At 45.9% G+C, this 144,179-nt stretch overlaps 4 protein-coding genes across 4 annotated transcripts; 1 reads left to right on the top strand and 3 right to left on the bottom strand.

Moving 5' to 3' along the window:
• The first annotated feature begins 35,133 nt into the window (after positions 1-35,133).
• On the top strand, positions 35,134-36,182 carry LOC124775541 (ovarian abundant message protein-like). The gene is made up of 2 exons (XM_047250371.1): positions 35,134-35,287; positions 35,545-36,182. Exons 1-2 carry the CDS (start codon positions 35,134-35,136, stop codon positions 36,180-36,182), a joined length of 792 nt encoding a protein of 263 aa, XP_047106327.1.
• A 1,836-nt stretch (positions 36,183-38,018) lies between these two features.
• LOC124775543 (KH domain-containing protein 3-like) lies at positions 38,019-38,795 on the bottom strand (the record flags this gene model as incomplete). Its single annotated transcript, XM_047250372.1, has 2 exons — positions 38,019-38,321; positions 38,409-38,795. Coding segments are annotated over 2 exons (690 nt in total), but the record flags the coding sequence as incomplete, so codon positions are not given.
• Positions 38,796-41,342: 2,547 nt separating this feature from the next.
• Positions 41,343-42,151, bottom strand: LOC124775544 (antigen LPMC-61-like). Its single transcript, XM_047250373.1, has 3 exons — positions 42,137-42,151; positions 41,730-41,929; positions 41,343-41,592 (listed from the first exon to the last, which is right to left on the bottom strand). The coding sequence occupies exons 1-3, from the start codon at positions 42,149-42,151 to the stop codon at positions 41,343-41,345; spliced, it is 465 nt and encodes a 154-aa protein (XP_047106329.1).
• Positions 42,152-43,091: 940 nt separating this feature from the next.
• Positions 43,092-91,223, bottom strand: LOC124775545 (mucin-19-like). Its single transcript, XM_047250374.1, has 21 exons — positions 91,125-91,223; positions 55,477-56,372; positions 55,309-55,446; positions 54,999-55,266; positions 54,420-54,916; positions 53,328-54,193; positions 52,440-53,229; positions 52,025-52,336; positions 51,193-51,969; positions 50,328-51,021; positions 49,774-50,162; positions 49,182-49,646; positions 48,854-49,043; positions 48,603-48,745; positions 47,516-48,524; positions 46,771-47,088; positions 45,452-46,428; positions 45,047-45,339; positions 44,189-44,893; positions 43,288-43,985; positions 43,092-43,205 (listed from the first exon to the last, which is right to left on the bottom strand). The coding sequence occupies exons 1-21, from the start codon at positions 91,221-91,223 to the stop codon at positions 43,092-43,094; spliced, it is 10,638 nt and encodes a 3,545-aa protein (XP_047106330.1).
• Positions 91,224-144,179: the final 52,956 nt, after the last annotated feature.

The raw sequence follows: 144,179 nt of genomic DNA on the forward strand, positions 1-144,179 counted from the left end.
TCTACAAGCTGTGTCAACATTCCTCGACGGCGCCAGAGCGAGCAAACCGGCCTGTTCCCTGCACGTCAGAGAGGACTATACTGGTTGCGGCAATCAAGTAATTAAAATTTTGATTTTATTACAGATACCGCTGTTTCCCTAACGCCTCTGGGAGTAAGAATCCTCCGAAGTCGTCGGAGCTTGGCCTCTGTCACATCGTAACGTCACCGCCTCACCTCGATGCCCATAGACCTCCTGACCCGAGATGTCACCTTTGCACTACCTTCTCTGGTTTCGGGTCTCCAGGAAGAACGGGCTGCCATTCCTCAATGGACACCTCGTTGACAGTGTCCGCAGCACAGTTCGAGCTGTCATAAAGACGAAGGGTCGATACACCCGTAATAATTTCCACTGATAAGTGACCGGATGCATTTGATAAGACAAAGTATGAGGATATTTTCTGCGTAACTTGTAGCACAGTTCTCTGGTGGAACACGAGAGGTACTTATGAATTACCTTGAAAGTGCCTTCACACGATGACGGTATCTTTTATTGGAAAGAGGGAGTGGAGAGAGAGGAAGAGATCCAGTGACGATAAGAAAAAAAAGTATAGTAATGAAATTTTCTTGAATACTTTTGTCTAGGAACTGTATCTAAGTGATTAACATTGCAAGTTCACAGGGTAATGTAAGTTCGAGAAAAGCCACTGCAAATGTGAAGTGCCGGTACACTAACAACCACTGTAACCGCCAGACCGTTGAACGCTAGCATGCAGTGTTTGTGATCCTAACTACGGCTCTGCTCGTGCCGGATGTCAGTTTGTGGGATGGAGCTCCACGCCTGTTGTAGTTTATCGGTCTATACAGGCGCGATAAATGCTGGTTTGGATGACACTGGAGTTGTTGTCCGATGATATTCCATAGGCTCGAATGTAGATAGATCTGGTGACCGAGCAGGCCAAGGCAACATGTCAGTACTCCGTAAAGCGTGCTGGGTTGCAACAGCTGTATTGGGCGAGCATTATCCAGTTGGAAAACACATCCTGCAAAGCAACATAACAGGACCAATCAACAGACTGAAGTACAAATTTGCAGTCATGGTATGTGGGATAGTTGAGTGATGCTGCTGTCATTAGAAATCGCACTTCAGACGATAATTCCAGGTGTGTCTTTAGCGCGCAGACAGGTTGGTTGCAGGCGCTCACCTTATAACCAGCACACAGCCTTCGATGGCACGGAGGCACAACCAGATTTCATCACTCTCCGCCCTCCAACGGGCTCCCATTTAACGGGTTAGTGGAAAGCACGCTACAGAGCGTCTGGCTCGGGGCTTACCTTCAAGTAACCGACTTATAACAGTTTGTTGTGTCACTGTTGTGCAATGGCTGCTCGAATTGCTGCTGAAGATGCAGTACGACGCGCCAGAGTCATATGCCCAACGCGTCTTCCCTCTCTGTGTGGCACATGGCTGTCTAGAGTCTAGTCTTCTTGCAACCCTATCTTCCCGTGACCATCGCTGCCAGCAATCAGGTACACTACTGGCCATTAAAATTGCTACACGAAGAAGAAATGCAAATGATAAACGGGTATTCATTGGAGAAATATATTATACTAGATATGATTACATTTTTACGCAATTTGGGTGCATAGATCCTGAGAAATCAGTACCCAGAACAACCAACTCTGGCTGTAATAACGGCCTTGATACGCCTGGGCATTGAGTCAGAGCTTGGATGGCGTGTACAGGTACAGCTGCCCATGCAGCTTCAACACGATACCACAGTTCATCAAGAGTAGTGATTGGCGTATTGTGAGGAGCCAGTTGCTCGGCCACCATTGACCAGACGTTTTCAGTTGGTGAGAGATCTGGTGAATGTGCTGGCCAGGGCAACAGCCGAACATTTTCTGTATCCAGTAAGGCCCGTACAGGACCTGCAACATGCGGTCGTGCATTATTCTGCTGAAACGTAGGGTTTCGCTGGGATCGAATGAAGGGTAGAGCCACGGGTCGTAATACATCTGAAGTGTAACGTCCACTGTTCAAAGTGCCGTCAATGCGACGAACAGGTGACCGAGACGTGCAACCAATGGCACCCCATACCATCACGCCGGGTGATATGCCAGTATGGCGATGACGAATACACGATTCCAATGTGCGTTCACCGCGATGTCGCCAAATACGGATGCGACCATCATGATGCTGTAACCAGAACCTGGATTCATCAGAAAAAAATGACGTTTTGCCATTCGTGCACCCAGGTTCGTCGTTGAGTACACCATCCCAGGCGTTCCTGTCTGTGATGCAGCGTCAAGGGTAACCGCACCCGTGGTCTCCGAGCTGATAGTCCTTGCTGCTGCAAACGTCCTCGAGCTGTTCGTGCAGATGGTTGTTGTGTTGCAGACGTCCCCATCTGTTGACTCAGGGATCGAGACGTGGCTGCACCATGCGTTACAGCCATGCGGACACGATGCCTGTCGTCTCGACTGCTAGTGATACGAGGCCGTTGGGATCCAGCAGGGCGTTCCTTATTACCCTCCAGAACCCACCGATTCCATATTCTGCTAACAGTCATTGGATCGCGACCAACGTGAACAGAAATGTCGCGATACGATAAACCGCCTTGGTGATAGGCTACAATCCGACCTTTATCAAAGTCGGAAACTTGATAGTACGCATTTTTCCCCCTTACACGTGCGATCAGCAGACAACGCCGGTCAACTGCTGTTTGTGTATGAGAAATCGGTTGGAAACTTTCTTCATGTCAGCACGTTGTTGATGTCGCCACCGGCGCCGATCTTGTGTGAATGATCTGAAAAGGTAATCATTTGCATATGATAGCTTCTTCTTCCTGTCGGTTAAATTTCGCGTCCGTAGCACGTCATCTTCGTGGTGTAGCAATTTTAATGGCCAGTATTGTACATTGACTACGTTCCTGCCAAGTCTTTGTTGCAGTATCTAGAAGGAACTTCCAGATTCTCTTAGCTCTCCTACAAGTCCTTATCCAGACTTAGTGAACTGTAGATAATGGCGTCTTCATCTTTAGTATCATCAGCTCACCATGTCCAGTCTCAAAGATAACTAATGCTCAGCGCTTATTTAAAAGAAACCTGATTTGCGTCCATATAGTGATGCTACTAGCTCCACTCTGAAGCGATTGGCGGGAAATCTGAATAGATGTCATCGTTCAGATGCCTACCAAGTTTCGTTTATCTTGCAGAGCTCTTTCTTGGTGCAGGGATTTTTTTCCGTGAATATACATTCGGATCCTGAATCCGCGACTGCCTGCGACTGTGTACCAGCGGCAGCAACTTCACGGCGACAGTGACAGCGGCGGCGACTGTGGGCCGACGACCCAAGTGAGCGAGTAGCTCCTGCCGCCTTTCCCGCGGCACCGCTGCGGCACGGTAGCGGCCGAGGGAAAGGACGCGGCCGGCTACCGGGCTTGCCCGCTGATTGGGGCGGTCTCGGCGGGCGCGGGCCGCGACGAGCCAGGAAGAGAGCGGCGCGGGCCACAGCTGACTAGGGAGAAGAGAAACCGCACTGTGCGGAGTGCCGCTGCGCCAGCCGACCACGCGTGGCGTGCCGCGATGCTGCGCGCGATACGTGTCGGGCGGCGCTCGCTTTTAGGCCTTTCGCCGGAGCGGTGGGCCGCGGGCTGCGATCTCCATCACTGCGGCGCGGCGTCTGTCGGCGCGGCGTCCGCGGCGGCGACCGGCGACCGGCGACCGGCGACCAGCGTCCTCCCGCGTTGCGCAACGCGCCGCCGCTCCGGCTGCGCCGCTCTCCCAGCCTCGTCCCGTCCCTGCCCCGACCCGGCTCTTCCCCGCCTCTTGCGCAAACGCTCCGGTTTTGCGCGCCCGTCCTTACCGCTTGTTGTGCATTCCCGTCGCAGTCGAAGGTGAGCTACGAGCACTTTCTACCTCACAATCAAGTGGCTCGCTTGTTGCAGATCGGGGAGCGCATTCGTATTTAACGTTAGTAGGTCGAAAGACTTTCGTGTTCCTCTCACTTGCCCGACGGCTGAAAGAAAACTCCTGTCGTGTATGGGGAGGTGTGCCATTAGGGAAGAATAATGAACGCAGGAGTTATGTGGAACACTACGTACGCCTCTGGTATTGGTGAGGATAGGCTACGTCAAGCACTGGCTGATTAAAGGCTGATAAGCCAAAACATTATCACCATCGCCTACCTCGTTTGGATACAGCATAATGCGCTGCTGGCGCGTGACGCTCTGACAAAAAATATGCAAGCGGGGAAGGACGGGGCATTGCCCTAGTGAAGATATGGACCGCAAATGGGGAAATACCCTGAAATAAGTAGCTTTGGCAAAGGGCATATTATTATTACGCAGAGCCTGTGAATGAACGTCTCGAAAACGACTAAGCTGGGCGATTGTTCACGTGCTACCGTCGTCAGCATCTACGAAAAGAGATAGAAGGACAGTGAAATTACCACTAGGCGCTAAATGGCTGGACGTCCACTACTCTTCACAGAAAGTGGAGCTCGGAGACTTATCTGCTCTGTTAAATAGGATAGATGGTGATCTGTGACATCTTTGCCGCAACAGCACAATGCTGGTGCATGGACGAGTGTTTCAGAGCACACAGTTCATCGTATTTTCTTGAATATGGGGCAGCGCGGGATTAGCCGAGCGGTCTAGGGCGCTGCAGTCATGGACCTGTGCGGCTGGCCCCGGCTGAGGCTCGAGTCCTCCCTCTGGCATGGGTGTGTGTGTTTGTCCTTAGGATAATTTAGGTTATGTAGTGTGTAAGCTTAGGGACTGATGACCTTAGCAGTTAATTCCCGTAAGATTTCACACACATTTGAATATTTTTTTTTTTAACATGGAGCTCCACAGCAGACCATACCCACATGTTGACCCAACATCGTCAGTTACGATTGCAGAGCGCATGAGACCATCGGGAGTCGACTGTCGATCACTAGAAACGTATCGCCTCTGCGGGTGAATCACATTTTGGCTGAAAGTGGTCGATGCTCGTCTCCACAAACTTCCTCATCGAGGACAGCGGCGGCTCGAATCTTGCAGCGCGCCACTCAGTCAGGCTGATGGGAGCAGAATTATGCTATTGGAGTTATTCTCCTGAACTTGCATGGGACCTGTGGTAGAGATCAAAGACACGCGGTCAGCCGAGAGGCACCTGCCCCGACGGCGATGTCATCTTTCAGCAGTATAATTGTCCGTGTCTCGGAGCCAGAACAGTGTTACAGTGGTTTCGGAAGCATTATAGTGAACTCATGTTGATGTCTCGGCTACTAAATTCGCCTGATGTAAATCCTATGGAACTCTACGTGGCGCCAGCACCGCGTGAACAAATCAGCGGTCCGTTATTATGCGGACGTGGGCTTCGGAGGCTTGTCCTGCCCTGTAAAGTAGGATAGATGGCGATCTCTGGCATCTCTGCAGAAAGAGCACAATGCTGGTGGACCCACAAGTATTTCGGAGCACACCGTTCATCGCAAATTTGTGCATAGGCATCTAATGCCTCATATCTACATAAACCTACCAACAAACTATCGGATCCTTGATACGCAGAATCAGTGGCGTATTTCGTTCGAAAGACTTAAAAACAGGCTATTAAGCAAGTGGTCATAATGTTTGGTTTATCAGTGTAATTAAACTTGCGCTACTTGAGAGAGCTCGTAGAACGACGAAACCTTGTGGTAACATTTGTAAGGAACACAAATAATGAGTAAACCGTTGAAAGAAAGGCATTTTAATTTCCACATGAGAGGGTAAGATCTGTTAACTGCCTATCGCGTTCACGATCCAGGTTACCAACGTTGCTCAGTGTAACTACCATCTGCAACCGCGACATCCTGGAACCACACTAGAGATACCATTTCATAATTGTTAGCAGTACTTTCCCAACGGTGGACCAATGAATTTTCAACTACCGTGACACAACTGATGCACTACTTGAAGATCGCACATTATGTTCACCATTCCCAACCTCGGTAACAGTAACTTCTACAATTTTGGCGTTGTTGGCCGTCGATCTCTCCCAAAGCAACTCCCAAATCTCCAGTTAATTAGAACTTTCGAATGTGCGCAGAAAGAGGTCTTCTCCTGCGAATAGCAGCAGCACTATTGCTGTTGTTTCGATTAAACAGTTTTATGAGTAAACCCTTGCTCACCTTGTCCAGACCCATGTCGACTGTGTGGAACGGTAGTGCTCACTGACGCTTGCACTTCGAATCTACATCGCCGTACCAATACCATCGCCTAACGCCACGTCATGACATTAACACAACGCAAATCCTGCAGCGCATATCCGAACCTCATTCCTATATATTTGAGTACCCATGCGGTAAACCGTTTTTCATTTACACTGCCTCAAGTAGCCAAAGTTCAACGGTGTGTGAAAAACTATCCATACAAACTTGGAGAGTTAATAGAGCATAATATAAAAAGGGACAATGATTACGCATGTTGCAAAACGCCGCGCGTTAAGAACGGGATTTTTACGGGCCCCATACCTCGAGTTCTATTATCTTAGAAATGTAGGATCAAGTGTTTTGAATAGCACTTGGGAAAGGGCCCATTTCTATATCCTACAGAACGATCATCTTACTGTAACTATCCTGCAGTACGGGGTCAGAATTTTAATGTTGCACATTTCTCCAGCTTAGGCAAATGGACCAATGCGGCTGCCCCTTTTTTCATTACACTTGGCCTACGATGTGTCTCAATGTGCTTATGGAGACACCATTTAGTTCATGGGTGGTTTCTGAGAGACTTCTTTTTGGGTACTACAGCCGGATTAGGTTTGTTGGGTTGATTGGGGATGAGGCCAGACAGCGAGGTCATCGACGGCCTGAGTGGCCGAGTGGTTCTAGGCGCTACAGTCTGGAACCACGCGACCGCTACAGTCGCAGGTTCGAATCCTGCCTCGGGCATGGACGTTTGTGATGTCCTTAGGTTTGTTACGTTTAAGTAGTTCTAAGTTCTAGGGAACTGATGACTTCAGAAGTTAAGTCCCATAGTGCTCAGAGCCATTTGAACCATTTGAACCAGCGAGGTCATCGGTCTCATCGGATTAGGGAAGGACGGGGAAGGAAGTCGGCCGTGCCCTTTCAAAGGAACCATCCCGGGGTTTGCCTGAAGTGATTTAGGGAAACCACGGAAAACCTAAATCAGGATGGCCAGACGCGAGATTGAACCGTCGTCCCCCGAATGCGAGTCCAGTATGCTAGCCACTGCACAGTCGGATTACAAGGTGGCTATACAAATCAAATGGCTGAAATTTTTATAATATATTCCAAACATCCCGATCCCGAATAAACTTGAAAATTTTCTTGATATCTTTATCCGTTTTCGAGATACAGAGGTTCCATGTTACTTTACCTGTACACGCAAAATACGCACATAAAATCCGGTATGAGGCGAAAACGTACTTTATGAAGTGACGTAACACGGAGAAATACGCTGTGAGGTTTCGTCGTTACCATCTGAAGGATTCTGGGACCCGATATGGTTGTAGTGCTGAAGCACATGCAACATTTTTGTGCGCATAAAATCCGGTCTGAGGTGACAAATTATATGTTTGAGATATTTCAATTTCATGCAAATAACTATTAAAATTTTACTGACCCATCAAGTTGTTTTTATATGAATGACATGTACCGGAAAAACACTCGTAACGGAGCACAAAAAAAGGTGAATACGCTCCTATTTATTAAAACATCTGACTAAGAAGTGGAGTACTAACTGCTTTAGTCTACTTTTCTCAGCACTTTCAAAAATTTATTCATAAAATTTGGCATGCTAACATATTCAATCTTTTCTTTGCTGACAGAGAAGATAGTGGCAGTGAGAAAGACAGGGGAGATTAATAAATAATGGAAGGTAGTAAACAGTGGTTGTGTTATTAAAAGAGAGGAGGAGACAATGGTAGTGAGAAAGAAAGGGAGGTACACTGTGGCAGTGTAATATAATTGACAGTGAGAAAACAGTCATAGGAAAAAAGTGAAGAAGACAATGTCAGTGGGAGATGGTTAAAGACAAGGAGAAATTTGGAAGAGAGTGAGAACCAGTGATAATGAGAGTCTATTACAATGAAAACGAGAAAGATAGATAGTGACAGTGAGAAGAGATAGCAGGAGTGGGAAGGAATAAATGAGACAATAGCAGTAAGAGAGACCAAGATGGCGACAGTACTGGTATTAGTAGGACCGAGCGAAGGGGACTGAGGCTGTGAGACAGGGGACAAATTCAGGTAGAGAGACTCAAAAAGATAATAAGTGGGGCTGAATGAGTGAGTGAGAGAGCGCAAGTGGGGTGAAGCAACTTACAGCGATGGACTAGTAGGTGTGAGCGAGTTACAGTTACGGTAGCTTGTTGGAGTGAGAAGTGAGTTATGTTAAAAAGAGCGCAGATATATCAAAAATTTTGTGGAAAGTTTTAAATTCGCTGAGGAAGGAAGAATGAGGCATCTGGTACCCCACTTTTCAGTCAGTCTTGTAATAAACGGGAGCATATTTACACTTTTCGTGCTCCGATAGGAGAATGTCACAAGTGCACCCTATTGCTGCCAGTGGTCCTTGAGGGTATGACGCTGGACTTCCTTTAGACCAAGGTTCGCGGTTGTTTTGACTGCTTCGTATGCAATGTGTTGACACCGGAATCTGAGTTGTAATACAGTTACATCTTTCTGCTGGGAACGGTAAGTATTCGTTACTGCTAGAACTGTCCATGTCCCTCATTTTTACCGTTTATGTTTTGTGTTTACTTCGCGTTCCTACTGATGTTAACAGGTTCTTCATAGGTGATTACATCTAAAGGAGTTACCTAAGATGCTTCTCATTTGCAGCGAGGCACGATGAAACAGTCGAGCGACAATGTGCTTGTATGCTGAACGATTTCTAGGTATGAAGTTACTAAGGGATATATTTCGAAAGCCATCGTCGTGAAGCAGAACCCTTTGACCATACCTCGCAGACCGCGAACTGTTCAGGATGAGGAATCTGTGTTACAACCCGGCACCAGCACCCCACCCACAGCTATGGAATTCCGCCAATGTGTAGAGCGTCCCGCAAGAGGCGGATATGCAACCATTCAACTATCAGAACGTACACATGACGATCCCCAGCGCGTGAAATTCCGCCAATGCTAGCTAAAGCAAAACTGTTTCTTTGTTTTTTTTTTTGTTTGTTTGTTTACTGTCATGGCTGCTTTGGCAAGGGATTATTCAGCATCCACAATAACCATGTCTGGCAGCTGGATGATGTTCAGGCAACTCGTGTGCTTCATCGTCAACAGAAATTTACTATCAGTATATCGGCAGCTACTGTTCACGATCGTCTGACTGGGGCCTGTCTGCTATCTAAGACACTCGGTGGAGGAAATTACTGTATCTTTCTCCGTAAAATACTGACGTAGAAGTTGGACAATGTCCCGACAGCAGTCAGGAAACGAGTATAGTTGAAGCCTGCAATTGACGTCAAATAACATTCAGAAAATGTTTTCCCAAATTCTAGTACCACGATCTCCCCACCTGTCGCCCATGTATTTCTTTCTGTGGAGAGAGGTGAAGTATTTGGCATCTAAGATCAATATTGGAGAAGACCTGGTTGCCGGTTTGGCTAAAGCTCCAGCCATTATTCATGAAACGCCTGGGTGTTTTGAGCACGTGAATTATTAGCACGCAGTTTCCAGTTGTGCATTAATGTAAGAAGTTGACATTGTCAGGAGTTTCTCTGAAACGATGTTCACCACACGGCAGTATGAACACCGTCTCTGAACATCACTAGCGTCAAAACCATTGTGGAACCATGGCGGGAAAACTGTGTATCTTGAAATGGAATTGGTGAATGACTAAGTTTTCACCACAATCCTAACAGACGATACACACAAACAATCGGAGTACTCGATGCACAGAAACAGACGGAGTACCCAATACACTCGTACAGCCAGGTAACAACACGAAAATAATTCAGATATTATACACATTTTAGTAGTCGTCGTTACAGTAAAATAAATCGTAGAAAATTATTTTACTCAGGTACCAAAATATATAATACGAAAATGTTTCAAAATATGAAACTTGTATTTACTTTAATTTGAAACAAACTTTCTAAATGATTCAGGTTTATTATCGTCACTATTTAAATAAGCAGGACTTCTATAATGTAAATGTTATATTACTAAATTACAGATTTTGTCTTTTATAAAAAATCGATATGTAGGTGTAGCATTTTTGAATTACCACGCGGTATGGGCATCGCTTGTGAGTATTTATTTTTATTTTATTTTTTTAAATTTCGTTTCGGCCTACTAGGGACCACGGGGCTCGTCTTAATTCTCAGCTAGGGTCTTCTGCTTTTTCTTGTCACAGTATGCCTTGATCTTCGGGCTGTGAGCCCTCTTCCTCTCATCCATCTACTTAGGTCCTCTCTGACTTGGTGCACCTAGCGTCTATTCAAGGTTTCGCTCTCGCTTGCTGAGATACATTCTCCCAAGTACTTGACTGCAGGAACTCTACAGGTGATATTGTTTTCTAGCAGGAGTGTAGAAGAAGCCTGCTTGATATTGGTGATGAACTCAGTCTTCTGTACGCTGACACTCAAGCCAGTTTTTGCCACAATGCTGAGGCTCTGTAGTTGGTGAGTAGAAAAGGCTAGACAGGGTATATTGGGGTTGTCTTTCTTGTACCCAAGCTTCAGTCGATTCTCTGACAATTTTCTCCAGAACACAGTTGAAGAGAATGGAAGAGAGGCCATCCCTCTGCCTGACTCCTGTTTGCATGGGATAGCTCGCAGAGATTTCTCTCCTAAACTTGACTCCGGTGGTGTTGTTCTTCATGGTAGCTTGGACCGTCTGGTAGTCTACCTATCTAGGCCTAGTTCCACAGGGTAGAGAAGAGGGTCTCTCGGTCTATTGAATCATATGCCTTTTGCAAGTCTACCATAATGGCTACTCAGGGGAGTCCCCATCGCCCCTATTTGAGACGATGGTCTTGAGGTTTTGAATCTGTTCTGTGCAGGTATACACCTAGTTGGGAGTCTAGCTGTTTGGTGACTCTATTTTTCAGGGCTTTAGAGGTGATCTTGTAGGTTATAAGCAACACGGAGATGCCTCTGTAGTTGTTGAGGTGGGTCTAAATTCCTTTTTTGTGTAGTGGACGGACCACAGGTGAGGTCCATCCCTCTGGCGAGACCTCTGTTCCCCAAATGTCCTGAATCACCTGGATGATACTCTGCAGGGACTGGTCACCTACATGCTTCCACATTTCTGCAACTGTACGATCTTCACCAGGGGCCTTGTTGTTCATACGGTCTTTAATGATCTTCTCTATTTCTTCACTGTTGGGCAGTGTAGAGTCCTGGTTCCTGACAGCAGGCTCGGAGAAAGCAAGTCTCTCTTTCGGTTATTCTGCTTTTACAAGTTCCTGGAAGTATTCTGCAAAGGTTGTTGTGCAGTCCGTGCTATTCATTTGGAGTTTCCCCTTAGGCCGTCTTAGATGTGGGGATGGGGCCGTATATGAAGTAGTCTGTTTCTTGAGTCGCTTGTAGTGATCTCTTGAATTGTTTTTCTTGAAGTATTCTTCTGCTTGTTGTATTAGAGACCTGCTGTATTTCCTCTTCATTTTGCGGATGATGCTCGCTGTTGCTTTTCTTTGGGCCATGAAAGCCTAATGGTTGGGCTTATCTTTGCGCTGACTCCACTTGATCCACGCTCTACGCCTTTCCTCTATAGCTTGATCACATTCTGTGGTCCACCAGAGGTTCTTGCCTTTGTTTGATGAAGCAGGTGTAGTTTCGTGAGCAGCATCCAGTAGAGCCTTTTGAAGAGTAGGCCACCCTTGTTTCTGTGTGTTCTTCTCAAGGTTGGTCTGGAAGTCGCAATCCTTATCGCTCAACCGGTGAGTGTTAAATTTTGAATTTCTCGAAAACTTTGGGGTATTGTGAGCTCTCGTCAAAGATTGTAGGTTGGTCTCAATGAGGGAGAGATAGTCATCAGAGTCGAGTTTTGCCCCCTGAATACCTTGATGTTTTGTATTTGCTTGTGGCAACTCCTGTCAGTAGCCACATGGTCTGTCTGAAAATGATGCAGCATGTGATTCGGATACCTCCAGGTCAAGGCCTTCCTTGGTAGTTGCTTGAATGATGTTGATTTTAGGACAAGGTTGCAGTTGTCACAAAGGTCTATGAGACTTTTGCCATTTCTGTTGGTCCTCTTGTGGGCTGGGTAACCGCCTGCTATCCTGCAGTACTTCTTTTCCTTGCCAGCTTGTGCGTTGAGTCACCCATGAGTATGATGGTGTGGTGGTTAGAGATCTTGTCTATAGTCTCTTCAAGTGCTTCCAGATCTTTCTAGTGCTTCCAGATCTTTCCTATTGGTGTCATTTGTAGTTGTATGGAAGTTAACTATTGTGTATGCTCTATTGCGGGACCTCAAGGATTACGAGGAAGTTCTGCCATTGGGGGATGTAAATTCGAAAACGTGGTCGACCAATCCATGATGTACAGCAAAGATAGTACCCGGGAGTGAAACTGTCTTCGTCACTCTGTCACCTGGTTTTCCTTTATAGATCCGGTATCCTTGGGATTCCATTGCATCCTCATCTGGGAACCGCAACTCTCGTCATGCTTCTATCTCGATGTTATACTTCTCCAACACATCAAGGGTGTGCTTGTGTTCACCAATCTTTAACAGAGAGGTCATGTTCACTGTAGCTAGGTAAGTGATGTTCCTTTTCTTTTTCTGTTCTTTTTTATGTGAGGTCAGTAGTGATGGAGTACATGACGGTGCAGGCTCCCCAGAATCTGATAATCTGCTTGCCCCATCATGACTGAAGGTGGTACCACCTGGGGTATTATTTCTGTTGATACTTCTCTTCATGTTGAGTCCAACGAGTGTGTATGGGGTCACCTTAGTGGGCGACGAAGTTAACTGTCAAGGTTGTTAGCCCTGAGGTACATTTTATCAGCCACCACTAACATGTGGAACAAACGCTGTTGGGGTTCCGCCACTGACATGTGGAACCACCGTGGCCTTGGTACAAGTTTTGGTCCATCCCATGTATTGTATTTCCCCGGTACCCACCATGTCTGCTGAGCATCCCCCTATCCGCCACCTGGTGAGGCGCTCGGTAGAAGACTAGTGACTCTCCAAGTTATTTTTATTTTATTCTTTTGCGCGAACGAATGTCTGTCAGTAACTTTGACTCTGTTTTTTTCTGTGGGTAAGAAGTAGCACGTTTCGGTTTTGCTTGTCAATTATGATTCCAGTCATGATTGTAAATAAATATTTGTGGAAGATGTTCAATTCTTAATTCAAATTTTAATATGCACCACAAACAGGAGGAGTTCTTATCCTGCTGTAACAAACTGCAAGGATTTACATCCTTTAGTCCACCGAGCCGAAGTGAAGAAGAAAAAAGCTAAACTGAGTTACGAGAGAAAAGATAAGTATGGTAGATATTAACAGAGGTAATAGTTATTACTCCTTGGCAGTAATGGCCTATCTTTTAAGCTCCCGTTGTTTACAGTACTGGAGAACTGCCATACAAACCAACATGTTGTTCAAACGTGCTTTGTGTCACCATTTTTATAAAGTAATTAACTAATAAAAGCAATAAAAGAATGAAACATTAGAACCTGTAACATTTTGTCACAAAACAAGTATTACTCTTAATTTCTTCTAAAGGCTCTAAAATTATCTATATGCCATGTCGTTTTTTTACGCACTCTATTTGATTTCCATTTATCTTGACTATTCCAAATAACTTTTCGTCCAGAAGCAAAATTAGAAAAGAAAGTATCAGAAAAATGTTTTTTACCAGTAGCTCCCAGGGGACAATAACTAGCAAGATTTCCCACCTTATAACTTACCCTACGACTTCACTTAGAAGACACGTTAAGAAAGGCAAACCTACATTCATGCTCATAACTTAAGGATAATTGCAGATTATGGTGCCACTCAACGTGGCACTACACAAAACTTGCGCTAATAGCGTAGACACATAGAGGACACACACGACACAGATCTGTAAGTCCACGGCATTGGTGATAAGTTGAGAAAACTGTCCCGAAAGACATGTGCTATAAAACGCCACTGTTTCCTGCGTATGTACCCCGACATCAATATAGGATATGATCACCATGCACACGTACACAGGCCGCACAACGGTTTGGCATACTCTGGATCAGGTGGTCGAGCAGCTGCTGGGGTATAGCCTCCCATTCTTGCACCAGTGCCTGTCGGAGCTCCTGAAGTGTCGCAGGGGTTTGAAGACGCGCAGCGATACGTCGACAGAGAGCATTCAAGACGTGCTCGATGGGGTTTAGATCTGGAGAACAGGTAGGCCACTCCGTTCGCCTGATATCTTCCATTTCAAGGTACTCCTCCACGATGGCAGCCTAGTGGGGTCTTGCATTATCATCCATCAGGAATGTGGGACCCAGTGCATCCCAAAAAAAGGCGGGAATACTGGTGCAAAATGATGTCCCGATACACCTGAACTGTTACAGTTCCTCTGTCAAGGACATGCAGGGGTGTATGTGCACCAATTATAATCCCACCCCACACCATCAAACCACGACCTCCATACAGGTCTCTTTCAAGGACATTAAAGAGGTTGGTATCTGGTTCCTGGTTCACCCTATATAAAACCCCGCGAGAATCACTGTTCAAACTATACCTGGACTCGTCCGTGAACATAACCTGGGACCACTGTTCCAATGACCATGTACTGTGTTCTTGACACCAGGCTTTACGGGCTTTACGGGCTCTCCTGTGACCAGGGGTCAGTGGAATGCACCTTTCAGTTCTCTGGGCGAATAAACCATGTCTGTTCAGTCGCCTGTAGACTATGTGTCTGGAGAAAACTGTGCCAGTGGCTGCAGTACTCCGTGGCCGTCTGCGGGCACTGATGGTGAGATATCGGTCTTCTCGTGGTGTTGTACAATGTGGACGTCCCGTACTGTAGCGCCTGGACAATATTCCTGCTGGAATCGTTGCCGTAATCTTAAGATCACACTTTGTGGCGCGTGGAGGGACCATTTTGCGACCTGCTGTATTTGACCAGCCTCTAGTCGCCCTAGTATTCTGTCCCTCATAACGTCTTCAATATGTGTTGACCGCAGGTCAATTGCACAGTATGGTCATACCCCGAGGTGATTTAAACCCGCAAACCGCCCACCAGAGCGTTGTTTCACCATATATCAGCATTTTCCTTAATTTATGAGCATGAGTGTACATTTATAGTATTTGTAGACTTAGAGAAAGCTTTTGAAACTGTTTTGTAAATCTGTAAAAGACAGCAAAGGACTTGGAAGAGCGGTTGAACGGAATGGACAGTGTCTTGAAAGGAGTATATAAGATGATCATTAACAAAAGTAAAACAAGAATAATGGAATGTAGTCGAATTAAATCATGTGATGCTAAGGCAATGAGATGAGGAAACGGGACATTTAAAGTAGGAGTTTTGCTATTTGGGCAAGGAAATAGCGGATGATTGGCGAGTAGAGAGTATATAAAATGAAGAAAAGCATTTCTAAAGAAGAATATAAATTTAAGTGTTAAGAAGACTTTTCTGAAAGAATTTGGATGGAATGTGGTCATGTATGGAAGTAAAACATGGACGGTAAACAGCTTAGATAAAACGAGAGTAGAAACTTTCGAAATGTGGTGCTACAGAATAATGCTGATGATTAGATGGGTTGATCACGTAACTGATGAGGAGATAGTGAATAGAATTGGAGAGATAATAAATTTGTTGCACACCTGGACCAAAATAAGGAATCGGTTGATAGGACACATTCCGTGACAACAAGGGATCACAGTTTAGTATTGGAGGGAAGTGTATGGGGTACAAATCGTAGAGGGATACCAAGAGATGAATGTAGTAAGCAGATACAGAAGTATGTAGGTTGCAACAGTTATTCGGAGATGAAGAGGCTCGCACAGGATAGAGTGGCATTAAACCAGTCTTCGGACTGAAGACAACAACAACAGCAACAAGTGTGTTCATTACGGAACAGACTGTATTTTTTAAATAACACCGTGTATATTTTATTCAGGAATCCATTTCCTCAAGATCTCTTGGGAACCTATCACAGTGACTCATTTCAAGTAAACATGACATCAATATAAACGTAACACGAAACTGACTCTCTCCTGTACTAGCACACAGTGCAGGTATCCACGATAACGATACAGGTCCGGTTGCTGGAGTTGACAGTAAACAAATGGGAAGAGAAGGAAAATACACACCAGCAATTCAGTCAATATCCTTCAATTTAATAACAAATGCCGAGTACTATTTGGAAATGGAAGGCATACTGCCGTTGTCTTAGTAACGAACAAAGCTACAAGAAAGCAAAGATTTCCGTTGAAGGTCCTCCCCCTAGCTAAACGCGTTTGCTTAATGTATTTTTTTATTTTCTTCTTGACAAATGTTATTTGGAGTGTTCAAGATAAATGGGACATCCTGTACATATGTGTCCTGTATATACACGTCACCCACAAAATAAATACTTTTCTTGACGAAACGTATTTTTACACTTTGCTTAAGTATTTGTTCAAATTGTTTACCATCGACTGAAAGGCACACTTGCAATCGCTGTTCAAGAGATATCTTAACAAATGAAAGTAGATTTGATGATATGCTGTTGCATGCTGTGGCGATCTGGTGGCACATATCGTCTGGTCTAGTTGAGCTTCATGTTAGACTGCATCTTTCAGTGCTGCCATTAGAGAGAAATCAAGACGAGTCACGAGAGACGTGACCAGCCATTGTACAGCAACTTACCGTCTTACCGAAGGGCTAGAAAATCTTTCATTCAATATTGACGCTGCAACATGGGAAGAGTGATCTGGGAAGCCATAATGGTACATCGTCTACAAGAGGTAGAAAGTAAGCATGCGTACGTATTTCCATTTAACGTGTCCAGGATGAAGTAAGATTCCGCATTATAGGTTTACGCTTCACGGTTGTTGCTGCTGTATCCGACCCAACCAGTGTGCATTTTCAGCTATCCAATAGAGCATATTACATAAATTTACATTACTGTAATTTGTAAACATTACTTCGTCGATAAAGAAAACACGCAGGGAAAAAATAGTATCTTTTTCCGAGGGATGCAGAGCAAACAATCAAAATTCTTTATGGCCTTCCAAGTCACGTCCTCAGAGTGCCTGATGTAGTGCAGATGATGGAGGTGTCACTGACGTCGATGCAAGATGTGAATGACACTCCTCTGGCTGATCGCGCACTGGTTGCTAAGATGCCTCGTGCCGCCATTCGGCGTGTGAAAGCTTCATGTTTAACTTCTCCTCATTGGTGTACATGGCTGCATACAAGGAATTTTGAAGCAGAAATGACCTGCCGATAGACGATCCATTTCCTGTTAGTTCCGCAGTGCAAACAGTTAAAAAGTCGAACTGTTTTAATCAGCGATGTAGCCCGGCATGAGCCTGTTTACAGTGCTATAGCCAATATTCCTCGGATTCTTTTGCGAAGAACTTCAACCACATCAACAAACTTTATATGTCTATACTTGTCTTTTCAAGCGCTTTCCGATGAGGTCAGAAAAGTATATCGTTCCATTTAAAAGATCATATTTGCTTCAATATCTCAATCGATACAAGATTTAAGACTCTTTATCACATACCGAAGTACATGCCTCTCAGCTACAGTCATTTGCCGAAAACCTCGTTTCGATATCTGGAACCGCTTACGAAATGAAAGGGGTATTACGGCTTACATGTCTCACCTCGTATATAGTCCTTAGAGAGAAACAACCTGATGGTAAGATTACAACAGTGTAGGGGACATCGAATGCAGCAAACCTATCGAAACATCCATACATCGGAAAGACATCCTTGTGAATGCACGGTCGTAAAATGACAACCCATTAGTGACTCAAATTCATATTACTTATGACCATCTTATTTATGTACATGAAGTTTAGTTGAAATTGTTCAAAGAACTCGATAATTATGCTACGAGGGCGTGCTGAAAAGTAATGTCTCAAAATTTTTTATAAGAAAACTCTGAAAGTTTTTTTTAAAAAATAAAACAAACCCTATTAACATCCAACATTTTTTTTCTTCGTGTCTGAATAATTGCAGACATCTGCCGCTGGAGGGCTCCAAACTGTAGCGTGTAACATGGTGGTGTGTAACGTAACTGTGTAGGGGCGTGAAAAACAGTTTGCTGGAATCGAGTCGCGAATCGTAAGAGTTTGTCCACGCATGAAGCACCCTTTCATATCAGTGCCAGGTCACACACGTTCGAAGTTGTAGGTGTATACATGAACTGAGCCTTTGTTTATGGAAACACGACAATAAAAAAAATAATAAAGAACAAAACAATTAGAAGTAAAGTAACAGAGTGAAGTACGTACTGCATGAATAAAAGAGTGATAGACCTACAAGCATAAGTTACGCAAGAGAATGAATACAATAGGACATTGTGTTTTTTGAGGGTGTGTTTGTCCAAGACGTTTAGAAATTTTGAAAGAAAGAGATTTTTTAATTGATTCAGTTTGTTCATCAAGGATATTTCGACGTGCTGTTAGCTTCTGAATGGATATCTGTTACTCTTCAAGCGAGGAAATGGAAATGAGCGTATATCGCTAGCCAGTAGACCCCATTTGGGCAATTTCGGCCGCTAAGTGCAAGTCTTATTTCAATTGACGAGGCACTGGACGACCTGAGCGCTGGTGATGAGGATGAAATGACGATGAGAACAACACAACACATAGTCCCTGAGCAGAAAGAATTTCCGACCCAGCCAGGAATACAACCCGGCCCCGTTCGCATAGGAGGCGAGCAGGTTACCACCCAGCTAAGCTGGCGGACAGTGTTCAAGCATATCCACCAGTAAATCTTTGGGAGCAATGGGTAGCGTAGAAAGGTTGGCACTGATAACGTCAACAGTGTGCATGGTGGGGATCTGCGACGAAAAGCTGGACTTGATTAGTTCTTCGGAGTTGGCTTCTGTTAACTTGTGCCTAAATCTCCTTTTTTCGCCAAGATCACGGCCGCAGGGTCTAGCTGGACATGGTCCGGAAAATAATGTTCCTGTAGTGGTCAGAAAACTAATTAAAGATACACTAAAAAGGATTTAATTAACGAAGCGAACTGATGCATAGCATACCTATCTAAATCTCCACGTTACGTTGCGCTCAAAACTAAAATCAGTGCGGATCAACTTACAATTAGAATACGGCTCGGTACCGAGAGGACTCCCGTCCATTCAGTAGAGAAAATGTAATTATACGTAAGAATCACATGAGTTTCGGACTGAAAATCTGAAAAATGAAAGAACAAAGAAAAAGTTCGCAGAGAGAGTAAAGGAGTTCATAGCAAGATGAAACTTACAAGCACAAACTTTCCCAATACAAGATACGGAGTTCAGTGTCTGAGTTTTAAGTGGGCTGTGATTGATAACGTCTAATGTAAGTGACATGCTGCTAACAGCATTTTTTTTAAATTGTTAAGGAAATGATTTCATTCAAAATAGGCGGATGACTGTGGTAACAGAATAGCCAAACAATTCTCTCCTGTTAATATTACCAGTCCTTAGAAATATTTGCCCCAGCTGTTGATAGAAACTGCTGAACTTTATCTGTCACGTCATCTGCCATCTGCTTATTTTCTTTTCACAGTTGTGATCGACTGGCTTACTTATGCTCTCCTCGCTTTGAAAGTGGGCCCAGAACTCCGTGCTTCTTTCCGCAGTATAACCTGTTTGGTGCTCAATTGCTGTAACTATCAGATTGAGCAAACGTGACCACGCCTCCGGCACTTATGCACGATCGCTTGCTATCTCTAATTGCGATATCACTTTCGATGTCTGTTTACAGTCGCCATCAGTTCCCAGATACCAGCTGCCAAGCGTTTCCCAGCTGATTTCACCGCACGTGCGTTTCACCGACACACAAACCTAGACCAGTGAAGTCTATCTTGTGTAGTTCCTGAATGCAGATGTTAGTCAGGAGACCTATCAAGCAGTTTCCCAGATTTTTATGCTGTTCTGTTCTAAGGAAAACGCTACATTACTCATTGACTTTCGAAACATCCCATGATGATATTTCATCTCGTTCAAAATATTGCCCACGCATCATTCGTGGAAGCATCGTAAGGAACAACACATGGAAGGCGGCAACAGTCGGGCTATTTTCTAGTTTAGTGATGTATGGGACAATTATTTGAGACAAAATGTTTCTGCTACTCTGACACATACTCGTTGCATGTTCATGAGTGTGATTACGACGGCACAGTAATCAGTAGCAAAGACGATGCTGCGACGTTTGTAATAATGTAAAACAATCCAGAGCGTGAAGAGGAAGTTTGCTGTTCTGTTGCTCTTCTTTCGACACCATTCTCGGTCGTATAAATAATCAAGATATTCCGTTGACCACGCACTTCGCGTATGTCCTCGTCAACACTTCAAGATAATGATGTCGCTTCTAATGTGTTGATTCTCCCAACTATTCGAACTGCAGACTATAAACTGACATTTGATAAATAAATTATCAGTCTGTTTGGTGCTGACATGATTTAAATAAAATGGACTGTTTGCAGAAACAGTCTGAAAGGCATGTAAGGGTTTTGCATGGTTGGTTGTTCTTACAAATATCTGTTAAGAAAAAAATTTGGTATGTTGCGCCGTTGCCGAGTTAATTAGCACTGAAGTTAGCCATTCACGCCGATGCGCGTTCAAATGCAACGGTCCCGCCAGAGACTACGTCGCCAAATGTGTTCTTCCTTTGGTTTCCTAAAACCGAATAAGAGAGCGATTCTAACACCGATCATAGAAATATAGCAAGTAATGGACTAGGTCTCGTATGATATCCTCTACGCTATGAAAACAACTGAAACTAATTATTGTATCTGCATGGCCGCTTGAATTTGCAAGCGCAACGGCCTAATTCGCGAACTTCAATGAAAATTAATTCGGGAACAGCGCAGTACATCGAACTTGTTTCTCAGGGGACCATTATTGCTCCGGAATACTGACTGATATCTGAGATAACCTGTAGAAATTGAGAGAAGGGTTATTATTATGGTGGAGTTAATAATGCTTGTTCGTGTCTTTTAATCTGAATATGAGTAACAACGAGAACACGGTTACACTCATGTATACCGTAGACAATATAAGCTGATGGATGATTTAAAAACACGATTTCAGCGCTGCGGATATCATACACGGTCCCGGCACAGTAATGTGACCAGCGCCTAGGTTCGCTGTCAGTGTGGAGAAATCGATCATAGATGGTGCGTGGCAGCACTAGCAGTGGAGGGTATATGAAGTGTGTCGGGGGTACGAGGTAAACAGTGCCGCCGTTGTCGTAATGTGGAAACGGAGCGCTTTATCTGTCGTCCACAAGGTCATGATTAGTAGCTTTCGGGGCAAGAGTAGAAGCATTTCCGAAACCGCTAAATTTTGAAATTGTTCGCGCGCCACCGTGGTTAAAATATACCGTATATTGCAAAATGGTGCTATCGAGAATCGATGACGAGGCAACTGTAGTCCACGACGGGCAATATGTCAAAGGGGAGAACGACGGCTGCGGTGATGTGTACGGGCGAATAGACGCACAACTGTTGAGCAACTGACGTTTGATAAAGCAAGGGCCTACCGACAGCGTCATCTGAATGATCTTCAGCGAATTTTGCTGCGTATGGGCCTCCGCAACAGGCGCCTGGTTAATGCACCATTGTGACTACTGTTGTTCAGCGACGAAGGCCTAATTCACGCGCTAGTACTACAACTTGACTTTTGCTGAGTGGCGACAGGTCTCCTTTTCAGATTAATCACGTTTTTTGCTCCATCGCGCAGATGGCTTTTGTCTTGTACGGCATGTAACGCCTGTAAACAAAACACCTAGAGACAGTCGTCGGAAGGGTACAGGCCGAAGGAGGGAGCTTTATGGTCTGTGGAATGTTTTCGTGGTACTCTGGAAGGCACAAGTATGAATCTATCCTTGAGGACCATGTCTACCCCCACACGCAGATCTGGGGGTATTCCACGGCACGATGGCACTTACCAGCAGGACAATGCAACGCCTCCCAAATCTCGCAGTGTACGCGCTTGGTTCGAAGAGCACCAGTATGAACTAACCGTACTCTACTGGCCATGAAACTCCCCCGGATTTAAACTCAGACGAAGTTCGATCAGGCTGTTCGTCTCATTGATCCTCAACTGAGAAACCTAGCACAGTTGGTCAGTGGAGTCGATGTGACTCCATATCACTGTTGGTACCTTCCAGAACCTCAATGATTCTCTTCCTGCCCGTCTCGCAGCGGTCGGCGCTGCAAAAGGTGGTTATTCATGTTTCTCACAGGTGGTCGCATTAATGTGACTGGACCGTACAGACGCGTTGCAAACCGCTGTGGGAAGGCAACGGGCACAGGCAGCAGATGAACTTGCTACCAGTTTTATTAATAATGTGTAGCTTCTTGGTATTGCCACTCGTTTGTTAGCACTCATTATAAGAAATGACTGGATTGTCTTAGCAAAATTTTTACATTTATTTCTTAGAAATGGATTTTCAGACCAATGCTCATCCGAAACACATATCACTTAATAATTTCAACCAGTAAGTTTTGAAATGTATGTTAAGTTATATGTTACTAAAATGCACTACACCTTATTGATTCTCATCATGTGTAACAATTTGTACTTGCTGATTAATTCATGAAGAACTTTTAATTTTTGAAAAGACTTTACACTAATATTCGTATCTTAAGATCTACGGATGAATAAAGCTATTGCTACTACTACTACTACTTTATTACTGAAACTCTGCTTTGAAAATGCAAATGATGAATCCGTAAAGTCTGCAGTACTAAATCCCCCGCAACAGAAGACAAGACAAATCCACATTTCCCTAAATATTTCTCCTAACGTCATTCTCCATTCCTGTGTGACTTTTTCCAGAACACAATTAAATAGCACCGGGAAAACACCATGTCCTTGCCTGACTCTAGTTTTAACCTCAAAACTTTGAGGAATTTCACAACAAAATTTCACGTTGTAATGGGAACTTATTAGTATTTGATTAATTAGAGCTTTGTTTACGCTACCTAAGACACGTTCTCTGAAAAATTCATTGTCTTCCTACCGATTGAGTCATAGACGTTTCTAAAGCCAACATCAAAGATCGTGAAATTCTTAGATCTTCTTTTCAGATACATTATTCTTGACTTTAAGATGAGAGGCTGCTATGGGTATGACCAACTTTTTCTAAGACCAAACTAATATTCGCAAATTTGATGGCCGAGTTGTCGTTCTGCACTAGTTAAAATTCCAAAAATAAGATTTTGTAGGTAGCAGGTAGGAGAGAAATGCCTCTGTAGTTGTTCAGATAGTTTTTATCACTTGCTTTGTGCAGTGAGTGTAACGAGGCTTTGTTCTAGTTGTCGAGGATCTCTTCTGGTAATCAGATGTTTCGGACGATTTCGGTTAGCTTGTCCATAAATTTATTATTTGATTATTTTCAAATCATTGCAATTGTGGAATCTGCCCTAGGTAATCATTATTTTTTAGGCATTTGATGATTTCCTTAATTTCTCCTTTCCTTCGAAGATATGAATTCGGGCAATATTTTCTTCTGTAAAGTTAAATTTTGATTTAGGACATTCAAAATTCAGTTATTTTTCAGTATCCTTGGTTCGTATGTGCTGTTTTCTCATTTTCGTTTTGAATTAAGTGTTCATTAATTTTTAAGTCGTGATTTTATGTTTTAATTGGTTTTTATCACAATTTCTTGTAGCATTCCTGATCAGTTTGGCTCTTCCTTTCCTAGTTTCAGGGAATCTTGCATTCTCTTTTCTTGTCGTCATGCTATTTTTACCAAACATTTTGTTTTCATGTGACTGCTTCATTATGTTTCATATTTCACCACTCACGCTTTTTCATTTTCGACAAGACAAGTGTTTTTTTGCTGTTTGAAAAAGTGATTGATTACAGTTGCTTCCAAATTTATAAATTTTTGGTTTCAGATTATCGCTGATGTGTCTTCATTGTTTGACTTTTCAGTGTCATGTTTCAAGGTCCCTGGTTTGGCTTATCTCTTGGTATTACTAGGTTGGAATTTAGCTTTGATTTAAGATAGGTAGTGATCAGAGTCAGGCAGTAGCACCTGGCCGAGACACAAGCAGCAACAGGAAAGTAACTGATTCTCTGTCACTTTACGAGTTCCTAACCAGAAGCGAATTATGTAGTTTCATCTCAATCCTTTGGTATTTTAGTTTCTGAATTTCTGTGTGTTTAATTTAATATTGAATAGACTCAGTTCTCTTGTTTCCGCTTGTTTCGGAAAGTAAACCTATTTTGTGACATATTAAAATTCCTAATCAGGAGCGAACTATTTAGTCTCAATTGTGTGGTCTGGTAATTTAAATTTCGAGCATCTACATGTTAATCTAATTTAGTAGACGCGCTTCTGGCTTTTCTGTCAGTGTTTAGACTAGAGTTCCGTAACGCGTGTCAGTGGTCCTTTGCTTCTCTGTATAGCGTATTTTTCCATGGTCGTTAGTATGGATAGGAACTGTGATTGCTGTGAGCGGATGCGAGCCGAATTGGTGATACTTCACTCTCAGCTGTACGCTGTGGTGGCTTGTTACACAGGTTGAGGTTGCAGTGGATGGACATCACTATTGTAGGCTGGCCGTCAGGATCCAAAGGACGACCAGAACGACCCACGAGTTCGCCGATCGGTCCGCTCCGGTGGCCAGCTCAGTTACTGCTCGCATTGCGGATGACCCGTCACCCGTCGTCGAATGGGAGGTGACCTCGGAGCGTAGCAGACAGCGAAAGATTTCCTGGGTGGCCGAATATGAGATCTCCCCGGTTAGTCTGTCAAACAGGTTCCAGGTGTTGAACGTGGCTGACACTGTCCATCAGCCAGATGCAGTCTCTTTCCTGTTTCAGAGAAAACTTCTCAGCCTGCAAGTTCCGGGCGGTCATACAGGGTGGGATTATTGGTATTGGGTAGCACCAATATTATGCCCGTTATGGGGCCACATAGGAACATCGCTGCCTGCAAGGGGAAAAAGCCAATATGCAATCCGTGTGCATACTGTATTGAGTCATTCCACACGTGGAACGGGTCCATCCAAATGCCGTGAAGAACACAGGTTGCAGCCAACTGCAGGTAGTGGCTCACGTCGCTTACAATGATGTGTGTCGCTTTGTTAGGAAGAAATTCTCTCTGGTTTAGAAAGGGTATTAGGAGTGGTAAAGGTTGCCAGTTTTATAAGCGTGATGAATACAGAGCACACATTTGCAGCACAGTCGACAGGGTCGACTGTGGACTTCTGGTATAGAGCTGAGCCGAGCATAGGGTCTGAATCAAATGTTCAGACGGTTCTACGACCGTGTAGGCTGCGGATTCCTCGACTAGCGCCACAAGGTTGTGGGGTCTCGGATTCCGCTAAATACGCCAAGAGTCCATTACGCGCGGGAGTCGGCTACACGGGCAGCAGAGGCTGTGTGGCGTAGACTGGAGGTTTTTCAGGTTAGAGGGTGTCGGTGAAATACAAAAAGGGCTTCAGTCTCAAAGGGTGCAGGTCGCACGCAGGGAGAACGTATATTTAGAAACCATTGGTATATCAGCTGTAAATTCCAGAACGAAATTTTCACTCTGCAGCGGAGTGTGCGCTGATATGAAGTTTCAGCTGTAAAAATTGTCGTAGCTATGCTGGGAATGTACCAAAGCTCCAGGCGCTAACAGAAAGCACTAATGCTCAAATTATTATAGGCAATTAAAAGGTGGCTAAAGCTGGAAATAAGTTCAGCGAAATTAAAGGACCTAACGGTGTTCAGAAAACATAGGTTAAATACACTTGGTGGTGGCTTGTTTTTTGTTGTTAGTAGTTTATCTTGTAGCGAAAGTAAAGTAGATGGTTCCTATTAATTAATGTGTGACGTCATTTATTGGAAACCGGAAAAAAATATAACTGGATCTTAGGTGATACAGTTGCTGAAAAGTTCAAAGAAAACTTGAGTCTAATTTCAAAACCTACACGATTCATACAATTATAGTTGGTGGTGACTTCATTTTACCCTCGATATGTTGGCGAAAACACACATTTAAATTCGAAAATGTACTAAAAGCATTCTCTGAAAATTATTTCGTGCCATTAGTTTATGAACCCATTGAAACAGCAACAAATAATTAGCAACAAATAATTAGCAACAAATAATTGTGGGTTAATAACGAGAATCAAAACGGGCACAGGGATTAGTGAACGCAAGGTTGTCGTAGCGAGACTGAACACCGTAACTCCGAAATCATCAAAAAATAAACAATAAGTATAGAAATTAAAGAAAAAAGATAAAAATTTGCTTGCCTCCTTCTTGAGACACAATCTCCACTCTTTCCAAATTAACAGTATAAGTGTGGATCAAATGTGGTTTGAATTCAAGGAAATAATATTGACAGCAATTGAGAGATTGATACCAAATAAATTAACAAACGATGAAGCTGTTACCCCTTGGAACACAGAACATACCAGAAACAATAAAAAAGCATGCCAGCTTCAAACGAATGCTAAATCCGCAAGAGTGACGATTTTTTACAGAATCTCTAAATTTAGCACAGACTTCAATGTGAAATGCTTGTAATAGTTCCCACATGAAACTTTGTCTCGAAACATGGCAGAAAATCCAGAGAGATTCTGGTCGTATGTAAATTATGTTAGCGGCAAGACACAATCAATGTCTTCTCTGCGCGTTAGCAATGGTAATAGACACATCAAAAAAAGTTTTGCATCACCTCTGTTCCGAGACTTTCGGAATCTGTACAGAAAATTGGAATAGAGATCAACATAAACATCATTTCCGCCCTGTCTACTGCTCGTGAACATCACACATTGCACTTTGTACCACCGTACAGCGAGACGTTCAGAGGTGGTGATCCAGATTGCTATACACACCAGTACCTCTAATACCCAGTAAAACGTCCTCTTGCACTGATGCATGCCTGTATTCGTCATGGCACTATCCACAAGTTCATCAAGGCACTGTCGGTCCAGATTGTCCACTCCTCAACGGCGATTCGGCGCAGATCCCTCAGAGTGGATGGTGGGTCACGTTGTCCATAAACAGCCCTTTTCAATCAATCTCAGGCATGTTCGGTAGGGTTCATGTCTTGAGAACATGCTGGACACTAGTCGAGCGATGTCGTTATCCTGAAGGAAGTTATTAACAAGATGTGCACTATGGGAGCGCAAATTGTCGTCCATGAAGACGAATGCCCATCTAATACGCTGCCGATACGGTTGCACCATCGGTCGGAGGATGTCATTCACGTATCGTACAGACGTTACGGCGGCTTTCATGATCACGATCGGCCCCACATAAAGCCACCCCAAAACAGCAGGGAACCTCCACCTTGCTGCACTGGCTGGACAGTGTGCCTAAGGCGTTCAGCCTGACCGGATTGAGGGCATATGCAACACTCACCGGTGAAGAGAACGTGATGCCAATCCTGAGCGGTCCATTCTGCGTGTTGTTGGGCCCACCTGTACCGCGCTCATGAAGTCGTGGTTGCGGAGATGGACCTCGCCATGTACGTCGGGAGTGAAGTTGCGCATCATGCAGTCTATTGCGCACAGTTTGAGTCGTAACACGACGTCCTGTGGCTGCACGAAAAGCACTGTTCAACACGATGGCGTCTAATACTCGTTGCTCATGCATGGTTGTTTACATCTTTGGGCGGGTTTAGTGACATCTCTGAACAGTCAAAGGGACTGTGTCTGTGAGACAGTATCCACAGTAAACGTCTGTCTTCAGGAGTTCTGGGAATCGGGGTGAAAATAAAGTTTTTTTTTTTATGTGTGTAATATCGATGACTGTGAGGCTAAAGCTGAGTTGCTAAACATAACCTTCCGAAATTTCTTCACCAAAGAAGGCGAAGTAAATATTTCGGAATTCGAATCAAGAACAGCTAACCAAATAGTAACTTAGAAGTAGATATGCTCGGAAGGGTGACGTAAAGAAAGTCACTCAATAAAACCAAGTCTTCCGGTCGAGACTATATACCAATTAGGTATGCCGATGTAATAGCTCCATGATTAACAGTCATACACAACCACTCTCTCAACTAGTGATTCGTGTCCAAAGACCGGCAAGTTACACAGGCCACACCGCTATTCAAGAAGGGCAATAGGAGTAATTCACTAAATTACAGGCCCATAACATTAACGTCGATATGTAGCAGTATCATTGAACATATACTGCGTTCGAACATTATGAATTACCTCGAAAAGAACGGCCTACTGACACACAGTCAATATGGACATCGGAAGCACCATTCTTGTGAAATACAACTAGTTCTTTACTCGCACGACGTGTTGAGTACTTTGAGAAAGGATTTCAAATTGACGCCGTATTTCGTGATTTCCAGCAGGCTGGTAGTGAAATTGCGTGATTATGGAATATCGTCCCAGTTATGCAACTTGATTCATCATTTCCTGTCACAGAGGTCACAGTTCTTTGTAATTGACGGAAATTCATCGAGTAAAACAGAAATGGTATCTGGCGTTCCCCGAGATAGTGTTATAGGGTCTCTGTTGTTCCTTACGTGTAAAAACGATTTAGTAGAAAATCTGAGCAGTCATCTTAGGTTGTATACCGATGATGCTGTTATTTATCGTTTTGTTAAGTCATCAGAAGATCAGAAGAAACTGAAAAACGATGTCGGAAATGTACCTGTATGGTGCGAAAATTGGTAATTGACACTAAATAATGTAAGCGCGAGTTCATCCTTATGAATGGCGAAAATAATCCACTAAAACCCGGTTTCACGATAAATCAGTCAAATCTAAAGGCTCTAAATTCCACTAAATGTCTAGGAATTGTAGATACCAACCAAAGACTGCGTCTTATTGGCAGAACAGAAGATGCAACAGATTTTCTAAAGAGATTGCCTACGCTTGTTTGTCCTATTTTGGACTATTGCTGCACGCTGTGGGACACTTACCAGAAAGGATTAACGTAGTCAATTGAGAAAGTTCAGAGAAGAGCAGCACGTTTAGTATTATCGAGAAATAGGGGAGAGAGTATCACAGGAATGGGGCGGACATCATTAAAACAAAGGGGTTTATCCTTGCGACGGGATCTTCTCACGAAATTTCAGTCATCAACTTTCTCCCCCGGATGCGAAATGTATTTTGTTGACGCCGCTCTGCTTAGAGAGACAGACGGTCATCATAATAAAATAAGGAAAGTTAGAGCTTGCACGGAAAGATATAGTTGACCTTTTTTCCCGCGCGCTGTTCGAGAGTGGACTAACAGAGAATTATCGTTTAGGTGGTTCGATGAACCCTCTGCCACGGACTTAGTGCGATTTGCAGAGTATCTATGTAGATGTAGATATAGAATGTGACTCAGCATTTCTCATTACCTTTTTGGATTTATTTGGAGAATTCTCTGTATATTGCAACGTGAGATACATGAAATTCACGCTAGTTGTGCTTCGAAGAGCCCCATGTTTTCTGTTCTTTGGGGATATGTTTAAAGGCAGGGAATCTCATTGCTAGACTATGCGCGCTGAAGAGCTCTATTAGTCTTTCGCCGTTCTTGTTTGTCTTTTTTGAGTTGGATAGCCTTTAACAATGTCCCTGAATATTATCTCTGTCCCTCAGCAGTATTATAATGTACTTCATTCGAATATTTTTGATAATTTCTTCACTTTATTCCCAAATTTTTTTGTTTCTTCACTGTTTTAATGGTCTACTTGACTGGTGCTTGGGCATCAACACCGTACATATCAAGTGGAATATGAGTACTGTAGCATTAGGCGACTGAAAATCTATTACGGAATCTAAAATTTTGCAGCTGAGAATGAAGACTGCTTTTCACGACTTGCCCTGCTTTTCATATAAGAATTCTATAAGCCTCTGATTTATAAGTATATTTGTCCGTAAACTTTATTTATTGTGTTTTTTTATAAGGTCTGTCACCTGTTTAACTGCGTCTGCTTCATTTTGTTCTGCCTGTTACCAGGAAGCTACAACTCTTTCCAGCATGTTGGTGTAAGTTCCCAGATTTCGACGAATAGCTTGTGCTGCTCATGCAGCAGTGGATTGGATTCCCTTTGGAGTAGTTTTCCATATTTGACTTTCTATTATGCTTTCCAGCTGACAGTTTCGTTATGAGGTTAGCGTTGTTTCAGATAATCCAAAATAACTTCTGGGTTTTTAGCCGTGGAAGTTTATGTCACTGGCCTTCATTAGCTCCTCCACCTATAGGGAAAATTTGTTACCTCAAGGGAATATTCGTGAAAAGCCGCTGCCACTTAGTAGACGATAACTCCCCATCCCAGAAGTCATTCGATCCCCATCCACTTTGTGTACAGGTGCGTTGCCCGCTCTCCACAACAGGGGGCGGGGATTTCCGTTCATCGAGGCTTTACACATTCGTCTTCAGTACTTTCACCATTTATATTTTACTGATTTATTTGCTTTCAAAATGTTGTCCAGTTGATTTAGTTCACAGCTGAATGTTCTGCAAGACAATTATTTCCTCCAGAAAAATTTTGAGTAATTTAAACGTGAATCGTAACGCGTTGGTTTGGATAGCTCGAAGGTAGGCGCATTTGCCAAGTTGGCAAGGTTTCATTTCTGTGTCCACATTAGCACGTTTCCATCCTCTAATGCACACAACTGCATTTGAATACGAGGGGAGTGTAGAGCCGTGATTTTGTTAACGATGAGGATCGAGGATGGTAGACAGGCATGTTGGAGGACAGTCTGGCGATCGAGAAAAGCACGCTCCCACATCTCCTCTAGCTCGCCCTATGTTGACGTTGGTAGTTTCTCCTATCACAAAACAATCTTCACTGGCTGCTGCAGAATCTAGCGGCACCGGAATATCGTTCAACAGGTTTGATAGTGGGCTTCTGTCTGTGCACGCATGGTACAGGAGTTTCCTATCCAGCCTGATCATCACGGTTGGCTTTATTTAAACCATTCTAAATGAATACAAATCTGCAGCCCATGCGATCACAGCTAAATGATAGGTTTTTCCCACAATGTTTAGAGACAAACCAAAAAATCACTTTTTAAGCTGGGAAATGATATGTCCATTTTAACTTACAGCGATGGGAGAAAAGATTATGACCACTAACTGCAGCAAGATGGAATGCCTCATAGTGGTGTTCTGGACGCATAACATGTGTTAAGAAAAGTATGAGAGAGGGGCAGATATTAACTGGGTATATCCCAAACCATACTTCGACATGAAACCTCCATTAACTCACATGTATCACCTTCAGTCTCAATGTTTATAACAACACAGTTCTAATTACAGCATGCCCCACCACCCCACCCACATCTTCCGCCTCTCACTGCTATGATCGCAAAGGTCGACGAGATCACAGATGAGAAGGTAACATGAGATATTCCATACCGGCACCGAGCTGTGTAAAGCACTCCAAGTCAAAAATGATCATGGTCTCAAGCTCCTCATCTGAATTTCCACCGAATCTGCCCACACAACGGATCTCCAATTTAGTGAGGGAGACATTATTTACCTCCTCAATATCCTAAACTTAACCTCAGTCCTACTTTTCTCAAGAGGCCAAGAATGCATGGATCACCTCACTGCCATCTGTATAAAACCATCCACCAACTCGCACTGCAAAGTCCCTAAAGTCCTAAAACAGACCCCCAGTCTTGTCTCACCTCTCACCTTTAGCAACTGTGACCAGACCTAAAAATTGGGGTAAAGAGAGTTCTCGTACATCTTATTTGTGGAGGCTGCTTATATCCAGGGGCAAGCAGATATTCTGCAGTAAATTACACCCTACCCCTTACCTTAACCTATTGTTCTGCTAAGTGGCTTGCAACACCCAGAGGTTGATTTATGACCCCTTGGGGATACTTTGACCTTCTGAGAAACCCACCTCCTTCTTCTCCCCTACCTCTCTGGAAAAAGGGACAGTTTTTGTGACCCCACCAAGGTTCATTTCTGAGCCTATTTCCCCCTCCTGTAAAATCCCTTAGTCGTTCCCTCCCCTCCTTCCCTTCCCCCCTCCCTACCACCCCCCATCTGTAAATTGACAGGAAAAGAGTGCCATCTGTGCCTGACAGGCAGAATCTGATGATACAAAATTCAAATCAATGTCAATAATATGTTGTTCAGTTCAAATTGCAAACTCTTTATTTAACCAGTTTGCCAGAAACAGGCTCCACAACGTTGGTAGAGCTCACCTCTGAAGCCCCCTCAACCACTTCCCATGATGTAATAGCAGTAAGCACCAAGGAATAGAATGAAATGTGGCATATCATCCGCCATTTTCTGTCTCATGCGCGTGTGTCTGCTGTTTGAGCGCCATGAGGCACTGGGCGGAATACCAAGCACGTGCATGTGCATGCAATGGTGGTCAAAAATTGCCCAATGTGATAATTACAGACCACAATACTAAATACCACCGACCAAAGACAGGAAGTCAGCGTCCTTTAATATTTGAAACCTGGGAAACTACCTCTGCTCTCTCTCTCAAGTGGCTGCAACTCCATTTGCACTAACCTATCAAATTAATTGTTTAACAATTTACAGGAGGCAAATAGATCGCTTGAAACACTCACCGCCACCTTATGATTCTTCTTCGTAATAAAACATATTTTCATTGTTTGAGAATCACACATATACGCATTTTGAAAATCAAGGAATCAAATTTCCATCACAAAAAGATCATAGTGCTAAATATACGTTTGAGGACATAAGCACCCTCCTCCACCACGATATTTCCAACTTACAGAAAACATATTTGGCAAAAGAAACCTTCTCATAGCATACACTTGTTATCTCAAAGCATATGCTTTCCGCTACCTGTAGAGTGCAGAGATCTACCGTCACGTTGGTCACGCCGGCAGTCTGTGGCCATCTCGAGATATCCTCATGGCAGCCATCCCAGGTGCTCAGACGCCATGGAGACTGTCACCATGACCGCCAAGGAGTCAATCGCCCAATTGACATGGGAGGAATGATCATCCAATGCAAGCACTCACCATAGTTAGTCTTCTCACTCTGTTGACACTGAACCAGCATACGAGTTACTTCACTATTCAGCCATACAGAAGGTGCCGTGAGCACCATTGTTGGTACTTGTCCCCGCATCTGCGGGCAAGAGCTGACATGTTGAAGCGTTCCTTGTATCCACCAGTTGTGCGAGGCTGAGTGTGGCTACCAGTCGTCCATACACCTTGAATTTATCATGTGAATTGTAGGTTCCTCCCTTTTATGCGGGTCACTTTTGAAGACAGAAGAAATCGGAGCATACAAGCTTCACCTTGCTAAAGTATCATTACCTGTTGTGAATATCCTGTGTGATGGTACGGCATAGGCTACATTTCCTCTAAGTATTCTCTCGCCAGGTAAAATAGTCTGTGCATCTGTTATGTCCTGCATCACTGGACAGGAATATTAAACTCATTTTTGGATCATGATGGAGTGCTAAGAGCATACTCTACGTCTGTTACAGGTTGCCTCCTCAGTTTCGATTTCTCTTAAGGTACTCGGATGCCTTGTCACATACAAAGACTCTTGAGGTAGCAGCACAGCTTAATACCACATATCAGTTAGCAAATTCATTAATATAGCAGAGTTTATTACGATGGCCATTGCTCCCTGTGTAGGTACAAGACTTAAATTTCGTGTCAAGATCTCGTCGCAATGAAGAAACGCCTAATTACTGCTCCAGCACGCAAATCGTATCCGTGGTGCTGTCACGCCTGGCTTCCACCCACTTGGCAGCATGTCATTCATATCAAATTAACTGAATAATTAATTAAATTGGTCATGAGAGTGCCTTTGCATGATGACTAATTTTTTTTTTTTCCTGCAGTCGCATTTTACTCGTCAGGTAACCTTTACAGACGCTTCTGTGACGTCTCTAGGGGCTCTCTGTAGGCTAGGTAGTCATGTCCTCCGATAACACAATTGGCGGTTATCCTCTTAAACGAGCTGAACATATCCAGTGCTAATCACGTGCTGTCTGTCAGTTGCCTTGTCAAGCTAGTGCAGGTAAGTCATTTAGAATTCCGGTGCGATCAGCATACATTTTAAGTAAGGACCACGAAGATAAGTTATGAGGAATTAGCACTCATAGAGAGGTGTACAGACAGTCTTTATTCCCTCGCTCTACGCCACACACCGTATGATAGCTTGCGAAGTAAGCATGTCTGTGATGGTATAAATTTCGACTACCTATTAAGATGTTACTCCATTTATTCATAGGCACATAAAACACACGGAAGTTGTCTCTTATTTATCGAGAAAAGATGGAGCTTCTGCTGCTGATTGTATCTCGGCAAAAATCTTGGTGTTAGCCCCTAGTGTTATCATAGCAGTCACTTCGTGAGACGCATGTGAGGGATTGTAATATGTTTGCCCACAACACTTAGAAGCAGCTTATAGAGTTCACTTCTCAACACCCCTTTAGTCAGAGTATCGCTTACCTGCCACATTCTCACGAATCTTTCTGTCTTCGATATGTATCATTTGAACCCACTTGATTTCGACAAGTAGGAGATGTCCCCCGCCAAGCTGCAGACCCATGCTAATTCTCTCGAAATCCACTGCACTGTTCCAATAGAAGAATTTATAGTCCTCTAGCCCTCCACGCTTCACTGACAAGGTAGATAGCTATCACAATGAGAGAAATAGCACATTAACGTGCACGAGGAAAGTCACTACCATGCAAAGTATAAGTGGACTGCACAAAGAAATTCAGAAGCATAACACCTACAATTCATCGCTACTCAATGACTGTCTACAAATACCCCCAGGTTGTCTCCTAATCTTAAACTATCTGCTTTATGGATTTAACAATTAGTTCTGTCCGTTGTTGAAATTATACTACCTGGGAGCACATGAGAAATTTAATTTGATCTCTTATCTCCTGCACAACGAAGTTATTAAAACACTCCACGTCACCCTAGGGACATGCTGACATAACATCAGCTCCAAATTCTTGAGCAATTTCCATACAGAATTATAGTGTTACAAGTTTGGCAAACGAATTACCAATAAATGTTTTTACTTCATCAGTTTTTAACTCTGCAAACTGTTGTTCTGTTGCTATGTGCACAACACTGAGCCCACAACATTTAAAAAAATCGTAATCATCCTGCTGCTGGCTGAACCACTGCTGCTGGCCGGATTGATGCTGCTGCCTGGACCGCTGCTGCTGGCTGGATCGCTGCTGCTGGCTGGATCACTGCTGCTGGCTGGACAGCTGCTGCTGGCTGGACCGCTGCTGCTGGCTGGACCACCGCTGCTGGCTGGATCACTGCTGCTGGCTGGCTGGCTAGACCTCTGTGACTGCAACTGTTGATGCTGCTGCAGCTGCTGCTGATACTGCTGTTGCTGCTGTTGGATGAACCACTGCTGCTAGCTGGATCGCTGCTGCTGCCTGGATCACTGCTGCTGGCTGGACCACTGCTGCTGGCTGGACCGCTGCTGCTGGCTGGAACGCTGCTGCTGGGTGGACCGCTGCTGTTGGCTGGATCGCTCCTGCTGGCTAGATCGCTGCTGCTGGCTGGACTGCTGCTGCTTGTTGGATCGCTGCTGCTAGCTGCAGCGCTTCTGCTGGCTGTACCACTGCTGCTGGCTGGATCGCTGCCACTGGCTATAAAACTGCTGCTGGCTGGATCGCTGTTACCGGCTGGACTGCTGCCGCTGGCTGGATCGCTTCTTCTGGCTGGACCACTGCTGCTGGCTGGATCACTGGTGCTGGCTGGACCACTGCCACTGGCTGGATCGCTGCTGCAGGCTGGATTGCTGCTACTGGCTGGACCGCTGCTGCTGGCTGGACCCCTACTGCTGGCTGGACCGCTGCTGCTGGCTGGTTCGCTACTGCTGCCTGGACCGCTGCTGCTGGCTGGATCGCAGCTGCTGGCTGGACGGCTGCTGCTAGTGGGATCGCTGCTGCTGGCTGCAGCGCTGCTGCTGTCTGGACCACTGCTGCTAGCTGGATCATTGCTGCTGGCTGGACCACTGCTACTGGCTGGATCGCTTCAGCTGGCTGGTCCGATGCTGCTGGCTGGATCACTGCTGCTGGCTGGATCGCAGCTGCTGGCTTTATTGCTGCTGCTGGCTGACCCGCTGCTGCTGGCTCGACCACTGCTGTTGGCTGGTTCACTGCTACTGGCTGGACTGCTGCTGCTGGGTGCACCGCTGCTGATGGCTGGACCACTGTTCCTGGTGCGCTAGCTGGCCCTTTGTGACTGCTACCGCTGCTGCTGCTGCTGTTTCTGCTGCTGGGTGGACCACTGCTGCAGACTAGCTCGTTGCTGCTGCCTGGACCACTGTTGCTGGCTGGATCGCTATCACTGGCTGGCTATATCACTGCTGCTTGCTGGACTACTGCTGCTGGCTGGACCGCGGCTGCTGGCTGGACCGCTGCTGCTGGTTCGACTTCAGCTGCTGGGTGGAATGCTGCTGCTCGCTGGTTCGCTGCTGTTGACTGGACCGCTCCTGCTAGCTGAAACGCAGCTTCTGGCTGGACTGCTGCTGCTTGTGGGATCGCTGCTGTTGGCTGCAGGGCAGCTGCTGGCTGGACCCTTGCTGCTGGCTGGATCGCTATCACTGGCTGTACCAATGCTGCTGGCTGGATCGCTGCTGCTAGCTGGACCGATGCCACTGGCTGGACCGCTGCTGCTGGCTGGACCACTGCTGTTGGCTGGATCGCCGCTGTTGGCTGGACCGCTGCTGCTGGCTGGACCACCACTGCTGGCTGGATCACTGCTGCTGGCTGGCTGGTTGGACCTCTACAACAGCTACCGCTGCTGCTGCTGTTGCTGCTGCTGTTGCTGCGGCTGGCAGGACCACTGTTGCTGGCTCGAACGCTACTGGCTGGCGAGACTGCTGCTGTCTGGCTGAACAACTGCTGCTGTCTAAAACGCTGCTACCGGCTGGACCACTGCTGCTGGCTGGATCGCTGCGTCTGGCTGTGCAACTGCTGCTGGTTGGATCATTGCAGCTGGATGGACCACTGCCGCTGGCTGGATAGCTGCTGCTGGCTGAATCGCTGCTGCTGGCTGGACCACTGCTGCTGGCTGGACCGCTACTGCTGGCTGGACCGCTGCTGCTGGCTGGTTCGCTACTGCTGCCTGGACCGCTGCTGCTGGCTAGATCGCAGCTGCTGGCTGGATGGCTGCTGCTGGCTGGACCGCTGCTGCTGGCTGGACCGCCACTGCTGGATGGATCACTGCTGCTGGCTGGCTAGCTGGACCGCTGTGATCGCTACCGCTGCTGCTGCTGCTGTTGCTGCTGCTATCTGGATGGCTGATGCTGGCTGGACCGCTGCCCTGGCTGGACTGCTGCTGGCTGGCTAGACTCTGCTGGCTGGCTGGGCCGCTGCTGCTGGCTGGACCACTGCGGCTGGCTGGACCAAGCCTGCTGGCTGGATCACTGCTGCTGGCTGGACAACTGGTGCTGGTTGGATTGCTGCAGCTGGATGGACCACTGCCGCTGGCTGGATCACTGCTGCTGGCCGGACCACTGCTGCTGGCTGGATCGCTGCTACTGTCTGGACTGCTGTTACCAGCTGGACTGCTACTGCTGGCTGGACCGCTGCTACCGGCTGGACCACTGCTGCCGGCTCGGTCGCAGCTGCTGGCTGGACCTCTGCTGCCCGTGCGATCAATGCTGTTGGCTGCAGCACTGCTGCTAGCTGGACCGCCGCTGCTGGCTGGATCGCTGCTACTAGCTGGACCACTGCCGCTGGCTGGATCGCTGCTGCTGTCTGGACCATTGCTGCCGGCTGGATTCGCTGCTGCTGCCTGGACCGCTGCAACTGGCTGGACCGCTGCAGCACCCTGGACCGCCGCTGCTGGCTGCACCACTGCTGCTGGCTGTCTGTCTGGATATCTGCGACCACTAAGGCTGCTGCTGCTGCTGCTGTTGCTACTGCTGGCTGGACCACTGCTGCTGGCTGGTTAGCTGGTGCTGGCAGGACCCCCGCTGCATAATGGATCGCTGCTGCTGGCTGGATCGCAGCTGCTGGCTGGATGGCTGCTGCTGGCTGGACCACCACTGCTGGGTGGATCACTGCTGCTGGCTGGCTAGCTGGACCGCTGTGATCGCTACTGCTGCTGCTGCTGCTGTTGCTCCTGCTATCGGGATGGCTGATGCTGGCTGGACCGCTGCTGCTGGCTGGACTGCTGCTGGCTGGCTAGACTCTGCTGGCTGGCTGGGCCGCAGCTGCTGGCTGGACCGCTGCTGCTGGCTGGACCACTCCTGCTGGCTGGATCGCTGCTGCTGGCTGGACAGCTGCTGCTGGCTTGATCGCTGCTGCTGGCTTGATCGCTGCTGCTGGCTGGACCGCTGCTGCTGGCTGGACCGCTGCTGCTGGATGGACCGCTGCAGCTGGCTGGACTGCCGCTGCTGCCTGGATCACTACTGATGGCTGGCTGGCTGGAACTCTGCGACTACTACCACTGCTGCTGTTGTTTCTGTTGCTGCCAGGACAACTGCTGCTGGCTGGATCGCTGCTGCTGGCTGGGTGACTGCCGCTGGCTGGACCGCTGCAACTGGCTGGACCGCTGCTCCTGGCTGGATCACTGCCGCTGGCTCTACCACTCCTGCTATCTTGATCGCTGCTGCTGACTGGACCGCTGCTGCTTGTGGGATCGCAGCTGCTGGCTTCAGGGCTGCTGCTGGCTGAACCGCTGCTACTGGCTGGACCACTGCTGCTGGCTGAACCGCAGCTGCTGGCTGAACCGCTACAGCTGGCTGGTTTGCTGCTGCTGGCTGGACCGCTTCGGCTGACTGGATCGCTGCTGCTGGCGGGACTGCTGCTGCTAGCTGGATGGCTTCTGCTGGCTGGACCGCTGTTGCTGGCTGGAACACTGCTGCTGGCTGGACCTCTGCTGCTGGCGGGATCGCTGCTGCTGGCTTGATCGCTGCTGTTGGTTGGACCGCTCCTGCTGGCTGAAATGCAGCTGCTGGCTGGACTGCTGCTGCTTGTGGGATCGCTGGGGTTGGCTGCAGCGCTGCTGCTGGGTGAACCCCCGGTGCTGGCTGGATCGATGCCGCTGGCTGTACCACTGCTGCTGGCCGGATCGCTGCTGCTGGCTGGACCGCTGTCACTGGCTGGATCACTGCTGCTGGCTGGACCACTGCTGTTGGCTGGATTGCTGCTGTTGGATGGACGGCTGCTGCTGGCTGGACCACCACAGCTGGCTGGATCACTGCTGCTGGCTGGCTGTTTGGACCTCTACGACCGCTACCGCTGCTGCTGCTGCTGCTGCTGCTACTGCTGCTGTTGCTGCTGCTGGCAGGACCACTGCTGCTGACTCGACCGCTACTGGCTGGTGAGACTGCTGCTGGCTGGCTGAACCACAGCTGCTGGCAGGAACGCTGCTACCGGCTGGACCACTGCTGCTGGCTGGATCGCTGCGTCTGGCTGGGCAACTGCTGCTGCTTGGATTGTTGCAGCTGGATGGACAACTGCCGCTGACTGGGTCGCTGCTGCTGGTTGAATCGCTGCTGCTGGCTGGACCACTGCTGCTTGCTGGTTCGCTGCTGCTGGCTGGTTCGCTGCTGCTGGCTGGACCACTGCTGCTGGCTGGACCGCCACTGCTGGATGGATCACTGCTGCCGGCTGGCTGGCTGGACCGCTGTGATCACTACCGCTGCTGCTGCTGCTGTTGCTGCTGCTGGCTGGACGGCTGATGCTGGCTGGACCGCTGCTGCTGGCTGAACTGCTGCTGGCTGGCTAGACTCTCTGGCTGGCTGGACCACTGCTGCTGGCTGGACCGCTGTTGCCACCTGGATTACTCCTGCTGACTGGATCCCTGCTGCTGGCTGGACAACTGGTGCTGGTTGGATTGCTGCAGCTGGATGGACCACTGTCGCTGGCTGGATCACTGCTGCTGTCCGGACCACTGCTGCTGGCTGGATCGCTGCTACTGTCTGGACTGCTGTTACCGGCTGGACTGCTACTGCTGTTGCTACTGTTGGCTGGACCACTGCTGCTGGCTGGATACCTGGTGCTGGCTGGACCACCGCTGCAGGATGGATTGCTGCTGCTGGCTGGATCGCTGCCGCTGGCTGGATCTCTGCTGGTGGCTGGATCTCAGCTGCTGGCTGGACTGTTGCTACTGGCTGGGCCGCTGCTCCATGCTGGATTGCTGCTGCTGGCTGGACCACTGCTGCTGGCTGGACTGCTGCTGCTGGCTGAACCGCTGCCGCTAGCTGGTTTGCTGCTGTTGGCTGGACCACTGCTGCTGGCTGGACCGCTGTTGCCAGCTGGAACGCTGCTGCTGGCTGGACCTCTGCTGCTGGCTCGACCGCAGCTGCTGGAAGGAACGCTGCTGCTGGCTGGTTCGCTGCTGTTGGCTGGACGGCTCCTGCTTGCTGAAATGCAGCTGCTGGCTGGACCACTGCTGTTGGCTGGATCGCTGCGTCTAGCTGGGCAACTGCTGCTGGTTGAATTGTTGCAGCTTAATGGACCACTGCCGCTGGCTGGATCGGTGCTGCTGGGTGAATCGCTGCTGCTGGCTGGACCACTGCTGCAGGCTGGTTCGCTGCTGCTGGCTTGTCCGCTGCCACTGGCTGGATCGCTGCTGCTGGCTGGATCACTGCTGTTCGCTGGATCGCTGCTGTTGGCTGGACCGCAGCTGCTGACTGGTTTACTGCTGCTGGCTGGTTCGCTGCTGCTGGCTGGACCGCTGCTGCTTTCTGGACCGACACTGCTGGATGGATCACTGCTGCAGGTTGGCTGGCAGGACCGCTGTGATCGCTACCACTGCTGCTGCTGCTGTTGCTGCTGCTGGCTGGATGGCTGATACTGGCTGGACCGCTGCTGCTGGCTGGACCGCTGCTGGCTGGCTAGACTCTGCTGTCTGGCTGGACCGATGCTGCTGGCTGGAACGCTGCTGCTGGCTGGACCTCTGCTGCTGGCGCGACCGCAGCTGCTGGATGGAATGCTGCTGCTGGCTGGATCGCTGCTGCCAGTTGGACTACTCCTGCTGGGTGGATCGCTGCTGCTGGCTGGACAACTGGTGCTGGTTGGATTGCTGCAGCTGGATGTACCACTGTCGCTGGCTGGATCACTGCTGCTGGCCGGACCAATGCTGCCGTCTGGATTGCTGCTACTCTCTGGGTTGCTGCTACCGGCTGGACTGTTACTGCTGGCTGGACCACTGCTTCTGGCTGTAAGGCCGCTGCTGGCTTGACCACTGCTGCTTGCTGGCTGGCTGAATCTCTGCGACCGCTACCACTGTTGCAGCTGCTGCTGCTGCTGTTTCTGCTGCTAGCTGGACCATTCCTGCTTGCTGTATCGCTGCAGCTGACTGTACCGCTGTTGATGGGTGGATCGCTGCTGCTGGCTGGATCACTGCTGTGGCTGGACCTCTGCTACTGGCTCTACTTCTGCTGCTGGCTGGATTCCTGCTTCTGACATGATCGCTCCCACTGGCTGGATCGCTTCGGCTGTCCGAACCGCTGCTGCTGGCTGGACCTCTGCTGCTGGCTGGATCGCTGCTGCTGGCTGTATAGCTGCCACTGGCTGGATTGCTGCTGCTGGCTGGGCAACTGCTGCTCTTTGTATTGTTGCGGCTGGATGGACCACTGCTGCTGGCTGGATTGCTGCAGCTGGCTGAATCGCTGCTGCTGGCTGGACCACTGCTGCTGGCTTGTTCACTGCTGCTGGCTGGTTCGCTGCTGCTAGCTGGACCGCTGCTGCTGGCTGGACCGCCACTGCTGGATGGATCACAGCTGCCGGCTGGCTGGCTGGACTGCTGTGACCGCTACCGCTGCTGCTGTTGCTGCTGCTGGCTGGACGGCTGATGCTGGCTGGACCGCAGCTGCTGGCTGGACCGCTGGTGGCTGGCTAGATTATGCTGGCTGGCTGGACCGCTGCTACTGGCAGGACTGCTGTTGCCGGCTGGACCACTGCTACTGGCTGGATCGCTGCTGCTGGCTAGACAACTTGTGCTAGCTGGATTGTGCAGCTGGATGGACCACTGTCGCTGTCTGGATCACTGCTGCTGGCCGGACCACTGCTGCTGGCTGGAACGATGCTATTGTCTATACTGCTGCTACCGGCTGTACTGCTGCTGCTGGCTGGACCACTGCTGCTTGCTGGCCGGCTGAACTTCTGCGACTGCTACAACTGCTGCTGCAGCTGCTGCTGCTGTTTATGCTGCTAGCTGGATTACTGCTGCTTGCTGCATCGCTGCAGCGGACTGGACCGCTGTTGATGGGTGGATTGCTGCTGCTGTCCGGATCACTGCTGTGGCTGGACCTCTGCTGTAGGCTCTACTGCTGCTGGTGTCTGGATTGCTGCTTCTGATATGATCGCTCCCGGTGGATGGATCGCCACAGCTGGCCGAACCGCTGCTGCTGGCTGGACTGCTGCTGCTGGCTGGAAAGCTGCTGCCGGCTGGTTCATGCTGCTGTGTGGACCACTGCTGCTGGCTCGATCGCTGCTGCTGGCTGGACCTCTGCCGCCGGTTCGATCGCTGCTACTGCCTGGACCGCTGCTACTGGCTGGACCACAGCTGCAGGCTGGACTGCTGCTGCTGGCTGGTTCGCTGCTGCTTACTGGCCCACTTCAGCTGGCTGGATCGCTGCTACTAGCTGGACCACACTACTAGATGGATCGCTGCTGCTGGCTGAACCACTGCTGCCGGCTGGATTCGGTGCTGCTGCCTAGACCGCTGCTACTGGCTGGACCGCTGCTGCACCCTGGACCGCCGTTGCTGGCTGCACCACTGCTGCTGGCTGTCTGTCTGGATATCTGCGACCACTACGGCTGCTGCTGCTGCTGTTGCTACTGCTGGCAGGACCACTGCTGCCGGATGGATAGCTGGTGCTGGCTGGACCACCACTGCTGGATGGATCACTGCTGCTGGCTGGATCGCTGCCGCTGGCTGGATCGTTGCTGCTGGCTGGATCTCTGCTGCTGGCTGGACTGCTGCTACTGGCTGGGCCACTGCTCCATGCTGGACTGCTGCTGCTGGCTGGTTCACTGCTGCTGGCTGGACAGCTGCTGCTGGCTAGATCGCTGCTGCTGGCTGGATCGCTGCTGCTGGATGGACCTCTGCAGCTGGCTGGACTGCCGCTGCTGGCTGGATTAGTACTGCTGGCTGGCTGGCTGGACCTCTGCGACTGCTACCACTGCTGCTGCTGCTGCTGCAGCTGCTGTTTCTGTTGCTGCCAGGACCACTGCTGCTGGCTGGATCGCTGCTGCTGGCTGGATGACTGCTGCTGGCTGGACTGCTGCAACTAGCTGGACCGCTGCCCCCAGCTGGATCACTGCCGCTGGCTGGACCACTCCTGCTTTCTTGATCGCCGCTGCTGGCGGGACCGCTGCTGCTGGCTGGATCGCTTCTGCTGGCTGGACTGCTGCTGCTGACTGGACTGCTGTTGCAGGCTGGACCGCCACTGCTGGATGGATCACTGCTTCTAGCTGCCTAGCTGGATCTCTACAACCAGTACCTCTCCTGCTGCTGCTGCTGCTGCCACTGCTGTTGCTGCTATGCGCTGGACCATTGCTGCTGGCTGGATCACTGCTGCTGGCTCGACTACTGCTTCTGGCTGGATCGCTGATGGTGCCTGGACTGCTGTCCCTGACTGGATCGTTTCTGCTCTCTGGATCGCTGCTGCTGGCTGGACTGCTTCTGTTGGCTAGTTTGCTGCTGCAGGCTGGACCAATGCTGCAGGCTGGACCGTTGCTGGTGGCTGGACAGCTGCTGCTGGGTGGACCACTGCTGCTGGCTGGGCCGCTGCTGCTGCCTGGACCACTGCTGCTGGCTGGATAGCTGCTGCTGGCTGTACTGCTATTGCTGGCTGGATCGCTCCTGCTGGCTGGATCACTGCTGCTAGATGGACAGCTTTTGCTGGATGGACCGCTGCTGCTAAATGGACCGCCGATGCTGGCTGGTTTGCTTCTGCTGGCTGGACCGCTGCTGCTGGCTGGATCACTGCCGCTGGCTGGACCACTGCTGCTAGCTGGCTGGCTGGCCTCTGCGACTGTTAATGGTGCTGCTGCTGCTGTTTGTGCAGCTAGGTGGACCACTGCTGTTGGCTAGATAGCTGGTGCTGGCTGGACTGCTGCTACTGGCTGGGCCACTGCTCCATGCTGGACTGCTGCTGCTGGCTGGTACACTGCTACTGGCTGGACAGCTGCTGCTGGCTGGATCGCTGCTGCTGGCTGGATCGCTGCAGCTGGCTCGACTGCCGCTCCTGGCTGGATCACTACTGCTGGCTGGCTGGCTGGACCTCTGCGACTGCTACCACTGCTGCTGCTGCTGCTGCAGCTGCTGCTGTTTCTGTTGCTGCCAGGACCACTGCTGCTGACTGGATCGCTGCAACTGGCTGGACCGCTGCTCCTGGCTGGATCACTACTGCTGGCTGGACCGCTCCTGCTATCTGGATCGCTGCTGCTGACTGGATCGCTGCTGCTTGTGGGATCGCCGCTGCTGGCTGCAGTGCTGCTGGTGGCTGAACCGCTGCTACTGGCTGGACCACTGCTGCTGGCTGGACCGCAGCAGCTGGGTGAACCACTGCTGCTGGCTGGTTTGCTGATGCTGGCTGGTTCGCTGCCTTTGGCTGGACCGCCCCTGCTGGCTGAAACTCAGCTGCTGGCTGGACTGCTGCTGCTTGTGGGATCGCTGCTGTTGGCTCCAGCACTGCCGCTGGCTGGACCCTTGCTGCTGGCTGGATCGCTGCCACTGGCTGTACGACCGCTGCTGGCTGGATCGCAGCTGCTGGCTTGACTGCTGCCACCAGCTGGATCGCTGCTGCTGGCTGGACGACTGCTGTTGGCTGGATCGCTGCTGTTGGCTGGACCGCTGCTGCTGGCTGGTTCGCTGCTGCTGGCTCGACCGCTACTGGCTGGCTAGACTGCTGCTGGCTGGCTGAACCACTGCTGCTGGCTGGAACGCTGCTACCGGCTGGACCACTGATGCTGGCTGTATCGCAGCGTCTGGCTGGGCAACTGCTGCTGGTTGGATCGTTGGAGCTGGATGGACCACTGCTGCTGGCTGGATCGCTGCTGCTGGCTGAATCGCTGCTGCTGGCTGGACCACTGCTGCTGGCTGGTTCGCTACTGCTGGCTGGTTAACTGCTGCTGGCTGGACCGCTGCTGCTGGCTGGACCGCCACTGCTGGATGGATCACTGCTGCCGGCTGGCTGGCTGGACCGCTGTGATCGCCACCGCTGCTGCTGCTGCTGTTGCTGCTGCTGGCTGGATGGCTGATGCTGGCTGGACTGCTGCTGCTGGCTGGACCGCTGATGGCTGGCTAGACTCTGCTGGCTGGCTGGACCGCTGCTGCTGGCTCTACCGCTGCTGCCGGCTGGACCACTCCTGCTGGCTTGATCGCTGCTGCTGGCTGGACAACTGGTGCTGGTTGGATTGCTACAGCTGGATGGACCACTGTCGCTGGCTGGATCACTGCTGCTGGCCGGACCACTGCTGCTGGCTGGATCGCTGCTACTGTATGGACTGCTGCTACCGGCTGGACTGCTACTGCTGGCTGGACCGCTGCTTATAGCTGTACTGCCGCTGCTGGCTGGACCACTGCTGCTTGCTGGCCAGCTGAACCACTGCGACCGCTACCACTGCTGCTTGTGCTGCTGCTTGTGCTGCTGCTTGTTCTGCTGCTAGCTGGACCATTCCTAGTTGCTGTATCGCTGCAGCTGACTGGAGTACTGTTGCTGGGTGGATCGCTCCCACTGGCTGGATCGCTGTAGTTGGCTGAACCGCTGCTGCTGGATGGACCGCTGCTGCTGGCTGGATCGTTGCTGCTGGCTGGATCACTGCCACTGGCTGGGTTGCTGCTGCTGGCTGGACTGCTGCTACTGGCTGGGCCGGTGCTCCATGCTGGACTGCTGCTGCTGGCTGGTTCACTGCTGCTGGCTGGACAGCCGCTGCTGGCTCGATCGCTGCTGCTGGCTGGACCGCTACTGCTGGCTGGACCACCACTGCTGGCTGGATCACTGCTGCTGGCTCGCTGGTTGGACCTCTACGACCGCTACCACTGCTGCTGCTGCTGCAGCTGCTGCTGCTGTTTCTGTTGTTGCCAGGACCACTGCTGTTGGGTGGATCGCTGCTGCAGGCTGGATGACTGCTGCTGGCTGGACCGCTGCAACTGGCTGGACCGCTGCTCATGGCTGGATCACTGCCGCTGGCTGGACCACTCCTGCTATCTGGATCGCTGCTGCTGACTGGACCACTGCCGCTTAAGGTATTGCCGCTGCTGGCTGCAGCGCTGCTGCTGGCTGAACCGCTGCTACTGGCTGGACCACTGCTCCTTCCTGGACCGCTGCTGCTGGCTGTACCGCTGCCTTTGGCTGGTTTGCTACTGCTGGCTGGATCAGTTCTGCCGACTGGATCGCTGCTGCTGGCTGGATCGCTTTGCTGGCTGGACCGCTGCTGCTGACTGGACCACTGTTGCTGGCTGGAACGCTGCTTCTGGCTGGACCTCTGCTGCTGGCTCGACCTCAGCTGCTGGTTGGAACGCTGCTGCTGGCTGGTTCACTGCTGTTGGCTGGACCGCTCCCGCTGGCTGAAACGCAGCTGCTGGCTGGACTGCTGATGCTTGTGGGATCGCTGCTGTTGGCTGCAGCGCTGCCGCTGGGTGGATCGCTGCCACTGGCTGTACCACTGCTGCTGGCTGGAACGCTGCTGTTGGCTGGACAGCTGCCACTGGCTGGATCGCAGCTGCTGGCTGGACCACTGCTGTTTGTTGGATCGCAGCAGTTGGCTGGACCACTGCTGCTGGCTGGACCACCACTGCTGGCTGGATCACTGCTGCTGGCTCGCTGGTTGGACCTCTACGACTGCTACCGCTGCTGCTGCTGCAGCTGCTGCTGCTGTTGCTGCTGCTGGCAGGACCACTGCTGCTGGCTCGACTGCTACTGGCTGGCTAGACTGCTGCTGGATGGCTGAACCACTGCTGCTGGCTGGAACGCTGCTACCGTCTGGACCACTGCTGCTGGCTGGATCGCTGCGTCTGGCTGGGCAACAGCTGCTGGTTGGATTGTTACAGCTGGATGAACCACTGCCGCTGGCTGGATCGCTGCTGCTGGCAGGTTCGCTGCTGCTGACTGGACCGCTGCCGCTGGCTGGACCGCCACTGCTGGATGGATCACTGCTGCCAGCTGGCTGGCAGGGCCGCTGTGATCGCTACCGCTGCTGCTGCTGCTGTTGCTGCTGCTGGCTCTACTGCTGATGCTGGCTGGACTGCTGCTGCTGGCTAGACCGTTGCTGGCTGGCTAGGCTCTGTTGGATGGCTGGACTGCTGCTGCTGGGTGGACCGCTGCCGCCGGCTGGACCACTCCCACTGGCTGGATCGCTGCTGCTGGCTGGACAACTGGTATTGGTTGGATTGCTGCAGCTGGATGGAAAACTGTCGCTGGCTGGATCACTGCTGCTGGCCGGACCACTGCTGCCGGCTGGATCGCTGCTACTGTCTGGAGTGCTGCTACCGGCTGGACTGCTACTGCTGGCTGGACCGCTGCTTCTGGCTGTACTGCCGCTGCTGGCTGGACGACTACTGTTTGCTGGCCGGCTGAACCTGTGCGACCGCTACCACTGCTGCTGGTGCTGCTGCTTCTGTTTCTGCTGCTAGCTGGACCATTCCTGCTTGCTGTATCGCTGCAGCTGACTGGACCGCTGTTGATAGGTGGATCCCTGCTACTGGCTGGATCACTGCTACTGGTTGGGCCGCTGCTGCTGGCTGGACCGCTGCTGCTGGATGGACCGCTGCAGCTTTCTGGACTGCCACTGCTGGCTGGATCACTACTGCTGGCTGGCTGACTGGACCTCTGCGACTGCTACCACTGCTGCTGCTGCTGCTGCTGCTGCTGCTGCTGTTTCTGTTGCTGCCAAGACTACTGCTGCTGGCTGGATCGCTGCTGCGGGCTGGATGACTGCTGCTGGCTGGAGCGCTGCAACTGGCTAGACCACTGCTCCTGACTTGATCACTGCCGCTGGCTGGACCGCTCCTGCTATCTGGATCACTGCTGCTGACTGGACCGCTGCTGCTTGTGGGATCGCCGCTGCTGGCTGCAGTGCTGCTGCTGGCTGAACCGCTGCTACTGGCTGGACCACTGCTGCTCGCTGGACCGCTGCTGCTGGCTGAACCGCTGCCACTGGATGGTTTGCTGCTGCTGGCTGGACCGCTTCTGATGACTGGATCGCTGCTGCTATCGGGACCGCTGCTGCTGGCTGGATCGCTTCTGCTGGCTGGACCGCTGCTGCTGCCTGGACCTCTGCTGCTGGCTTGTCCACAGCTGCTGGATGGAAATCTGCTGATGGCTGGTTCGCTGCTGTTGGCTGGACCACTCCTGCTGGCTGAAACGCAGCTGCTGGCTGGACTGCAGCTGCTTGTGGGATCGCTGCTGTTGGTTGCAGCGCTGCTGCTGGCTGGACCCTTGCTGCTGGCTGGATCGCTGCCACTGGCTGTACAACTGCTGCTGGCTGGATTGCTGCTGCCGGCTGGACCTCTGTCACTGGCTGGATTGCTGCTGCTGGCTGGACCATTGCTGTTGGCTGGATCGCTGCTGTTGGCTGGACCGCTGCTGCTGGCTGGTTCGCTGCTGCTGGTTCGACCGCTACTAGCTGGCTACACTGCTGCTGGCTGGCTGAACCACTGCTGCTGGCTGGAACGCTGCTACCGGCTGGACCACTGCTGCTGGCTGGATCGCAGCGTCTGGCTGGGCAACTGCTGCTGGTTGGATCGTTGCAGCTGGATGGACCACTGCTGCTGGCTGGATCGCTGCTGCTGGCTGAATCGCTGCTGCTGGCTGGACCACTGCTGCTGGCTGTTTCGCTACTGCTGGCTGGTTAACTGCTGCTGGCTGGACCGCTGCTGCTGGCTGGACCGCCACTGCTGGATGGATCACTGCTGCCGGCTGGCTGGCTGGACCGCTGTGATCGCCATCGCTGCTGCTGCTGCTGTTGCTGCTGCTGGCTGGATGGCTGATGCTGGCTGGACTGCTGCTGCTGGCTGGACCGCTGATGGCTGGCTAGACTCTGCTGGCTGGATGGACCGCTGCTGCTGGCTGGACCGCTGCTGCCGGCTGGACCACTCCTGCTGGCTGGATGGCTGCTGCTGGCTGGACAACTGGTGCTGGTTGGATTGCTACAGCTGGATGGACCACTGTCGCTGGCTGGATCACTGCTGCTGGCCGGACCACTGCTGCCAGCTGGATCGCTGCTACTGTATGGAGTGCTGCTACCGGCTGGACTGCTACTGCTGGCTGGACCGCTGCTTCTGGCTGTACTGCCGCTGCTGGCTGGACGACTGCTGCTTGCTGGCCGGCTGAACCTGTGCGACCGCTACCACTGCTGCTGGTGCTGCTGCTTCTGTTTCTGCTGCTAGCTGGACCATTCCTGCTTGCTGTATCGCTGCAGCTGACTGGACCACTGTTGATAGTTGGATCGCTGCTACTGGCTGGATCACTGCTGCTGGCTGGGCCACTGCTGCAGGCTGGACCGCTGCTGCTGGATGGAGCGCTGCAGCTTGCTGGACTGCCACTGCTTGCTGGATCACTACTGCTGGCTGGGCGACTGGACCTCTGCGACTGCTACCACTGCTGCTGCTGCTGCTGCTGCTGTTGTTTCTGTTCCTGCCAAGACCACTGCTGCTGGCTGGATCGCTGCTGCTGGCTGGATGACTGCTGCTGGCTGGAGCGCTGCAACTGGCTGGACCACTGCTCCTGACATGATCACTGCCGCTGGCTGGACCGCTCCTGCTATCTGGGTCACTGCTGCTGACTGGACCGCTGCTGCTTGTGGGATCGGCGCTGCTGGCTGCAGCGCTGCTGCTGGCTGAACCGCTGCTACTGGCCGGACCACTGCTGCTGGCTGGACCGCTGCTGCTGGCTGAACCGCTGCCGCTGGATGGTTTGCTGCTGCTGGCTGGACCGCTTCTGATGACTGGATCGCTGCTGCTGGCGGGACCGCTGCTGCTGGCTGGATCGCTTCTGCTGGCTGGACCGCTGCTGCTGCCTGGACCTCTGCTGCTGGCTCGACCGCAGCTGCTGGATGGAAATCTGCTGATGGCTGGTTCGCTGCTGTTGGCTGGACCACTCCTGCTGGCTGAAACGCAGCTGCTGGCTGGACTGCAGCTGCTTGTGGGATCGCTGCTGTTGGCTGCAGCGCTGCTGCTGGCTGGACCCTTGCTGCTGGCTGGATCGCTGCCACTGGCTGTACAACTGCTGCTGGCTGGATCGCTGCGGCCGGCTGGACCGCTGTCACTGGCTGGATCGCTGCTGCTGGCTGGACCACTGCTGTTGGCTGGATCATTGCTCTTGGCTGGACCGCTGCTGCTGGCTGGACCACCGCTGCTGGCTGGACCACTACTGCTGGCTGTCTGGTTGGACCTCCACGACCACTACCGCTGCTGCTGCTGCTGCTGCTGCTGTTGCTGCTGCTGGCAGGACCACTGCTGCTGGCTCGACCGCTACTGGCTGGCTAGACTGCTGCTGGCTGGCTGAATCACTTCTGCTGTCTGGAACGCTGCTACCGGCTGTACCACTACTGCTGACTGTATAGCTGCGTCGGGCTGAGCAACTGCTGCTGGTTCGATTGTTGCGGCTGGATGGACCACCGCCACTGGCTGGATCGCTGCTGCTGGCTGAATCGCTGCTGCTGGGTGGACCACTGCTGCTGGCTGGTTCGCTGCTGCTGGCTGGTTCGCTGCTGCTGGCTGGTCCACTGCTGCTGGCTGGACCGCCACTGCTGGATGGGTCACTGCTGCCGTCTGGCTGGCTGGACGGCTGATGCTGTCTAGACCGCTGCTGCTGGCTGGACTGCTGATGGCTGGCTAGACTCTGCTGGCTGGCTGGACCGTTGCTGCTGGCTGGACCACTGCTGCCAGCTGGACCAATTTCGCTGGCTGGATCGCTGCTGCTGGCTGGACAACTGGTGCTGGTTGGATTGCTGCAGCTGGATGGACCACTGTCACTGGCTGGATCACTGCTGCTATCCGTACCACTGCTGCTGGCTGGATCGCTGCTACTGTCTGGACTGCTGCTACCGGCTGGACTGCTATTGCTGGCTGGACCACTGCTTCTGGCTGTACTGCCGCTGCTGGCTGGACCACTGCAGCTTGCTGGCCAGCTGAACGTCTGCGACCGCTACCACCGCTGCTGCTGCTGCTGCTGCTGTTTCTGCTGCTAGCTGGACCACTCCTGCTTGCTGTATCGCTGCAGCTGACTGGATCGCTGTTTATGGGTTGATCGTTGTTGCTGGCTGGATCACTGCTGCGGCTGGACCTCTTCTGCTGGCTCTACTGCTGCTGGTGGCTGGATTGCTGCTTCTGACAGAATCGCTCCCGGTGGATTGATTGCTGCAGTGGGCGGAACCGCTGCTGTTGGCTGGACCGCTGCTGCTGGCTGGACGCTGCTGCTGGCTGGTTCGTGCTGCTGGGAGGACCACTGCTGCTGGCTCGATCGCTGGCTGGCTGGACCTCTGCTGCCGGGTGGATCGCTGCTACTGCCTGGACCGCTGCTACTGGCTGATCCACAGCTGCAGGCTAGACCGCTGCTGCTGGCTACTTCGCTGCTGCTGACTGGCCCACTCCTGCTGGCTGGATCGCTGCTGCTGGCTGGATCCCTGCTGCTGGTGGGATCAATGCTGTTGGCTATAGCGTTGCTGCTAGCTGGACTGCCACTGCTGGCTGGATCGCTGCTACTAGATGGACCACGGCCACTGGCTGGATCGCTGCTGCTGGCTGGACCATTGCTGCCGGCTGGATTCGCCGCTGCTGCCTGGACCGCTGCTACTGGCTGGACCGCTGCTGCACCCTGACACGCCGCTGCTGGCTGCACCACTGCTGCTGGCTGTCTGTCTGGATATCTGCGACCACTACGGCTGCTGCTGCTGCTGTTGCTACCACTGGCTAGATCACTGCTGCTGGCTGGACAGCTGGTGCTGGCTGGACCACCACTGCAGGATGGATCGCTGCTGCTGGCTGGATCGCTGCTGCTGGCTGGATTGCTGCTGCTGGCTGGACCGCTGCTGCTGGCTGGACTGTTGCTGCTTGATGGACCGCTGCAGCTGGCTGGACTGCCGCTGCTGGCTGGATCACTACTGCTGGCTGGCTGGCTGGACCTCTGCGACTGCTACCACGGCTGCTGCTGCTGCTGCTGCTACTGCTGTTTCTGTTGCTGCCAGGACCACTGCAGCTGGCTGGATCGCTGCTGCTGGCTGGATGACTGCTGCTGGCTGGATTGCTGCAACTAGTTGGACCACTGCTCCTGGCTGGATCACTGCCGCTGGCTGGACCGCTCCTCCTATCTGGATCGCTGCTGCTGGCGGGACCGCTGCTGCTGGCTGGAGCGCTGTTGCTGGCTGGACCGCCACTGCTGGATGGATCACTGCTTCTGGCTGTCTAGTTAGATCTCTACAACCAGTACCGCTCCAGCTGCTGCTGCTGCTACCACTGCTGTTGCTGCTGCAGGCTGGACCACTGCAGCTGGCTGGATCGCTGTTGCTGGCTGGACTACTGCTTCTGGCTGGATCGCTGATGGTGGCTGGACTGCTGTTCCTGACCGGATCGCTGCTGCTCTCTGGATCGCTGCTGCTGGCTGGTCCGCTGCTGCTGGCTGGACTGCTGCTGCTGGCTGGACTGCTTCTGTTGGCTAGTTTGCTGCTGCTGGTTGGACCAATGCTGCAGGCTGGACCGTTGCTCGTGGCTGGACAGCTCCTGCTGGCTGGACCGCCGCTGTTGGCTGGACCACTGCCGCTGGCTGGCTGGACCTCTGTGACTGCTACCGCTGCTGTTGCTGCAGCTGCAGCTGTTTCTGCTGCTGGGTGGACCACTGCTGCTGGTTGGATCGCTGCTGCTGCCTGGACCACTGCTGCTGGCTGGATAGCTGCTGCTGGCTGTACCGCTATTGCTGGCTGGATCGCTGCTGCTGGCTGGATCACTGCTGCTAGATGGACAGCTTTTGCTGGTTGGACCGCTGCTGATAAATGGACCGCTGATGCTGGCTGGTTTGCTTCTGCTGGCTGGAACGCTGCTGCTGGCTGGATCACTGCCACTGGCTGGACCACTGCTGCTGGCTGGCTGGCTGGCCTCTGCGACTGCTAATGCTGATGCTGCTGCTGTTTCAGCTGCTGGGTGGACCACTGCTGCTGGCTGGATCGCTGCTGCTGGCTGGACCACTGTTGCTAGCTGGAACGCTGCTGCTAGCTGGGTCGCTGCTGCTGGCTGGACTGCTGCTGCTGGCTTTACCGCTGCTGCTAAATGGACCGCTGCTGCTGGCTGATTTGCTGCTGCTGGCTGGACCACTGCTGCTAGCCGTAACGCTGCCGCTAGCTGGGTCGCTGCTGCTGGCTGGACTGCTGCTGCTGGCTTTACCGCTGCTGCTAAATGGACCGCTGCTGCTGGCTGATATGCTGCTGCTGGCTGGAATGCTCCTCCTGGCTGGATTGCTGCTGACGGCTGGACAGCTGCTGCTGGCTGGATGGCTGTTGCTTGCTGGACCGCTGCTGCTGGCTGGACCGCTGCTGGCTGGCTAGACTCTGCTGGCTGGCTGGAGCTGGCTGGACCGCTGCTGCTGGCTTGATCGCTGCTGCTGGCTGTATCGCCGCTGCTGGCTGGACAACTGATGTTGGTTGTATCACTTCTGCTGGATGGACTACTGCCGCTGAATGGATCGCTGCTGCTGGCTGGATTGCTGCAGCTGGCTGTACCACGTCTGTTGGCTGGACCACTGCTGCTGGCTGGACTGCTGCTGATGGCTGGTCTGCTGCTGCTGGCTTAACTGCTGCTGCTGGCTGGATCGCTGCTTCAGTCTGGACCGCTGCTGCTGTCTGGGCCGCCACTTCTGGATGGGTCACTGCTGCTGGCTGGCTGGCTGGCTGGAACTCTACAACTGCTACCGCTGCTGCTGCTCTTGTTGCTGCTGGCTGGACCACTGCTGCTGGCTGGATCGCTGGTGCTCCCTGTACCGCTGCTGCTTTCTGGATCGCTGCTACTGGCTGGATTGCTGCTGCTGGCTGGACCATTGCTGCTGGCTGGACCACTGTTGCTGGCTGGACCACTGCTGTTGGCTGGTTCGCTTCAGCTGCTTGGACCGATACTGTAGGCTGGACTATTGCTGGTGGCTGTGCCGCTGCTGCTAGCTGGGCCGCCGCTGCTGGCTTTACCACTGCTGCTGGCTGGCTGGCTGGCCTCTGCAACTGGTACTGCTGCTGCTGCTGCTGCTGCTGCTGCTGCTGCTGTTTCTGCTGCTGGCTGGACCGCTGCTGCTGGCTGGTTCACTGCCACTGGCTGGACCACTGCTGCTGGCTGGCTGGCTGGCCTCTGCGACTGCTAATGCTGCTGCTGCTGCTGTTTCAGCTGCTGGGTGGACCACTGCTGCTGGCTGGATCGCTGCTGCTGGCTGGACCACTGCTGCTAGCTGGAACGCTGCTGCTAGCTGGGTCGCTGCTGCTGGCTGGACTGCTGCTGCTGGCTTCACCGCTGCTGCTAAATGAACCGCTGCTGCTGGCTGATTTGCTGCTGCTGGCTGGAATGCTCCTCCTGGCTGGATTGCTGCTGACGGCTGGACAGCTGCTGCTGGCTGGATGGCCTATGCTGGCTGGACCGCTGATGCTGGCTGGTCCGCTGCTGGCTGGCTAGACTCTGCTGGCTGGCTGGAGCTGGCTGGACCGCTGCTGCTGGCTTGATCGCTGCTGCTGGCTGTATCGCTGCTGCTGGCTGGACAACTGATGTTGGTTGGATCGCTTGTGCTGGATGGACTACTGCCGCTGAATGGATCGCTGCTGCTGGCTGGAATGCTGCAGCTGGCTGTACCACGTCTGTTGGCTGGACCACTGCTGCTGGCTGGACTGCTGCTGATGGCTGGTCTGCTGCTGCTGGCTTAACTGCTGCTGCTGGCTGGATCGCTGCTTCAGTCTGGACCGCTGCAGCTGGCTGGGCCGCCACTTCTGGATGGATCACTGCTGCTGGCTGGCTGGCTGACTCGCTGGAACTCTACAACTGCTACCGCTGCTGCTGCTCTTGCTGCTGCTGGTTGGACCACTGCTGCTGGCTGGATCACTGGTGCTCCCTGTACCGCTGCTGCTTTCTGGATCGCTGCTACTGGCTGGATTGCTGCTGCTGGCTGGACCATCGCTGCTGGCTGGACCACTGCTGCTGGCTGGACCACTGCTGTTGGCTGGTTCGCTTCAGCTGGTTGGACCGATACTGCAGGCATGACTATTGCTGGTGGCTGTGCCGCTGCTGCTAGCTGGGCCGCCGCTGCTGGCTTTACCACTGCTGCTGGCTGGCTGGCTGGCCTCTGCGACTGGTACTGCTGCTGCTGCTGCTGTTTCTGCTGCTGGCTGGACCGCTGCTGCTGGCTGGATCACTGCTGCTGGCTGGACTGCTGCTGCTGGCTGGGCTGCTGCTGCTGGCTGGACCGCTGCTGCTGGCTGGACCGCTGCTTCTGGCTGGATTGCTGCTGCTGGCTGGTTCGCTGTTGCTGGCAGGACTGTTGCTGCTGGCTGAACTGCTGCTGCTGGCTGGACCGCAATTGCTGGCTGGACTGTTACTGCTGGCTGGACTGCTCCTGCTGGCTGGACCGCCGCTGCTGGTTGGACCACTGCTGCTGGCTGGCTGACTGGACTCTGCGACTGCTACCACTGCTGCTGCTGCTGCTGATGTTTCTGCTGCTGGCTGGACCACTGCTGCTTGCTTTATCACTGCAGCTGACTGGACCGCTGTTGCTCGCTGGGTCGCTGCTGCTGGCTTGATCACTGCTGCTGGCTTGATCTCGTCTGTTGGCCCGACCGCTGCTGCTGGCTGGACCGCTGCTGCTGGCTGGTTCATTGCTGCTGGCTGGACCACTCTTGCTGGCTGGATTGCTGCTGCTGGCTGGACCGCTGCTGCTGGTGGGATCGCAGCTGCTGGCTGGACCGCTGCTACTGGCTGTACCGCTGCTGCTGGCGGGACAGCTGCTGCTGCTGGTTAGCTGCTGCTGGCTGGACCTCTGCTGCTGGCTGGATGCTGCTGCTGGCTGGATGCCTGCTTCTGGCCGGATCACTGCTGCTTCCTGGATCACTGCTACTGGTTGAACCACTGCTGCTGGTTGGACCGCCGCTGCTGGCTGGATCACTGCTGCTGGCTGGACTGCTGCTGCTGGCTGGTTCGCTGCTGCTGACTGGACTGCTCGTGCTGGCTGTATCGCTATTGCTGGCTGGACCACTGCTGCTGGCTGGACCGCTGCTGCTGGCTGGACCACTGCTGCTGCGGGCTGGCTGGCTGGAATGCTGCTGCCTGGCCGGACTGCTGCTTCAGATTGCAGGCTGGACTGCTGCTGCTGGCTGGACCGCTGATGCTTGCTGGACCGCTGCTGCTGGCTTGCCTGCTGGAAAGCTGCAACCGCTTTTGCTGCTGCTGCTGCTGCTTGGCTGTGACGCTGCTGGCTGGCTGGACGTCTGCTGGCTTGCTGCCACGTACAACTGTAACACTTCGATCAGTGACTGACACGAATTGAAGGGTGGTACTCATTTCGAGGTACCACCGGAGATGTATGTGGTAAGAACCTCTACATATGCATTTTTATTCCAGGTTCTGATCACATGAATTCTTTAGACGATGACCGGTTACAGTCTGTAATGACCATCTTCAGATCTAATATACACAAATATATACATCTAGTGAGCAGTGTGTCTTTTAACATAAAACAGCAGTATGTATCACAAGATATCATCGTCACATAGTTTTAAAATATGGTATAGAATAGGCTACATCGTCCACATAGTGATTATTGCTAACTAGCTACTGACCCTCCACCCCTCCATCTACCCCTCCTACCAACTTTTATCCTCCCGCCCTCCTCCTGTGCTTGCTCCTCTGGGCTCCCTCCCTCCCTTCTCTCCCTTTTCCCTCCCTCCTCCTTTTCTCCCCCCTCCTCCCCTGGGCCTCCCCTCCCCTGTCCCCGTCTCCTCAGCCATTGGCATCCTTTTTATCGCCTCTCCCCCACCTCATCTCTGTTCCCCTCTTGGCAGGTCCCCGGACTCGCACACGCTAAGTGGACATTCGCGCGCCGGAGATCACCGCCATCAGTGTTTCGTGTGTGCCGTCGTGTTTAGTGTTCAGTGTTCACCGTCACACTCCATCGTTCACCAGTGCCATCGTCATCTTCAGTGTTTGTGCGTCGTCTCATCGTTAGCAGTGTGGATTATCGACGAGTGTGAACGGCTCCGTGTTTGTCTCTATGTGTCTCCTGTTTTATTGCCCATCGTTCTGTAACTTATGTGTCTTCTCACTGTTTTTGCTCCTTGTATATTCTATGGCTGAAGAGCAGCGTAGTGTGCTGCTGACAGCCTGCCTGTTGTACAGGCTTTAAAATAACAATAAAGTAAAAAAAAAGAAACTAGCTACTGAGGTACAGTATTATCCAGAAACCTGTTTGCCTAAACCCTCCCTAGATGTCGCTACTGTGGGCTTGCTTACATATGTAGCCATGATTTACGCAAAAACATAATCTTATAAAAACACATTAGATATAATGTATGTAGCAGACCTACTAAAATTAATGACTATCATAGAAACCAATTGTGATACATTTAAAGATGAATGCAGTTACCCACGTAAAATTATTAAAAAAAAAAAAACATACGAAGAGTATAGGACCGACCCTTTTTTATGGGGAATTTAGTGTCAACAGTTAATATAACGTAATGCATTGCCTATGGCAACCTATAAATTGCTTATGAAAGATAAAATGTCTATATGACAGCTGAAAAAGAGACAGATCAATGAACGGCGCTCTCTGTTGGGTCGGCCGCTAGGATCTTATGTAGGTGTGCACCGATCGTAAGAACTTTACCAACAGAGGGCTTTCACATGCATCGTGACATGTCTTCCACGGAAAACTTTTAAACGACATATAAGCATTCAATAAATAAAATTATATAGTTTGGCTATATACTGCATGGGTAGGTAGTATATAATCAGTTACAGGATTAGAGCTACTACTGTGTGGAAGTAAGGGAAATGCCTTCTGTTCTCAACATAACTCATCAAGTGAGGCTGGGTATAAGTACACGAGGCATTATTTGCTTATTATAGTATATTGTCAAACAAAGCAAAGTAGGCGTTGTGAATTTCTAACTACTCCAACAAGTTGAGAGCCCGACCCTTCTCTGCCCTGTGTGAAATACGCATACACCTCTCGATATTGTCTACAGTGTGGGCGGTTTCTGCTAAATGCATTCCTAATGCAGTTCTGTTATGTGCTTGCAAAGGCTCCGTGAATGTAATTCTAAAAGAGTGGCCAGTTTGACCGATGTAAAATTTGTCACAAATACTACAAATGATTTTATAAACCCCAGAACCGTCAAATTTATAAGAGTCTTTGCTGTGCTTTAAACGGAGTTTCAGAGTGTTGTTAACTTGAAAACCACATCTAACCTTACATTTATTCAAACACTTTTCTATTTGTTGGGACACTTTTCCGTAAAATTTCATTGGAATAGTTTTTAGATTTTCTTTATTCTTCCTTTTTTCTAGATGATTGTGGGTCTAGATGATTGTATGGACGCATAACATCTTAAACTTAAAAACCGTTGTCTACTGCAATTTGCTTTAATATGCTAAGTTCTTGGCGCATTTCACTGTCGGCCAATGCTAATCTAAAAAGTCGGTGGATCATAGTGGTGAAAAAACCCTTTTATATCGAGGCGGATGGCATGAACTGGCTCCAATAATAATATCTGTACATGCAGGTTTTCTGGAAATCGAAAATTTATGTCTGTTATCAATCTTCTTAATCGTAAGATCTAAATAGTTAATTGAGCCCGCGTCTTCTATTTCTGTAGTAAACGCTATTTCTTGGTGCATGTTGCCTATGGCTGGAGCAAATGCGATAACTTCATTCTCGTCCCCCTCTAACAATAACAAGATGTCATCGGCAAAACGTTTATAATATATGGTCTTGTCTTTCAGTCGTGGAAACTTAGCAAAGAACTTACATTCCAAGTCGTCCATGAAAATGTCTGCTAACGTACCAGCCAAACTGTTACCCATCCCAAGGCCATCTTTTTGTTGATACATTTTGTCATTGAATGTAAAATAGTTATAAGTTAACGCCAATTCTAAAAGTTCCATTAATTCTGTGTATTCTGCAGTACTAATCTTGTTATGAGTTCGCAGATTACGTTTAATAATCTGAATAGTTTCCTTTATGGGGACACTACTGTAGAGGTTTTTTAGATCTAGGGAAGTAATGTCGCATTATTTGGAATATGTATGTCCTTAATCGCATTAGCAAGGTCAGAACTGTTTTTCACCCCGAAAATGGTAGAGAAAGTGTACACCGCTTTAAGTTTGTTGTTAAGAAACTTATTTAGTTTACAACATGGCGATGACAAATTGTTAACAATTGGACGGACTGGGTTACCTTTCTTATGTATCTTAACGTGCGATCTCAGTTGGGGGAGCTTAGGATTCATCATTTTTAGCGATTTCTTTTCATAATCGTTAAGCAGAAACTGGGAGCTGTCTACCTTTTTCCGTAGATCTATTTGGAACTTCTGTGTCAGGTCTTTGTGAATTTCTATTATCTCATTTTCAGAGAAGAATTCCTCCGTTTTCTTAATATAGTCCTCTTCACATATAATGACCGCTGTATTACCCTTATCTGCGCGAATGACCATTGCCTTCTCTATTTTTAACTTAGTATTAAGGTTTCTTAAGATGCGACTCTCATGATTGCCGGCATTAGGAGATTTACACTGACTAGATAAAGCTTTATTAACTTTAACGGCTCTGTCCGCAACTTTTAGTTTCGTCATCTTAGCTGCTTCACACGCCATTTTAGTTTCGACTGTGACTCTTGTAATGGTTCGATTATTAGGATTAGGAGTTATATTGTGTTGTAAACCTTTATTCAGCAGATAATTTTAATCCTCATTCAATTCGATATTTTTCAGGTTAGCTACTCTATTAAAAAAGTGATGTTGTCCCACGCCATCCTTACTTTTTGAAACATTAGCCTTCTGACGCTTTAGCAATACGCCTAACTTTTTGATATGCCTCTTTTCTATTCTTTCAAGATTAATTCTTATTCTGTTAGAAATTTCTTGCCAAACAAACTGAAACTGAGTGCTAGACAGTTCGTTACTTAGTTTCAAATGTAAATCGAAAGCCTCTTTACTTAGCAAGTCTTTATGTTTGCGCGATTCACGTAATTGGGCCCTAATCCAGTTCTTCTCACTTTTGGCTTTGATTACCAAGGCGAGGGCTGACCGTTGTTTAATGTTCACTTTCGCATAATTCGGTGTGACACCTGCTGCAAGACACTGCTTCTTGAATCTAATATTCATTACCTCGGTACTAATTTTCTGCTTCACTTTACAGAGCCTTTTGACTCTGTCGTACCCCAGACATGGCACTAGTTTCACCAGCTGCGACATAATCGTGTGTACAAACAGTGATCCAATACTGTAAAATGCTCTTTTATTCTAGTCTCTGATCACAAATGAATTGTTTAGACGATGACCAGTTTCAGTCTTTAATGACCATCTTCAGATCAAAAATATATAAATATATACATCTAGTGAGCAGTGTGTCTTTTAACATAAAACAGCAACATGTATCACAACATACCGTCATACACCCGGGAAAAATACAGATAAAATATGGTATAACGTACCTTTCTTACACCATGTCCTAAAGTGATACGGCCATAATGGCATCGTCAAAACATATAAATATAATTTTTTTTATTTCAAATATGGTGTAGCATAGGCCACATCGTCCACGTAGCGATTATTGCCAACTAGCTACTGAGATACAGTAGCATCCAGAAACCTGTTTGCAATTTATAGGTTGCCACAGGCAATGTATTACGCTATATTAACTGTTGACCGTAAATTCACCATAAAAAAAGGGTCGACCTATACCCTTCATATATTTTCTTTTAATAATTTTGCATGGGTAACTGCATTCATCTTTTAATGTATCACAATTGGTTTCTATGATAGTCATTAATCTTAATAAGTCTGCTCCATGCATTTTGTTTAATGTGCTTTTATCAGATTTTGTTTTTGCGTAAATGATGACTACATATAAGCAAGCCCACAGTAGCGACATCTAGGGAGGGTTTAGGCTAACAGGTTTCTGGATGCTACTGTATCTCAGTAGCTAGCTGGCAATAATCACTATGTGGACGATGTGGCCTATTCTACACCATATTTTAAATTATATTTATATGTTTCGACGATGCCATTATGGCCGTATCCCTCTAGGACATGGTGTAAAAAAGTTACGTTATACCATATTTTATCTGTACATTTCCCTGGTGTATGACAGTATGTTGTGATACACATTGCTGTTTTATGTTAAAAGACACACTGCTCACTAGATATATATATTTATATATTTTTGATCTGAAGATGGTCATTACAGACTGCAACCGGTCATCGTCTAAAAAATTCATTTGTGATCAGAGAATGGAATAAAAAAGCATTTTACAGTATTGAATCACTGTTTGTACACGCGATTATGCCGCAGTTGGTGAATCTCTAATTAAAATTGTATACAGACAGAGCATAACTTGTGAGCTTTTCTCGGTCTTGAGAATCTGGGAGACATACTTGCACACCTGTCAGTCTTTGGGTAGTCTTATTACCCTAGTAGACAAACTGTAGAACGTTATTAAACACTACACAACAGCTGTTCTTTAAGTTATTAGTCAGCTAACACGAAATGGATTTGATTGACACAGAATACTGTGGAACACTTTGTGAACACTATTTGCTAGAGTTTAAAACACTTATACAGTTTTCTACAGGGTCAAACAAGCGATACATTCTGTAGTTGTATGTTGTAGCCTCCAGTCTAATAATACCATGCTGTTTAGCCAAGAACGACGGAAAAGTTTCTTGAAGTCGCTTGGTTTGACACTTTATAAAATCTATAAGGTGTTACTGGTAACTTGTTCACACCTGGGTTTGTGATTTAAGATAAAAATTTCTTACGAATCTTTACTCTACAGGTGGAGGTCACATAAAAATAGCCTATTCCAACTGTCTTATCGTTATTCACAATCACTTGCGGGTTTCCTGGCTGTCTCCTCCATGCAGAAGTCGTGGTTTGATATTAAGTAGTCGCATATCTCGATTTTATTAAAAATCCGAGGGAAATCTTGCCTTAGGTCCAAATCCAAAATGTAATGGTCGTCTACAAGTAGCTGCGGCAATATTCAATTTTAACTTTAGCTAATTCCACTTTATATCGCATAGCTATAGTATTTTTATATCTATTCGACATGGTTGCAATTGCTTCCTTTCCGTTTTTACCTAAAATTCCTCTTGCTGTAACATTGCTGTTTCCATGTTAGGGAAACTGTAGCTTAGAATTTACACCATGTCTTGCGGCACAAATTTAGAGAAATTACTACCGAGATTACAGTTAAATGAACGACACGTTTCCTTCTTTAACATTACTGTTCGTCCCTTCTCCAGCTGGTCCTCTAAGTCCACTTGATCACAGACTTTAACTACCAGAGTACAATCACAAAACAGTGCCGTAATAGTAGGAAGCATATTTAACTTCTTCTTGCCAAGGTGCGCACTATTTTCAGCGTAATTTATGTTACCAGTGTCAGAAACAAGATGTCCAGGTGCTCCAATAGTAACCATAAACCAAAGCGTTAGTCAGTTGATCTCATCCTCCTCCCCAAGAGCTGAGGCATGTTAAGTGCTTTGGAGGAATGCATATTGACACCTTCAACTACCACAGAAGACTGATGGTTGTGGCTGCCGAGCCTGTTTTTATACTTTAAAGATGCAAGAGGGCGGTACTTCTGGTCACGTGATTTTCCGGTCATACAATATAAATTTGGATGTACTAGCAATCCAGTTGTAAGCTCCTAGCTCAATTGCGCTATTTTGTGTGCTAAGTGTCTGTGGGATGGAGGGAAGCTGCCCCTCACGAAATTGCTACCTTAAGAGAGTTCTAGAGTGAAGAGGCATCTTGTGACAAAAGTAGAGCATGCTCTTAGCACTCTGTCACGCGTCAAAAATGAGTTTAATATTACGGCCCGGTGAAGCAGCACGTAACAGATTTACAGTTTTTTACTAGCTGAGAGTAACTATAATTTAGCGATGTCAGGACATGTGTATGCTACAATTCCTTCTGTCTTCGAAAATAACTTTTATGAAAGGGAGGAATCACCAATTTGCATGAGAAATTCGAGCTGCATGGAAGACAGCATCCATGTCTGAGATCGGGCAAAGTGGATTTTTTAAACTAGGGAACTATGTCGGGGGTGGAATTAGAACTGTATGTTCAAGCTACACCTCCTTCTCTCGCAGTGTGCTACGGCCAGCAGCAGGAGTGGGCAGGAAGCTTTTGCCGACCGGAAGCCGCGGCTTCGCCGTGCACAACTGGCAGGTACAAAGAATGCTCCGACTTGTCTCTTGGCCGCAGCTGCAACCATTACGCTAGTTGAGCGGCGACAGAAACGGATGTGTGTGTTGCGTGAAAAGATTCAATACCGCAAATGAGTGCACTGGACGATTATTGCAACGTGATCAGTTGCCCACTTGGCACTCACGGTGACAGTCTCTCTAGCCTCTGAGCGTCTGGTATGGCCAGAGTGTGGACACCTGGAGATGGCCACGCAACTACCACTGTACCTGGCGTGGACGCTCTTTCCTGCCCTCCTGCAGTTTGTGATCGCGAGAGTGAGTGATCAGAGGGATCTTTACACGAGATATGTTTACTGCAAGGTGTAAACATTGCGGCAGAGGATGGTGCTTGTGTTCTCAAACATAGGTGGAAAGAAAACCTCAGGCATATTCAATGCTATAATCTATTTGTGATGGAAATCCTTTTGGTTTGCAAGATATATGTATGTGTCTGATTCTCAAACGTTGAAAATATGTTTTAGTCTGAATAAGAATCATTGTAAGGTGATGGTGAGTGTTGTAATTGATCTATTTGACTATTGTAAATTGATGAACAATTAATTTTATTGTGTAGTAGAAATGGACTCTTCTGCACCATTTTTTATATCACAATTATGCCAGCTCTCCTTTCTTAGCCAATAGGAATAGAGTATTCTGAAGAGGAAAGTGTGTTTGGACATGTTGGTTCATGTATGTGTTCACAGAAACAGGAAGCGAGTCTGGAATTCCCTGATCAAAAGATTGTCGCCACCTAATTCTTTGTTTGGGGGGTCACGAGAACAAATTAAGGCCCCTTGGGCAGGTAGACACTTCCCATTGGTTTACAGGTTTGAGGCACAGGTGTTACAAAGAAAGTAGCCACTTGAGAGAGAGCAGAGGTGGTTTCTCCAGTATCGAATATCAAAGCACGCCAATTTCCAGTCTGTGGTCCATGGTATTTAGTATTATGATCTGTAATCAGGACGCATGATGGGTTTTGACCTCCATGGTGCGCAAATGGGTGTGCTTGGCCTCAGACAGGTGCCCAGTGGAGCCAGGATAACAGACACACATCCAAAGACCCAAAATGGAGGTTAATATACCGCACTTCATTCCATTCCTCAGTGCTTGTAGTTATTACATCATGGGAAGTTGGGACAGGGGCTACAGATGTGAACTGCCTCTAACTGATTAAATAAAGGGAATGCAAACTGAGTTTTTTGTTGACATCATTTTGAATTTTGTGTCTTGAATCCTTCCTCTCCCTCTCCAGCACAGACTGTCTTTTTCCTGGCAATTTCCAGGTTGTGTGGTGTGGTGGGGGGAGGGAGTAAGTTAGGGAGGTGAGAGGATGCCAGGGCTGGGGGGAGGGGGGTGCTCAGAACTGAACTGGATGTGGGTGACAAAAAATTGCCCTTTTTCTGAGAGTGGTAGGGGAGAAGGATGGTAGTGGGAGCGATGGGGGTTTCTCAGAAGGATGGATTATTTTCAAGTCATAACCTCCAGGGGTTCATAAACCACTTAACTGAACATAGGTTAAGTGGACGAGAGTGTGATCATTTGGATCTCAATGTTTCCTTACCCATGAGTATGTACAACCCACTCAAACAAAATGCACCAGGACTCTGTTTGTACTACTACTGACCTATCAAACCTATTTCTCCAAGTGCAAAGCCAAGCACCAGCCACAAAACTAGTGCAACTATAGCTTTTCATCATATTAATAAAACCCTCTAACTTAAAAATTCCCACTGTTTTACAAAGTATTCGCGTCTTCCATAGGCCACGCACCCTCTAAGAAACTTCCCTTGCAGCCCAGTCTACATTCCACCTAAACACCCAAGTCATCTATTCCCTCAAACCAGGATACTATGTTTCTAATCAACCCGACATCATTGTTCAAACTCTTCCCGCTCCTCGACACTCCCTAAACGTTTGCCATGGTGTGACAATGGGACATCGTACTCTACACTAACCACCGCTTACCAGCAAACCATTATTTGTGCATACCCTTTGAGCTGCTTTGCGGCTCGATTTGATTCTGTCAACCATCAGTGGTACTTGATGTCTTTGCTACAAATACAATAATGGTTGAACTGTGTAAGCATTCACTTGAGCACGAACAACTGCTACAATTCCGCACTACATTGATAATGACCTGACACAGGCTGAAATCTGATCTGCGTTGTGACTATAAATGTCATATTAAAGCAACTTAATTCCACGACTGATTGCTGCTCTATCTAACGAAATACATTTTGTGCCGTCACCCTGTGGACACCAGGAGCGAGGCGGTAAGTGTGTACAAAGCACCAGCCGTGCTTACGTGGTGGGAGAGTCGGCCGCTTCCTATTTACGGTAGGACACCGGGGTGGCAATTGGAGGATGGAAATACGGCGGGACAGCATTGCGCAGCTAGCAGCGCTACTGCCTTGATGTGAGACGAACGATTTCTTGGACGACTAAGTAGGAGTTCCCGGCACGAATCGCTCCTGAGTGCTCTGTACGTTACGTTACAGCTCATCCATTGTCGCTGTCAAGAGAGTGCTTTGGAGTATTACGTATTGGATTTGTGCAGCCATAATTGAAACTGATGAGCATCTGCGTATGGGAAAATCTTGTGACTGTGTTCAGATATGCGTATTCTTGTAATGCGGTTCTAGGCGCTTCAGTCTGAAACCGCGCGACCCCTACGGTCGCAGGTTCCAATCCTGCCTCGGGCATGGATGTGTGTGTTGTCGTTAGTTAGATTTAAGTAGTTCTAAGTCTAGGGGACTGATGATCTCAGATGTTAAGTCCCACAGTGCTTAGCGCCATTTGAACCATTTGAACCATCTTGTAATGCGCCTGCCCATGCTGTAACATTTATATCCTCCATGCTAGTCTGCTTACTCAGTGAAATACGAGTAGTATATACATTTGAAGGCTGGCAAGCAATTGGTTACTACTTTTATTTGACTGTTTTATGGTAGTACCTGCAGCAGAAATTTTATGAACTCCTGTTCTGCTTCAGATACCTTTTAATGCCTCCAATGCGTTTCCGTCAATATTCGGCACCATTCTCATCCCGAAAGTGGTTTCACGTGTGCCATCACCGCAACATCAGCAAGGTAGCTTACATTTCAATTTCTCTACCGATTACCAGCTCTTGTAACTAATCCATCTTTTGCGCCATAAGTTTAAAAGTCCTTAATCCGTCATTTCGGTATCCCTTGACCTACAATAAGGCTAAACCAAGGTATGGCATTTCGGCCACCTCCTCAAACTCCAGACGTATGAATTTTCAATTAACAATGCCCGCCGAATGAGTTCCTTTCTATCTAACCATTAACCTTTCGTCACTATTATCTTCTGTATTACCGTAGATATGCCCTAAGAAACTCCGATACGTCCTTTACTCTCTTGACATGCATAAACCACCAAATCCTGTCCACTTCCTCCACAATGTCGATAGCACCACATATCTACCCACCACAACGCTCCCTACAGATCTGTACCAATCAGTTCACTTCTTCTACATCTACATCTATACCTACATCTACATGATTACTCTGCTGTTTACGATAGAATGCTTGGCAGAGGGTTCAATGAATTATCTTCAAGCTGTCTCTCTACCGTTCCACTCTCGCACGTCGCGCGGTAAAAACGAGCACTTAAATTTTTCTGTGCGAGCCCTGATATCTCTTATTTTATCGTGATGATCGTTTCTCCCTATTTAGGTGGGTGTCAACAGAATGTTTTCGCAATCGGAGGAGAAAACTGGTGATTGAAATTTGATGAAAAGTTCTCCTCGCAATGAAAAACGTCTTTGTTTTAATGATTGCCGCTCTAATTCACGTATCATGTCTGTGGCACTATCTCTCCTATTTCCTGCTAATATGAAACGAGCTGCGCTTCTTTGTACTTTTTCGATGTCATCCGTCAGTCCCATCCAATGCAGATACCACACCGCTCAGCAATACTCCAGAATAAATCGGACAAGCGTGGTGTAAGCAGTCTCTTTAGTAGACCTGTTGCACCTTCTAAGTGTTCCGCCAATGAATCGCAGTCTTAGGTTTGCTCCACCCACAACATTACCTAGCTGATCGTTCCAATTTAGGTTATTTGTAATTGTAATCCCTAAGTATTTAGTTGAATTTACAGCCTTCAGATTTGTGTGACTTATCGCGTAATCGAAATTTAGTGAATTTATTCTTGTACTCATGTGAATAACTTCACACTTTTCTTTATTCAGAGTCAATTGCCAATTTCCACACCATACAGACACCTTATCTAAATCATTTGGCAATTCGTTTTGGTCATCTGATAACTTTACAAGACGGTACATGACAGCATCATCTGCAAAAAATCTAACACGGCTGCTAAGATTGTCACCTATATCGTTAATATAGATCAGGAACCCTAGAGGGCCTATGACACTTCCTTGGGGAACGCCGGATATTACTTCTGTTTTACTCGATAACTTTCCGCCTGTTACTACGAACTGTGACCTTTCTGACAGAAAATCACGAATCCAGTCGTACAACTGAGGTGATATTCCAGTTTGGTTAGAAGATGCTTGTGAGGAACGGTGTCGAAAGCCTCCTGGAAATCTAAAACTATGGAATCAATTTGACTCTCGATAGCACTCATTACTTCATGAGAATAAAGAGCTAGTTGTGTTTCGCAAGAACGATATTTTCTGAATCCATGCTATGTGTCAATAAATCGTTTTCTTCGAGGTACTTCTTAATTTTCGAATTCAGTATATGTTCCAAAACCATGCTGCAAGTCGACGTTAGTGATATGGGCTTGTAAGTCAACGGATTACTCCTACTTCTCTTTTTGGGTATTGGTGTGACCTGAACATTTTTCCAGTTTTTAGGTACGGATCTGTCTGTGAGCGAGCGGTTGTATATAATTGCTAAATATGGAGCTATTGCATCAGCACACTCTGGGGGGAACCTGACTGGTATACAATCTGGACCAGAAGCCTTGCCTTTATTAAGTGATTTAATGTGCTTTGCGACACCGAGGATATCTATTTCTATGTTTCTCATCTTGGCAGTTGTTCTTGATTGGAATTCAAGAATATTTACTTCGTCTTCTTTGGTGAAGGAGTTTCGGAAAGCTGTGTTTAATAACTCTGTTTTAGTTGCCCTGTCATCAGTGACTTCACCATTGTTATCGCGCAGTGAAGGTATTGATTGCGTCTTGCCACGGGTGTGCTCTACGTGTGACCAGAATCTCTTTGTGTTTTCTGCCAGATTTAGAGACAGAGTTTCGTTGTGGAAATTATTAAAAGCGTCTCGCATTCAAGTAAGCGATATATTTCGAACTTCTGTAAAACTCTGCGAGGATTTTGCGTTCTTTTAAATTTGGCATGCTTTTTTTCGCTCCTTCTGCAACAGCGATGTGACCCGTTTTGTATACCATGGGGGATCAGTACCATCACTTATTAATTCATCTGGTATATATCTCTCAATTACTGTCGATCCTATCTTTTTGAAATCATTCCACAACTTTTGTACGCTTACATGACCAGATTGGAAGGTGTGAAGACTGTCTCTTAAAACGACGTTAAGAGCATTTTTATCAGCTTTTTTAAATAGATATACTTTGCGTTTCTTTTTGATGTTTGTAGGTGTTATGGTATTCTGCGTAGCAGCAACTGCCTTGTGGTCGCTAATCCCTGTATTTGTCACGATACTCACTATTTGTCCAGGATTACTTGTTGCTAAGAAGTCAAGTATGCTTTCGCAGCCATTTACGCTTCGTCTTCGTACATCCACATTTAAACTGGATGATGGTGGGACATCAGCTGGTATAATTTTCATTAAAAATGAAACTCTTCCAGCTGTACTTAAGATTTCATATTTATTTGGCTACTAGTTTCGACGTTGCGTCAACACCATCTTCAGTAACTGCCCGCCATTCATGTGGAGCACGTATTGGTCTCACCGCGGACTTATAGTACTCAGCCACACACAATTGATATCATCAAAGTGTACGGGCTTGAAGATGGCGTTGACGTAAAGTCGAACCTAGTAGCTAGATAAATATGAAATCTTAAGTGGAGCTGGAGGTGTTTCGTTTTTAATAAAAATTTACCCTTCATGTGGGCTCATGAACTAATTGCCCAAAATAATTTTCTGAGAAAGCATTCAGTACAATTTCGCATGACGTTTTATGCCTGCCACCGGCTTTAAATGTATAATTTTTCCAGCGTATCTAGGGTAGATTGAAGTCACCACCGACTATAATTGTATGAATGGGATACCTATTTTAAATAAGAGTCATTTTCTTTGAACCGTTCAGCAAGTATATCTTCTGAGTTGGGGGATCGGTAAAACGATCCAATTAATAATTTAGTCCGATTGTCAAGTATAACCTCTACCCATAATATTCCGCAGAACTATCTACTTCAATTTCAATACAAGGCATACTACTTCTGACAGCAATAAATACACCACCACCAACTGTATTTAACCTATCCTTTCTCAACACTGTTAGATCGCTTGAAACTGATGCAAAAGGTGGCTCCACAAGCTTAATCCCATCGAAACCTGAGCAATAATTACGTAAGAACCATCCGCAGTTTCCACCTCCCTGACTTTTATCTTACCATTTCTCCACGTCCTATCCAATTAGCAAACACACTGCAATATTTTAGACTAACCCTTGAACGTGAACTGATGTGGAAACCCAAGCTACTAAGCGTTCACTGTAAGCCCACAGTAGACTATAACCATTGCAACGAACATTGGCATTTCATACCAACATACTCCACAGCCAGAAAAGGCTTGATTTGACCCATCCTCATACACGCAAATGTCAGCTGAATATCTGAATACCAGCATAATGTTTTTTTTTTCTTCAATCTTCTGACTGGTTTGATGCGGCTTGCCGCGAGTTCCTCTCCTGTGCCAACCTCTTCATCTCAGTGTAGGACTTTCAACCTACATGCTAAAGTATTTACTGGAAGTATTCCAATCTATGTCTTCCTCTGCATTTTTTACCCTGTTCTCCGTGTATTCCTTCCTTGCCAATTTTTCGGAGAACCTTCTCATTCCTTACCTTATCAGATCAGTCCACTTAATTTTCAACATTCTTCTGTAGCATCACATCTCAAATGCTTCGACGCCTCTTCTGTTTGGATTTTCCCACAAACAACATTTCACTACCACATGCTGTGCTCCAAGCGTACATTCTCCGAAATTTATTCCTCAAATTAGGGCCTATATTTCATACAAGTAGACTTCTCTTTGTCAGGAAAGCCCCTTTTTCCAGCGCTAGGCTGCTTTTTATGTCCCTTTCCTCAATCCATCATGGATTCTTTTAGTACCTAAGAGCAGAAATCCTTAACTTCTTCTACTCCGTGAGCCCCATTTCTTATGTTACGTTTCTCGTTGTTTTCATCTATGCTACTTCTCATTGTTTCCCTTTGATTTGTTCTCAGTCCATGTGCTGTACTCATTAGGTTATTCATTCCATCCGACAGTTCCTGTAATTCTTCTTCTTTTCCACTGAGGATAGCAATGTCATCAACGAGTTTTATCACTGATATCCTTTTACCCTGAATTTTAATCCCATTCTTAAAAGTCTGATTTATTTCGGTCGTTGTTACTTCAATGCACAGATTGAACAGTAGCAGCGAAAGGCTATATCTCAGTCCTACACCTTTTTTAATCGGGTCACTTCGTTCCTGGTCTTCAACTGTTATTGCTACCTGTTGGCTGTTGTACGTGTTGTATGCTGCTGTACTTGTTAAGCTTAACGTGTAATTTTCGCACGTGTCGGCTCTTACTATCTTCAGCATTCTGTGCTTTTCCGAACGTCTGATAGTATATTGTCAGTCATACGTTCTACACACCAACGTGAATAGTTTTTTTGTTGCCACTTCCCTCAATGATTTTAGAAATTCTCCCTTATTTGAATTTAAGATGTCCACTGCTCTTTTAACTTATGATTGTAATGCAGTATTCCTTATGTCTTCTACTCATGTATCGACTCCTATTCGTCTTCTATCACGTCACCAGACTAGTCTCTCCCTCATAGAGGCATGTACTCTTTCCACCTATCCGCTCTCTCCTTTGCATTTAACAGTGAAATTCCCACTACATTCTTAATGTTACCGTCCCTGCTTTTAATTTCACCAAAGTTTGTTTTGACTTTTGTGTGTGCTTAGTCAGTCTTTCCAACAATCGTTTCCTTTTCGGCCTTCTCATGTTTTTGATACAGCCATTTCGTCTCAGCGTTCTTCCGCTTGTTGTTTATTTCATTCCTACGGGACTTGTATTTCTGTATTCCTGAATTTTTCTGAACATTTTTATGCTACCTTCTTTCGTCAATCAACTTAACAATTTCTTCTGTTTTCCATGGTTTCTATGCAGATACGTTCCTTGTACCTAAGTTTATCATTCCAAGTTCTCCGATTGCCCCTTTCACAGATGTCCATTCCACTACAACTACGCTGGCTGCTGAGCTATTCATTATCGCAATATCTACAGCCTCAGAGTGCTTCAATCTTACCTCTTCATTCCTTTGTATTTACATATCCCATTTCTTTGCGCACTGATTCCTCCTGACTAGTCCCTTAAACTTTAGCCTACTCTTCATCATTACTGAATTGCGATATGAATCTATATCTGCCGATGGGAGTGCCTTACAAACTATTACCTGATTTCGGAATCCGTGCCTGACCATGATGTAATCTAACTGGAATCTTGCCCTGTCTCCGGACCTATTCCAGATTTACCTCCTCCTCTTGTGATTATTGAACAGAGTATTTGCTATTACTAACTGATATCTCATGCAGAACTCAAATAGTCTTTTCCTCTCTCATCCCTATGACCAGGTCCATATTCTGCCGTAGCCTTTCTTCTATAACCCCCCCCCCCCCTACAACCGAATTCTAATCCCCCATGAGTATTAGACTTCATCTCCCTTTACGTACTGAATTATCCGTTCAATATTCACTTGTACTTACTTTATCTCTTCCTCCTCTGCTAGCGACGTCGACATTTATACCTGGAATATTGTTGCCAGTCTTGGTTTGCTGTCATTACTTATAAGAACAACCCTATCACTGAGCTATTCACTGTAACTACTTTCCTATTCATAACGAATCCAACTCTCATTTTCTGCTGCTGTTGATATTACCCTATACTCGGTCGACCAGAAATCCTCGTCTTTCTTCCATTTCACTTCACTGATCCCCATTATTTCTAGATTGATCTTTTATATTTCCCTTTTCAGGTTTTCTAACCTTCCTACCACATTCAAACTTCTGACATTCCATGCCCCTGCTCGTACAACATTGCCATAAGTTGGATATTAAATCTTTTCCTCATAGTCAGATCCTCATCGGCACTCCTCTTCTACAGATCCGAATTGGGGCAAGTCCGGAATATTTTTCCAATGGAGAGATCAACAAGACATTTTTTCAGTTACAGGCCACATGCCTTGTGGATATGTATTATGTGTCTTAAATTCAGTGTTTTCTATTGTCTTCTCCATCTTCATGCCGTTGATCATCGTTGATTCTTCCGCCTTTTAGGGGCATTTCCCTCCTGAAGGCAAGAGTGTGCCCTGAACCACTGTCCACTCCTCCGCCATCTTTGACAAGGTAGTTGGCAGAACGAGGGTTACATTTTAGGCTGGAAGTCTTCGACCGTCATTGTTGACGATTTGAATTCTAAGTTTAAGCAGTGGCGAAGGCGGAGTCTGCGACCGAGGGTGTTTTGATTATCAGTGAAAGACACTACCCCTTTTTTTAATTATCAGATTGACTTGCTTCGTTCATGAACATTCAGACGACCATAACCAAAATCATCATGTAATATGAGCGGCAAATTGAGAGAACAAATGATTATTGGACAAAACGAAAGATAAATATTCTGAGTAATTAGGAAACTAACTCTCAACCTATTGTTTTTAATTAATTAATTTATTTATTTATTATTTTCTTTCTATGTTTTATACACTCCTGGAAATGGAAAAAAGAACACATTGACACTGGTGTGTCAGACCCACCATACTTGTTCTGGACACTGCGAGAGGGCTGTACAAGCAATGATCACACGCACGGCACAGCCGACACACCAGGAACCGCGGTGTTGGCCGTCGAATGGCGCTAGCTGCGCAGCATTTGTGCACAGCCGCCGTCAGTGTCAGCCAGTTTGCCGTGGCATACGGAGCTCCATCGCACTCTTTAACACTGGTAGCATGCCGCGACAGCGTGGACGTGAACCGTATGTGCAGGTGACGGACTTTGAGCGAGGGCGTACAGTGGGCATGCGGGAGGCCGGGTGGACGTACCGCCGAATTGCTCAACACGTGGGGCGTGAGGTCTCCACAGTACATCGATGTTGTCGCCAGTGGTCGGCGGAAGGTGCACGTGCCCGTCGACCTGGGACCGGACCGCAGCGACGCACGGATGCACGCCAAGACCGTAGGATCCTACGCAGTGCCGTAGGGGACCGCACCGCCACTTCCCAGCAAATTAGGGACACTGTTGCTCCTGGGGTATCGGCGAGGACCATTCGCAACCGTCTCCATGAAGCTGGGCTACGGTCCCGCACACCGTTAGGCCGTCTTCCGCTCACGCCCCAACATCGTGCAGCCCGCCTCCAGTGGTGTCGCGAAAGGCGTGAATGGAGGGACGAATGGAGACGTGTCGTCTTCAGCGATGAGAGTCGCTTCTGCCTTGGTGCCAATGATGGTCGTATGCGTGTTTGGCGCCGTGCAGGTGAGCGCCACAATCAGGACTGCATACGACCGAGGCACACAGGGCCAACACCCGGCATCATGGTGTGGGGAGCGATCTCCTACACTGGCCGTACACCACTGGTGATCGTCGAGGGGACACTGAATAGTGCACGGTACATCCAAACCGTCATCGAACCCATCGTTCTACCATTCCTAGACCGGCAAGGGAACTTGCTGTTCCAACAGGACAATGCACGTCCGCATGTATCCCGTGCCACCCAACGTGCTCTAGAAGGTGTAAGTCAACTACCCTGGAGAGCAAGATCTCCGGATCTGTCCCCCATTGAGCTAAAGGCGGTTTCACGTGACTGGGCACCGGAGAAAGGGAGAAATGAGAGACCACGGGGGAACCTTGTATAATTCGAGAAAAAGCGAGGGTCCCGATATTTTAGTGGCCACAGGCACCGAATTGATATCTCGACATTCGGTAACAGAAGTTAGTAGCGTGTGTCCTGGCGCACAACTTCGATGAACGGTAATGAATTTATCGAGCAACTTAGAGAGACGGGTGTTTATAGCTCGAGTGACATCTTTATAACCGAAATGTAGGAGAGTAAACGGGCGAAGTGAGTCAAGATTAGGTCGACCCTAGGTTTTCGGAATGAGGGCCACTTTACCTTCCTTGTAAGGAGTAGGAAAGGAGAGATCCCGTATCACTTCATTGACCATCGATGAGAGGAGAAAAATGAGCATAAAATTCTTTAGGAACACCACCCAATCCAGGCGACCTGTGTGATTGAGATCCAGTAACAACATCAAATGTATCGTCCTTGTTGACAGTCGGCAATCGGCGTTAGTGAGGGATGCAATGTAAACGCGTGTCCTGCGGTTCGCATACGGATAAGATGGTATAGTTAAGTCAGTTCATCTTGTAAAATAGAACGTGTTTGAGATTTTTCTCCGGAGTTCTTCCGTCTGAATTTATATTAAGTGTAGCAGTTCGGCTTTAATTTCGTGTGCATCCGTAATCCGTAGAGGAGCTTGCCTAGCGGTATTGTAAAGTTAACTAAATGCGGAGCAATACAATTCTTGGTTCCGCCGGACCTCTGCCGTCCTTATGACATCAAAATACATTACAGCATTATGAATTTTTGGCTGGGTATGGAGTGTTCTCTATTCCATAACAGACGCGTACCGATATATTGCACGAGATCAAAGGGCTCATACTTCCTAAATGACAGGATCATTGGAATGGCGTAGGTAAGCTACATTGAGAATCCAAGGAATACGGTACAGTTTCATCGGCTACTGGAGATAATAAAATGTGACGCCTACAGCACAATGATCAGTGAAACAGGCGGGTATCACATCAACATCCAAAAGCTGCCCACGCAAGAACAGAAACGTCGGGATGACGTCGGCTACTAAAGATGATAGTAAAATAAGTGCATCAGACAAGTGTAAGAGACCGACAAATCCATGTTTCAAATAAGCATAAGTAGCGTACCATATCATCGGGTTCATTACTAAAACTAAAATTAGGGAAGATCCAACGGCCAGAGAATACAATTAAAAACACCACTCAATAGGATCCTTGTAGAGGATTTACGAACTAGATAAATGATTTCCTCTTCATAGAAACGCGAGTGATCCATCGAACAAAATGGTTCAAATGGCTCTGAGCAGTATGGAACTTAACATCTGTGGTCATCAGTGCCCTAGAACTTAGAACTGCTTAAACCTAACTAACCTAAGGGCATCACACACATCCATGCCCGAGGCAGGATTCGAACGTGCGACCGTAGCGGTCACGCGGTTCCAGACTGAAGCGCCTAGAACCGCACGGCCACATCGGCCGGCCGATCCCTCAAACAACCACAGCCATAAGGGGCATAGAGAATAAGTAAAGTGAGACCACAAAAGGTGCATCCTATAACCGTACCATCAGCGTGAACTTCGAGCAGAAGGAGATTAATGTTTAACGTTCCGTACATAACGAGGTGTTTAGAGACGGAGCACAAGCTCGGATTGGGGAAGGATGAGGAAAGAAATCGGCCGTGTCCTATCAAAAGAAACATGCTGGAATTTGCCTGAAGGAATTTAGGGAAACCACGGAAAACCTAAATCAGGATGGCCGGACGTAGATTTGAATCCTTACGCTCCCGAACGCGAGTCCAGTGTGCTAACCCTTGCTCCACCTCGCTCGGTCAGAACTTTGAAATCTCATGATGGAATTACTTCACTATAAAACAAGGCAGTGCCTACCACCACATTAAAAAGACGTCGAGAACCCAGAAACTGAAAACTCATCAAATAATACTTCCTGTTCATGAAAGTACGTCTGCCACAAAGTCACACGTTAATTGTCGCAAAGCGTCCCGCCGGAGATCAGAACCACTCCTGTCAATATTCAAAGTGAGGAAAGTATATGCTTGCATAGGCAATTGAACTGGAACAAAAACTGCAGAATTACAAAATCATCATCTTACAAAGGTATGTACCAGTATCTATGGCAGAATCAATGGGCGAAACGGAGGGAGAAGAAGGATGAGCATCTCCCCCGCTTCCAACTGGTTTTTCTTCTTTCGTAATGCTACACTCTCAGGCTGGATACGTTGTTTACTACGGCTCCTCAGAACGGCCACCAGCTCATGCAGTAGCGTGGGTGGGTCATGCAAAATATGTTTCAGACCGAGAGGGAGAGACCTACGCATCCCACTCGCCATCGGGCAGGGGCTTGCGTATTTAGATTTGTTTGGTAACGACGGGTCATCCTGCCCTTGGGAATCATTTAAGTTATGCTCATCACGAGATTGTGACGTGGAGACTGCGACAGAAGGTGCAGAAGTAGTTTGAGGAGCCGAGACGACCGGAGAGGTATTCAATAAAGTCGGGGGAGACAAGTGGGGTACTGAAACAATCCTTTAGCAGGCGGCGCCGATGAGGCGGCCTGCATGACGGGAGAATCGTCAGTAACTGCCTCATCAGGTGCCGAAGCACCCATGGCTTCATTGTCCACAGAACTCAGGCCAGAGAAGAGGGTCCTTCTACGGAGGGCTATCTGAAGGCGAGCCAAAGTAAAGGGCACCTCAACTGCATCATCGTCTTGTGTTCTGAGAGGCTTGTTTTGAATAACGGGGGTCGGCACTGCGCGAGAGACGGCGCTAAGTCCCTATACGTGGTCAGCGGGCGCAAATCATAATTATCGCTAAGAGATCAACTTTGATGGTGAATAACCAGGATCGCCTCATCTGCAAAATCCTATGGGTGAACATTCAATAAAGTCAGTTTCTTCCGCTGTTCGTAAGCGGGTTTTTATACCACCATACAACGCGGACAACTGGTATGGTGGTAGCTGCTCAGATTTCAAATGAAGCATGTTCCGTCCTAGCTGATACAAGTAATATGAACCTGATAACCACATACCTATATATAGGGTGAGGGGTGAGTCACTATGGCCACCATGAATAATTCAGAGCCGGCCGATGTGGCCGATCGGTTCTAGGCGCTTCAGTCTCGAACAGCGCGACCGCTACGGTCGCAGGTTCGAATTCTAACTCAGGCATGATGGATGTGTGTGATGTCCTTAGGTTAGTTAGGTTTAAGTAGTTCTAAGTTTTAAGGAACTGATGACCTCAGATGTTAAGTCCCATACTGCTCAGAGCCATTTGAACCATTTTGAATAACTCCGAAAGCGTGTCAGGAGATGAAAAGTTCGTGGGACAAAAGTTGCATGGGGCAACGGGGACAATAACATGACCTTCGTTTTTTATTGCTAGGTGGAGTTGCGTCAGAGATATGGGATGGTATAGTTTGGTACTTACTTTCCGATAGCGGATATTGAGACGAATCCAGTGATGTGTAACTTTAAGGTGTTGGAAGGAAGGTCAACGAAGGTCAAAAAGGTGGCATGAACGTTCATTTACAGAAGGCGTTCGAAGTGATGACCGTTGGTATCAATGCAGTGCTGCAATCTTCTTGAGTGAATTTGCCTTATTACTTGGGCACTTATCGAAGTACGTGCTCTGACAATTGTCTCTCGTATATCTTCAGTTGTAGTTGGAACATCTTTATAAACAATGTCTTTTACGAATCCCCACTAGGAAAAAACCAGAGGCGTCAAGTCTGGCGAACGAGCCGGCCACGATACATCTCCTCCGCGTCCAATTCAACGATTTGGGAATTGTCTCTGCAACTCATTTCTACACACCAGCGAGAAATGTGCCAGACTCCCATCGTGTTGATACCACTTTCTGTTCCTTGTTCCTAAAGGTATTTCTTCCAATAACGGACCTAATGTTTCTTGCAGGAATGTGGTGTACTTCCTACTATTAAGATTTTCTTCCATGAAACAGCGGCCTATAATTCTGTCTTCCAGAATCCTACACCATACATTCACCGACCACGAATTTTGGTGTGCAACTTGCCGCAGCCAACATGGATTTTCAGTTGCCCAATAATACTTGCTATGCAGATTAACATTTCCATGGTTCGTGAATGAAGCCTCGTCAGTAAATAAAATCAAATTAATAAATGTGTCATCCGTCTGAATCTGAACTTAAGCCCATCGGCAGAATTCAATGTGACACATATAATCCGTACCAGTTACTTCTTGGTGGAGACGGATGTGGTAAGGATGATATTTATGGCGATGCAGAACACGAACAACACTACTCTGGCTCATGCAAGATTCTCTTGCGATCTGACACGAACTAACACAAGGATCTCCAACCACAGTGGTAATAGTACCAATTTACGTTTCCCCGTTAATAAGTTTCTTTTGCCGGATATGTTTCCGATGCGTTAAAGATCAAGTTGTTCTCAATTTATCATACACATATTTAAATGTACGACGTGTAGGGTGAGTATGTTGAGGATATCTTTTAGCGTTAAGTCTCTAGCTCTCACTGAATTTTGTTGGCATTCTCCGTAAATGAGAAGCATATCGACATGTTCTTCGAAGGAATACATCATTCACATTCGCTTGATTCGACGATACTAGTCTTACCGTTTCTATTAGTGTCGTATTGCAAAACCGTCGAAAGGTGGCACGTTAGATGGATACTCCGTATTCGGAGAATATTTAATGTTTGCATCATATGCGAGAGAGAATTGTCAGAACATGTGCTTCGATAAGTACCGAAGTGATAAGGAATATCACTCAATCCATCAGTCCGTGATAAGAAGATTGCAGCACTGCATTGATACCAACTGTCATCACTTCCAACGCCTTCTGTGAATGGAAGTTCACGCCACCTTTTTGATCTTCGTTGACCTTCAAAGACCTTAATGTTACACATCATTGCATTCGTTTCAACAGCCGCTATCAGAAAATAAGTACCAAACTATAGCATAACGTTTAAAAAAACAAAGTTGCCCTTCATATCTCTGACGCGACCCCACCTAGCATCAAAAACCAACGTCGTATTATGGCTCCTGTTGTCCCATGCAACTTTTGTCCCACGAACTTTTCAGCTCCTATCATACTTTCGGAGTTATTCTTGGTGGCCTTAGTTTGTGATTCACCCATAGACGGAGCACCACTAGTCTTATATGAGTGCTGAGCAAACCAGCGTCCCCTTCGAATAAGTCGTCTTCTGTCATCCATCACCATATCACGGATTTTATCAATGATTTCTGGAGTCATAACCTCCACAGGGCGTCCAGAACGTTCAGCATCACTTGTGCCCATATGGCCAGTCCGAAAATTTTGAAACCACTTATAAACTGTGCTAATCGAAGGTGCAGAGCCACCGTAATGTTTATCAAGCTTCTCTTTAGTCTCCAGAGGCGTTTTGCCTTTCATAAAGTAACGTTTAATCACCACACGAAATTCTTTTTCGTCCATTTTTTGACAATCACACGAATGCCAAACACAAAGAAATAGACCAATATGTCTGAAACGTGGTGTGCGTTCTTTTCAAAGATGCTACTATCTAAAAATGACCCCGATACGCGCCAGTGGTGGCATCTCTGGGACTTTGCAGGGACTTCTCAAACGCCCCTCATACGTGGAATAGACGTAGGAAACATGTTGGACGTTACCGCTCGAGACAACGCCACATCAGAAAGGGCTGCATGAATACCGGAAACTAGACAGCAAACAGAAATGTGTTGCAGACGAAACTCACACTACACTGAAAGGAAACCAAGTAAGACACGTGGTGCAAGGGTAAGAGGTGGAACTAGAGCAACCTCCTATACCACTTCCGTATATCCAGCGTGAGACGCCTAGCTTAACCCGCAGGACAGAACAGGTAGTTTAAACTGTGGAAAGGGGCCAAAATAAGGGACTGTCAGTTACACTCAAACATACTACTTTATTATTTGATTAAACATTACAAGAGCCCAAAAAATTTTGTTTTCAAACACACAGCTTTAATCTTTTGGACTTTAATTTAAAAACGTCTGAAGGCCAATAACTTAAAAAGCAAGCATAATCAGAAATTTTAAAGGCAAGCCTTATCTTAAAACAGTTCTTTAGTTAGGCTGAAGACCTAAAGAATCAGACACTTCAAGAGAAAACAAGTTAAATTCATATCGGCTGAAGGCCTAACAATTAAAACTCCATAACATTAATTTTTTTAGATACCAAAGGCCTTACGTGAAACAGTTCTTTAATTTAGGCTGAAGACCTTAAGAACAAAACAACTCAAAGTCAAAATCTTCTGAAGGCCCAAATTTTTAAAATGCCAAAATCCTTACGTTAAACAGTTCTTTGAACTAGGCTGAAGGCCCGAAGATCAAAACAACTCAAACTCAAAATCGGCTGAAGGCTTAACGCTTAAAATTCAACAATATTAAAACCTTTAAAATGCCAAAGGTCTTAGGTGAAACAGTTCTTTTAAATTAGGCTGAATGCCTAAAGAATCTTGCGCCTTAAGGCCAAAACAACCCTAATTTTAAAAAAAATGGCTTGAAGCCATAAAGTACGAACAACAAGGACAAAATAAAAAAGGCAGTACACCCAAGGGCACTCAGATGTTCGACGGTCGGCCTGGAATTCATCCCACGACAACCCAACCAACCGACAGTCAACGGACCCACCGAAAACATAACTTCCATTTCACCTAACCAGGGCACAACAGGGAGTTCAACAGAACATCGTAGAAGATATTGACGCCCACAACCAATCATAAGTGGAGCTGTCAGTCTACACACTGTGCTGGACAGCAACAAAACGATGAGGAAACTACACTGCCTGAAATTTACGTCAACGCCCAGGACAGGTAACCGGAACGTTAACGGCAACAAGGCAGAAGATTCAGCTGCTGCACTTCAATTCAAATATCCAAATACAGTGAAACTCCACTGGAGGGTTGCTAGAATTTTCCAACTTGAAAACCACGTTGTTGCTCGCAGGAATATCCCAAAAGCCGACAACGAACTCCAAACGACACAATGTGAATAGTCTTTACTTGCTGGTAGATTAAATCAAAACTCAACTTTCGTGCCCAGGGTCGGTGAACCACGTACCTCGTAGTAATGGGAACAGCCTCACACACTCCGACACCGCGTAGAGACCACAAGCGGCCCCGGCCAAACAAGGTGCTGCGGAGAATTCCTCGCTGCTCCATGCCAACCGACCGGCTTCCCAGGCTCGGAAACGACGAAAGGACCAAATATACGTCGGCCGATGAGACGACCAACCAAACGGCGAAACAACGGTCGTCCCACTCCAGTCTCCCTCTGTCGGACAGTTCATGTGTGTCGCCAGCGGTCAGCGAGCACTTGCTGTCAGCCCCTCACTGACGCTTCGTCCCCAACTTCACTGCTGCTGCGTCCCGACTGGACTGCTGGTCCATCTCCAACAGACTGGCAGACATATGAAGACCTAAAAATACTATCGGTCGCTCCAGAGATGGTACGACAGTTCACTTATCGATAAGCGCTGCCGCTACCGCTCACGGGCAAGTAAGGCAGGAAGTTAGTGACGCCAGTAAATGGATTAAGAAAACGTGGCAGCAGTACCGTAATAGAAGACGGCCAACAATAAATGGGATAAATGCGAGCCGTGCATGGCTCACAGCACAATTCCAGAACGCCGTTGTCTCAACCTGTTCACAAGGCCTGGTGCACTGCCGCGCATTTACCAATACAATGCACCCGCTCACTAAGTCTCCGTATCCTCTCCCAGTAGTGATGGGACAACGGACAGGTTTCAACAAGTGATTGGGGAGTCGAATGAAACAAGCGAATGAAACTTGTCTGCTATATAAATGATTTTTACTCACTCTTCAGATATGTGTGGTTTCACCCAGTGCGAGTGACGAGACTCCCCTAACCCCCTCCCCCTCCTGCCGTGGCAACAAAATCCACCCTGACCCTGACTCTACGCCTTGCATCAGAGTATATCTGCTCATCCCCATCCCTATCCGATTTCAGTGCTCTCCTCCATCCCCTACCATCCATTATCTTTTCTCCTCTTATGGAGGCGTGGCGCCAATCCCAGCTATCTGCATCCCAGACCCATGTATCCCTGTCAACAACAATCCACCACCAACCCATCACTACATTTCCATCACCGTGAACCCAGTAGCTGTATGTTGACATGTTGACTACCCAAAAAGATGCAGTCCATCGTCCCTCTCCCATTTGTCCTCCTAAGTGCACCCCTCTGCCCGCTCCCCCTCCCCATCAATTTATAGTGATGTGTAATACAGTGCAGTTATTACCTTACCTTTCTCGCTACCCATTATTTTTAAGTGTCTTAGAAATTTTGTGCTTTATTTTAAACGTCATCGGTGAAAAGCGTCCTTTATGTATTTTAATACATCTGAATATAGTAGAATCTTTCAAAATTTCTGTTCTATATTTCTACATATTTTTCTTTTGATTCAATACTGTTCTGATGTTAGACCAACTGCGTCCTTCTGTCACGAGGGACTGAAACTGTTGTTATTGTTGTGGTGTTCTTCATTCCGAGACTGGTTTGGTGCAGCTCTTCATGACACACTATCCTGTGCCTCTTCATCTCCGAATAACTACTGCAACCAACATCCTTCTGAATCTGCTTACCGTATTCATCTCTTGGTCTCCTTCTACTTTTTTTATCTCCCTTATTTTCCTCCAATATTAAGTGGGTGATCCCTTGATGTCTCAGAATGTGTCATGTCATCAGATTCCCTCTTTTAGTCAAGTTGTCCCACAAATTTCTTTCCTTCCCAATTCTCCTGAGTACCTCCCCATTAATTATGTGTCCCTCCTCATTATTTACGTGATCTACCCACCTAATCTTCAGTATTTTTCTGTAACACCGCGATTTCAAAAACTTTGGTTCTCTTCTTGTGTAAAGTGTTTAACGTCCATACAGATGATTCCAGAGAAGACTTCACAGCACATAAATATGTATTCGATGCTAACAAATTTCTCTTCTTCGGAAATACTTTTCTCGCCATTGCCAGTCCACATTTTATATCCTTCCTAATTCGGACATCATCAGTCATTTTACTGCCCAAGTAACAAACTCATCTACTACTTTAAGTGTCTCATTTCCTAAGCTAATTTCCTCAGCGTCATCTGATTAATTCGACTACATTCCATTATCCTTGTTTTGCTTTCGTTGAGGTTGATCTTATATCGTCCTTTCAAGACATTGTCAGTTTCATTCAAATGATCTTATAAGTCCTTTGCTTATCTGACAGAATTTAAGTGCCTTCGATCAAACTCAGAGTTCTTATTTATCCTCTGTGAACCTTAATTCCTAATCCAAGTTTTTGTTTGGTTTCCTTTACTGCTTGTTCAATGTACAGACAGAATAACATCTGGGATCAGCTGTAACCAAGTAACACTCCCTTCTCAACCACTGCTTGCCTTTCATGCCCTTCGACTCTTATAACTGCCGTCTGGTTTCTGTACAAGTTGTAAATAGCCCTTCGCTCCCTGTATTTTCCCCCTCCTACCTTCAGAATTTCAAAGAGAGTACTCTAGACAACATTGTCAAAAGCTTTCTCTAAGTCTACAAAAGCTATGAACGTAGGTTTGCATTTTCTGAACCCATCTTCTACTATACGTCGCAGTGTCAGTATTACCTCGCGTGTTCCTACAACTAATCTTCCCCGAGGTCGGCTTCCACCAGTTTTTTCCATTCTTCTGTAAGTAATTCATGTTAATATTTTGCAAACATGTCTGATTAAACTGATAGTTCGGTAATAGTCACACCTGTCAGCACCTGCTTTCTTTGGAATTGGAATTATTTCACTCATCTTGAAGTCCGAAAGCCGACTGGTGTGGCCGAGCGGTTCTAGGCGCTTCAGTCTGGAACCGCGCGACCGCTACGGTCGCAAGTTCGAATCCTGCCTCGGGCATGGACGTGTGTGATGTCCTTAGGTTAGTTAGGTTTAAGTAGTTCTAAGTTCTAGGGGACTGATGACCTCAGATGTTAAGTCCCATAGTGCTCAGAGCCATTTGAACCATTTTTTTGAAGTCCGAAGGTATTTCGCCTGTCTCATACATCTTGCACACCAGATGGAAGAGTTTTCTTATGGCTGGTTCTCCGAAACCTGTTAGTAGCTCTGACGGAATGCCGTATACACTTGGGGCTTTGTTTCGGCTAAGGTCTTTCAGTGCTCTGTCAAATTCTTCTCGCACTATCATATCTCCCATCTCATCTTCATCTACGTCCTCTTCCATTTCCGTAATATTGTCTTCATTCCCTTGTATATATATTCTACATAATGCTTCCACCTTTCTGCTTTCCCTTCGTTGCTTAGAATTGGTTTTCCACCTGAGCTCTTGATTTTCATACTTCTGCTTCTCTTGCCTCCAAAGGCCCCCTTAATTTTCAGTAGGCTGTATCTATATTTCCCTTACTGAAATATGATTCTAAATTATTACAATTGTCCCCTAGGCATTCCTACTTATGATTAAGAGAGATCCGCTTCAGTTGTACTAATATTTATTTAAACCACGACCGGTTACAGGGTTTTAAAATCCCATCTTCAGTTGTATGAGTCTGTAACACACAAAGGAGAGGAAGGAAGAAATACAATGAAAACTATGTGTAAAACCCAAAAGAGCAGACTGCCGAAACAAGGCGACTTACTTACACCATTTGGCAATACATAACATGCGCTCAGGCCAGTCAGTGCAAGTAGTTCCAATGACTGCATTTTGGCGGAACTAGAAAAAAAGAAATATGGGGGACCCAATAATAAAACTGGCCTAAAAATGTAAAGTCCGGGTGGATGGGTCGAAGTAACCAGGAGAAGAGAATAAACACAGTACTCACACTGTTCGCTACTGGGCAACCGCACGGTAGGAACGCCAACCACAGCTGTGCGGTGGGCCACGCCGGAGGTCTGGAAACGGGGTGAGGCGCAGGTGGCAAACATGTACAAGCAAGTAAACTGACCTTATCAGAGATGATACAGAAAATCTGGACTGACTGATCCGAGAGCTTACAGTACTTCATTTAAGGATATAGTAGAATATGAACAAGTTGTGGTCCACCGATAGGCTAAATAACTCCCAAGTGTATTACAATATGTGACGTCTTTCGGCAAAACGGCAAAACTACATAGATAAAATGAATGAACATGGATAAAAACAGTGACAAGAGTGATAAAAGGTAATGGAATTAACGGTAATTTAAACCATATTAAGAAAGTCATCACATCTATAATACGTTAAGCGCTCTACTGACAGAAATAAAATAAAATGTACAAAAACAACCACAAATCTAAAATGTTGGTGTGGTAATGTAAGTATCGAAATAACACACAGTATACATTATACAGTGTACATTATACAAGGGAATAATGATATGGAAAGACGGCTAAGAGGGGAAGTAACTGAACGATTTTGAACAAGTAAGTCTGAACCCCACAGAATAGTAAAAATATGTGCATTAATAGGCAACAAAGCATTGGTAGACAGACCAAATGAGTGAAGAAAGGAATATACAGTAAAAGTCATGACATAAACAATGGTAAGATAAACTATATCAAGTGAGTCATCACAAATTTAGGACACATTATGGTGTCAAGTGATGTATTCATAAATATATAAACATAAATTCTACCACGAAAATTCTAAAATGTAAATGTAGCGATGCTAGGAGCCAAATGGAAATCAACATGAGCCCACACTGCCTACTATACTAGGTGAAAAAATCTAATACGGAAAGAGGATTAAGGCGAAACAAATAACAAACGAATGGTAGTTTAGAGAAATAGGCCTGAACTTGTGACACATTATTTTAGAAACATGTACTTATTTAGTAGAACCGGTTGTTTCTACGTGGTTTGTATCTTTATTGTATACAGTGGACTCTGGTTCAATCTGCATAAAGTTTCAATTTCTTCCAAAAAGTTAAGGACTCGACTTTTCCGCTGTATATGGAGGACTCTTGAGTTACTACCTGCTTGTATGCTTGTAAGTGATTAGTAAACGCATATCTCGAAATATTGAAGTTTGGGTGTTCTTTGAACCGAATTATGAAAGGAGGTCCAGTTTGTCCAACATAAAGGCATTGACAGTCGTTACAGTTAACTGATACACCTGACAGTGCGTGTGGTTTGTGGTTACGGGTTTCGTACCGTCTCATTTCTATGCACACTTGGTTCGATACTTTGAAGCGCAGGAGTTAAGTCGGCTTTTTTTAACCATTTGCCCACTTCGTCAGAAATAATTCCTACATATGATATTTTGCAATATACGTTGCTTGCCATATCCTTAACGGTAGGTGTGAGGGCGGTCCCCTGATTGTTACATTTTGCCTCTTATGCAGTATCTGTTGATTAAGCATGTCTACTGTTTGAATAGAATACCTATTAGTATGTGCTATGTATCTAATAATTTTCAGTTCCTTTTCATAATCCTGTGTGCTGGGCGGTACTTGGTTGGCTAGTTGCAATATACCCCGTAATGCCACAGTCTTTCATTTGTGTGGTTGGTTGGATGAGCTGTCGATGATAGTATTAATAGTTCTTTCCTTCCTATTATTTTACAGTCTTATAAGGTAGCAAGGAGATCCAAATACGGCAAGGAGAACTTGTTGCGATGTTAGAGTGTAAACTATATATTCGGATGCATGTTGTTTAGCCACAAAGGACCAGCAGATAGTTCAGAACGTTAATAAGAAACTCAAAGACAACGAGGCACTTGTTATACCAGCCGATAGAGGCTGCATTTCTGTCGATACTTATGAGGCCGATTACATGCAGACAGCCAATCAAGTTCTTATTAGTAGCAACATACTGGCAGGCCCCTTTGATCTAACGTCCAAATTCGTAGCTGAAGCCAAAAAAACCATTCAGAAGCATACACAATGTTTTGACTCCACTTCAAGAAAAAGTTGTTAATGCGAGCTAATCCGAAAACTGCAATCCTAAGAGGTACACTGAAGATATAAACTAAACTGACCTCTAAGAGTGAAAGTAAATGTCGCTGACTTCCGGGATTGTTGGTTAGCTAAAGAGTCGACTAGCTCTCTCTGCATATATTACCAGTTTCCTACTACAGGCAGCACAAAAACAGGGATGAGCTCACTGGCCGCTTAGATGAGTTCATGCAACCACCCACACAAGATGGCGGCATGACAGGCTGTTTTTCAACTAGCCAGCCAAGTGCCACTCAGCGCACAGGATTATGGAAAGGAACTAAAAATTATTAGGTACATAGCACATACTAATTGATATTCTATGAAGACAGCAGGCATGCTTAACGAACAGATACGGCGTTAGAGGCTATTACGAGTGACCCTATAGCCTAGACCTTACTAACATGTATACCAATACTCCAACTAAGGATGTGGTCCACATCATTGAGAATAACCTAGAACAGCATGCTAATTTTGACGATCAAGTTATTGAAAACTCACAACACTCTTCAAGCTTGAGCCAAACTTGTTTCCATTTTAATCATGTGGTTTACACTCAAACTGAAGGGCTGACTAAGTGCTCCTCATTAGCGAGTGTAATCGCCAGTATTTTTTCAGCCACATTGAAAATCAGTTGTTTCTTGTCCTGCAGAATCATTCACACAATCTAGTGTGTTACCGTCGGTGTGCTGATGATGTACTCCTCTTGTACAATGGGCCTACTGAACGTGTCCGACAGTTTCAACAGAATATAATTAACATGCGTTCGAATATACACTTTACACGCGAACACCACAACAGCTTCTCCTTGCCCTATTTGGATCTCCTTGTTACATTAAAAGACAATAAAATTATCTATGGTATTTGTAGGAGGGAACTAACTACTAATAGTATCGTCCACAGTTCATCCAACCACCCACACAAGATAGCGGCGTGACAGGTTGTTTTGCAACGAGCCAATCAAGTACCATTCAGTGCACAAGATTGTGGAAAAGAACTAAAAATTATTAGATACATGGCACATACTAATGGAAATTCTATGAAGATAGTAGGGACGCTTAACCAACAGATACGGCATTTGAGGCAAAAAGATAATAATCACGGGATCACTTTCACACCTATCATTAAAGATAAGGCATACAGCGTATATATTGAAATGCTATAACTAGCAATTATCAATTTGTTTATGAAGAGAAGCAGAAGATAAGCTCTGACGTGGAAATAGTGTTTCTGGACCAATGTGCCTGTAAGACAGTTTGCTCCTCCATATGTGACGAATGTTTTCTGAGATTTCACTCACACCTTCTTTTTTCACCCTTCATGTAACATATAGTTGTATAGGTTAGGCATCTGATAGTGGCACCATGCTGCCAAAACACATTGAGGCAGTATATATTGGAAACTAAATGTGACTGGGAGTTGTCTAACAAGTTTTGTATCTTGGAGTAATTAATTGAAATTTGTACCAGAGGGATTCCAACCTAGATCGCCTGCTTACATGGCAAATAAGATACCTGTTGCACCACACTGTCACTCCAAATACCACATCTGCACAGACTACCCTAGCGTGTCTCCCTCCCCGAAACAAATTCCATTTCACGCCTCCGTGCAGATGTGTTAGCCACAGTGCCAGTGTGGTGCAATGGGTAGCTTATCTTCCATATAAGCAAGCGACCTGGGTTCAAAAAAAAAAATGGTTCAAATGGCTCTGAGCACTATGAGACTTAACACCTAAGGTCATCAGTCCCGTAGAACTTAGAATTATTTAACCTAACTAACCAAAGGATAACACACACATCTATGCCCGAGGCAGGATCTGAACCTTCGACCGTAGCAGTAGCGCGGTTCCGGACTGAAGTGCCTAGAACCGCTCGGCCACAACGGCCGGCGACCTGATTTCTACTGACGGCTGTGGTATAGTTTTGAGTTAATTGCTTCAACGTACATCATTAATTTAGATAAATTTGAGACTCAGTGTGTGTCAGGAACATCACGGGATTTATATCAAATTTGCATATTTATTTGGTTAGCGAAACTAGTTCTTTGTTATTGTCCAGATTAGTCACATATCGAACGTGAGCCTGTTCTTGTAACTAGAAGAGACAAGGAGAATTTTAATTTTTTTATTTTCGCGAAGGATGTCCCCTGTTGGGAGGAGTCAGATGGGTCGCGTGTTTCTCACCATCGGGCGCGGCGCTGACACACACACACACCCACACACACACACACACACACACACACCCTCACAGACCAGGCAGGCGGGAGGGCTCTTCACGCATCGGTGGCTGCCCCTCCTGTCCGATCTGGCGCCGGAGCGAGTCCGACGAGTTTTCGTCGCTGCTTCGTTCATATCTTTTCTTTTTTTTTTTTTTTTTTTTTTTGCCTGCCTCGGCGGCGTGCTAACGAGACAAGAGACGCTCGGTCTGCGACTTTCTTGCCCCACTCTTCTTCCTGCGTGGGAAGTTCTTCATGTTACACTTTAAAAGGTCTGTTAAATGTCACGGACAGTCCTGTCGTTAAGCTATCCATCAATAAATATTTACGTTTCTGCGAACACGACCTTCTTGAAAGACGCCGGTGGACGCACAAGCAAGGTCAGCCGAGTAATTTCCTGTGAATGGCGACAGTAAGTGAGGAAAGCATCGCTCCGATCATCTCGCTGGTACCCCGGCCGCCGAATAATACTTTAAAATTGAAAGGAACGGCAGTGTCGATGGATTTAGTGCCAATAACTTACCCGTGTTTATTGACTCGTTTCGGCAGTAAACGAGTGTGTTGGTCGGCAGTAGCTTTGAGAAAGACGGCTGTTGGCTCTTCACTGGGAACTGAGCGGAATAAATTCAACAGCCTACAGAAGGTTGCCGCCAAATGTAGTTTTCAAGTATATCTGTGCCGAGAAGATGTACGTTATTCGAATCCTTGATGAGGATACTGTTAGCAATGAAACTAAAAACCTTGCGAATCGAAGAGGGCCGCTAACGTCCTTATCTCTTTCGGAAAATAATGGCTTTATTATTTCACGAGAAATACTGCATACCCAGAAAGCATTTTCCATCCGCTATATTTGTGAGTATCGTTCACTTTTAATAACATTGCGTGTAGAATAATTTTTAAAAGGAGTACAACATGCTCCAGAAAAATGATTTTGCCTGTCAAAAGATCTAATGGGCTAAAATACATTCCCTTTCGCATAACACAGTTTTCAGAACAGCATTGTTTTTAGTCCTTCTGCATAGAGTACACATGTTTGAGTTACGGTTGATGCATCTCCCGTTTTGTTTAGAATAGTGTGTTCGTTTGTGTGTGTGTGTGTGTGTGTGTGGTGTGTGTGTGTGTGTGTGTGTGTGCGTGTGAGAGAGAGAGAGAGAGAGAGAGAGAGAGAGAGAGAGAGAGAGAGGTAAACAGAGTGGATGATTGAGGGTTCTGGCACAAACTGGACGTGTTACTATAAAGGCTCTACAACACACGTAATTTTGTTTAGCTTGTTTCTGCTTGTAATAAGTTTGTTGATCTTTTCTGGTCTGAACGCAGTAATATTTTGATATTACTCCATATTTAACTATAAAATAGTCATGAATCAATTGTAAGTGAAGGTGAAATATGCGATTGTGCTGAAAAGCCCTGGGAATTCAAATATTGTGTGTACAGAGTATACACTTCTTGTCAGAGTGAATTATTTTTTATCGCTGTCGGTGACTCACCAGCAGCAAAGCAGTACAGATATACGAGACAGTTCTTGTGCTGGAATTTTAAAGTGGACTGCCAGTTTTGGTGTGGATTAAAGACTGACCTTGTCTATCTCTTCAAGAGATCCACTACGATGAAGGATCGTATTTTCAGGTGCGGATGCGGATGAATTAGTAATTACTGGGCTCATGATATCAACCATTGCTGCATCTACGGTACGAATCCGGCAATGCTGCGTTTGTTGACTGCTGTAAAACTGAGTCGTTGACTTAAAGCTACTGGAAAGACTAACGAAACTGACTTAAAACGCTGGCGGTGCCAGCTCTGTGATTTTCCTCCGAATCACAATCCCTTTCTTCTCTGCTGATTGTCGTTGACTGAGATAGCCACAAAAGGAATTCTGTTCAATATTAATTAAATAAACAACATGACTCCTCGTTGGTTTTGTTGAGATGAAATACATGCTGAAACAGGACTGCTTTCACTAATTAATGAATTTGATAGGTTAATTGTAACTTAATAGCAAGTGTAGCCATAACCTCGTATATATTTATTGATTAATTGGTGTCATCTTGTAATAAGTATGGTAATTTTTTGTAAACCAATACGTGTGTAAATAGAATGTGAAAGTACTGACACTATCGTTTGAGGGGGATTTCTTTTACTGAGCGGGGCAGCCCAGTGGTTAGCACACTGGACGATTGTTCAAACCCGCGACCGGCTATTCTTATTTAGGTTTTCAGTGATTTTTCCTAAATCGTCTAAGGCAAATGACGGGATGGTTCCTTCGAAAGGGCACGGCCGATTTCCTTCTCCATCCTTCCCTAATCCGCTCTTGTGTTCCGTCTCTAATGACCTCGTGATCGAAGGACGTTAAACATTAATCTCCTCCTCCTCCTCCGGGACCTCTTTTGCACTGTGCGAAATGTTGGATTGCTGTTGCGAACTTCATGATGTCTGTTGCCCTGCTTCGTTCGTTCCAGCGTTGTAGTGAAGCGCGTAACAAAAGTGTTTTGTGTGTTACCAGGTATAATATAGGGGTCCATAATTTATCTTCACATCTTAAGATTTTAATACCTAAAAAATGGCATTAGATGTGACAACTCACAAAAGTTCTGTTTCCTCATTCATACACATCAGTGTGTCACCCTTAGTGGCACGGATAATTCCTGGTCGGATTTCCACTTATCTCCACTTACGATTCAATATCTTCACGGCGACACGTTCAAATGGATTGCGAAAGCTTGCCTTGAAGTCCAGTAGGTTTCTAACCTTCTTTCGGTACACCAGATCCTTTACAGAATCCCACAGGTGGACGTCTAGTGGCGAGAAGTTCAGGGCATCGGGGCGTCTGTAAAAACCAGCCCACCGAATGAAAATTCTTCTGTGGTGCCCACGTTTTGTCAGATTCTCAAGTTCAATTTTGTGTCAAAATTGCGTCACCTAAAAAAAAAAAAAAAACCTGTCATATCACATGTTGAAAAACGTTTTTAATACCTAGTGTAGTTTTGAAGTTATTAAAATCTTAAGCTGCAAAGATAATTTATGGACACATGTTTTATTGAATTTGTCTGCTGAGTTACGAACTTGATATCTCTCGCGGATCACATCTTCTATTTGCTGAATTTAGAGCCTACGCAAAGATGGGGGAGAGTAATTCGCGGTTGGATCACCACATTCACAAAAGTAACTCTGGTGACAATACAGCAATTGCTGTTGTCTTTCAGGTTGCAACACTATTACTAGTTACTGTACTTTCAACATTGCAGCACAGTTCTCAATCGTGATAATCTAATATTTAGGAAACTATCAGCCTCGATTGCGGTAATGAAACCAACCTTTACCTAGGTTTCAGCTCAAATAATTGAGCCTTTTTTAGAAGATAAACCTGAATCTATAATTTGTCTAAGAGGGCATGATCTAGAAATAGAACTAAACAGCCTGAATAATTGTAATCTCATTTTAAAAATGCGGCACATAAGACTTAACTTAAGCTCTGGCGTGCGCCTCGTCTCCATGGACGCCCTACGGTGGGCCTCGGGAGCTCACGTGAGTTTCACTTCTCATTATCATTCAGATTCTCTATCAACAACAACTTTAATTATCCGTTCAACACGTGGACAACCTATTATCTAACCAACGTCACATACGCAGTATAATACAATGACAACAGTACATGAGATTCAGAATCAAAAACAACCAAATACAAAGCAAATGCAATAGCAAACAACACAAAAATAATACGACAACGCCGTTAGGAACGACGGGAAAACGGTTGCTAAATGACACTGAAGTCACTGACACAAATACACTATAAATGAAACAACTAAACACATGAACCACACAATCAGAGCATTAAATATCTACAACATACTAATGAACCATATTTTTCTTTTTTGTGATGGGAAGTCATTCTGCACCCTCTTTATTCACCCTATCTTGCGTCCTCAGATTTTCAGCTTTTCCGCTCTCTATCGAACAACCTTCAAGAAACTTCTTTTCTAGACGAAAATGCGCTCCGAAAATGGCTCGATGAGTTCTTGGCCTCAAAACCACCTGATTGCTATAGTCGGGGTGTCGAGAAGCTGCCCCAGCGTCGGCAGACTGCTGTAAATAGCGAACGAGTGTATATTATTGGTGATTAAAGTCTCTGTTGCGTGTATCTGTTGTTTTTATTAAATTTATGGAAAAACTCCAAGAACTCTTGCACAAAACTAAAATATGGACGGACCATGTCCTAGGGGTGGGGGGGGGGGGGGATGATTAATACTCAAGGATATGACATTTACAAACATTGGAAGCAAGGAAATATTGCAAATATGTGCTCTATAACGCATATCTTAAGAGCTATGAGCACTACTTCATCTTCGGTACTGTGAATCATCTTCTTCTGTACAAGTGTTCATAACTCTTACGGTATGCATTTTAAAGTCTATGTTTACTTATTTTTCTTGTTTCGATCTATAGTAATCCTCTCAAAATAAGGAAAGCAAAGAGCTTACAGTAGAAGAGATTTGATTCACAGTATCGAAAAAAAAATGCTCACATCTTCTGAACTAAGGATTTGACAGCCTATGTTTACCAAGTGTTTCGCTTCGAATAATTAGTCGTGTAATATTCTTTAATACTGAGCGTGTCTCCTGGGACACCATGTATGTGACACTGGACTCGCATTCGGGAGGACGACGGTTCAGACCTGCGTCTGGCCATCCTGATTTACGTTTTCCATGATTTCTCTAAAACTCTTCAGCCAAATGCCGGGATCATTCCTTTGAAAGGGCACGACTGACTTTCTTCCCCATCCTTCCCTAATCTCAAGGGTTCAAATGGTTCAAATGGGTCGGAGCACTATGGGACTTAACATCTGAGGTCATCAGTCCCCTAGAACTTAGAGCTACTTAAACCTAACTAACCTAAGGACATCACACACATCCATGCCCGACGCAGGATTCGAACCTGCGACCGTAGAGGTCGTGCGGTTCCAGACTGAAGTGCCTAGAACCGCTTGGCCACACCGGACGGCTAATCCGATGGTACTGATAACCTCGCTGTTAGGACCCCTCAAACAAATCACCCAACCAACAACCATGTATATTTAAGTGTAAATGTTGAGTGTTCATATGCGTTCTGTTTTATGGCTGCTCATAAAACTTATTCACATAGTAGCATTCTAAACCAGTCACCATTAAATTTCAGTGTAAGGCAACTACAACAGGAAGTAAAACCATTAACCTCTCAACAACCTCATACTGAAATTTCATTAAGAAAATGAGTATGATTGCCTTTTGAAACTTCGACTGACTTATGCAGTATATGACTGAAATGTATAAATGTCAAGTGTTCTATTAAATTACTTATGACGATTCACGTAATTCACTCACTCAGTGGTTTGAATATGAACACTGCATTCGAAATTAACCACCATACCTCCCCGTTGAATTCAACTCTCTGATTTCGTTTTCACGGCGTCTGTGGAAGACTGCAGCTTGTACATTCCCTTCAACCTCATTAGATGGGCGTTACCCAGGAAAGGATGAAAACATTTAGGTCATGAGGGGGCTCAGTGTAAGCATTTTTCTGAATTCTCCATTAAGGCGTTTACCAGAGCTAGTGAAACTGGAAGACTCATTCTCTTGTTCAACTATCCCCCTTCCCACTTCGCCAATCTCTGAAACAAGCGCGCGAAGTACGTATGAGGAGCGTGGCGAGATCGATACCTCGTACCTGGCGAACTTTGGGTATCTGAGGAGCTAGCGCTCTCTGGCGGAGGGGCGATAGAGATGACATTCGGGCCGAGTGTTGGGGGCAGTCTTGGAAAGAAAGTCGCACGAGACGGAGTGTACTTGTTTTGGGTTAGTGTGGCCAGACTTCTCCCTGTGTGCATGTTCCAGCAGCGGGCCCCTTGTATTGGCGCTGACGGTGTAGAGGGCTGAGGCAGTTACTGCAGCGTGCCAGCCGTTAGTAGTGTATTCCGGTCGGACCATTTGATGAGTATTTTGATAGGACATTTGCCCGGCTTGCGTGCCTTTATTGGTCGAACATAGAGCTTGGGATTTGCCGCTCCCTGTTTTAATGGTGAGCCAGTATTAACTTCATGTCTTATCGCCGCCAATCGAGTGCCTGAGGTCTACCTCCGAGTGTGATGTGTCGACTGCGGGTTTGTAACCCGATCTCACACTGGGAGGGTTCCTCATAATATTCTGAATGTGGTCTAAGGACCTCCTTGAGTAAATGGTTTTGCCTGGAATTTTTTAAGTATATATATATATATATATATATATATATATATATATATATTGCACTGTTTTGACAGTAAAAAGATTTAATTCCTGAAGCTAGTTATCTGCTTTTGTAATCCTTTTGAAACATAATACATGATTTGGATTATCAATGTAGATGAATGTTTCGTAATGCGCCATTACTTCAGTAGAAAAAAAATTCTTACGGCTATTAAATGGCTTATTTTCAAAAGAAAGGAACTTATGAATATATGTAATATATTGGTGAACTGTATTGTGGTAACAGAAGAAAGAAAATTATGAATATTTGTAATATGTTGGTGAAGTGTATTGTGGTAATAAATTTTGTCAAGATGTTATTTGAATGAAATCAACCCTGTTCACTTGTTACCCAATCCTTCCGTTACGACCTGTTGATTCTGTCCTCTATTAATTAACGTACTTGTTCGGCTGCATGAACGTACTGAGTTCCTCAAAGCACTTTCTTCATCTTACCAATTACAGTTTTACTTATTGATTTCGTAATGTGTTTCTTTTGTGAACCGTCAGTATGGAAAGATACGTAGCACGTTTGTAGATGGGAGAGACTGCAGCACATATAAAGTAACAGCAAGATAACGGTCGCCTGAATGGGTGTAACGCTCAAGTAGAAAATCCTAAAACCGTGGTATTAAAACGATCGTTACGACAGATAAGTTGTTGAAATACGGATGCATCGCAATAGAGACGTCAGGTGTGCGATCATTAGCTGAGGAAAAACCTGCTCTGCCGCCTCGCACCTGTGCCCCCGTTAGTAGTACTGGCTGCTTGCGGGACAGGGTCGTAAACTACAGTTTATTGATGAATTAGACCTTTTTATCAAATAAGCATGTAATTATTTATAAATGTCGGAAAGACAACGACAGAAGTGAAGTAAAACCTCATAAAGAGAATAAGTCTAAGTGGGACAGATATAAATGCTACAATTGGAAACTGACATCGTTTGGGCTAAATAAGTGGAAATCTGAAGGCATCACACTAAGCATGGAATAAGGATGAAATGTTAAAGAACTAAGACTCAAATGAAGTAAACTAGTAGAAAGATGAAAATTAGGGTGGGCACAGTGGTAACAGAAACGAATAGGCTTTTTCTAACAAAGGTGATAGATTGATATTAAAGGTTGTAGAAGAAGTGAGGAAGAAAGGCCTACAATGCAGATCTAGAGCACACCAACGTATGCAAGTGACCTATGGACCACGATAAAAGTGGAGCCGGAAAAGCTGTTTTGAAACATGGTTATTAAAAGTAGAGCGCCGGTGTGAAGTATGAAACTCGTACAAATAAACACACCAACGTTTTTGAAGATTGCGACACCAGTAAAGATATACTGGTATGTAACAGTCGAAATCGGCCGATAGCACAGCTGAAAATAAAAACAATACACTCTACTATGGACCATACTTTTCTTCATCATATTTCTAGAGACTGTAGCCAGACACAGAAGCAAAATTATGGGTCAGTTTAGGACAATATGTGCTGTGGCACTCACGTATGCTTAACGTCGCTTTAGATGAGAGAAACTGGGTGAGCAATCTAAGACAGGTCGCCCACAACACATAAGATCTGTGACGTAAATCAGCAGCTACAAACGTTAAAAATTACTCTGCAATATTGGAAAATTTGCTACAGTGTCCGGTAAAACTTACACAAAATCTCGGTATGTTTACATGGCCATCAGTATGACAAATTTTCTGATGTTTATGAGTAATTTTTAACATTTATAAAAAACTAACTCCGCTCGAATAGGGCCTAAGGTACCGACTGGCCGCCGTGTCATCCTCAACGACAGGCGTCACTGGGTGCGGATATGGAGGGGTATGTGGTCAGCGCACCGCTCTCCCGGACGTATGTCAGTTTACGAGACCCGAGCCGCTACTTCTCAGTCAAGTAGCTCCTCAGTTTGCCTCGCAAGGGCTGAGTGCACCCCGCTTGGCAACAGCGCTCAGCAGACCGGATGGTCACCAATCCAACCCCAGCCCGACACCCCTGAACTCCGGTGATCTGATGGGAACCGGTGTTACCTCTGCGGCAAGGCCGTTGGCTTTTAAGATTTATGGATGCTGAATTAAGATGGTGACTTTTTCAAAATGGAGATGTGTACATCATTCTGTGGTATTGAAAAGAGACATCGTAGAGGCTTTCAGCGATATAGCAAGAGTGGAGCTTGTAATGTTGCAATGTGTCGTAGCAACACTATTCTCACTTGAGTGAAGCCGACAGTGAAGCACGTCCCGATATTCATGTTACGGATGGAACTAATGATTTATAAATGACAGTTAACTTTGCTATACTTAATTACACTTGAATATGGGGTTATGATATCGTCAGTATGCTTAAAACTTCTTTAGTTTACTTAAAATTTATCTTCAAAGAAAATTTAAAAAAATTGGTTTCACGTAAATCGCATTTCTAAATTATTTGTTAAAGAAACAAGAAAAAAAAATGGTTCAAATGGCTCTGAGCACTATGGGACTCAACTGCTGTGGTCATAAGTCCCCTAGAACTTAGAACTACTTAAACCTAACTAACCTGAGAACATCACACACATCCATGCCCGAGGCAGGATTCGAACCTGCAACCGTAGCGGTCGTGCGGTTCCAGACTGTAGCGCCTTTAACCGCTCGGCAACTCCGGCCGGCTAAAGAAACAAGAGCTGTACAGTTACTACAGAAAACTTCACAAGCCAAGAAGGCTAAAAAAGCATTTTATTGGCTGACTTGTTTCGACAGAGCTATGCTGTCCTCATAGGGTCTTAGGCGTTACAATTTTCGCAACATTTGTTCATCAGTGTTGTAAGTTGCTTCACACTGAAACCGGTCATCCAATAAAAATCTTTTTTAGCGATCTTGTCTTGTGAAGTTTTCTTCGGTATCCATACACTGCAGATCGCCCCCAGACTGATCATGTCAGGAATATAAGCCGTATAATGTCTGTTACCAAATTAAGATTCTGTGACTATCTTAGCAACAAGAATTATTATGCAATTAAAACAGCAACTAGAAATTTTCTTACTAGAGTGTTTCGAATACTTAGTTTACAAAATTTTGTATTAAAATAAGCGTTTGTAGTGGTTTGATTTATATGAAATATGTCAATACTTTCTTATGAATCACACTGACTCTACAAATTCTTGAGAGTTGTAAATGTCAATTGCAAATACGTTCTTTCAATTACAACAGTAATGCTACATAAAATTATCATTGTCACCTGTTATATTTAGTTTGGGGTCTATGTGGCTCAGTCTCGATTTTTTTAATTTTATTTTATTTACTTAATATTTGTTGGCTCAGAAGGTGCTTATTTTATTAGAATCATGCGTTTTACGAAAATTGAATGCACTTATATTATTTCATTAAAACGCGTGCCAGACATCCTAAATCAATGCCCTTTATCGAGTATCTTGGCGGGACTGGATATGCAGATGTTACAGTCAGAGGATTATAGCCGTATGCCCTTCCTGTCGCTCCCCTCCCCTCTTCTTTATTTCCGGGAGGGGGGAGGGGGGAGTCGCAGCCTTACTTCCGCCAGCACGTGCTTGGTTAGCTCAGATGGTAGAGCACTTGCTCGCGAAAGGTAAAGGTCCCGAGTTCGAGTCTCAGTCCGGTACACAGTTTTAATCTGCCAGGAAGTTTCATATCAGCGCACACTCCGCTGGAGAGTGAAAATCTCATTACTGGCAACGCTGTTTTGCGATGTGTTCAGCAGTCCTCAGACTTGTACATCCGTATTTCCTTTGCTGATTGACAAATGCCGCGCCAACTGCCGAGTCGTAATGCTTCTGTCCTCGGGAATGACAACGTCAGCTCGCTGCAACATGCCAGATGTAACAGCCGTGGATGGTCTCCCCGACCGCTGCAAATCGTGGAGCTCCGCCAAACCGCCTTCTGATGACCTCAACCTCCGTGCCCAGCGACTAATTGTACTTGTGTCGACAGTAGATGCTCCATAAACTTTGCACAATCGTTTGTGAAAATTCCCCACATTTTTTTTTCCTCTCTCCTGTGAAAAATTCAATGACGGTACGTTGCTTGTAACGTACATGAACTACAGACGCCATTTTGAAACTGTCTTGCAGCTACGCTATCTGTCTGAAGTGACGGAAACTTCGCCCGCTCAGTCAGGAGACTTAAAAAAATACATACGTAACGTTTCACATTGTTTTCGGGTGAGAAAAAAAAATGCGGTATGTTACTTTCTGGGCAACCCTCGCATATGCTGAGTCCTACCAACAATCGTTTTCACATTATGTAAATTGAAGGCGGAAGGGAGAGAAAGGAAAGGGGAGGAACTGGTGATATCGGTTCCAATGGGTCTTATACGAGAAATCAGCGGTAACGAGTGAAAATGCGTTCCTCACCGGGACTCAATCCCGGGTCTTCTGCTTTCTCGGCAGTTGCGTTAACCAGTACGTCATCCGGATGCAGTGTTCACCGCAACTGCGCAGACTCTCTCAGGGCGCTCCCACGCCGTCTTACATTCCCACCTGGCGTCATCTATCCGTAGTCCCAGTTAATGTCCTCCATACTCACTAATTTTAGATTCCCGTCAGAGTTCAAACAAAATATGTATCTGCACTTAAGACTTTGGATTCATTGCCCATCGAAACGAATCAGTTATATGAATGTGTTTGTTATCTCGGACATGTCCGAAAGAACTGGCTTCACGCATTTATATAAATTCTTTTTCTATTTCTTCACATTTTTCATTCAGTGATTTCGCCTTAGCTTCCCTGCAATTCCTATTCATTTCATTCCCAATTGTATTTCTGAATTTCCCTGAACGTTTTTGTACTTCCTTCTTTCGTCGATCACCTGAACTATTTTGTCTGTTGCCCATTGTTTCTACGCAGCCAAGCCGGCCGCGGTGGTCTAGCGGTTCAGGCGCTCAGTCCGGAACCGCGCGACTGCTACGTTCGCAGGTTCGAATCCTGCCTCGGGCATGGATGTGTGTGATGTCCTTAGGTTAGTTAGGTTTAAGTAGTTCTAAGTTCTAGGGGACTGATGACCACAGATGTTAAGTCCCATAGTGCTCAGAACCATGTGAACCATTTTTTTTTCTACGCAGCCATCTTTCTTGTACTTCACTCTACTATTCATCATTACTGAATTGTGATACGAGTCTATCTGCTCCTGGGTACGCCTTACAAACTACACTCCTGGAAATGGAAAAAAGAACACATTGACACCGGTGTGTCAGACCCACCATACTTGCTCCGGACACTGCGAGAGGGCTGTACAAGCAATGATCACACGCACGGCACAGCCGACACACCAGGAACCGCGGTGTTGGCCGTCGAATGGCGCTAGCTGCGCAGCATTTGTGCACCGCCGCCGTCAGTGTCAGCCAGTTTGCCGTGGCATACGGAGCTCCATCGCAGTCTTTAACACTGGTAGCATGCCGCGACAGCGTGGACGTGAACCGTATGTGCAGTTGACGGACTTCGAGCGAGGGCGTATAGTGGGCATGCAGGAGGCCGGGTGGACGTACCGCCGAATTGCTCAACACGTGGGGCGTGAGGTCTCCACAGTACATCGATGTTGTCGCCAGTGGTCGGCGGAAGGTGCACGTGCCCGTCGACCTGGGACCGGACCGCAGCGACGCACGGATGCACGCCAAGACCGTAGGATCCTACGCAGTGCCGTAGGGGACCGCACCGCCACTTCCCAGCAAATTAGGGACACTGTTGCTCCTGGGGTATCGGCGAGGACCATTCGCAACCGTCTCCATGAAGCTGGGCTACGGTCCCGCACACCGTTAGGCCGTCTTCCGCTCACGCCCCAACATCGTGCAGCCCGCCTCCAGTGGTGTCGCGACAGGCGTGAATGGATGGACGAATGGAGACGTGTCGTCTTCAGCGATGAGAGTCGCTTCTGCCTTGGTGCCAATGATGGTCGTATGCGTGTTTGGCGCCGTGCAGGTGAGCGACACAATCAGGACTGCATACGACTGAGGCACACAGGGCCAACACCCGGCATCATGGTGTGGGGAGCGATCTCCTACACTGGCCGTACACCACTGGTGATCGTCGAGGGGACACTGAATAGTGCACGGTACATCCAAACCGTCATCGAACCCATCGTTCTACCATTCCTGGACCGGCAAGGGAACTTGCTGTTCCAACAGGACAATGCACGTCCGCATGTATCCCGTGCCACCCAACGTGCTCTAGAAGGTGTAAGTCAACTACCCTGGCCAGCAAGATCTCCGGATCTGTCCCCCATTGAGCATGTTTTGGACTGGATGAAGCGTCGTCTCACGCGGTCTGCACGTCCAGCACGAACGCTGGTCCAACTGAGGCGCCAGGTGGAAATGGCATGGCAAGCCGTTCCACAGGACTACATCCAGCATCTCTACGATCGTCTCCATGGGAGAATAGCAGCCTGCATTGCTGCGAAAGGTGGATATACACTGTACTAGTGCCGACATTGTGCACGCTCTGTTGCCTGTGTCTATGTGCCTGTGGTTCTGTCAGTGTGATCATGTGATGTATCTGACCCCAGGAATGTGTCAATAAAGTTTCCCCTTCCTGGGGCAATGAATTCACGGTGTTCTTATTTCAATTTCCAGGAGTGTATTATCTGACTTCGGTATCTCTGCCGGACAATGACGTAATTTAACTGGAATATTCCCGTAACACACGGTCTTTTTCAAGTGTACCTCCACCTCTTGAGATTCTTGAACAGGGTATTCGCTATTACTTGCTGAAATTTACTACAGAATTCAATTAGTCTTCTTCATCTCTCATTCCTATTACTAAGCCCATATTTTCCCTTAAATCTCTCCCCAAGTAACTCCTTCCCCGACAACTGCACTCTAGTTCTTCTCGACAGTTAAAGTTCCATCTCATTTTACGTACTGAATTACTCATTCAATATGCTCGTATATTTTCTCTACCTTTTCATCGTTTGCTTGCAACGTCGGGATGTATAACTGGATTATTTGTTGTTAGTGTTGATATGCTGTCAATTCCGATGAGAAAAATCCCTATCACTGAACTGTTCACAGCATCTCATTCTCTGCTCTACCTGCCTATTCATAATGAATCCCTCCCCCCTCATAACATTTTCTGCTGCCGTTGATGTTGCACTATACTCGTCTAACCAGAAGTCATTGTCTTCTTTTCATTACACTTGACAGACCCCCACTGTATGTAGATTGAGCCTTACCATTTCCCTTTTCAAACTTTCTAGCTTCCCTACCACTTTTAAACTTCTGACTTCGTAGAACGTTATCCTTTCGTTGGTCATTTAATCTTTTTCTCGTGGTCACCTTCTCCTTTGTAGTCTCCAGCTGGAGATCCGAGTGGGGGCCTAGACCGGAATGTTTGACATTGGAAAGATCGTCATGAAACGTTTTCAATTACGTACCACTTGTTCTATGGATATATACTGTGTGTCTTTAATGCAATATTTTCCATTTTGCATTGTCTTCCGGATTCTCGTGCCGTTGATCGTTGATGATTCTTCCCCCTTTTAGGGGTAATGTCCATCCCTTAGACTAAAGACTGCCCTGAACCTCTGTCCGCTTCTCCGCCATCTTTGACGAGGTCGTTGTCAGAACGATGGCGTCTTCTTATGCCAGAAGTCCACGGCCACTATTGCTGAGGATTTTTATTCAAAGTTTTATTAGTGGAGAGGTTCGAGCCAAGGTCTGAAGGTGTTTTGATTACAAGTCAAAGATACGACCCCTAGACCACAGGTTTTGTGTGACATTGTATACCATAGTTGAAAAAGTGGTTTTCTTTTATGGAGAATGTCAGCCAATTGCTAAGAGAAGCGTTACGGCTTTATGACGCAAGGTATTCTGAGCGTCAGAAACCCTTCAGTTCTGTCTTCACATGGATAAAAAAACAATAGTTTGGAAGTAAGAATCATAAATTATTGCAACTGATGAGAGGAATAGAATTAACGTTGTAGCAGTTGTATAACTCAGTTCACTTGTCACTGCTTTGTAGGTTTTACGAATGAGCTCAGCCAAATTAGAGTTCTGCAAATATTAGGTTCCATTTCATTACATCGGTTTCAGATTTTTCCCCTTTAACAGCCTCATAACAATGACTTCTAGAATTAGTTACAATTCTACAAATCGTATCTCCGAAAACTGCAAGCGATGCAGCCTTTCTGTGCATGGTTTTCTGTACAGAAGAAGCACTGCGTTAAAACTGCTTGCATCGATCTCACACTACAGGTTAAATGTCAGTTAAAATTCAACTGTCCGAGGTAAGTTCTGTTAAAGTGTGATTCGAGCTTTTCATGAATCTCATCACTAGTCCCTGTTTATATTGATGAGAATAAACAACCACATGTATCTGTAGATCTTAACAGACATGCAGTCGCAGTTATTAGAAGAAACATCACTGGGCATAAAGCAGCCAATCGATGTCGTACCAAAACGACAGATATCTCAACCATTTCAAACAGAGAACTGCAACCTCAACAGAAAACAAAAAAGGGCTTGAGCGCTCACCATGCGTAACACCTCAGAGCTTTTACTTGTGGGAGCAGTAAAGCGGCAACTCTATAAGGATACACAGTCATCTCCCGATGTCACAGTATGATATACAAGATGGTCCGAAGTTGCAATAAGTCCAGACAGAATGCAACGTGCATTTCTCTCTGTTCAGAACCGCTTTAGAGCACGAATCAGTTTGAGCGTTTGATGAAAGTCATAACAAAATGGCTCTGAGCACTACGGGACTTAACATATGAGGTCATCAGTCCCCTACAACTTAGAACTACTTAAACCTAACTAACCCAAGCACATCACACACATCCATGCCCGAGGCAGGATTCGAACCTGCGCGGTTCCAGACTGAAGCGCCCAGAACCGCTCGGCCACAGCGGCCGGCGAAAGTCATAACAATAGGCAGACGTAACGTACCTGCATTACGGCTGCATTAGGTTCAGTACAGCAGGGCAGAAGTAGACGTTTCCGGGACTTCATCTCCTGACAGGAGGACCGTAATTTGCGGCGCTAATTTCTTATTTGGTCAAGTTTCACGCAAGGTGAGTTGTTGATGTCATCTTCACAGGCTATTACCAACGCCGCAGAAAAAAGTGGATAGTTGAAATTAAAAAAAAAAAATGTTGCCCTAATTTGGCAGCTACAAGCTTTGTAAATTGCTTGTGTACGTCAGAAAATTCCCCACATTGTTCTCTACAACTGCGAAAAAATCCGCACCTCCATGAATATGGCCTATTCGTTCGCGGTGTACAACATTTTGAGTGGCCAATATTAGCTACTACTGAAAGTATGACACGTATCGTGAAACCCTGTTATCATTTTGGAAGTAATATAACGCACTTGTATTACCTATCTTGATAACAAACATTCGCGTAGTAACCTTTTACGGACGTGGGCAGGTAAATGACGATAAAATATGACAAAATAAAATAAATAACGTCAATAACCGGTTTTCGAACAACAGACGCAAAACTAAAAGGCCGCAACGTCGTGACTACTTCGGTTGACTTTATCGCTCGGTAAATGTTATCTAAATTACGCCAAAAACTTTGACCACCATTTTCTCAGAAACGATCGAGTAATTACGGAAAAACAGAGACATGCGTTCTCTTAACTTGACTCATCGTCGAGCGAGCGACGTTTCTGAGGACGCGTGTTATGGCCCTTGCCGTGTTGTCCTGAACAGATTCCAAAGCATCCTGAAGCAGCCCTGGTCTCAATGACATTCTTAAGGGGAGGTGGTACGCCCTATCCCGACTTGGGTTCCAGATATTTCAGGAATCACTGTATCCATTGACATGAAACTTTTACGTTACATTAAACTGTATGTTCTGAGTCCACTGAACTACAATATTTACATTTCAGCTATTGCTTACGGAAATACAATTTTTTAATTACACGGTTAAAATTTCGTGTCCTTTTCTGTACGTTATCCTAAATAATTTTAATTATTCATAACATTAGGTTCTCCTTTTAGTTCGGTAGACTCAGGATATGTATGTTATTACCCCATGAAAATCTGAAAACTCTACTCGAATTGGTTTCTGAGATTTAGGGAAAAATGGAACAGAAAATGTAAATTTTCAAAAGACTGTAACCCACTTAATATATGCTTATTTTTTTATTTTTAGTCACTCAAAAGCACCTTGCACCATACTGTATATCATTCTCTCGATTTTTTCCAAGTCTTTTCTTCTTTTCTTCTTTCTGGACTCCTTAGTCGCGAATTGTGCTGTATGCTCTGCTTTATCACTGTGAACCTTGTCCATCCGTTCACGTTCTCTGATGCAGTTCGGTCCAGGATTAATTCCCATATGCTGTAGCACTTTCAACCTACCAATGTTGCCATCATTTAAGGCAATAACAGCATCAACGACCCCCTTCCCCCGTTCCACTTCAGTGCCTCCATTCCACCAAAAAGTCTTTTGGTAAGCGAGTCCATATAGGATTATTGAGTCTGACCATGCACACACTTCTTCAGTAATTAAGCATTTGCCAGGTTTTCTGTAAATAGGTTTTGTGGGATCCATGACTGCTACTGGTATGGAATGTTTATGGCTGTATGAACTGTTTGAGTACTGGGCATTGCGGTAATTGCACCGCGAATCAGATTCAGGAGGGCAAAGGTCGTGTACTGGTTTTTCATCAGTTGACAGTCTGTGGAAGAAGGTGGCCCATACTGCCTACTTCATTATGAACAAATCCTCAGTATTATTTCTAATGGCCATCCCATAATACTTCTGTAGTTCATCAATCATTTTGTCCGTCAGCCTGCTTCTTATGGTTTTACTGTCAGAAAGTATCTTGTCTTTCAAACTTTGTTCCAACTTTCTCAACCTGGTGCCCAGCCTATTCTGGACATGAACTTTATAACGCAGCAATCCACAACCTTCTATATAAAAAATCACCGATTTTATTAGATCTTGAAATAATGCACGTAAAAATTTTAACATTTTCAACCGGTGTAGACTATATTTAAAAAATTAAATAATATACTTCCCACGTGAATTTATGAGTGATATGTATATCATTTTATTCGGAAAACTGAAAATTTTATTATGAGATAAAAACCCGAAAATGCGAAAAAAATTTCCGTTTTAACTCCCCTTAATTCAATTTAAGCTCAGGTTATTCAAGACTTTGCAGAACTTGGAAAAATGTGCCTGTTGTTGCAGCGCTGACCGCTGTTTGTTCGAGGCAGCCCCAATATCGTAGGGCACCCGATAACCTTTGCAATAAACAGCAGCGTAAACACGGCTCGATGCACTCGTTCGCTTCCTGAGCTAAAACAGAACTGCCGCAGTCTAGTACGAAATGCCGTGTAACATGTGACCACAACAAGTGCATTCACAGCCACGTGCCGACACTGCAATATTTCTGGACATATACTGCGAGCGAAGGAAACGAAAAGAAAATTCTGTTCCTCACAAATATTGTCTTGAGAAAATGGAAATAAATATGATCTCTCGTTCTGAATCTGTCCTCACTCCTCCTGGTAATCCACACACGAACAAAGGACGAAAGCGACGTATTCGTTCGGCGAAATGCTCAATGTAGAACTTGTCTCATTCCAACCAGCTCTCCTCTATCGAACGTACATTTGACCACTTCGTCAATCATCATTCAGATAAAGGCAGTCTTCTGCAGGTCAGAACAGATAGTCACATTCAGAGAATAAACTGAAAACTATCCAACTCTCTGCAAATTTGCAATCAGTCTGTACCACTTCCGTTAGAAACTGGCACTTCTCTCACACTAACTAATGAAAGTACTTATGAGTAATTGGGACACCCTCAATTACAAAAATCACGGATAAAATGACGAAACTATCTCTGTTCTTGCAACGTGAATCATGCAGGAAAAATGTAGAAATACGACTACTTGGGTGCCTTTCACACTAGTTCTAATCTTAACATTTTTGACGTGGATGCTTTTGATTTATTTGGTTTAGACACTCAGGCAATGTGTATACTATTGATACGGAGCTTTTAAATGCCAGTATTCATCATTTGTTTGTAAGATAAGGCACACTAGGACATGAATTAATTTTGAAGCACAAATTTAGCTCAACGAAAATGGAAAACCTAAGTTATACCATGCTCTTTCGGGACCCCTCACCATTATCGATGAATTTGCTTCAGAACTCAACAGATTAGAACAAATCGGTGTTTTGAACCTAATACAGCAACATTTAACATTCAAATATTGACTGACTCCTTGCCTCGAGTTGACAAGCTTATGGATCGACTATCAGGTGGACGACTCTTTCCAAAAATTGTCTTGGTCGATGCTTATCAACTTTTCCTGGATGAGAAAACGAAAGAATTTACGGTGGTTGGCACGCACGTCAGCTTGTATCAATTCCAGCACCTTCCCTTCGAGAGGTCCCCTGCACCTGCGTTATTTCAAAGTTTTCTTCGATAAGTGACATCGAAAGTTCCTTCCTGCTGAAATTATGATGATCATATTGATGCTCACGAAGTAGGTGAAGTTAAGGAATGTTACTTCTTAGGCAGCAAAATAATCAATGACGGACGAAGCAAGGACCTTAAAAGCAGACTAGCACTTTCAAAGAGGGCATTCATGGCCAAGAGAAGTCTACTAGTATCAAACGTAGGCCCTAATGTGAAGAAGAAATTTCTGAGAATGAGCGCGTAGAGCACAGCATTGTAGGGAAGTGAAACATGGACTGTGGGAAAACCGGAAGACAAGAGAAGTATTTGATGTATGGTGCTACAGACGAGTGCTGAAAATTATGTGGACTGATAAGGTGAGGAATGAGGAGGTTGTGTGCGGAATCGGAGAGGAAAGGAATATGTGGAAGACATTGACAGGAAGAAGGGAGAGGAGTATAAGACATCTGTTAAGACATCCGGGAATAACTTCCATAGTACTAGAGGGAGCTGTAGAGGGCAAAAATTATAGAGAAAGACAGACACTGAAATACATCCACCAAATACTAGATAATGTAGGTAATTTTTTAATTGGCTTCGACTTGGCCGTCCCTGACTTCGTGTTCATATTGCTTTTGCTGGTCTTTTCTGGAACACAAGATATCTAATTATCGTTGATACATAAAGGAAATATCCCTATGTCACTTCAGTGCTTTCGACCTCTGCTTGAGAGAATGACCCGGAATTTTCTTCACCTGAATTTGACCAGTTTTGCCAAGAGAATGGTATTCAACATATAGAACGGCGCTATTCTCTTCTTTACCCAATGATGTAACGGAACGTTTCTTTCAATGTGCACCTGTCCAAACTTCGTGTTTCGCGGTCAAGAGGAACATGCTTTGCTATTGTTCCCGAGCACCTGTGACACTATGTGTGCTTTCGACGTTTCATCAGCAGAGCTCTTACATGATTGTTGTCATCGCACGTTGCTGCATCTCTTTTACCTTCGTCACTCTTTCTGACGCTAACTTCGCAACAACGGTCCAAACGAAGACCTACGTTTTCTGTTGTGTCTATAAGAAGTTTCACAGCTAGAATACGACTTCGTCAGTCAGACGTCTGTCCGTGTTCATTATACCATTCACGAAGTATCTGGTACCCACCAACGGTTCCAAAACCAACTTCGTTTCCTCGGTTGTAGTGACCGCTCCTCGCCTCCGCAGCCTCTGCGGCCTTCGCAGCCACCACGCCTGTCGTCGTTCGATGCGACGGCGGTGATGGACATCAGGCCTCTACCGGCCGTGCAACCTTCAGCGTCCTCAGCATTGCCAAACCTACACTCACCTGTGCCGTTAGAGTTACGTCCTATCTCTTGATTCTCGGCAGATGTTCTCCGTGGTTTGCAAGATAAATTTCGGGACTCGGGTTGGATGGTGCCGTCTACCATTGCGCCACAACCAACCACGTCAGTGGCACCGCGACACAGACCTTCTCCCGTCGTCGTCCGCTCCCGCGACGACGGTGCGCAGTTTTTTGTGAGGTGGGGTGGGGGGGGGGGAGGAATGCGGTGTTGACGGCTTCGTCTATCGCACCCGACGCGGCGCTCGCACAGGTACGCGTAAGATGGCACTTTTGAACTGCCCTTCCTTCGCTAGCTGTCTTCGCTGAGAGGCGCCATGCATACATGCCACCAACAGGAAGCGGAATCCACGTGACGTCTCTGCTCAATACGCTGTTCAGGTGGCACAGCCGTTTAACCAGCTGCTGTTCAGCGGTCGTCAGCAGATCGCATGCACCTACAGGGCGAAAAGTATTTAAACCGACAAACTCTGGGAGGTTGTAGGGGATATCAAAACAAATATTTTTCCCTAATGTCATTTTTTCGTACGAGGATTATTTAAACCGTTGGAGGCCGTATTACGCTCTTCAGTTGATAGAGCCCGTATTACGATCTTCAGTAGTTAGAGGGCATATTACGCTCTTCAGTTGTAGGCAACTGCTGTCCACCAGTGTAGTAGTGCATTGTCTCTGTTTACTAATGGAGCGATACACCTGGAGTGAGTACACTGATATGGTTGGTGTGTACTACGTAGCGCACCACAACGGACGAGCTGCACAGCGGGTTTATCAACAACAATATCCTAATCACCGTATCCCGCATCATACGACATTTGATGCTGTGTACCAACGTCTACGTGAGACCGGGTCATTTTGCAGATTACCTGGACATGGATGCCGTTGCACAGTAAGGACGCTGCAATTTGAGGAAGCTGTCTTGCAGCATGTGGAGCGGGATCCTTCAATCAGCCCTCGTGCAATTGCACGTCACATGGGGACGAATCAGACGACTGTAAGAACAGTCGTTCCAGAGCAATTGTTACGTCCACTTCACTTACAGAGTGTCCACAACCTGGAACCAGTTGATTATCCACCCAGAGCACAGTTTTCGCAGTGGTACCTGGAACAATGTGAAATGAATCCTAGATTTCCATCCTCTGAGTTGTTTACCGACGAAGCAACGCTCGAGCATGATGGAGTCTTCAACATGCACAATTCGCATGTTTGGACTGAGGATAACCCACACGCCACAGTAACTAGCGCTCATCAAGCGCGGTTCTTCATTAATGTGTGGGTCGGTGTTGTTGGAGACTGTTTAATTGGGCCGTATCTGCTACCTAGTTGTTGTCTCTTGGTCATAAAAAATTTAAAAGTGTTTGTTGGTTTAATTTATTTGCCGCCAGAGAAATCTTCCTATATCGGTTTAAATACCCCTCATAGGAAAAAAATGACATTAGGGAAAAATATTTGTTTTGATGTCCGCTACAACCTCCCAGAGTTTGGCTGTTTAAATAATTTTCACCTTGTGTAAAGTACTGAAAATTAGTGTGGAAGACTACAGTGAAGAACATTACATCAAAGTCACATGACGTCACTAACCATTACTAATATCCGGAGACTTATGTATGTAAATCATCATTGGACACTATTCTGTTGCTATAAACAACATTATTCGTACATAATTCAGTACCTACAACATTCAAAGTTATGTGTAACTCAATTATTAAGCGTACATAGTGTAATTAATGTAGCCTATTGCATCTTTGGAAATGTCTGATTGTATTTATCGCCACCTCGCCTATCATATTGTGGTTGCAGCCCTCTTTCTATTTTGAATATAGACATACGGCGCTGTTATCTCATTGAATTCATTTCAACGCTGTATGGACTTGTTTACAAGTTGATCCTGTGTCTATCGCTTCACCATACAGCGATAGATGCCCAGCAGGTAAAGTGGTGTTCCAGTCACTCGTCATCCAACCTTCATCACTGTAACAACTGATGAAGGTTTCCTTGTCACACACGCACCGTGTGACCTCAGATTAACGTGGTAAATTGGATGCATTTATGTACCTCCATATAGTACGATTATGTGAAGCTTAAGGGATCTCAAGTTGATTCCGTGTTTCTAGATTTCAGGAAAGCTTTTGACACCGTTCCTTACAAGCTACTTCTAATCAAGCTGCGGGCCTATGGAGTATCGTCTCAGTTGTGCCACTGGATTCGTGATTTCCTGTCAGGAAGGTCGCAGTTCGTAATAATAGACGGAAAATCGAGTAAAACTGAAGTGATATCAGGTGTTCCCCAGGGAAGCGTCCTGGGACCTCTGCTGTTCCTGATTTATGTAAATGACCTGGGTGACAATCTGAGCAGTTCTCTTAGGTTGTTCGCAGATGGTGCTATAATTTACCGTCTAGTAAGGTCATCCGAAGACCAGTATCAGTTGCAAAGCGATTTAGAAAAGCTTGCTGTATGGTGTCGCAGGTGGCAGTTGACGCTAAATAACGAAAAGTGTGAGGTGATTCACACGAGTTCCAAAAGAAATCGGTTGGAATTCGATTACTCGATAAATAGTACAATTCTCAAGGCTGTCAATTCAACTAAGTACCTGGGTGTTAAAATTACGAACAACTTCAGTTGGAAAGACCATATAGAAAATATTGTGCGGGAGGCGAGCTAAAGGTTGCGTTTCATTAGCAGGACACTTAGAAGATGCAAGAAGTCCACTAAAGAGACAGCTTACACTACACTCGTTCGTCCTCTGCTAGAATATTGCTGCGCGGTGTGGGATCCTTACCAGGTAGGATTTACGGAGGACATCGAAAGGGTGCAAAACAGGGCAGCTCGTTTTGTATCATCACGTAATAGGGGAGAGAGTGCGGCAGATATGATACGCGTGTTGGGATGGAAGTCATTAAAGCAAGGACGTTTTTCGTCGCGGCGAGATCTATTTACGAAATTTCAGTCACCAACTTTCTCTTCCGAATGCGAAAATATTTTGTTGAGCCCAACCTACATAGGTAGAAATGATCATCAAAATAAAATAAGAGAAATCAGAGCTCTAACAGATAGGTTTAGGTGTTCGTTTTTCCCGCGCGCTGTTCGGAAGTGGAATGGTAGAGAGATAGTATGATTGTGGTTCGATAAAACCTCTGTCAAGCACTTAAATATGAATTGCAGAGTAATCATGTAGCTGTAGATGTAGATGTATTTCTTTCACTGCCAGATGTCCTCCAGTGTAGTATACGATCCTCGAACAGTTCGGGTGCGTGTATCGGAGTAACTGATATCCATAAAGCTCTTCAGCATGAAATATCGTCTCTCATTTCTCAATTTAACATGGTTTGTCGTTGGATTCATAGGCTCTATGTCGGCCACTGGCCTTGAGCAATTAAGGGAAACCTAGAAATAACAAAATTTCTTGAAAGAGACTTGGACGTCGCTCTTCGCAATAAGAAAGTAATTCGTTAACAACTACGATACATAGTTCCGTGTTACAACCACAAGAGTTTCACGTCTCAGAGCGATGCTGAAGCGTATATGGAACCCAACGCGACTGCGATGCGGGTTTATAAGCATAGACACATAGCCAGGGAGTTAATGTGGCATCCGAACGCAAATTTTTGGCTCGCCCCTTATATTTCGACGTTTCTACCGCTATTGCAGCAGGTTATCGTTACCGTGATGACTTTGGTGCAGAGCATTGATTGATCTGCTTTCAATGGTGACATTGTTAACAGCTATCGTACAGTACTTATTCATTCAGACGGAAATAAACTTACAATTGCTAACATATTTTCAACGCTGTTAGGAGAAAATCTGTCGTTAGATGCGTTCCGAGAAAAGTCTTGCCGACGTGTTTCAGCGGATAAGGACATTATATTTCGTGGGTAACGAGTTTATTCTATTACAGAAAACTTTGTTATACGGCGAAAATGATCCTGTTCTTTCGGCATAACGGATCTCCGGTACTTCGTGTCCTCGCACTGACACGTCTGCAGAGGTGGACATTCCTCAAATGATGGATCGGCCGCCACCACCACGGCCATTGCTCACAAGGCTATTTGCAGTGACGCATAAAAACCCATGACGAACTCTACGAAGTTGGAGGTAAGACAACAATTCATTTCCTACGCGCGTCGTTGATCTCATCATTACGAAACAAGAACAAAAACACTAAAAAGACTTGTTTAAATTGTATTACTTTGCTCTAGATAATTTCAGGTAAATACGGAGATAGGTCTCTAATAACGTCGAGAAGCTGTCAAGATTACACTTTTTTGTATAAGAAATAATATTTAAATTGCTGAATCTCATTTTTTAGAATTCATAAAAGACCTTAACTGTGCTCTTTGAGTTACTTTTTCTTATAAGGTTTTATTAAAAACAAATTTCAAATCCAACTCAATACTTATTGATAATTGGGCTCAAGTATTTCCGAAAGTGTTCACTTAGAATTCCCTCTAACATTCTAGTCTGAAACGTGCCAATTCACGTAAAAAACTCCATAGACTACAGTATATGTCTTATAGAGTGAAATTTATCACGTTGAGAAATGAGCAGGAGCGATCTGGTTTACTTGGTAAAAACTTTTTGTAGCCCAGATCGCATAAATACTTATTTTCGACAACCGGTTTCGATAGGCTTTGCTGCCATCTTCAGATCTACAAAAATTGTTACGAAACGTCTTCATTGTGAACTGGAACCTGACAACTTTGCATGAGGTTCCGACTCAGTAAGAACACGTTCTGTAATAATAATTTTTGAAGACCAGAAGATGATAGCATTGCCCGTCGAAACCGTTTGTCGAAAATATAGGTAATTTACCATATTGCGAATTGTACAGCGTTCTGTGGATCGAATAGCTATCAGTCGTTCACTCATTTGTCAAGTATCTACAATACTGTCTTTGTATACAGGGCTAATACAATTGATAAATTCGTTTACAAAGCTCTATATTGAAACTTCCTGGCAGATGAAATCTGTGTGCCGGACCGAGACTCGAACTCGGAACCTTTGCCTTGAAATGCATGCAGTTTTAATCTTCCAGTAAGTTTCATATCAGCGCACACTCTACTGCAGAGTGAAAATTCCATTCCGAAAGCTCTGTATTATCCAAAATATTATATATAGAAATATAACTGATGCTTGAAAGGAACCGTAAAGTTATCAAGTTTGAATTTTGCACTCTGCAGATTTTCTACGAGTTTGCTCTAGTGAAACAATAAGAACGATAGCCAAGTTCGTTCCTTACATTACGTAGCAACATCTTGTCAATGGTCAAAACAGCAGCATTGACGCGTTATCTCAGCTGTTCCAGTGGTCTTGGCAGTGGGCGTACGTATACACGGTCATTGAAATTCGAACCAAGGAAAAAGTAACAAGGCTTTATGTCAGGCGACCTGTGGCAGCAAGGGAAGAGAGCCACATCACATTCACCACTATGCCCAGCCCAACGATGTGGAAGTTCGCCTTTAGGAAGCGACGAACATCGATGCAGGTAAGCGGTACCCATCACAGTTTCCTCACAGAAGAAAACCGTCCCATACGTGTTGTCTGCGACACTGCGCAGAATACATTAACCTTTGTCGAGTCTCGTTCGTGTGCCAAAATTTCATGAAGGATTTCAGTGTCTCGCACTCACACATCGTGGCGATTAACCTTTCCAGATAACGGTTGCTTCGCTGCTGAATATCAGGACAGCATGGAGACGAAATGTCCACCGTCAACAGCTTCCTGCATTGTGACGCAAAACTGAGAGCGCCTGCTGGAATCTTCCGGTTGTAATGGTTGTAGACGGTACGGCTTGAAACGTAACCACTGTCGCAAAATATTACACAGTTTGCTGCAATGTTCCAAGTTCGTGGCTTGCGCGTACCGTTGAAAGCCCTTTACACTAATTTGTACTTGTTATTTTGAAATTTCCCGATTCTACAGTTGATGTGTTCTTTCATTTAGCCGGCCGGAGTGGCCGTGCGGTTCTAGGCGCTATAGTCTGGAGCCGAGCGTCCGCTACGGTCGCAGGTTCGAATCCTGCCTCTGGCATGGATGTGTTGTGTGATGTCCTTAGGTTAGTTAGGTTTAAGTAGTTCTAAGTTCTAGGCGACTGATGACCTCAGAAATTAAGTCGCATAGTGCTCAGAGCCATTTGAACCATTTCTTTCATTTGGTAGTAACTTCTGGTCGAGTACGGGAACAACGTTGTTGAATTTTGGAGAATGGGGAAACAATTTACTTTACGTTAACTAATAAAAGTTTTTCAACTTTCTGCCGTTTGGGTTTTAAATTATTATTTACGACAGTAACTGCACAGCGAAAGCTTCATCATCGGGATTTTCAGCGTCACTTTAGTCTTCCTGTCTCGCAGAGGTGAAGTAGTAGCACTTGATAAATGGAATGTTGGGTTGGGTTATTTGGAGGAAGAGACCAGACAGCGAGGTCATCGGTCTCATCGGATTAGGGAAGGACGGGGAAGGAAGTAGGCCGTGCCCTTTCAAAGGAACCACCCCTGCATTTGCCTGGAGCGATTTAGGGTAATCACGGAAAACCTAAATCAAGATGACTGGACGCGGGATGGAACCGTCGTCCTCCCGAATGCGAATACAGTGTGCTAAATAGTATGTTGTTATACAAATGTAAAAACGTATAAGCGGCAGAGAAAACAAACAGGAGTGCTAAAAGCACCTGCATATTATGAAAAATTGCTTCACTAGTGGCCAAAGGCGATGTTCCTCAAGATTGTTTCGTTCTTATTCTACACTTATCGCCTAAAATATTAGGACGAAGTGAACACTATGCGACCAGTGATATTTATTTTCAGATGTTTGCCTCTATGACATGAGACACTGGGCAGATGAAATTGGTGTCAAAGACTACGTTTTCTCGCGAACTGATTTTTATAGGAACAGAAGAAGACAGCATTAAGTAAGAGTCACTGCCGTTGGGATTCTTTAAGCGAAAAATTGTTGAAAGTCTTTAAAGTCAGTACTGCCATTAGACTGTTGTTTCTTTACAGTGTTACATTTCCACTTACACAATCATGATTGTGTAAATAAACAACAGTCTAATTGCGGTACTGATTTTAAAGAAATATATTATGACTGCGGACCCGCATTATGAAAAAAATAATTGTTGAAAGTATCTGGAACTCCAGTAATTTCGCTGTGCCCCCTCGTCGAACGTATTATTTGGTTACGTAAATTGACACCACACTATTTATAAATGTTATTGGGTGTCTCGTTTTCGGTTTTTGTTTTGCATATGCAGGATCTATAGACCATTTTCAATATTGTCATTAGTATATGCAGTTTCAAGCAAATGCGCCTTGCAGTAAGAAAGTTAAAGCCTCTGACAGCAGTTACGTCTCTCGAATGTCTCATATCGTAGAGTTGAAATTCTGTAAACGTCTATCTTTTGTCGCTTTGAGTATTTATTTTCAGTTCTTCCTTCTTATGTTTGTGACGATATGCGTGCAACAAAAAGCAAATAATAACGAGGAATTTCGCAATGGGTCGCTATTGCACCGGAGTTCACAACATTCCTGACTTTATCAGCACTGTAGGTGTTTTTCAGCAGCGCTCATATACTTTTTACGTTTGTGTAACACCATAAGGTCTTTCAGATGGGTATCGACACCAGTTCGAGACGGAAAACCTCATGTGAATGACCAAAGCCCTGATGATGGATCTTTCGCTCCGAAAAATGTGTCGGATATACAAAAGCCGAAATATAGCGGATAATAGAAATTCTATAAACTTCCTAGGATGTTAATAGCTCATTGATTTCAGTGCTAAAATAGCTAACATTTAGTTGTGTGGTATTCATCTTCTGACGCCTATATTCTCTCCAGTGTTCAAACCAGCGCAGCACGTAGATCACGGTAAGCCGCCCTACAGCGTACTCTACACGTACCAGTTCTCCCTTCTCCTCTATAACTCTAGCCGATATGTTGGGGACAGTTGCGGTATGTTTGTAATAATATCTAACGATGCAACATTTCAAACTTCGCTGTTGGAAGTCTCCACTGAGTGAGTGCTACGGGTCTCACTCCGGTCACAGATAGGCGGCCCATCGGCGGTGCGCTATTGGTCCCGCTTTCCCAGCAGAGGGCCTAAGGCTATCGTCAGGGGCGGAGCGGGAACGGAAGGAGGGGGAAATGTGAGGGGGAGGGTACAGTGAAGCGGGTCAGGGGCCACGGCGCACGCGCACGTCGCTCATCCACAGAGCGAGGCAGTCGGCCGCGCTAGCAAGCTGCTCGCCAAGGGCGGCTGTGGGCTGCGTCTCTTCCATCGAGTAGCGCACCGTCCTGGGCTAAACCACGAAACAAAATCATAGCATGTAATCTCTATGGAAAGTATTATGTACTTATTGCCGCTAACTAGGCGAGATTTATCGCATCCGAACATCCTGTATCTCTGAAGGTATGTGCGAGTACACGATCTGATCGGAAGTACAGGAGCACCTATTACTGAACATTAATGTGGGGCGTGTCCTCCCTTCGCCTTTATGACGAACTGAACTCTGCTGCCGACCCTTTCAGTGACGTATATGAATTTCTGTGGAGGAATGGTAGCCCATTCTTCCTCAAGAGCCGAAACCACAAAACGCAGTGATGCTGGAAGCTGGAATCTAGAGCAAAGTCGACGTTCTAGCTCCTTCTAAAGGTGTTCTATTGGGGTACATCTCCGAAATCTGCGCATCAAGTCCGTTCCAGGAATATTATAGTCCAAAAAATAATGTCCCAACGATATTGATCTATCAGAGAGTGCACTGTCATGCTGATGCAAACAATTATCGTCATTTCCTCTGCCGTACGGATTACACTTCGCTGTAAAATGTATATTGATCCATATCCTTTCACATTTAGCGTTTCCTTAAGTGACTGGATTTGTGATTTCCTGTCAGAGAGGTCACAGTTCGTTGTAATTGACGGAAAGTCGTCCAGTAAAACAGAAGTGATTTCTGGCGCTCCACAAGGTAGTGCTATAGGCCCTTTGCTGTTCCTTCTCTATATAAACCATTTGGGAGACAATCAGAGCAGCCGTCTTGGGTTGTTTGCAGATGACGCTGTCGTTTATCGACTAATATAGTCATCAGAAAATCAAAACAAACTGCAAAACGATTTAGAAAATATATCTGAATGGAGCGAAAAGTGGCAGATGACCCTAAATAACGAAAAGTGTGAGGTCATCTACATGAGTAATGCAACAACCCTCACATGCAAAATGTACTGTGATATGTTGGCCATCGCTGTAGGAACTGCTAAGCGTAGCTTCATTGTGCCGCTCTTCCATTGCATCCAGCGAATCCATACAAGAGACAAAATGTCTCTGAGCACTAAGGGACTTAACTTCTGAAGTTATCAGTCCCCTAGAACTTAGAACTACTTAAACCTAACTAACCTACTAACATCACACACATCCATGCCCGAGGGAGGAATTGAACCTGCGACCGTAGCGGTCCCGCGGCTCCAGACTCTAGCGCCTAGATCCGCTCGGTCACCCCAGCCGTCTGATGCTCTCTTTGAACTAACCGATTTGTAACAGTTTGTTGAGTCACTATGGTGCCAACTGCTGCTCAAATTGCTACTGCAGAAGCAGTGTGCTGCAACAGAGCCATACTCCGAACGCGATAGTCTTTCTTCAAGATAGTGTCACGTGGCCGTCCGGAGCCCGGTCTTCTTATGGCCGTACATTCTCGTGACCACCACTGCCAGCAATCACGTACAGTGGCTGCATTCTTGCCAAGCCTTTCTGCAGTATCGCAGAAGGAGTGTACTGCTTATCGTAACCCTATTACACGACCTCGTTCAAACTCAATGAGGTGTTGATATTGACGTCTTTGTCGCCTTAATGGCATTCTTGACTAACATCAACTCACCATGTCCAGTCTCAAAGGTGAATAACGCTCACGACAGTTACAGGGTGTATTAAAGCAAACCTAATTTACATCCTCATACTAGCGCTACTAACACAACTCGCATGCGACTGGTGACAAATTTGAATAGACATCTTCGTTCAGATATATGAACACGTCTTTCATCTTTCGTTTACGTCGCACAACTGCTTCTCGGTGTTGTGATTTTTTCCCCGTCAGTGTAATTCTCTTTTCTCCAAAGATTTAATTTCCTTGGAGGTGGCACCCAGCTTTCTCCTATTCTTGCTTCTGCTACCTTGCATCTATCCTCTGGTCATTCCTGCTTAGACACCATTTAGCACTTTCTGTCAGCTCTTTAGTCGTCTTTATTCCTCAATGTCGGGTTGAAGTGTTGATATTGTTTGGCAGGAATGGTGTTTGACCATTACTCCCTTGACGCTCTGTAAAATGGAGGTCCGTAATTTATAAATAAGTGAGGAGTAAAAGTCGGTTAAATTCAGGAACGTCTATCTTCCATTTGTACTGACTGCATAAATAGCAATGAAGTGGAGTCCCAATTAGTTTCAGTGGTGCACGTGCGACGCGTCGGATGAAAATTGTATGCTTGTTCCAGTCGATTTGCGGGAATTCACTGCGAGGTAATGCCTGATTTGCTGGCGGTGATCTATAGAGTTGACTCCGGGTTTTCGGGCTACAAACTGGCATTTTACCTGTCTGACTGTTGTATACGACACAGTATATTCGACACACTATAAGAATTTTTTGGAGAGTTGTTCTTTTTATCAGTCTGTCTTCGTATTACTCGATGGAAACCGAAGGAGTTAGTATGCGTCAATACACACAAATCACTACTTCGAAATTTCTTTTGCACGTTTTCGTTCCTTCGTATTGCAGGAAATGACTATCGGTTTCACAAGTACATTCTTATACATAAAATCTCCGTCCATATCACGAATGCAAAACATCTGCATCTGTACTACATACGCGAACTTATTGAGTGTGGCGGAGTTTACTGGGAAAAAGTAATGTAAGAATAAGTTCGAGTGTGATGTCTGGCCCCTCTTGGAATGTGCGATCTCGTAATTTTGATAGTAATCGTCTTCGATGTTTCACATCTGAAACTGGAGTTTCATGTTCATTTTCGTGAACTTTAATGCCTGTCAGATGAATCCGTGACGAAACTAGAGACTTTTTAAGGATATTCTCTATTTCCTCTTCTTACATTGCACAGATTTCTCTCCCTCGCTGACGAACAATACTCTAGGCTCACTCGAGCGAGAGTTTCATAAGGTATTTATTTCTCAGGAGAATTACATCTTCTTAGAATTCTTCCAAAGAGTCTCGTCTTTTTTTAAGAGATAAACATAATTCACGTCACTTAGGTTCAAAAAAAGGTTCAAATGGCTCTAAGCACTATGGGACTTAACATCTGAGGTCATCAATCCCCTAGAACATAGAACTACTTAAACCTAACTAACCTAAAGACATCACACACATCCATGCGCGAGGCAAGATTCGAACCTGCAACCGTAGCGGTCGCGCGGCTCCAGACTGAAGTGCCTAGAACCGCTCGGCCACGTCACTTAGGTCACATACTTCTTCTACCATTGGTAAAGTTTCCAATGACTGATCACCAACAGTAAAACGAACGATAATGAGCCAATGTAAGTAAGCGTAGCCTTCTGCAGCCGTTGTCATAATCAGTAAACTTCTTCTGGGTATCTGACTGCAATGTCAAAGTGAAAATGTATGCCCAGCGCGTAGTATTTATTTATGTTAAGGTCCAATAGCCGGTCCCCGCAGAGGGTTTTGTCAATCTAACATACGTCTTCGAGGATTTCGATACCTCTATTTAGTTCCAGTCACGGAAAATCGAATGTCACACGGTAGTAAAACCCTACGTTTGAAAGACAAGGTGGCAGGTGATTGAAATTGAGCATAACAGCAATAAACTAATTCATTAAGATTATTCATTCTGAGCAGTCACCATTGGAGAAGGCATGAGGCATTGTTGGTAGATGTTGAACTACAGCAATGAAGTGAAATAATATATTTCAGAATTAACGCGTACATACGAAGAACACGCCAAAATCCCTGTTTCGGACAGTTTCTACGTAATTAGTGATTTTGGAGTATTCTCTTTGTTAACCAAGGTTTTTTTGTCAAAGTCGTTTCTTTCAACTATTCCATGTAGCTGGGCGACCTCTTTCTTCTGAATTTCCCTCATCTGTGAGATCCAAATATCATAAATATCTCTTACGGCTCTGTCTCGTGTCAGGCGGAACTACATTGTTTTCATATTATTTATTTAGGTTCCATCAGTGTTGCATATATTTTTTTTACGGTTTGAAGTTTCACAAGCCTTACTTATATCATAAGATACAGTAAAATAAAAAACACAGAACAGGAAATATCAAAACAATTTTCCAATATTATGCATGCACAGATCCCAGCAGTGCAATATTTCAGTTACGACATACCTGCATTTCCTATTTTTGACTATGGATAATGTGAATCATACATTTAAATACCTTATTCGCGCATCAGCTTAAGATAAGAAAGTGCTGGATGTAAGGTTCACCTGTTACAATAAATGATGAAAAGTGATGTAATCATAACGTAATTGTAGCAGTACATTCTAAATACTTGGTTAAACACTAGGTCAACACGACAAATGCTAGGAGATCTCGACAAGTGCTGAGCCGTGCCTGGCTCATGCTACGCGATGGATTAAACCTTGGTTGCTATTCTATGTTTAGTCTCCTGCGGTTATCGCGATTATGCTGTCATCCTCTCTTTCCGTGCGTGCAGCAGCGGTGTGTATCGATATTCGAACATTGGACTATCTTTGGCCTGGCGTTTATAGTTTCTGGCTGGGCTGTGTGCGGGCAGTTGGTCGGTTGGCGTGGAGCAGCAAGGAAATCTCCACGGTTCGTGGTTTGGCCGGGCCCGCTGGCGGCCTCCATGCGCTGTCTGAGTGTGTGGTGCTGCTCCCAATGCTGCGAGGTCTGTGTCTCACCCATCCTGCACATAAAAGTAGAGTTTAGACTTAATCTACCAGCAAGTCACAACGACTGTTCACATTGTGTCGTTTGGAGTTGGTTGTCGGCCGTTGGGATATTCTCCTGAGCAACAACATATGTTTTCAAGTTGGCAAATTTTAGCCACCCTCTGGTCGAGTTTAACTGAAGTGCACCGGCTGAATCTTCTGCCTTGTGGCCGTTAACATTCCGGTTACTTGCCCTGCCCATTGACGTAAATTCAGGCAGTGTATTTTCCTCATCACGTTGTCACTGTCCAGGACTGTGTGTAGTTCGACAGCTCAGTGTGTAATCGGTTGTGAGTGCCAATACCTTCTACGTTATTCCAGTGAATTCCCTGTTGTGTGCAGGTCGGGTGAAGCGGAGGTTATCTTTTCGGTGGGTCCATTGACTGTCTGTTGGTTGGGTTTTCGTTGGATCGACAATGGTTGTGCTGGCCACCTGCCCACCTAAGTGAGCGTTAGTGTTTGAATTCCAGGCTGACCCTCGGAACTTCTGAACATCCTTGGGTGCACTGCCTTTTCCTGTTTGTTCTTGTCGTTTGTACTTGTATGGCTTCTAGCCGATTTTTAGATTAAGGTTGTTTTGCCTTTAAAGCGTCATATGGTTTGGACCTTCAGGCTAATTTAAGAACTGTTTATGGAAAGCCCTAGGGATTTTTAAAATTAATGTTACTGAGTCTTAAGTGTTGGGCCTTCAGCCGATTTTGAGTTTGAGTTGTTTGCTCTTAAAGTGTGAGATTGTTTGGGCCTTCAGCCTAATTAAGGAGCTGTTTTAAGATTAGGCTTTGCCTTTTAAATTTCTGATTTTGGTTGAGCTTTAAGTTATTGCCTTTCAGCCATTTTTATAGTAAATTGGTCTTGCCTTTAAGACATGAGATTGTACGGCCTACTAAAGATGTGTAATTTTTTTTAATTTTCTTGGCTCTTGCAATGTTTTATCAAATAAAAGGTATATGTTCGAGTGTAACTGACAGCCGCTTATTTTGTCCCCTTTCCACAACTTAAACTACCTGTCCTGTCTTGCAGGTTCAGCAGGGCGTCTCAAGTGCCTTAAGTTGCTACTATGTATTAATGCGTGCCGTCTACTTCTCATCATGTGTGCCATCTGCCTGTCAAATTTGTATTTAAGTCTACTTCTCCGTTTTCTATTTACTATGTGTCCATGTACGCTGTCTCCAAGAAACAGTGCTTCACTGTTTTCAGCTATACACATTTAACTTTACTCTTTAGCAATTTGCGATATTTACAACCATCATTACTGGAACAAAAGCAATACATCAGAAGGATCAAAAATGCGTAATACTCTTACAGGTGATGATGGTTGTGAAAACTCGACACCGGTAAAGAATAAAGCTGAACATGTACAGCTGATGACTATAAAAATAATTTTCCTCAAATATTTAAAACTTGTAACAAGTTCCCTCCACAGACTAATATTTTGATTTTCAACAAATGTGGTTGTGTTATCACACCTTTAATTCCATTAAAAACTGAAAATTAAACTGTAGCCATGAATGTACATTACATTAGCGGCAGTCAACGATGTTGCCACACACATTTGAATTTTTATAATTATTGTTTTGGGAATTTTGTGCACTGTCCAATTTTAATTAAAAGTGGTGTAATGTTCATTTTGTTAACACACTAAACCCTAATCCTGTCTTTGAAATATCTTGATGTCAGCGATCACAGTCGGAATTAGTTGTTGCTAGCTGACCACAGCGTCGCAGCGCTAGGGATATCAGATGACCACTGTACTTTCAAAATATTCAAACTGTTGCGAAGTTAAACTAAAATACATTGAGTCATTGACAACCATAAGGGCCTAAAGCACACCGTCATCGCTTTTGAGATTGGAGCATGTATACATCCTCTTGACGTCTTTTCACATTAGTGTGAACCAGCTTTATCAGTGCAGAACCACTACCCCGCTGTATATATGGATATTTGCGAAAAACTGTCTTTCCTATTTCTCTGTAATTCACTTCCATTTGGGCCCGAAGCACAAATTTTCATTACTGCAAGAATGATCACTAGCGACACTGACGCCCTTGTCTTCTTAAAAGCCGGAAGACCGTGAAGGAATGCCCCACCTTAGCCTCACGTTTCGGCGTTCCAGTCTGTGAAATGGACGCCGATGATTTCAGAACATTTAAGAGTGTTACCGAAATCACTACCACACCGAAAATTAATGTCCGTGGTAACAATGTACATTTAAGAAATTTTACAGTGATGAAGTTTTTAACAGGCACCTATTTTATTCAAGTCCGATCATAGGAGACCACAGCTTGTTATTTCCCCACAGTTTGTAGATGCCTAGTGCCCAGATATGTAGGTGGAAGGGAAATATCAACCTTGAAACACAAAGACTTAACATAGCTACTAACACGTGACTTAACAAAACTGCTACAAAGTGCCTGAAGTTCACACACAGTTTTATCTTAATCTGAAGCCAGAAAATGTGCCTAATGAAGACGATGATATCGAGAACCAGGAAATGTTGTGTCGCGTCGTAACTGTGTGTGTGTGAGGGGGGGGGGGGGGGGTCGGTGGTGCTTGCAGTATCTATTCTTTATGTTCTGGTTCTACAGACATTTTATGTATATTGCAGCAGGACGCTCCTATTTTTTGAACCTCTATTGAAGAGTTGTATAGTTAGGTGATAAGTTTATTTCGGCTGCATTGTCATTTTCAAGTAATCTGCTACTACATAAAGCTATTAGCACATACAACTTTTAAGTTACATTTCTGATTGGTTTTGTGAAGTGTGTCGAGCCTTCCTTCCATATCTCATCGTTGACGTTGTAACTGTCAGTATTTCTTCGTACTGTATTTGTAGCGCAGATTGACTAGCTTTGTTTTGTATAAATTTTTTCTCAACAATAGGTGTTGCTGTTGATTAATAGCTGTCGAAATTTTCGTTTTCTACAAGTTTGACGGCTTTATTTGACAATGTTACGTATTTATCTTACTCATTTATGGAATTGTGTGGTGCTTATAGGTTCTTTGTACAGGTTTATGTGAGTACTCTTTCCTTATCTTGTCATCTATGACCGTGTTTAAGAAGCTCTATGAAATTTGCAATAAAATTTTTATATATAAGTTCAGTCAGTTCGTTTAGGTTTTTGTTGTAATGTTACGTGAACCTCACTGCCATTTTCTTAACGAATTTCATTCTGAGAAGCTCAGTAATGTATGTAAATACCATAAATATACATTTTATTCTAAAAGTACTTGAAGTGAAGTGAAGCGCAGCTGGACAGCAAGAAACTCTTTAGCGCGCAATTCCCTGCAACGATAGTAGTTGTGAATCTTTGAGTATCGACTCCAAAAAAAAAAAAAAAAAAAAAAAAGGACAATTGATTTATTAAAAAAAAAGGACTGTTAATCTGTGTCTGGTGGAAAGAGGACGTTTTCCTAGGCCATCGCTCAGAACGTATTGTAACATTTAATGAAAATTGCTATTTCAGTGATAAAACCGAGTAAAGTACATGTAAGAGTTGCCAAACATTTATGTATACAAATTTTCTGGAAGTGAAGAATAGAAATGTCTTGTATTTGGAAAAGGAAGTGAACTTCATTGTCGTCGCCGGCTATCAATATACAGAAATGTAAGTGTACCAAATCCATTAAAATACAGGAAAGGAAATGCATTCTCTATAGTTTTAATTCAATACTTGACAACCTCTTATCATTTATTAATTGCAGTAATTGGATTAGGTTATTGTATAATAGTATGGTGCCGTACTCCACTGACCAATTTTGATGCAACAGGATGTGTACTTTGAAGGAAGTTTGTGTGCCAAGCAATCTCCTTTTCTCACGAAAAGCAGATCGCTGTTTGATCTTATTTACTTACAACAGTGGCTACTTAGGTATGAAAAGCTTCGAAAACTTGGGCTCAAAGCTATCCGCAATAGGGCCAAGTAACCAACAGAGTCGTATTTTAAATCTTGAAGAACAATAACTTCCTCCAAATTATAATACGTTACCAAGTGGTGCAGAAGCTGATCATTGAAGGAGGCAGCAACCAAAATTCAGGTACCAATTACAACTTAGTCTCAATCAAAACTCAGTCTCTCTCTCCAAACAAATATATAAATATTCATGTTGTTAACATAAAAGTCATTTACATTGTCTGGGTATTTTCATATGTGTGTGTCTGTGTGTGTGTGTGTGTGTGTGTATTTCTATTTCTTCTAAATGGTTCATTACTGTGCCTTAAGTGTTATACACAGGATTTTCATTGTGTAGTATAAATGATTTACATTGTGGTTTTCGATTTTCAAATGGCAGAAAAATACAGAACGATCTGTGTCGCTCTTTCTGATCAAGGAATTCCGTTAGGTTTGGCCTACATAGGACTTTTCACAGTCGTTAAAACTGATTTTTTATACACCTGGATACGTGTATGTTGGTGATTTCCTTTTTGTGAATTTTTACACTCCTGGAAATTGAAATAAGAACACCGTGAATTCATTGTCCCAGGAAGGGGAAACTTTATTGACACATTCCTGGGGTCAGATACATCACATGATCACACTGACAGAACCACAGGCACATAGACACAGGCAACAGAGCATGCGCAATGTCGGCACTAGTACAGTGTATATCCACCTTTCGCAGCAATGCAGGCTGCTATTCTCCCATGGAGACGATCGTAGAGATGCTGGATGTAGTCCTGTGGAACGGCTTGCCATGCCATTTCCACCTGGCGCCTCAGTTGGACCAGCGTTCGTGCTGGACGTACAGACCGCGTGAGACGACGCTTCATCCAGTCCCAAACATGCTCAATGGGGGACAGATCCGGAGATCTTGCTGGCCAGGGTAGTTGACTTACACCTTCTAGAGCACATTAGGTGGCACGGGATACATGCGGACGTGCATTGTCCTGTTGGAACAGCAAGTTCCCTTGCCGGGCTAGGAATGGTAGAACGATGGGTTCGATAACGGTTTGGATGTACCGTGCACTATTCAGTGTCCCCTCGACGATCACCAGTGGTGTACGGCCAGTGTAGGAGATCGCTCCCCACACCACGATGCCGGGTGTCGGCTCTGTGTGCCTCGGTCGTATGCAGTCCTGATTGTGGCGCTCACCTGCACGGCGCCAAACACGCATACGACCATCATTGGCACCAAGGCAGAAGCGATTCTCATCGCTGAAGACGACACGTCTCCATTCGTCCCTCCATTCACGCCTGTCGCGACACCACTGGAGGCGGGCTGCACGATGTTGGGGCGTGAGCGGAAGACGGCCTAACGGTGTGCGGGACCGTAGCCCAGCTTCATGGAGACGGTTGCGAATGGTCCTCGCCGATACCCCAGGAGCAACAGTGTCCCTAATTTGCTGGGAAGTGGCGGTGCGGTCCCCTACGGCACTGCGTAGGATCCTACGGTCTTGGCGTGCATCCGTGCGTCGCTGCGGTCCGGTCCCAGGTCGACGGGCACGTGCACCTTCCGCCGACCACTGGCGACAACATCGATGTACTGTGGAGACCTCACGCCCCACGTGTTGAGCAATTCGGCGGTACGTCCACCCGGCCTCCTGCATGCCCACTATACGCCCTCGCTCAAAGTCCGTCAACTGCACATACGGTTCACATCCACGCTGTCGCGGCATGCTACCAGTGATAAAGACTGCGATGGAGCTCCGTATGCCATGGCAAACTGGCTGACACTGACCGCGGCGGTGCACAAATGCTGCGCAGCTAGCGCCATTCGACGGCCAACACCGCGGTTCCTGGTGTGTCCGCTGTGCCGTGCGTGTGATCATTGCTTGTACAGCCCTCTCGCAGTGTCCGGAGCAAGTATGGTGGGTCTGACACACCGGTGTCAATGTGTTCTTTTTTCCATTTTCAGGAGTGTATGTTGTGCACAGCGCGTACGCAAATCTCACTCTAGAATTTTTTAATAATGCATTTAGCTTGTCTAATACATATCAGATGTATGATTTTCTGTTTTGTTCGAGTTTCGTGTATTAGTTTTATGTCATCCGGAATTAGGATATGCGTGGGATTTTTATATTTCTCTTATAGGCCTATTTGGCTGACTATACTTGGATTACAATTGATTTGCTGCTATATGTATTTCTGATCGGTTGTCGAGAATACGCAAGAAAAAACGACACAAGTCCCTCCTCATTTTTCTGCCATCTGAAAACAGAAAGCCATAATGTAAACCAGTTCGACCACACAATGAAAATCCTACATGTAATACCTAAAGGCCCAGAAATAGAAATTTGCATACACGCACACGGACATACCCAGAAAAAATCCTAAATGAACAGACTGAACTTCAGCATTTATTTATTTATTTATTTATTTTTTTTTTTGCAGATTTCTTCGAAATTTTGGAACACGGTAATAATTGACGTGATAAGCTAAGATACTCAATATTTCGGCGAAGATGTTGAGTTTTACGTCACACACAATTGATTTCAAATGGCCCTACAGGTAACAATCAAGAGGTGTAAGGTCAGGGGACCTTGGCGGCCATCCGATGTTACCCTTCCAACCTATACATTGACCTCCAAACTGTTCATCCAGAAGCTGTCTGACTTCAGTAGCATAGTGGGGAGATGCACCGTCTTGTTTAAAGAAGACTGGGAAATCAAACTGCGGGTTCAACAGCATTGGAAGCATATAATAACGGAGCATGTTAAGATACCTCTCCCTATTCAAGGCTCCAGCAGTAAATACCGGACCCGTGATTCTTGTGTCCCAAATCCCACGGCAAACCATCACTTTTTCACCACCAGCACCTTTACAGCGATCCACCCACCAGAGGTTTGCATCTGACCAGTAATGGCAATTCTGTTTGTTTACTTCTCTTTGCACATAAAAATTATTTTCGTCACTGAGCAACACCACTTGTATGAAGTTTGGATTCCTGTTACGTTGAGAGCACCCAACTATCGGGGTCATCCTCCCAGAGGTGATGATACTGTAGCTTGTGCGGGTGCCACTTGTGTGTGGAACACACGCAGAATTGAATACTGACTGACATCGAATATTGCCGATATCTGATACGTACTGCGAAGTGAACTTTTCACAAACGTTATCACAATCGATGTACCAGTCACCTCGTAGATAGCTGTTCTTGGACGTCCATTGAGTGGCTTGTCCATCACAGAAGCTGTTGCACGAAATTTGTCCAGTAAATGACACATTTGTAAAATGTCTTCTCTCTCAGGATTCCGGGCACTGAAGTCAGCAGCAGTCAATCAGATACTTCGTTCACCACTCATTAACATAATTTCAACGCGTTCCTGCTATTTAAGTGCCACTGTGGATCACCTGCAACAGTAAACAGAATTTATCAACCTTTTGCAATTACAAACTTTAACTCGTCATAACTCCTACACAAATAATATCTTGAAACGGATTTCACATGTGTATTGCTAGAAAGAGTTAACTGAAAATGATGTACCACATGACCCTCTTCCCATTTGAAACATATAACCCAAAGTCAAGATGTCGGATTAGTTGCCCCCCCCCCCCCTCCCCCCAGCCAGCTACGGACACCTCATACCAGACGCCATTATGATCCCTCATAGCGTTCGACTTTTATGGGGATGTTTGCAGACTTTTGCTTCACCCTATACAGTGCATGTGGTCGTGCAATGTACAATCACTGAGCCCTCCTGATCTAAATGGAAGTTTCTCGCGGTCGTCCTCTGAAATCAATTGTTTCGCAGAATGGTACCATTCCAAATCTGGAAGTATGTCACTAAGTGCAGTAGCAATGAAGGGCAAAGCTGTATTTACTTTAAAAGATTAAAAATTTTAGAAGGTACAAGAAACTTGCGACACCATATTGGGAGGAAACATTCATAATATTCCTTGTAAGAGATTGTACATTGGATTGACAGACTTATAATTTATCGACGTTCTGTAACTTTGGATAATAACTGAACGCTTAATTTTCTGGTTGCTTCAGACTGAAAAATTGATACCATCCAAAATTAATAACACACGGAAGTCATCAATGTGAACTATCGATCATGTTGTCGTTGTGCCCGTCTGCTTCAAATTTGTGATCTTTGCTGGAGAGACCGGTTTCTGCTGCATCGTCAGCCCCATATTGATCTTGATCTCCTACTCCTTCACCTTCATTAGAATTTTCCAATCTTTACTCGAAGCCTAAGATTATTACTGGAAGTAATAGCAATACAGAATCTAAAATCGGTTATTTCAGAGGTAATTTATTTTGAGTGGTTTTAAGAGTCAGGTTGAAGCGCTGACGAAAATAACCATTGTAACCGAGCACCAATTATTTCGGCGATAGCCACCATCCGCAACTCCTGTCCCCGGGCGGGATGTGAAAGAGAGGATTTCTTAGCAGCAGTCAAAGACGTTACATTTCGCTTTCAGTTTCATATCGAAAGAGTGCATGAGCCAAATAAGATGTATCTTAGTACGCTTTGGTACCGGGGGTAAATGCGAACTAATAGAATTTGTCGATATAATGGAATTTAGCGTGAGTTAAGGTTACTTTGAATTTAGTGGGAAAGTGTACTAAGAGAAGCAGGGTTTGGAGATGGGTAGTTGCCTCTCTGGGTTGTTAGCAGACATATTAAATGTAGAGACAGGGGTACTCAAGAACAATCCACTATTGACACAGGAAGTAGTTATGCACAAAGGCTATGTGAACGATACATTTATTGTATTGAAGGGAGGGGAGGGGGATTGCTCACCTTCCAGTTGACTTTTAACCAGCGGTATCACAGTATCAAATACACAGTATAAAAAGAGTCCGGGGGTGTGACTCCAACCTTAAGTTTTAATTTTTCATATCGCTTCACTAACCCTACTGCCTAGCGACGTGGGTATATAAATTCTTGAGCCCGTCCGTTCTCTGAACTCCAGTACACGTGGTACGTTTTGTTCGTGGACGGAAACATGGCCCGGACTTGTGAGTCAGCCTGTATTGGGGCGGCAGGAAGGTTCGAAACCCACGCTGGTGCACGAGTCGTGATTGATACTGATAGCAAACATTTGCTTATATTAGGGTGGCCATTTGTTGTCTCGTCGCCGCGGTCGGGCGCCAGTGCGCACGCGCGCCGTGTCACGTGACCTGCGACCCCGTTGCGCTTTTGTCTTCATCTGTTTTATTCATGGAGTCCGCAGGGGAGCACGCCCTAAGTGCCAGCTGCGTGGGGCCCCTGGACGAAACATGTCGTCTGGAACGGGCGAGCACTCGGCACTTAATCTCAGACCACCGAGCTAGCTCTTTCCTCCGGCCGCCAGTTTACTGTTTCCTTATTTCAACGGTATATGGCCAGCATCGCTACTCGCAGTGATAAATACATAGCGTAAATTATCAGATTAACTTTCCTGACGAACTACAGAACTGCCTCTGCAGATATTCTGATCAACTTTCAAGAAAGTATTCGTGTAGTAGGTTATAGCAGTACCACGAATTTTATTTAATTAGCTGTATTTGTCAAAATAAGGTCTTATTGATGCACAGCATAAAACATCCAACAGTCCTCATGATGAGAGTTATACGATACATTTACTTAAGTGATGCGGATTTTGCGGTGAAACACCCTGACACCGTCAGTTTAAAAAATGGCTCTGAGTACTATGGGACTTAACATCTGAGGTCATCAGTCCCCTAGAACTTAGAACTACTTAAACCTAACTAACCTAAAGACATCACACACATCCATGTCCGAGGCAGGATTCGAACCTGCGACCATAGCGGCCGCGCGGTTCCAGACTGAAGTGCCTAGAACCGCTCGGCCACAACGGCCGGCGACACCGTCAGTCTTTGTGTGTAAAACACTGGCACTTTATCGTTAAATTTCTATCAATTTCCATAAATCTAATTTCACTATGCGCCATTACCAGCATTGGTATGTTATCAGTTTCTAAATCTCAGCGTGTATTTTCGCATATTTGTCGACAATCACGCGCTACCATTTTTATTATCTGGAAGAATCAAAAGCAGTTTGCATCGCTGAGTGCCACAATCAACCATAGTCAACGCAGTCTCCATTACCACGACTTTCTGAGACCACCGTGAAAAATCGTCGTCATGAACGATTTGAGACGTAATCTTTTTCCTCATTTTCTTCTTCATCAGAAATTTTACTGACGCGGTTACCTTGAATTCTATCAGAAACTTTGACTTGCTCTTTCCACAGGTGGCCAGAACGAACTATAAGTTTAAAGGTACAAAAATATACTTTAGGTATTGAGATCCAAATTCTACGAAAACGACTGCACACAGACCGAGAAACGTACCACAAACTGGAAGGCGAGAAATCAAATACCAAACAAATCTCCCATGTGGCCAATAGGTACCTCACCAACGAGGTACACACTGTGATGCATTCTGAAGACTGCGCTATTCACGTGTGGGGATTATGTGGACAGCGCCTACAGTCAACAACGACAAGGCTCCTGTGTTCTCTAGTGAAGGGACCCCTCTCACTACTTCACCACAATCGGGCTAAAGTTCGTTCGAAGGTCGTAAGTCTAGAAGGGATATGCCAATCAGGCACAAGCCTGCGCATCGAGGCAATCATTCCACAAACGAAGCAGGTTGAAGATAACCGTATGGTGAAATATCGTGTCCTGCTGCGTGAATATGTCCGTAACTGCCTGTAGCACGTCCACAGACGACACGAAACGTCGACCCTTCAAGGGATTTTTAAGGAACCCACGACTATAGTTCGGGTGTCTCCCACTTGTACATAATGGCTGTGGTTGGGCTCCCAGATCGACCAGCGTCTAGTGTCGGATCGCGACAACCACGGAATTTAGTTCACCATTCCATAACGGTGGTTTACGGCAGATGCGCTTCATTCTCCGATGAATATCACTGTTTGTCCTTCGGCACCAAGAAAAGAAAAACAGTACGTTGTTCGTATGTGGACGCATTTGCTAATAGCGTCCGCCTTTATTTCACGCACGTTGGTAAGACACGAATGCCAAACTAATCCCTTGACCACACATCAGCGCTTGTAAATCCGCATCGGATTCACGCTACGTTGCATAAAGAAACTTTTTGATCGCCTCTTATATTAGCAAAAACTGTTTCAGCCTACTATCGGCTGACTCGCATAGGCATAGATTAATTATCCCCCTTTCTTTTAAAAAGCAAAATTTATTTCGCGAATGTGTTTCTAGCGGCTGCATTGATTTACGAATGTTCAGGCTCCAAGCTTTTAATATTACACCATCATACTTATATTTTTTCCTTTGTCGATGCTGTACAAAACGTAAAGAAAAACAAAGCCGCGTGAGTTAGATACAAATGTTTAGAAAACTATTGGTCTAAAATTTACAGCAGCGTGTAACTAATTTCAAGCCGATGTAGAATGAATATAAAAAATCTCCATGAGATTCTGTAACATTTGTGCAATGTATTACTTGCAGAACTCAATCTCTTCATCTGCTTATGAGGGCAACAGTGTACAGAGAACAGGCAAAATAATGTGAACAGTGGTAGTAATCGGATGGCTGTGTTTGATGTTTAACAACGCTCAAGTTACGCATGTGTCACTCTGGACTGTACGTGTTGTGTACGAACTAGGCATCAGTTCAGGTTGTTTACGAGTAGTGCACATTTCGTATTTGCATTCCGAGGCCGAGGTCGACGTGCAATGAAAGACGTATCAGAGTTCCAGAGAGGGCAGATTGTGGGGGGCCGATTAGTTGGAGCATCAGTAATCAACACAGCCAACTTGGTGAATGTTTCAAGACAACCTACACAAAACATGGAATGACATCATCCTGTAAACGTAATAGTGTGCGCAAATCAAAACTAAATGACAGAGATCGCCGTACGCTAACACGAATTTTGTCAAAGCAGCACTAAACTTCGGCGGCTAAAGTGACTGCAGAGTTCAATAGCCATCTTCGAAACCCCGTATCTATCGACACTGTCTGCCGAGAACTCCATAAAACGATTATTCATGGACGAACGACTATACCGAAACCAGTAGTGACGACAACGAACTCAAAGAAGCGTAAAACATCTTGTCAGGAGCATAACCCCGGGACATCTGACTGGTGGAAACACGTCATATGGTCCGACAGGTCAACGTCTTCGTTATTTCCAACATCGGGCCGGGTTTACGTCTGGAGAACTTGTATTAACGTACCTCTGCAATGCCTGGATGTTATTATCGTCGCCTTTTGCGGCGCATTGTTCCTGTGTACAAGTCTTTAAAAGCAATAGACACTGATCTTGCTGCCCAGTTCAATAAGCAGCGGCTTATAGGTGGTCCTAATGTCTTTCGTGGACTTAGAATGCAGTTCACATGTGAGTTTGGTGCTGTCTTTGGAAGCAGTAAGTGGTTGACCTTGGCTGTTCTATGGGGGAAGCTTTCCATTTTGCAAATATTCTGATTGCTTGATTCTAATGGTTAAGCATGGAGGTGGAAGTGTTGTGGTGTGGGAAGCCATATCATGGTATTCTGGTGGTACCGTCATTATTCTCAAAGAGCGTGATAAAGCCAATGAGTATGTGAACATTTTAGATGATCAGGTGCACCCCATAATTCAAATGGTGTTCCCCAACAATGATGCCACATTTCAGGACGGTAATGCACCAGTTCACACAGCCAAGAAAGTACAATCGTGTTGTGAGGAGCATGCAACTGAACTGTAGCGTCTTTCATGGACAGCAACGTCTGCGAACTTGAACATTATCGAACCCTTGTCAGCTGTAGTGGAGTGCAGACTCCGGATCATATTTCCGTCTCCCTCGTCATTACATGAGTTAGAAGAGGTTCAAACTGAAGGGTGACATAACATTCCTCTGGAGACTATACAATATTTATATGCCAATATTCTACGAAGAATCGCAGGTGTACTCCGGGAAAATTGGGGGCGGGGTTCCAACCCCTTAATAATAAACCATTCCCAAGTAAGTGTAGGTGTTCACTTAATTTTGCCTATCCCCTGTATTTGATATGGCCTAGCTGTTCACAATACACAGCCATCTGATTTCTCAGAGCGCTGTTAGTATAAATATTGATCATACCAATGCTCCTTGCATCGATAAACATGTCGACTAAAGCATATTTTAGTATAGACTTGTTTAGAAAGACCATTTCTTGTCACCTACGTTCTTGTGTCCACGGCTGTACGAGGTCGACACGAGGTAAGTCTTTCACAACAAACGTGAGGCATAGAATGAGATGAGAAAAGTCATGGAATACTTCCTAATATCATGTCGGGCCTTCTTCCTCCCTGTGTAACTAACGTCAAACAGCCACTCGCCGTGGAGTCAACAAGTCGTTGGAAGTCCCTGTAGAAATATTGAGCCATGCTGCCTCTATAGCCGTCTACAAATGTGAAAGTGTTGCCAGCACAGAATTTTGTCCACAAACTGACCTCTACATTATGTCTCATCAATGTTAGGTGGGATTCATGTCGGGCTATCTGTCTGGACAGATCGTTCCCTCGAACTGCCCAGAAAGTTCTTCAAACCAATCGCGATCAGTTGTGGCCTGATGACATGGCGCATTGTCACCCACAAAAATTCCATCGTTTCTTGGGAATATGACGTCCATGAACGGGTGAAAATGATCTCCAGGTAACCGAACATAACCATTACGGGTCAGTGATCGGTTCTGTTGCACAAAACGACCCAGTCCATTTCATGTAAAGAGAGTACACACGATTATGGAATCACGCTAATTTGCATAGCGCCTTGTCCAAAAACTGAATCCATGAATTCGTGGGGTAGACGCCACACTAGAACCCTTTTATCAGCGGAAACCGGGAATCATCTGACCAGGCCACGGTTGTCCACTCGTCTAGAGCCCAACAGACGTGGTCGCAAGCTCAGGAGAGGCGCTGCAGGCGATGTCTTGCTGTTAGCAAAGGCACTAGCGTCGGTCATCTGCTACCATAGCCCATCGACCGAAATTTAGCCGCACTGTCCAAACGGATACATTCGTCGCACATCCCCCATTTATTTCTGCGATTATTTGACGCACTGTTCCTTTCAGTTAGCAACGGTAACCCTAAACAAATGCCACTGCATTTGATCGTGAAGTGAACGACCGCTGCGTTGCCTGCGGTGAAAGGTAATGCTTGAAAATTGACATTCTTGACACACTCTTGACACCAGGGATCTCCGAATACTGAATTCGCTAATGAATTCCACAATGGATTGTCCTTTGCATCTAGCTGTAACATTTCGCGTTTAAAGTCTGTTAATTTCAATCGTGTGGCCATAATCACGTCAGACACACTTTCACATGAATCACCTCAGTGTAAATGACTATTCCGCCAATGCACTGCCCTCTTATACTCTGTGTACGCGGTACTAACGCCATCTGTATGTAAGTGTATTGCTATCCCATGACTTTTGTTACTTCAGTGTACAGTTGCATGAGTGAAATAAGCACATACTTGTTCGCCATATTTACAAGTAGCGCAGCTGTGAAAGCCAAATTATTTCAAGTAATTCTTCGGTTGCACTTACAGCTGACCGTCTAAATGAAAACAAGTCGCTTCCAGTAACTTATGGTTGGGACGCAGGCACCGATGGCAGACTTCCAAGTGTCTCCTCCCGCGGCTCTCTCCGTGCACCGACTTATAAGGAGGTGTGGAAGAATAGTATTAGCTCAGTTGAGGGCGTGGCCATTAGCGGCGACCTCTATCTGCATATGTCGCGTCACGCGTTGGTCTTGCAGCGAGTGATGGAGAATCCTGAGCGAGCAAAGCGCCCTTTGCCGGCCAGCCTGGAGCTACACTTGGCGCACTAGGGAGCGGCGCGCTCACAGCATCGTGTGTGGTCGGGGCAAAGACTACCGATGCCGCACGAGGGCTGCCATACCCGGGGCCAAGGGGTGACCACCCCATGACCCCCCCCCCCCCCCCGGCTATCTCTCAAGGAAATGAAAAAAATGTAGTGTAGTCAGGGGTTTTTCTTTCAAGAACAAGGCTTAGAAGTCGGTATTACACAGGGTTGGGTTGTTTTGGGGGAAGAGACCAGACTACATGGTCCTCGGTCTCATCGGATTAGGAAAGGACAGGGAAGGAATTCGGCCATGCCCTTTCAAAGGAACCATTCTGGCATTTGCCTGGAGCGAATTAAGGAAATCACGGAAAACCTAAATCAGGATGGCCGGACGCGGGATTGAACTGTCGTCCTCCCGAATGAGAGTTCAGTGTGCTAACCACTGCGCCACCTCACTCGGTATTATACAGGTTTTTAGGAGGGTCGGAAATGGAAATTTTTGTGGGAATTTACAAGTCGCCATTCGTATTCCAGAATATTAAAAATACTCCATGCCCGCAGGTCTGGCCCCTTCCCCCTACAAACTACCGTAAGAGTTTTCTTGATCCTGTGTAGCGTAATACTGATCTTGTTTCTTCTGCACGTATGCAGATGGCAGCAGTATCGCATGCGTGATGTATAGAAGGATAATGCATGGTTTGAGCTTTCATTTGTACTCAAGTGACTCACGTGAAAAGGTGTCCGACGTTATTGCGGCGCACGACGGGAATTAACAGGCTTTGAATGCGCAGTGATAGTTGGAGCTAGATGCATGGGACACTCCATTTTGGAAATTGTTAGGGAATTCAATATCCCGAGATCCACTGTCTCAAGAACGTGCCGTGATTACCAAATTTCAGGAATTACCTAACACCACGGACAACGTAGAGGCCGACGACCTTTACTTAACGGCAGAGAGTAGTGGAGTTTGCATAGAGTTCTCATTGCTAACAGACAAGCAGCACTGAGTGAAATAACCGCAAAAATCAATGTGGGACGTACGACGAACGTATCCGTTAGGACAATGCAGCGAAATTTGGCGTTAATGGACTATGGCAGTAGATGACCGACGCAAGTGCATTTGCTAACAGCACGACACCACCTGCAGTGCCTCTCCTGGGCTCCTGACCAAGTGGGTTGGAACCTAGATGACTAGACAAGATTTCAAACAGTTAGAGCTGATGGCGGGATACGAGTGTGGCGAAGCCATGGGCCAAATTTGTCAATAATGCACAGTGCAAGCTGGTGATGGCTCCATAACGGTGTTGCCCGTGTTTACATGGAGTGGACTGGGTCCTTTGGTCCAGCTGAACCGATCACTGACTGAGAACGGTTATGTCCGGATACTAGGAAACGATTTGCAGCCAGTCATGGACTTCATGTTCCTGAACAGCGATGGAATTTTTATGGATGACAGTGCACCATATCACTGAGCCACAATTGTTAGTGTTTGGTCTGAAGACATTTTGGACATTTCGAGCGAATAGTTTGGCCATCCAGATCACCAGACGGGACATAACCGAGAGGTCAGTTCGTCCTGAAAATCCTGCATCGGCAACTATTACGCAATTATGGACGGATATAGACGCAATAGGTGTCAATATCTCTGCAGTGACTTCCAACGACTTGTTGAGTCATTGCCAGTTGGAGTTGCTTCAATACATCGGACAAAAGAAAGTCCGACAAGGTATTAGGTGGTGTCCCACGACTTTTGTCACTTCAGTTTATAGCTGATGTGCCGAAGCATTATGAATTAAGGTCCTTGTACTGTCTGTACTTTGGGCTTTTAGGTTTTTGTTATTGTTGCGTATTTCCAAGCAAAAGCCCCTTTAAGCATTTAGTCAGGACCGGCTGGAGCATACAAACTGCATATTGCAGGAATCTGGCACACTGGTGACCACATTCCTTAATTTTTTTTTTTAATCGTACATATCTCATCGACCAAATTCTGAGGTTTCCCGTGTTCTCCCTGCATCATACAACAATTGCAGATCAAAGGACAACCCCGTAAATATTACATTACGATAATCTTTATCCTTCCTTTAACTTATAGGACATCAAGTACCTTTCACGCCGGTAGCATATCCTATTGGTAAACACAATAATGATCCCACAAAAAATTCGGAACTATTAAACATAAACAACGAATAACTGTAAACTCGTGTACTTCTTCAGGGTTATGACATTCCTTTCTGCTCCAGTAACCTATTTTTATAGAATAACAATCTGCTTTAGTTTCCAGTAATTCTCTTAATTTAATCCATGAACGCTTCGAAGCTTGAAGCTTCATCTTCAGGTGCCACCGCATAATTATGAGAACATAAATGTGTTGCGGTCGGACCGGTCAGTCAAGGGGGATCACACCCATTTCAAACAAACGCCTGGGAGCGTAGGACCAGCAACTACAGCGCTCGCCTGGACAGCACGACACGTAAGCTGCTGGTTCTCGACTAAATGGCCCGACCGCCACATATTTATGTCCTCAAAATTGTTTGGTGACACCTGAAAATATTGTTTTCTGCTTTGAAACTGGTCATAGACTGAATTAAGAAAATTACTGCCAATTGAAGCAAACTTTTCTTCCATAAACATATTCCCCAGTTTCGGATGTTCCCCTGATTATATATTTTGTCCACCAAGGGGCACCGACTCCTGACTACATATTCTTGACATTGTGTCAGAATGGGGGCGATCTGCAGTTAATAAACTCGCAAGAAAAACTTCAAATAGCAAAGATCGCTAGAAACCATTTATTTCTGTATGACTACGCTACCATCGTCGGATCTTATACTCAAGAAATTCACATAGACCGAATCTGTAGACCATAAGAACAGATGACGGAACGCAGTCTTTCCGAAACCTGTTTCCTAGCGATCCTGGCCTTTTTAAGTTTTTCTGCTGACTGAGAACTACACTCACCATAAGCAAGATAGGTAATAAAGAAATTACAGCATGGACTCTTCTCTGCTGGACTGAACATGAGTGGCAACATTATTCCTCATACCACAGAGAGCTAAAGAACCACGACTATGTCCAAGCCGAGCTCAGACAACTCACACGTATAGGAGATGAAGTGCGCGAGCAGTCTGATAGAAGAAGCTGCAGATGTCCGCATGTTCTCGAGGGAAGCAGCTAACTTCGGATCTAAGTAATAAAAATAACTTAAGAAAAAGTTAAATTCTCCAAATTAAGATGCTGTTATTACTGCTGGAGACTTCGGACTGGAAGTCATCAAGATCTATATCTACATCTACATGTACACTCCACAAGCAAGTGTGTGCAGGAGGGTACTTATATTACCACTATTAATTCTTCCTCTTATAACGTAACGGCTTTATTTAACATATAAACACTACTAAATCATGAAATATTTTGCCAAAAGTTTATATAACGAAGTATCGACGTGAACGTACAGACAACGTTGTGAACCTTTGGAAGCACCTAAACGAAGGAGCATTAATGTGACTTAAACAGTTACAGTAATAGGATAACAGTGGAAGTCAGTATTACTGGAAATGACTTTAATATTCCTAGGAAACGTATTTTTCTAAGTTGACGAACATTTAATCACGTCAGGCGGAGATCTGCATTCTTCTTTACTTTCTTAGGTGCCTTTGTAGGGCGGACTGAGCAGAAACATTAGCATACAGGTTAGGATTGAGAGCGGGTGGGGATGTGGTGTCTAGGTCTGAACATGTGCATTTGCACAAGGGCCTAAAAGTGCCTCGAATCAGATAACATGTGTTGTGGCTATTGAGTATACAGAAATAAGCCGTCTCTGAAATTTAAGCGTCACCGAAAAATAAGATTTTCCGGTCATAATAATTGTTGCAGTATTTGAACCATATTCACAGTAGAAACTATGGCACATGGATGAGTCTTCTTAATCCACACGGCCACAGACAAGAAGAACTGGTATAAATATATCTGTATCACAATTTTCGACAGCACAGCAACTTTCAACGAAAGAACTTCATTGTAACTAATTACATTACACGTGAAATCACATTCCTTTATCACCAATCGTCTAACTTCTCTAAAATTTTAAGAATACAGCGTTTTATATTCTCAGCAGCTTCTAACGCTCGTTTGCCTGACGAAATTTCTTATTCCTGATTTCCTTGTTATTGTATATTCAGCGTCTTGTGTCTAATACACGATTTCAAATATCGTGTCAGACTTTCACGACATTGTTTGACGGTCGTGAAAGGTTATAACTGTTCAGTAGCTCAAGAAGCTTTTACTTTATATTTACCAATGGTTGTGATAGTGTTTTACTTATGAATGCTAAATCTAACTGAAATTATTTTACAGTCTATTAATAATTACTTACAACAGTTATTCAGTCTTACTGTTAGAGCTCTGTTAAGACTCGTAGACGTGTTGTCTATACAGTTTCTATCCATCTTGTTCTCAAGTAACTTCAGTTCGATAAACGACATTTGCCTTCGTAATTTTGAAGCAAATTAAAAAGAAATCCACGCGTTCCGAGCTAGAGACAGTTTTTCTGAGATTAATATTTGTTTCAGAGGGATTGAGGTACGGAAAATTAATACCAGTTCTTATTCAGCGTTGTAAGGCAGCACTATTGGCTTGGTGGATGTAGCGCAGTTGCCAGAAACATAATTATGGTAGGCAGTGAAGTGAAATATTTGTATGTATTGCAGATTACCATCGAACCCCATATTCAATATTCAATATGACCCTGGTGCCGGATTCGACCATAGCCACAGCCTGTATCTTGAATGGAAATAATCAGCAATGGTGACCCTTTGGAAAGAAATAGTCGATCTCCTTCAAGTTTATAATTTTCAACTCGAGTTATATGTGGTCAACATTACAAAAATTTTTGATCAATAATATGGTTGTACAGTGTAAGAGAAATGCCTATAATCAGTTGGGTGAAGTAGGGCTTTACAGTTTTGTAGACGGATTGTGGCGAGAGCAGAATTTCACTTTACAATGTGCAGCCTAGTTCACGTATCATGGCCGCGCGATCCGCCAAATAAGCGGCTGTTTTTTAGTGTAACAGCTCGCAAGCCAGAACAGGGCACCAAGTATGCTAAAAGTTGGTTTAAACGCACCAGTTAAGCACGCTCCTAAGTGAAAGGAAGGAAAGTGCATTAGGTGACAAATGCGTCATTACATAATACTAGAACAATCACCATTATGGAAATATTAGGTTCGAGTGCTCGCTGTTTGTTGAATAAAGAAGTAGCTAACCGGTGAAATCGGAAGGTCCGGTTATATCTTTCCCCGATCCATCTGCAACTATCGGCTACTGTCCCTATGAGCTCTAATTTCTCTGAGCCTCTCGTCGTGATTTCACGAGATGTATTTGGGAGGAAGTGACACGTTACACGGCTCTTATTGGAATGTACTCTCTCGGAATATCATTACTTGATTAAAGACGTCAGCCGGCGGAGTAGCCGAGAGGTTTTAGGCGCTTCAGTCTGGAACCGCGGGATCGCTACGGTCGCAGGTTCGAATCCTGCCTCGGGCATGGATGTGTGTGGTGTCCTTAGGTTAGTTAGGTTTAAGTAGTTCTAAGTTCTAGAGGACTGATGACCTCAGCTGTTAAGTCCCATAGTGCACAGAGCCATTAGAACCTTTTTTTTTTCCAAGACGTCCCTCTAGAACTGTTTACCAAAAGGGGTTATTTAAGCGTCTCTGAAATAATCTTGCACTTATTAAGTGATCCAATCAGATACTAGAAAACCAATCGAACGAATGCTCTGTAAGAAACTTTTTAAGTTCGTGTATTACATTTCTGTAGCGCTCTTCATAAAACACAAGTCTCGCATCTTCATTGCCTACGTTTGATGTGGTCATGCTAGGTTAGCACACTCCGAACAGTTGCCCTAAAATATTTAACAGTTATTACTGTTTCCATCGGCAGGTCAAGGTGGCAGGTGTAGGGTCTTTGGCCAATATCCAATATGACGCTGGTGCTGGATTCGATCATAGCCACAGCCTGTATCTTGAATGGAAATAATCAGCAATGGTGGCCGAATATTTTCAGCATAAGAAACACCACACTGCGCCACAGACCTTATCGGAAAGCGTGGACGAACGGAAACAAATTCACGGCGCTCTACTACCCTTGGTGTGGGAAAGAGATAGTTATGTTCAAAGGAACTAGAATATAGAAGGCAATGGAAACCACTGATTTAGAGACTTAATGTGTACCCTACGGGACAGGTCGCCTGTAACTGACAAGTGTCATGAGGATCTCTCCTCTTGGTCTTCCACTTTTACTGTTCCTTCATGGATCTTACCCGTCTTTCCCTCCAGCGTACCCCAATTTTTCTCAGGATTTTTAACATATTACACCGTTTTACAGAGTCAGTAATTTTCTTAATTCATTCCACGACCGGTTTCAAAGCTGAAAACTCCATTTTCAGGTGTTACCAAATAATTTTGAGAACATAAATGTGTGGCGGTCGGGCCAGTTAGTCCAGGACCAGTCGCTTAAGAGTCGTGCTGTAGAGGCGGGCGCTGTTGTTGCTGGTCTTACGCTCCCAGGTGTTTGTTTGACATGAGTGCGACATAGACTTACTTGGGAAACAGAAGATATATTGAATTTAATTGATGGAAGGAGAAAATATAAAAATGCAGTACATGAAGCAGGCAAAAAGGAATACAAACGTTTCAAAAATGAGATCGACAGGAAGCGCAAAATGGCCAAGCAGGGATGACTAGAGGACAAATGTAAAGATGTAGAGGCATATCTCACTAGGGGTCAGATAGATACTGCCTACAGAGGCTTTTGGAGTAAAGAGAACCACTTGTATGAATATCAAGAACGCAGATGGAAACCCAGTTCTAAGCAAAGAAGAGAATGCAGAAAGGTGGAAGAAGTATATAGAGGGTCTGTACAAGGGTGATATACTTGAGGACAATATTATGGAAATGGAAGAGAATGTAGATGGAGATGAAATGGGAGATACGATACAGCGTGAAGAGTTTGACAGAGTACTGAAAGACCCAAGCCGAAACAAGGCTCCGGGAGTAGACA

This window comes from Schistocerca piceifrons, chromosome 2 (assembly GCF_021461385.2).
Source record: "Schistocerca piceifrons isolate TAMUIC-IGC-003096 chromosome 2, iqSchPice1.1, whole genome shotgun sequence".
In the NCBI taxonomy this organism is placed as follows: Eukaryota; Metazoa; Arthropoda; class Insecta; order Orthoptera; family Acrididae; genus Schistocerca; species Schistocerca piceifrons.

Excerpts from the sequence above, each read along its gene's own strand:
- LOC124775541 (XM_047250371.1), top strand. The coding sequence starts at position 35,134 with ATGCTGCTGCCTGGACCGCTGCTGCTGGCTGGATCGCTGCTGCTGGCT. Across the intron at positions 35,288-35,544 it reads GGCTGGCTGGCTAGACCTCT|CTGCAGCGCTTCTGCTGGCT; the intron begins GTGACTGCAACT and ends CGCTGCTGCTAG.
- LOC124775544 (XM_047250373.1), bottom strand. Across the intron at positions 41,593-41,729 it reads CAGCAGCAACAGCAGCAGCG|CCAGCAGCAGCGATTCAGCC; the intron begins GTAGCGGTCACA and ends GCAGTGGTCCAG.
- LOC124775545 (XM_047250374.1), bottom strand. The coding sequence starts at position 91,223 with ATGGTTGATATCATGAGCCCAGTAATTACTAATTCATCCGCATCCGCA. Across the intron at positions 51,022-51,192 it reads GAAGAGGTCCAGCCGCAGCA|CAGCGGCAGTACAGCCAGAA; the intron begins GTGATCCAGCCA and ends TGGTCCAGCCAG. Across the intron at positions 49,044-49,181 it reads AAGCAGCGGTCCAGCCAGCA|CCAGCAGCAGCCATCCAGCC; the intron begins GTAGCAGTCCAG and ends CCAGTTGTCCAG.